Source organism: Stegostoma tigrinum, chromosome 30 (genome assembly GCF_030684315.1).
Source record: "Stegostoma tigrinum isolate sSteTig4 chromosome 30, sSteTig4.hap1, whole genome shotgun sequence".
Classification (NCBI taxonomy): domain Eukaryota; kingdom Metazoa; phylum Chordata; class Chondrichthyes; order Orectolobiformes; family Stegostomatidae; genus Stegostoma; species Stegostoma tigrinum.
Genome location: NC_081383.1, coordinates 40,168,021 through 40,312,199, shown reverse-complemented (window position 1 = coordinate 40,312,199; position 144,179 = coordinate 40,168,021). Strand labels below are relative to the sequence as shown.

Here is a 144,179-nt window from a genome sequence, read left to right as displayed (position 1 = left end):
GATTGGAGGGATCACATTTGCCTTTTAGCACCCTGGTAATTGTGTGATATAATGAGAACAGCAGCGTTCATTAATCGCAGCAATCAGCCAAAAAAGAAATTGCAATTGGATAGTGCCTTTGACATTGCAAAGCACCTATGCAGACAATTAAGTATCTAGAAGTTGTGATATAAGAAACGCAGTAGCCAACTCCTCCCATTATGGAACAGCACAGTAACGGCCAGTTAATCTGTTTCCTGTCAAAAACAGAAACACAGCAAGAAAACGGAATTAGTGTTTTGAGCCCTGGGATTCTTCAACAGAACAGCTTTTGTTTCAGATGTACAGCATCCATAGTTCTTGATTGTAAATGAATCTGTTTGAGGCATCAATATTGACTGGATCACCAGCAGGATCTCACTTTCTCTTCTTCAAAATAATGCAAGGTGATATTTTATAATCACAAAGAAGGAGATGTTAAGATCCTCAGTTTATCGCTCTATGAGTGAACTACCACCTCTGACAGTGCAGCAACGCACTGCACTGCAGCATAAGTCTGGATTGCATGTTCAATTGGGGCTCGAACATGCAGGTTTTTGAATCAGAGGCAAGATTGCCCTGAGCTCTGACTGGTGCGATGTAGCTGTTCGCACGAGGCCACACGAGGCAGGACAAACCCCTTGCGGAATGCTGTGGGAAATGGGAAAATGGAGTGCATCACTTAGATCTGCCAGCATTCCTCAGCGCAGCCTGCAAAGGTGAGATACCCAAGGTGGCACCAACCTCAGGCAACCCCAGCTTGAAACTGTGATAACCTGATGCCAGGTGGCTCACAAACCTGGGACCCTGCCAGACCCAGCAATAACTAAATGTGTTGCAATGGCCAGGCTTGACGCTGACACACACTCATGTTTCCTCAAAGACCAGGCAATCAAATAACAGACAAGGTCATTGTTGAGTCTTTATTTCATTGTAAAGTTTTTCGGAAGTGCTGTGGAATTTTCCTGCAGGTTTTTGTGCTCCCTGATGCAGTGTCCTCATAGGGAATGTTAAACAGTAGGTGAAATGCTGTAGCTGGTGGGGGTTTGGGGAGGGGCAGCAGAGCTCCGCAGCACAACACAGAGATAGAGCAGAGGCTGCAGAAAGGGCAATCTCCTTGCCATCTCTGTGTTGGGTTGGCACTTGACTCCTGCATGCTCCTGGATGACAGCAAGTTGCCTGGCAGGCCAGGCAGTGTGCCCAGTGCCTCAGTGTTGATGCCCAACAGTGTTACACTTTCTGACATCCTCAGCTGAGCCCTCTGTAGCAGAACTCACCTTGGCCTCTGGAAACTGACAAACCAACGACCCTTTACCCCAGAGGTGGCTGTGGGCCACTCACACAAAGTGACTCATCATGGGCTCATTTCAACTTGATACCAGGCTGTCAAATCACCTCAACAGCTCTGCTGGTGGCTCCAAGTGTCAGATCAATTGATGAGTGTTTGAACAGGGTCTGTCCATCGCTTGAGGAGGATTGTGATGTGGGAGAAGAAGGTAGTTAGAAAGCAGGAGGTCCATGCTCACATCATCAGCAGCTCATTCTTTAATGTAGCAAATTCAGCACGAACATCAAACATCATCTTGAGGGGCAGACCGAATGCTTCTATTTATAAAAGCTCTTCCAATGCAGTGGTAAAGTCCCCACCTCTAGGTCAGAAGGTCTGGATTAAAATCCCACCTACCTCAGACCTGCATCATAACATTTCTGAACAGTTTCCTCGGAAATATCCATTTGTATGGCACTTATGGAGTCTAAGGGAATGCTGATGTTTTGTCTGTCAGCACCTAACCTAGTACCAACTGAATTACTGCCCCCTCAGTTCCCAGATTATGAAGACTGAGTCTTCCTGTCATTACGCAGGGGAGGAGATGCCTGTTGGTGTTGTCACTGGACTGTTAATCCCGAAATACAGGCAGCATTCTGGAGACCCATGTTCAAATCCAGGTCCCGTGAATTTAATTGAAATTGAATTCGACAAAAAAATCTGGAATTAAGAGTCTAATGATGACCAAAGTCGATTATTAGGAAAGACCTCATTTGGTTAACAAAGTCCATCAGGGAAGAAAAGTGCCATCCTTACCTGGTCTGGCTTACATGTGACTCCAGGCCTACAGCAATATGGCTGACTCTTAGCTGCTCTCTGGGCAATTAGGGATGGGCAATGAATGCCGGCCTGGCCAGTGATGCCCTCAACCCGTTGATGGTGAAGACCCAGTCACCAAGAGTTGAAAACAGGCACAGAGACCTAGAATATTCAGGGAGGTTGCTTATCTGTATTTGTGAGAGTTACAGGGTGAGGGCAAGGATTCAGTTGAGTTCAGAGAGAATATTCCTGATCTAGCCATCCCCTTTTTCTCTGTATTCACATTTCATGTGTAATTTGGATGAGTGTCAAGGGATTGCAGCCTCAGCCTGTCCCCTTTTTGGGGCATCAGTTTGACAGTCAGAGATATCGTAGGTAAGGTCTCTTTCCTGCTTAATCAGAACAGCGGGCACAGGAATGCTGAGCTACAGGCGTGTTATTATGCACACGCACGCCTCTCAAGTTTGGAATAGCCGCACTGTTGACACCAGATCCTGTCAGAGGGTAAGACTCTCTGTGGGTCTAACCCAGTGAAATATCTCAACTCATCAAATACAGTTGCACGGAGGCCTGAAACACAAGGGGTTTGAAACTATCAGACATGAGAGGGAGATCAAAAAAATATACAAGGCCAATATTTAATTACAAGCAACATAATTATCCCCTATTCATCCATCAGAAAGGATTGGTGACACCAAGCTAAATTTAAAGCTGCTTCCTGGGTGACCTGGATTCCCCACAAGCAATATTGATGCCACCTTCAGAGAACTTCCATCTTCTTTGGGAAATAACTGGTAAATGCACACAATCAAGAGGTTACCATGAACCGGGGAGTATGGCTGTCCTCGCATGACCTCAGAAAAGCTGGTAGAATAATTGTGACAAGTTGCATTGTGCCTGGATGTTACCACTGACAGAGATCTGTGCTGCAACTGTACAAAATGCTAGTGTGGCCTCATTTGGAATATTGCACGCAGTTCTGGTCGCCCCATTACAAGAAGGAAGTGGAAGCATTGGAAAAGGTGCAGAGGATATTGCCTGGTCTGGAGTGCAGGCCCTATGAAGAAAGGCTGAGGGACTTGGATCTGTTCTCATTGGAGAGAAGGAGGGTAAGAGGTGATTTAACAGAGACATACAAGATGATCAGAGGATTAGATAGGGTGGACAGTGGGAGTCTTTTTCCGAGCATGATGACGTCGGCTTGTACAAGGGGGGCATAGCTACAAATTGAGGGGTGATAGATTTAAGACAGATGTCAGAGGCAGGTTCTTTACTCAGACCATGGTAAGGGCGTGGAATGCCCTGCCTGCCAATGTAGTTAACTCAGCCACATTAGGGGCATTTAAACTGTCCTTGGATAAGCATATGGATAATGATGGGATAGTGTAGGGGGGAGGGGATGCTTAGGTTAGTTCACAGGTCAGCGCAACATCGAGGGCCGAAGGGCCTGTTCTGCGCTGTATTGTTCTATGTTCTATGTTCTATGTGTGCATTTTCTGAAAGTGAATTGAAGCAAGAGTAGGTCAGGAGAGGAAATGTTGCCTCTATAGCTCACTGGCCAGTGCCCCAGGTAGAACAAGTACGATGATCACGGATTCATTATTCCTTTTAAATTCATCAGGACAACTCTTCAGTGGCAGGTCCTGCAAATAAAATCTCAGGTGGGCACAACATGAAATTGTGCCCATGGTGGCTCTGTGTTTTCCTCACTGATATGCCCCCCACCCAACTGACTCTGCTAACATCTTAATGTATTTCTGTGAGTTCTGATACACCTTCTGCTGTACTTAGCCCCATCACCTTTTTTTTAATTCATCCATGGGATTTGGGCAGCACTGCCTGGGCCAGCATTTATTTTCCCCTCCCTAGTTGCCCTTGAGAAGATGGTGGTGAGCTGCCTTCTTGAGCCGCTGCAGTCCATGTGCTGTTGGTTGACCCATAAGGCTATTAAGGAGGGAATTCTAGGATTTTGACCCAGTGAGAGTGAAGTAGTGGTGAGCTATTTGCAAGCCAGCGTAGTGAGTGGTTTGTGGGGGAATTTGAAGATGGTGGTGTTCCCGTATGTCTGCTGCCCTTGTTCTTCCCTCTGGTGAAGATCATTGATCCTTTCTCCCAGCCTCTGATGTTTTTAATCTTCTACTTGTGATGTGCTTATTTGTCAGGCTGTTGCTGATCTTAAGCATTTATGCACATGGGATTATAAAGGCTGTTTAGATAGTGGTGTGTTGGTGGGTCACTCAGGAAATCTGAGTTTGCTGTGGTAAAATCTGTATGTTGTAACCAGGAGCTATGAATTATTACACCTCACTGGGCATAATACACTGGAAGTAAGGATTCACTATTCCCCAGACATCATAAAGCTTAAAGATTTTCAAAAGTATAGAGAATGTCACAATTAACCATTTTTCACTCAGGTCAGCAGAAAGTGCAGATTAAGCATCTATAGTGAACAAGAGTGATTATTTGTTACCAATGCAGGTAAACATAATGAACAGTCAGTATATAACTTTACACGTTAAAATTCAGGCTCCTTTGTTAATCCCCCCTACACACACACAGAGACACACACACACACACACACACACACACACACACACACACACACAGACACACAGACACACAGACACACACACACACACACACACTCTCACACACACACAGAGACACAGAGGCACACAGACACACACACACACACACACACACACGTATAGACAGACAGAAAGAAAAGCAGGCATTAATGGCAAACAGAACAACAGGGGTGCAGTGCAGTGGTCCCTGTTCACAGGGTTTATTGAGATGATTCTTGCACTGATCAAAATGTTGCTTCTCAATCTTCCTTCTTTGGATGCTTTCACTTTATTGCAGGGAGCACAAGGTGACTGGTTCACACTTATAGAGATCTCTGACCTTTTGGAGTCAAGGAGAGGTACAGCATGGAAACAGACGCTTCGATCTAACTTAAACATGCTGACCAGATATCCTAAATAAATCGAGTCCCATTTGCCAGCATTTGGCCCAAATCCCTCTAAACCCTTCCTATTCATGTACCCATCCAGATGTCTTTCATAACTGTACCAGTCTCCACCACTTCCTCTGGCAGCTCATTCCATACACACACCACCCTCTGCGTGAAAATGTTGCCCCTTAGGTCCCTTTTAAATCTATGCCCTCTCATCATAAACCTATGCCCTCCAGTTTTGGATTCCCCTACCCTGGGCAAAAACCCTTGCCTGTTCACCCTATCCATGGCCATCATGATTTTATAAACTTCTTTAAGGCCATAGAACATAGAACATAGGACAATACAGCGCAGAACAGGCCCTTTGGCCCTCAATGTTGCGCCGACCTGTGAACTGATGTAAGCCCCTCCCCCTACACTATCCATCATTATCCATATGCTTATCCAAGGACTGTTTAAATGCCCCTAATGTGGCTGAGTTAACTACATTGGCACTCTCTGAGTAAAGAACCTGCCTCTGACATCTGTCTTAAATCTATCACCCCTCAATTTGTAACTCTGCCCCTTTGTACAAGCTGAAGTCATCATTCACGGAAAAAGACTCTCACTGTCCACCCTATCTAATCCTCTGATCATCTTGTATGTCTCTATTAAATCCCCTCCTAGCCTCCTTCTTTCCAATGAGAACAGACCCAAGTCCCCTAACCTTTCTTCACAGGGCCTGCGCTCCAGACCAGGCAACATCCTGGTAAATCTCCTCTGCACCTTTTCCAATGCTTCCACATCCTTCCTGAAATGGTGCGACCAGAACTGTACGCAATATTCCAAGTGAGGCCGCACTAGCGTTTTGTACAGTTGCAGCATGACATCATGACTCCGGAACTCAATCCCTCTTCCCATAAAACCTAACACACTGTCTGCCTTCTTAACAACACTATCAACCTGGGTGGCAACTTTCAGGGATCTATGTACATGGACACAAAGATCTCTCTGCACATCTACACTACCAAGAATCTTTCCATTAACCCGGTATTCTGCCTTCCTATTATTCCTCCCAAAGTGAATCACCTCACATTTATCCGTATTAAACTCCATTTGCCACCTTTCGGCCCAATTCTGCAGTTTATCCAAGTCTCCCTGCAACCTGCAACATTCTTCCACACTGTCCACCACTCCACCGACTTTAGTGTCATCTGCAAACTTACTAACCCATCCACCTATGCCTGTGTCCAAGTCATTTATAAAAATGACAAACAGCAGCAGTCCCAAAACAGATCCTTCAGGCACACCACTAGTGACCTGACTCCAGGCTGAATATTTTCCTTCAGCCACCACTCGTTGTCTTCTTACAGAAAGCCAGTTTGTAATCCAAACTGCTAAATCTCCCTCAATCCCATGCCTCTGTATTTTCTCCAATAGCCTACCATGTGGAACCTTATCAAAGGCTTTACTGAAGTCCATGTACACCACATCGACTGCCCTTCCCTCATCCACATGCTTGGTCACCTTCTCAAAAAACTCGATGAGGTTTGTGAGACAAAACCTGCCCTTGACAAATCCATGCTGACTATCTCCAATCAAATTGTTGCTTGCTAGATGATTATAAATCCTATCTCTTATAATCCTTTCCAAAACGTTTCCTACAACAGACGTAAGGCTCACAGGTCTATAATTACTTGGGTCATCCCTACTGCCCTTCTTGAACAAGAGCACAACATTTGTAATCCTCCAGTCCTCTGGTACTAAACCTGTAGACAATGAGGACTCAAAGATCAAGGCCAAAGGCTCCACCACCTCCTCCCTAGCTTCCCAGACAATCCTTGGAAAAATCCAGCCAGCCTTCAAAGCTCCAGGGGAAATAGCCCCAGCCTTCAGTATCTTCCTATAGCTCCACTCGCTAACTCTGGCAACATCCTTGTAAACCTTTTCTGAAGCCTTTCAAGATTAACAACATCCTTCCTATGGCAGGGGGACCAGAATTGAATTCAGCATTCCCAAAGTGGCCTCACCAATACCCTGTAAAGTTGCAACATGAGCTCCCAACTCTTAGTCTCAATGCACTGATCAATAAAGGCAAGCACACCAAAAGTAATTAAAAGTCACAGCTTAAAACAACTGCTGAGGCAAAAATTAACTAATTTTCTTCAGCCTTAAAGTGTTTGTGTCTCTGCAGAGAGAGCTCCTGAGCCTGCGGAGATCTGATGGCTTCTCACTACTTGTTTTCACCGAGCTAGCCAGGAGCCAATTAAATCAGTGCTGGCAGGCACAATAACTGGTCAGGAGTCCAGAGACCAATCAGCTGATTGTTGCTGGGTGGATGTCCATTTGCACACAGCCCTTAGCTCCAGGTTGTCTGCAAACTACAGTTTGACCACTGTTTAAACAAGCAGCTGTGTAAACAACACTTACAGAGCGTCAGATTACTTGCTTTCAAAACGTGCAGCAATCCTTCAGCAATGCTTGGTTATGGAAACAGTTCTTTTCCTATTTCAGTTCACAGACCCTAAAAGTGCAGAAAAATTAAAAAGTCACAGTGTTTCCTGGACGGTCAAGGCTCCAACCTCCTTTCCACCAATAGGCTGACCAGAAGTGTCTGATTGAAGGACTTTCATTCTCAATGTGTCTGACTGTGTAACGAACACAGCATCCTTACCCTGGGCCTGAGCTTGAATCCAGCATTTCTGACTTAGAAGCAGAGAGGTCACTCAATGCTCCACAAACTTGTTTCGCTTCCCCACTAATGAATTGGGATTGAACAAACTCCACCAGAAAAATTACATCATTTCAAGATGGCAGCACCAGCATCGTAGGCAATGTTTGGGCTGAGAATGTCTGCTCCAGGCTGCATTTTCTCTCTCTCTCTTTCTCTCTCTCTCTCTCTCTCTCTCTCTCCTTTTTGTCTTTTACATTTTCTTTCCTTCACCTTCCTAACATCACAGGGAGGCCAGCGCAGAGCCTGTGGTAAGTCCTGTCTCATAGGCCCAATGTGTTGATTCCTGGAATGGCGGTGGGATGTTTGCTGAAATGATGGTACAGCAAGGACTCCTGGTGACAGTAGACCCAGAGCAGGGACTCCTGGCTGTGGTGGGCCCAGAGCAGGCATTCCTGGCTGTAGTAGGCCTAGAGAGGGGGCTTCTGGCTGCAGAAGGCCTGGAGCAGGGACACCTGGCTGTGCTAGGCCGGGAGCAGGGACTCCTGGCTGAAGAGCATTCAGGCGGGAACTACTGGCTGCAGTAGGCCCAGACTGGGGACTCCTAGCTATGGTATGCCTGGAGTGGGGACTCCTGGCTGTGGTAGGCCCAGAATGGGGGCTCCTGTCTATGGTAGGCCTGGAATGGGGGCTTTCAGCTGTTGCAGGTCCGGAATGGGGGCTTCCGACTGCGGTAGGATTAGAGGAGGGATCTTGCAGAAGCCCTAGAGCTGCATATGTGACCCGAGCCGATAAAGATGAACTCTATTTAAGTACTTTCTTTTTATTCTTTTGTACTTCAAAACGGTGCCAGATTGTAGGAGAACATTTTTCACTGCTTCTCGCTAGTTAAATGTGACAATAAATCATTTAGTCACTCATACGTAAGTAGCTTTTCTCATTTCAACAAAAACGATTTGCATTTATATAACTGCTTTAGTGAAAGGAATTCCAAAGCATATTGTAAGAATGATTAAAAGTAAAATTCAACACCACGCCACTTAGTTAGATGTTGGAGAGTTGGCCAAAGCCTTAGTGAAATAACTTAAAGCAAGTGAGAGATGTCACGAGGTTCAGGAAGTGTTTTCCAGAGTTTACAGGCTGGCCAACCAAAGGGTTAGCCAACACTGACGATGCAACTGAAAATTTGGAAGTTTAAGAGATTTGAATGGAGGAAGGGGTGCTGAGGAGCTGGAGGAAATTTCAGAGATTAGGGAGGGTGAGAATATGAGGGATTTGAAAGCAAGGATGAGAAATTAAAAGTCAGGCTCCAGAGCAATGAAGTTGAGCGAGCACAAGAGGTAGACAGATATGTTTTGCCATTGAGAAAGTGGGTAGCAGAGTTTTGGATAAATTCAGGTTTTCAGAGAAAGTGGGTGGCTAATGAGCAGAGTATTAGAACTGTCAAACATCTAGTAGCAAAAGTCTTAAGTACATTTCTTTATAAAGTTATACCTAATGCTCACTGTCAGTAATGCCGTGTATTAGGTCATATTACTTGAAGAAGACTTCAACAGATCAGATGATGGAGGGTCATTACCCATCCTGACATTGGCATCTGCATGGCATAGATTGGCATGGTGACAACATGAAGGAGCTGAAGCCAGAGTGCAGGTTACAGAATAAATCCTGCTCAATCCCTTTGAATTTGTAACTTGAAAATGATCAAATGGGGGCAGTAGAAGTAAAGTTCGTGTTTGGCCCTGACTCAGAAGGAACTGCCTTGGCTTTCAGCCATTGGTTTACCCACCTCCACAGGGGGCTAATTATACATTGACAAAACTCATCACAACGGACAGTTCATCTAACAGACAGCTGTATGGCTGCAGCAGGACTACGAGTAGATTCACAGACAACTGTGTTGTAAATTGCGTTCCATATTGCAGGGCTTTAGTCAGCTCTGCTTCCTCTCAAAATCGATCAGCCACCTGCTTCTGCCAAGCTGTCACATCATTTTTGTTGCAACATTACATACTTGTGATTCTTTCCATTGCCTTGGTGCTGGGGGTTAGGGTGGACGGCTGTTAATGCTGAGTCTAAGGGCCTATCTAATTAGTGGTGGAGAAACCACCATTGAGTCTCAGTAAGAAGAGGCACTTGTATTACACAACAAGAGTTATCGCATGATCGAAAGGGACATGCCATATTTGCTAATCAGGCATAATTGTATAGAAAATCAGGCACCAGGATGTAACACATCTGTCTCCATCGGGGACCTCAAGTCTACCTGCTTCTTCTCCATCCAAAGGTTCTGTGATATCGTCAAATTGGATGGAGCTTAATGTGGCTTCAATATTAACTCTTTCAGAACCATTACCTTATACAACATCAACCAATGACAAGCAATCTCCTGGTTGTGCCAGGTCTCCTCTCCTTGGAATATTATGGGTGTGCTCCCTATACGAATGTTCAGGGAGGAAGTGAAGTGCAGAGGTTTATACATTCAAATTCACATTTGCTGGCAGAATAAGAGGGCTAACAGAGTGGAGAATAGTTTAGAGGAGCCTTCAACTGATCAACAAGTCTTCAACCTGTTCGTGGAGCACAGAATTCATCAGTATCAGTGATTAATCCTCATTAATCATTTGAAACATTCTTGCTTCTCTAAAACCATCACCATCTTGAAATGAACATGATGGGTATGATTTATATAAAGAAAATGACAACAAAAATGCAAAGTGCCTTCCTTGAACTGGGAGAAACCCAACAAGCCAGGTAGTATTTGTGGAGAGAGAATAAAGTGAATGTTTTTGAGTTTGACATGACTCTTCTCCAGAACGCAGCTTGAAACATCAAGCTTGTTTCTCTCCCCACAGATATTGGCAGGCCTACTGGGTTTCTCCAGCACTTTTTGCTTTCCATTTACGATCTCCAGTATCCGCAGCGTTTTGCTTTTATTATGATCTCATAGCATCATAGAGATGCACTGCACAGAAACAGACCCTTTGCTCCAACTTGTCCATGCCGATCATATATCCTAAATATATCTAGTCCCATTTGCCAGCATTTGGCCCACATCCCTCTAAGCCTTTCCTATTCATATACCTACCCAGATGCCTTTTAAATGTTGTCATTGTACCAGCCTCCACCACCTCCTCTGGCAGCTCATTCCATGCACCACCCTCTGCAGGAAAAAGTTGCCTGAGGTCCCTTTTAAATCTTTCCCCTCGCTCCTTAAACCTACGTCCTCTAGTTTTGAGCTCCTCTGCCCTGGGAAAAAGACCTTGGCCATTCACCCTATCCACACCCCTCATAACCCTTTAAACCTCTATAAGGTCACACCTCAGCCTCTGACATTCCAGAAAATAGTCTATTCAGCCTCTACCTACAGAACAAACTCTCCAATCCTGGCAACATCCTTGTATATCTTTTCTGAACCATTTCAAGTTTCACAACTTCTTTCCAATAGCAGGGAGACCAGGATTGAATGCAGTAACCAACGTCCTGCACAGTTACAACATGACATCCCATGTCCTATACTCAATGCACTGACCAGTAAAGACCTGACTACCTAGGACTCTACTTTCAACTAACTATGAACCTACACCCCAAAGTCTCTTTGTTTGGCAACATTTTTGAGGACCTTACTCAAGATAATTAATTTACATTTTGCGGATCCTGTGAGGTTCAATTGGTCCTATTTTTAAGCCCAGATTAATTGCTGTTGTTTGTGGTCAAACCAGGAAGTCTAAACCCTTCTGAAAACTGTGGTTTGGACCTTACTTGTAATGAATGGAGTATGTTGCCTCCATAGTCAGCCATTTATTTCATCCAGCGAAACTTGGGCCACTTAGTCTCAGTGCCTGAGTTTGGAAGGAGAGTAGGAGGTGGGCCGATTGTAGTCATGAGGAGTAGGCTCGAGCTTGGAAGGGCACATCATCTGCTGCCGGCTTCACATGGATGATTTCAGGGAAATGAGCATTTCTTCAGATCCCTGGATGTGTGCAACTCCAGTAAGACCCAAGAAGGTGTGAGGTGAAGTAGTTGTTTTAATTGATATTAATGCCATTATCTAAGTACCCACTTCTTATCAGTACACTATGTAGCAGCCTCCTGGATGCTAAAACACAGATTACTAAATTGGCCAAACAGCAAGGGATATTGGGTACATTGGCCAAGGAAATATCTGAAGTCTCACCAGAAGCACTGCAAACGCAGCAGCTAGGTGCTAATGACATTGGAATTATGTAAAAGGCAACAGTTATCCTGGACAAGCATATCCCAACAACTTATCCACCAAATACAGGAGGGCCCAGACAGAAAAGCATTGGGCTCTGCTGCACAAAGAAACTAACAGTAGCATGCCACTCAAATGATTGACAATGTTTCAAACTATTAAGTGAGTCTCCTTGATTGGCCAGAGCTATAGAAAGTTCCAGAAAATTATCTAAAAAGGTATGAAAAATGTTCCACCTGCAGACCACTCTCGTGGACCCTTTTGGATCTTCTGAGGAGACCTGCACAGCCAAAGGCAGAGACTCGCTGACTGTTCAGAGAAAAAAAGAAAGCAGCTTCGCAGACTGAAAGACAGAGAAAGGGAGAGAGAGCAGCTGTGCCAATCCACAAGAGATTCAGAAAGTATTATAAACCTGAGGGGCTGAATAAGATTTGCGATACTATTGATTTGTAGTAAAGGCTATTGTAACTTGTTTCCTAATCCAGTTGGGTTTATTTTGCATTGGTACCAGCTTGTGTTCTTGGTGATTTAATTGCTTCAGTATTGTGGGACCCCTGGACAAATTTATTCATTACATTCTGGTTGAAGTTGTCTAACTCATTTTAAGGAGGAAGTAGAGGCCCGACCAGTCCCCCTCCACCGACACCCTCATCCATCTAGCCGAACTCGTCCTCACCCTCAACAAATTCTCTTTCGATTCCTCCCACTTCCTACAGGCAAAGGGGGTGGCCATGGGTACCTGCATGGGCCCAAGCTTTGCCTGCCTCTTTGTAGGTTACGTGCAACAGTCCCTCTTCCGCACCTCACTGGCCCCAAACCTCACCTCTTCCTCCGTTACATTGGTGACTATATCGGCACCGCCTCTTGTTCCCAAGAGGAGCTCGAACAGTACATCCACTTCACCAACACTTACCACCCCAACTTCAAGTTCACCTGGGCCATCCCCAATACATTCCTCACCTTCCTGGACCTCTCTGTCTTCATCTCAGGCAACCAGCTGGAAACTGATGTTCATTTCAAGCCCACCGACTCCCACAGCCACCTACAGTACACATCCTCCCACCCACCCTCCTGCAAAAATTCCATCCTCTATTCCCAATTCCTTCGCCTCCGCCGCATCTGCTCCCAGGATGAGGCAATCCACTCTCGCACATTCCAGATGTCCACGTTCTTCAAGGACCGCAACTTTCCCCCCGCAGTGGTCGAGAACGCCCTTGGCCATGTCTCCCGCATTTCCCGCAACACATCCCTCACACCCTACCCCGACAATAATCGCCCTAAGAGAATCCCCCTCATCCTCACATACCACCCCACCAACCTCCGGATACAACGCATCATCCTCCAACACTTCCGCCATCTACAATCCGACCCCACCACCCAAGACATTTTTCCATCCCCACCCTTGTCTGCCTTCCGGAGAGAACACTCTCTCTGCGACTCCCTTGTCCGCTCCACCGTCCCCTCCAACCCCACCACACCCGGCACCTTCCCCTGCCACCACAGGAAGTGCTACACTTGCCCCCACACCTCCTCCCTCACCCCCATTCCAGGCCCCAAGATGACTTTCCATATTAAGCAGATGTTCACCTGCACATCTGCCAATGTGGTATACTGTATCTACTGTACCCGGTGTGGCTTCCTCTACACTGGGGAAACCAAGTGGAGGCTTGGGGACCACTTTGCAGAACACCTCCTCTTGGTTCACAATAAACAACTGCACCTCCCAGTGGCGAACCATTTTAACTCCCTCTCCCATTCCTTAGACGACATGTCCATCCTGGGCCTCCTGCAGTGCCACAATGATGCCACCCGAAGGTTGCAGGAACAGCAACTCATATTCCGCTTGGGAACCCTGCAGCCCAATGGTATCAATGTGGACTTCATAAGCTTCAAAATCTCTTCTTCGCTCAATGCATCCCAAAACTAGCCCAGCTCGTCCCCGCCACACTAACCTGTTCTTCCTCTCACCTATCCCCTCCTCCCACCTCAAGCCGCACCTCCATTTCTCACCTACTAACCTTATCCTGCCTCCTTGATCCGTCCGTCCTCCCCGGACTGACCTATCCCCTCCCCACCTCCCCACCTATACTCTCCTCTCTACCTATCTTCTCCTCTATCCATCTTCAGTCCACCTCCCCCCCTCTCCCTATTTATTTCAGAACCCTCTCCCCATCCCCCTTTTCTGATGAAGGGTCTAGGCCCGAAACGTCAGCTTTTGTGCTCCTGAGATGCTGCTTGGCGTGCTATGTTCTTCTAGCCCCACACTTTGTTATCTTGGATTCTCCAGCATCTGCAGTTCCCATTATCTCTGATAACAACTATGACTACAGGGTTTAAAACCATGAGTATACATTATGGCATCTAGCAAAGATACTTGAATAGTTTTGTAACATTTTTCTATGTTACAAAGGGACATTGATAGGCTGCAGAGCTGGGTTGAGAAGTGTCAGATGGGGTTTAACCGTGAAAAATGTAAGGAGATTCATTTTGGAAGGACAAACTTGAAAGCAGAATACAGGGAATACCGGTGGTGTGGAGGAGCAGAGTGATCTTGGGGTTCATGTCCACAGTTCCCTGAAATCTGCCACCCAGGTGGATAGAGTTGTTAAGAAGGCGAATGCTGTTTTAGTTTTCATTAATAGAGGGATTCAGTTCAAGAATTGTGAAGTTATGTTCTAGCTATGCAAAAGCCTGCTTCAGCCACATCTGGAATATTGTGTCCAGTTGGTCGCCTCATTTCAGGAAGGATGTGGAAGTGTTGGAAAATATACGGAGGAGATTTACCGGGATGTTCCCTGGAATGGAGGAAAGGTCTTATGAGGGAAGGTTAAGAGGGCTAGGACTTTTCTCTTTCGAACAATGAAGGATGAGAGGTGACTTGATAGAGGTGTACAAAATGATCAGAGGTATAGATAGAGTGGACAGTCAGAGACTTTTTCCTCAGGTGGAGGTAACTATTACAAGGGGGCATAGTTTTTAAATGAGTGGAAGTAGATACAGGGGAGACGTCAGAGGTAGGTTCTTTACTCAGAGAGTGGTAGGGGCATGGGTAGTGCAGTCGGCCTCATTCGGGGCATTTAAGCGGCTATGAGGTAGACAAATGGATGTTAGTATAAGGTAGGGGTGGAGGTTCGATAGACCTTAGGTTTAAGGTAAAGGTTCAGCACAACATCATGGGCTAAAGGGCCTGTACTGTTCTGTGATCTAATAGGAACTCCAATCTCTACAGGCTCAACAACTAGAAGAACCAGAGTATCAATGCTGTGGGAGTATCGTCACCCCCAACCATGTTCGCCTTGAAACCAAAGTTATAAATATATCAGCGTTCATCTGTCATTGCTGGGTTAAAATCTTAGAATTAACAATACTGGGGTCCACCTGCACCATAAGGATCACAGTCAAAAAGAATTGTTACGGAGATAGTAGGAACTGCCGATGAAGGAGAGTCTGAGATAACATGGTGTAGAGCTGGGTGAACACAGCAGGCCAAGCAGCATCAGAGGAACGGGAAGGCCTAGACCTTTCTTCAGAAATGGGGGATTGGACGGGGATTCTGAAATAAATAGGGAGAGAGGGGGAGGCGGATGGAAGATGGATTAAGGAGCAGATAGGTGGAGAGGACATGTACAGGTCAAGGAGGCGGGGATGGAGCCAATAAAGGTGAGTGTAGGTTGGGAATTAGGGGGGTGTTGGTCAGTCCAGGGAAGACGGACAAGGTCAAGGAGGCGGGATGAGGCTGGTAGGTAGGAGGTGGGCGGGGGGTTTTGAGGTGGGAGGAGTGGCTAGGTGGGAGAAAGGATGGATGGGCTAGGGAGGTGGGGATGAGCTGGGCTGGTTTTGGAATGCGGTCAGGGCAGGGAGATTTTGAAGCATGGGAAGTCCACGTTGATACCATTGGGCTGCACGATTCCCACGTTTCCCCGACACTCACCTTTACTGGCTCCATTCCCACCTCTTTGACCTGCCCGTCTCCTCTCCATCTATCTGCTCCTTTATCCATCTAACATCCATGACCCCCTCTCTTGCTATTCATTTCAGAAACCCCTTCCCCTTCCCTATTTCTGAAGAAGGATCCAGTCCTGAAACATTGGCCATCCTGCTCCTCTGATGCTGCTTGGCCTGCTGTGTTCATCCAGCTCTACACCGTGTTATCTCATCTACTAGGCACTTGTCTCACTTCAAATCACTTCAGTGCCTTTACATGTTTAGTTAAGCCATGGGTTAAGTGCAAAGCTGATTTCAGCTTTCAGCTTTGGTTGATTCTTGAGATGCTGATCTGTTTTGAATTTGGAATTATTTACCTGCAATTCGAAAGTTAGAGCAAATGAACACACTAATTACATTCACAAGAAGCATAACATATTGTAGATATGTAATTCAGCCCATTCTTGAGGGTAAAACATTTGAAATGCTTAATAAGAAAAGTTTGTTATTTTTATCCTTCATGATATTTTTGGGAGGGATGGTGTGGAATTGCTATTTTCCTGGTCACTGCCCACAGTTATTCCTGAAAATTGTACAGAATATCTTTTTGTGCTCATCTAATAATTGTCTTGTGACAAAATGGAGATGCATACGGTTCCTCAAGGACTGAGTGTGTGTCATTTAATCATTGCCCTATTATGGGAATGAGAAAAATATTTAACAGGGCTTCGAAAATATGTAACGCTGATCGGTGATACTTCTGATTCTATCAAGTCAACCTTCCTATGTAATTTGCTACCCATCTCATATTGTACAGCAACAATTGTCATATTCCTTCATTCTGCAAATCTTTAAGGAATCTTTAAGAATTATAGGGCAGATTTTGGAATTTGTGTTGAGAACAAAAAGTGCTGGAGATCACAGCAGTTCAGGCACAGAGCTGGAGCACTGATGAAGAGTCATCTAGACTCGAAACGATAGCTCGCTTCCTCTCCAGAATTATGGGCCCGAATCAGTTCATTCAATTTCATATCCACAAGAATATCAATTTCATTCCAAGAAGAATTTGAGGATTTTTTTTCTTTAGTGTTGAGAGTGTGATAGATTAATAAATGCCATGGGAGACAAATTAAACATCAGTTTTTGATGTTATTAAAAGGTGGAGAAGAGATTATTGTGTGGGAAAGGTGGTACAGCTGTTTAATCTTTAGTCTCGCCTTGGTTTCTGTTGTTAATAACTGTTGCAGAGTGTTATGTGGCAATCAGACTCTTGTAATTGTTTTTTTTTAAACTGTTTGAATCCAATTTAAAGTTAGGTTAGCTACGCTCAGTTGGCCACTGTCTAGCCTTTATTGTTGGAAGGCTGTAGGCCCAGCTGACTCTAAATATTAACACTGTAGATCCTATGTTGATACTCTAGTATTGTGCTGAATAAGTGCCTCACTTTTGGAAAGGCTGTGCTTTTCAGATGTAATACCTTCATTTATTTCTTCATTGCCCTGAGTTAACTGCGTCCTCAAGATGTAAGAAGATTCAACACCTGCCCTTAGACCTCCTCTCTTTTCAATAACCAACACCACAAACATTCCTTTTAAGTGACTTAATTGTACTTCTTCCAATTTAATGCAATGTATTCATTGATTACAATGTGGACTCCTCTATAGACCAAACATATTGAGTATCACCTCAGTTTTGTCGACAGGCGCAATTGCAAAGGTTCTGACTATGTATCAGTGTAGTTCTGCATCTTGCTAACATGTTGTCTCTAAGGACATAGTTGCATTGGGGTTGTGGCTCAGAGAAGGCTCACTAAGCTGGTTCCTAGAAACATCACATCTACACAGGTTGAACAAGTTGTACCTATACTCGTTAGAATTTAGAATGACGGGAAGTGATCTTATTTAAATACAGAAAATTCTGAAAGAACTTGTCAAGATTGATCATTATATCACACCTTCATTGCTGCGTACAGTCTGTGAAAGGATGTACTGGAACTGGAGAGGGTGCACAGGAGGTTCAATAGGTCAATTCTGGAGTTGAGAGGGTTGGCTGATGAGGAGAAATTGAATAGATTGGGACTATACTCTTGGAATTTAGAAGAATTGGGGGGATCTTACAGAAACTTATAACATTATGAAAGGAATAGATAAGGTAGAAGCAAGGAGGCTGTTCCAACTGATGGGTAAAACTAGAACCTAGGAGGCATAGCCTTAAAATAAGGGGAAGCAGCTTTAGGACTGAGTTGTACAGGACTTTGGTTCAACCACATGTGGAATACTGCATACAGTTCTGGTAGCCACATTACCAAAAGGATGTGGATGCTTTGGAGAGGGTGCAGAGGAGGTTCATGAGGATGTTGCCTGGGATAGAGGGTGCTAGCTATGAAGAGAGGTTGAGTAGATTAGGATTATTTACATTAGAAAGATGGAGGTTGAGGGGGTCCTGACTGAGGTCTACAAAATCATGAGAGATATAGATAAGGTGGATAACAAGAAGCTTTTTCCCAGAGTGGGGGGCTCAATCACTGGGGGTCATGAATTCAAGGTGAGAGGGGAAATGTTTAAGGGAGATATGTGCTGAAAGTTCTTTATGCAGAGGGTGGTGGGTGCTTGGAACGCATTGATAGCGGAGGTGGTAGAGGCGGGCACGACAGTGCCACTTAAGATGTATCTAGACAGATACATGAATGGGCAGGGAACATAGGGGTACAGATCTTTAGAAAATAGGCAACAGATTTAGATAGAGGATCTGGATAGGCTCAGGCTTGGAGAGCCAAAGGGTCTGTTCCTGTGCTGTAATTTTCTTTGTTCTTTGTTCTATGAGTTGAGGAGGAAGTTCTTCTCCCAAAGGGCTGTGAATCTGTGAAATTCCCTGTCCAGTGATGCAGTTGAGGCTATCTCGTTGAATTTTTTTAAGGGAAAGACAGACTTTCGAGCAGTAAAGGAATTAAGGGTTATGGTGAGTGGGCGGGTAAGTGGACCTGAGTCCATGAACAGATCAGCCATGATCTTATTGTTTGGCAGAGCAGGCTCGAGGTGCCAGATGGCCTATTCCTGCTACTATTTCTTATGTTCTTATGTAGAAAGAAGTGTTGTAGTTTCAAATAAGGGGCTTCCCACATAGGAAGTTGATGACGAGGAACTTCATTGCTCAGAGGCTCGTGAATGTTTGGAATTTGGTCCCCTATTAAGCAGTGGAGGATTGACCATTGAAATCTTCAAAGCTGAGTTAGATGGAGAATTGATTGACAAAGTAGTGAAGGGTAATGGAGTGCAGACAGGAAAGGGATGCTGAGGCCTGAATCAGAGTTGGCTAGGTGCTCGCCTCTGTTTTTATTTCCTATCTTCTTATGTTACATCTTTAGTCATTGCCATCACTCCATTTAAAACCTGAACCTTTATACTCTTGAATGAGATTATCTGAAAATAGTGTGATGGACAATTATCAAGATGCATTAGAAATAAGTGCTATTGACACCCTGTTTCAACACTATCTTAGCATCCTACCTAATCATCTGTAGTACCAATTTAATTACATTTGTTTAACCATCTGCTGAAATCTCATTATAAATATTTGTATGCCTTATGAATATGAGTATTAAAATTTGTCCAATCAAATAGTTATTGAATAACTATATTGCAGGGAACTGTTAAGATGCATCATTCCTTGCCATGTAACTATTATACCTGTCCATTTTCTTTATCCTCTGTTCTGGTTGATTGAGTTGTCCTTTAAAGCTAGATTGATTAATTTCTGTTGCATTTATAGATTTACTTGCATGTAATGGAACTCTGGAAGGTGTATAATGTTTGCATTGCCAAATGAAAACTGTCAATAATGGCCCTGTCAGCAGCTTTCTCACCTGAGGCACTCAAACTTACAAAGTCAAGCTGCCTCCAAGGCCCTTGAGCCAGGCCTACACTCCATTTAATAAGGTTATGAGATACAGCCTGCTCTGTCGTTCAGCATTCTGTCAGTCTCCACTCTGTTTCCCTGCTCTATTCCCTTATCCTCTCAATCTATTCAACAATCTATCAATCTCTGAGCTTAATACATTTAACAGTTCAGCTGCTGGCTTAGAAAACTTCAAAGATTCACAATCCTTTAAATGATTTATTCTCACCTCCGTCTTAAATCTTTGAGAGACTGCAAAAAGAGGTTAGACAATAGAAGTAACATAAGATAAATTAAAGGGGATGCTGTACTGAGAGAGGAGATGGAGTGTTCAGTTTGCTCTCCCAGTTGCAACAACAACTTGCATTTATATGGAAACGTTAACAAACCAGAACGTTTCCAAAGTGCCTGCCTCACAGAGGAATCAAACGTGCAAACACAGTTCGATGCTAAGCCACACTCAGGCGATATTCTGTGGTTTTACTTCTCCTCTTCTGCCTTGGACGCCTGTCCCCAGCGTCCGACTCCCCGCCTCTGAAGCAGGGTGAGTGGCCTGGACCGGGGAAGCCAATGACCAGCAGCTCAGTGTGGAGTGTGGTGTCAGCCAGTGTTCAGAGCATGTGGAGATCACCTGTACTGGCCTGTTGTGGAGAGTCCTTGGACAAAGGTTGCAATCCTGTGATGTAACCTTTTGTTTTCTCTTCCTTTCTCTATTCTGTAACTAAGAATTGTACCCAGGTGCTCTGTGCCTAAGGTGGCACCTAAGTGGCAACTTAGAAGCTTTTCACTGCACTCATGAGAGTACATGTGGCAATAAAGCTAATTCAGTTCAATTCAGTCAGATGATCAAAAGCTTGGTCAAAGAGGAATAAGCTTTAAGGAGAGCCTTGAAGGTAGAAAATGAGGGAGGATATCAGCAAGGTATTGCAGAGATTCGGGACTGATACATTGAAAGCCCATTGGAGTGATGCAGTCGGAAATAGAGGTGGGAATGAGATGCTCTGAAAGTGCTACGGCTGGAGAAAATGACAGGTGGGTGTAGGTGGGGTGGTGGTTGGGAGCAGCAGGAAAGTGGGGTAGGGTGGAGATAGGGGCCATGTTAGGGTTGAACAATAGTATGAGGGTCTGAAAATGAAGACGTTACTTGACTGAGAACTATTCAGCAGCAGAGGGATGACGGGGGAACAGCATTTGCTGTGGGCTAGGAGATGAGCACAAACCTCTGGAATGTCCTCAAATTTATCCCGTAATGTTGGACACCAGCACGAAAGGCATTGGCCAATCCAAGTTTTGAGGCGGCAAAGATGTGTGTGAAGACTTCAGCAGCAGAAAAGCTGAGTCAGAGGCAAAGACAGCAGATGTTTTGGAAGGAGAGATAGGCCATTACAAATAAGTATAATTGATTATTCAAGAACATGGTAGCTTTCACGAATGTTATTGCCAACACCTATTCCTCTACATGAACCAGAGACAGATTCTATTCTTATCACATTGCCGTTTGTGGGAGCCTGCTGTGTACAAATTAGCTGCTGCATCTCTTGCATACTAAAAGAAAATATGTTGCTAAAACACTTCACGGACTGTTGATAAGGGATAACACAGTGTAGAGCTGGGTGAACACTGCAGGCCAAGCAGCATCAGAGGAGCAGGAAGCCTAATGTTTCAGGTCTAGACCCTTCTTCAGAAATGGGGAGGGGTAGGGTGTTCTGAAATAAATAGGGAGTGGACAGTGTCGATGTAAAATGGATAAAGGAGAAGATAGGTGGAGAGGAGACAGACAGGTCAAAGAGATGGGGATGGAGCCAGTAAAGGTGAGTGTAGGTGGGGAGTTAGGGAGGGAATAGGTCAGTCCAGGGAGGACGGACAGGTCAAGGAGGCAGGATGGGCCTAGTAGGTGGGAAATGGGGGTGGGGCTAGAGGTGGGAGAAGTGGATAGGTGGGAGGAAGGACAGGTTAGGGAGGCGGGGACAAGCTGGGCTGGTTTTGGGATATGATACCTATTTTTGGGGGGTAGATTTTGAAGCTTGTGAAGTCCACATTGATACCATTGGGCTGCAGGGTTCCCAAGCGGAACATGAGGTGCTATTCCTGCAACCTTCGAGTGGCATCATTGTGGCACTGGAGGAGGCCCAGGATGGACATGTTGTCCAAGGAGTGGGAGGGGCAGTCGAAATGGTATGCGAGTGGGAAGTGTAGTCATTTGTCATGAACCAAGCGTAGGTGTTCCACAAAGTAGTCTCCAAACCTCCACTTGGTTTCCCTGATGTAGAAGAGGCCACGTTGGGAACAGTGGATACGGTATACCTTATTAGCAGATGTGCAGGTGAACATCTGTTAGATGTGGAAGGTCTTCCTGGGGCCTGGGATGGGGTCAGGGGGAGGTGTAGGGAATCTTGATCACTTAGAGATGGCCTGAGGTCATGAAAACCCTAGTATGGGTAGAAGACTCTCTTCTCAAAGGAGAACTTCTGCTGCGTGATAGGCTTAATTAATGCAAAAGGTTTAGAAGTTCGAAATAGGGTCCAGACCCAAAACGTCAGCTTTCCTGCTCCTCTGATGCTACTCGGCCTGCTGTGTTTATCCAGCTCTACACCTTGTTATCTCAGATTCTCCAGCATCAGCAGCTCCTATTATCTCAGAAGTTCGATTCTTGTTTCAGAGCAATTCCCTTACCTGAAAACAATGAATAATTAAGAACATCTCAGGTGTTATCCTGTTTACGCTGATGCTCTGGGGGAAGAAGTTTCCTGACCCATCGTCCTTGTGTTGCCATAGCAACAGAGATGGCCAGTCTGTAAGACCAATACTGTTGGTGTTTGTGCGAGTCATTGGGTACAGAAGAGAAAGGGCTTGTGTTCTACAATTTTTGTGATGTGAAGGTTCCAGTGTTGGACTTGGAGGGACAAACACAGAAGTCACATGATACCAGGTTACAGTCCAACAGGTTTATTCGAAATCACAAGCTTTCAGAATGTTGCCTCTTCGTCAGGTGAAGTGGAGGGAAGCACGCAAGCACAGGATTTGCATGCAGAGAAATAACGTCAAGACAATTCCAGGTCATTAAGAGTGTCAAAAGATAAGTACAACTAGTGTGAGTGGAGTATTGACAGGCGGAATAACAAGTCTTTGCAGATGATTAGAATTGTCAAATGTGTGAGTAAGGTACCAACAACTGAATAGCTGAAGAGATGGCCTATGACCTTGGTTCTGCCAGGGCCTCTCAGCTCCTGACCCTGTTACAGCCTTGGTTCAGACATGGGCAAAAGAGCTGAATTCCAGAGGTGAAGTGAGAGTGACTGCCCATGATATCAAGGCTGCATTCGACTGAGTATGGCATGAAGGAGCCCCAGCAAAACTGGAATTAATGGGTATTGGGGGCAAATGCTCCGGTGGCGAGAGTCATACCTGGCATGTAGGAAGATGGTCATGGTTATGGGAGGCCAATCATCTCAGCTCCAGGACTTCTCTGCAGGAGCTCCTCAGGGGAGTGTCCTAGGCCCAACCATCTTCAGCTGCTTTGCCAATGACCTTCCCTCCATCATAAGGTCCGAAGTGGGGAAGTTCGCTGATGATTGCACAATGTTCAGCACCATTCATGACTCCTCAGATACTGAAGCAGTCCATGTTCAAACGCAACAAGATCTGGACAATATCCAGGCTTGGGCTGATAAGGGACAAGTAACATTTGCGCCACACAAATGCCAGGCTATAACCATCACCAGTAAGAGACAATCTAACCACCACTCCTTGACATTCAATAGTGTTACCTTCATTGAATCCCCCACTATCATCATCCTGGGGGGTTTACCATTGACCAGAAATTTAACTGGGCTCATCACATTAACACAGTGGCTACAAGAGCAGGTCAGAATCTGGGAAGTCTGCGGCAAGTAATTCACCTCCTGACTCGCCAAAGACTGTCTACCATTTACAAGGCACAAGTCAGGACTGTGATGGAATACTCCCCACTTGCCTGGATGGGCGCAGCCCCAACGACACTCAAGAAGCTTGACACCATCCAGGAAAAAGCAGCCCACTGGATTGGCACAACATCCACAAACATCCACTCCCTCCACCACCGCCGCTCGATCGCAGCAATGTCTACTATCTATAAGATGCACTGCAGAAATTCTAAACCCATGGCTACTTCCATCTAGAAGGATGAGGGCAGCAGATACGTTGGAACACTGCCACCTCCAAGTTCCCCTCCAAGTCACTCACCATCCTGACTTGGAAATATAGTGCCGTTCCCTCACTGTCACTGGATCAAAATCCTGGAATTCCCTCCCAAATAGCATTGTGGGTCAAACCACAGCAGGAGGCCTGCAGCAGTTCAAGAATGTAGTTCACCACCAGCTTCTCAAGGGCAACTAGGGATGGGTAAGAAATGCTGGCCAGCCAGCGACACCCACATCCCACAAAAATGAAGTTAAAAATTGAACTGATTAATTAAAGCAGAGAGCTAATTATAAAAAAATCAAAAGGTTCTATTATAATAAGTTTGTACAGTTTTGAATCAATTGTTACTTTAGTTAGAACCTCCTCATGCGACTCTGATACCTATCATGCTATTCCAGCCAATTGGCTTGTCTCTAACACCATCTTATTTTTGATTTTTTGTAATAACAAGAAATCAGAAAATCTACGTTGATACAACAAGGTACAGCTGATGCCATGAAAGAATCCCATTGGCAGGAAAGTGTCTTAATCAGTTTTGTAGAGGGTCTCAAGTGCAAAGAGAGACCTGAGGACATAGATGCAGCAGCAGAATAGAAAATTAACCATAGCAGCACACAAGGTCAGGATGAAGTCTTACTGTTGAATGTAGCAGATCCACCTGAATTCTCTTGTTTGGGAAGACCTACAGAATAAGTTCTTATGTGCTGGTAAGAGTTAACTGGTACTAATATTGTGGAGGATGAATTTGTGGATGAATTGCAAGATAACCTTGTAGATCTGTACATTGAGGAACCAAGTAGGGAATGGGCTATTTTATGCCTAATGTTATACAAAATGGCTGATAATTAACCATGTTGTAATGGACCCTTTAGGAAAATGTGAGCACAATACCATTTATTTTACATACTAAAAGTTTGAAAATACTTTGAAACTCAATTAAAAACTAGGAAAATATGATGCTATGGGAGAAAAATGGCCATTGTGGCTTCAAAACTACAAATGTGGTGTATGATGGTAAACAGGCAGTGGCTAACATTTAACAAACTAATGCTGTAAAATGAAAATACATTTGTTTAATGCGCAAAAAACCTCAGCAAAGTGTGCTCCAACCATGGCTAACAACCACAGAAGAAAATGGTTGCATTGGATCATAGGAATAGAGATCTATAAAGTTTCCAAAAAAATGTAAGCAGACTTGTGAATGTAAATATTTAGATTTTTCAGAAAACTTAAATAAATCCTCAGACTAGATTGGTATACAAAACCAGAGCATGTGGGATTGGGGGAATATGCTGGGATGGATTGAGAACTGGTAAATGGACTCATGCTCACAGAACCCCTACAGTATTGAAGCAGGCCATTCAGCCCATCAAATACAATAACCCTCCAAAAAGCATCCCTCCCTGACCCACTCCCCTGCTCCTGTAACCCCATATTTCCCATGGCTAACCCACATAACTTGTAGATCCCTGGACACTGTAGGCTATTTAGCATGGCCAATCCACCTAACTTTTTTATTTATTCATTTATGGGATGAGGGCACCGTTGGCTAGGCAGCATTTATTGCCCATTCCCAATTGCCCAGAGGACAGTTAAGAGTCAACCACATTACTGTGTGTCTGGGGTCACATGTCAGCCAGACCAGGCAAGTTTCCTTCCTTAAGGGGTATTAGCGAACCTACACATCTTTGGAGAGTGGGAGGAAACTGGAACACCGGAAGGAAATCCATGCGGACATGGAGAGAATGTGCAAGCTCCACACAGACAGTTGCTCAGTGCTGTGTGGCAGCAGTGCTAAACACTGAGCCTACACGTCCCCCCTTAGTTCTTATGTAAATGACAACAAAAAAACGGTAATCTTCTGGATGCTAGCGAAAATGTATTGATTGTTTCAGTGCATTGTGCTGTGATGAAGAAAATTCTTCGACCTCCCTCCGTTCAACTTTGGGGCACAGCAGGAATCAAAGCCTGAGTGAGGGAGTGGAATATGTGCTATGCATCTTTTTATTGAAAGAGAGATCACAGAGACCCTGTCCATCATTCCTAGTCACTATTCACCTTTTCATTCTTACATGGGATGTAGGTGTTACTGAGAAGGCCAGCTTTTGTACCCCATCCTTAACTGAAATACCCCAGAGAGCCATTCTGTTCAAGAGGGCAGTCAACAGTCAAACACATTGCTAAGAATCTGGAGTCACATGTAGGCCAGACCAGGTAAGGGCAGCAGATTTCCTTCCCTTAAGGACATTATTGAACCAGGTGGGGCTTTGCAAATGGACATTGGTCAGCGTTCAACGAGCTTTCTTAGCTCCAGGTTTTACTGCCTGTCATGGTGTGCTTTAAATCCATAGACCCCAGAGAATTAGCCTGTAGCACTGGATTCCTAGCCTAATGACATTGCTACTGTCCAATCAACTCCCAAGGTGAGCAGAGTTGTTGAATTGAATTGAATTATCATTTTTGTCACATGTACTTACAGGAGTGCAGTGAAAAATTTACAAATTGCCAGCTACAGTGCCATCTTACGAATAAGGTACCTTGGTGCAGAATCTTCAGTACAAGTTCTTAGGGGGGGAAAATTGTGAAAAATAAAGAAACAAGAAACTCGGCATTGCAGATTGTAGGAATAAACTAGAAAAGAGAGAAATATAATGCTCGGAATGACAGTCCTTTCAACACAGCCCTTGTTTGCATCTAACCTCTAGTATGCACTAAGCCTTGACCCCAAGATGTGCCAGGCTTCACTTCAGGCCCTTGAGGCTGGGACACTGCTCTAGAATCAGCTCAGGGGTGGAAATCCACACTGAGGCCGCGCTGGGCTAAAAGACTACATGCCAGGAGTTGTGTGTGTAGCTTTAAATATTAGCAAACAGTGGAGGGATTGAAATCAATCAATGCATCAGGAATCACTCCTCAGCACTGACACTCAGGGGCTGTAAAAAGGAAATGCAGACACTCCATTTCTCTCAAGGAGAAGCCACATATGGTAGGGTTAATAGGTGCCAAAGGAGATGGCCAGCCACTGAGTTCATTCCACCTGTTGGTTTTCTCTCTCAGGAAATAGTCACAGAGACTCAGGCTGAGTCCTAAGATCTTGCAGTAATCTCACATTCACTTGGCTCTGTTTCCAAAGTCCTTGTTACCCAAAGGGAATCCTTAACCTTCTCCCTGGTATTTGTCCCTTGTGTGACAGGCAAAAGACAGGGAGTCAATTCAAAATTAAATTAAACAAACTCTTCTTTATTTAACTCTTTAGGTATCATTGTGAAACGTATTCGTTGCAACATTTGCTTCTTGATTCAACCACCTTAACACAACTTTAATTGACTTCACTTTAACTTAATTCACACTGAACTCTAATTCAACAAGCTCGGCTTGAGACTATTACCACACTGAGTGAGGTGGCCATCTTTCACTCTCTGTATACATCTTGCCTCATGCTTCTGAGTTACTCTGAAATGACTTCAGGGCACATACATCACGAAAGTGAGTCTCGAGTGCTGGCTAAGGAAAACTTCTTTGCCCTGTAAACTTTAAACCAAAGTGCGCTCACTCTTCCAGAAACTTCTGTGGTGCTCAGCCAATGAATTGACAGAAGCCCGATCACAATGTTCGATCCCAGCCAATGAGGTTTACTCCCAAATGTTGATGAACAAAAACAGAAGTTGCTGGGAAAGCTCAGCCATCTGGCTGCATTTGTGAAAAAAAAATCAGAGTTAACGGTTTGGACCCTTCCTCAGAACAAATGTTTGTATCAAGTTGTTATAAGGTGCCTGTATGCCTCGCAGACCACCATGACACCTCCCTTATTTGGTAAAAGCAGGGAACTGCAGATCACAGCTTAAGTACAGGGCACACCAAACTTAACCTATGTCAGCACTTAAATAAACTTGACTAAAGTTTCCAGCATGCTTGGTTGCAGCTCTTAATGAGCCATTTTTGCTGCTAGTCACCTGACCCCCATTTGTCTACTTTGAGGCGAATCGTCCTTTTCTTGAAGCAGCAGTAAAGTTGTTTACTTACTGTACAGAATCTATCAAAGAGAGGTAACACAATAATAACTCCAAATGAAGTTGATGAAGGAGTTTCTTGCAGTGTAGGAAGTGGCAAAGAATTGGGAACAAAACTTCACGCTGGTTCAATGATCAACAAAACTTCAATTAATCCTGCAGCTAACGAAGTGGGCACTATATTTGAGATCTCTTCAATTATGGAGTTCGAGACAGATCTTCAATTACAAGAAAAACACCTCACAGCTAGGAGGTAGATTCATGAACATAGAAGCTTTGAGCAGGGTGGAGAATAACTGACCTGTATTAAAAGAAGCCAACCCCATCTTCACAATAATGGGCAGAAAGCATTAGTATGACTTTACGTTTTGAGAGAACTACTTCAAACTTCAGGAAAGACCCATCTAGAAGAAATCAACAAATAGAAGGAGAGAGCTAAACGAGGTAAACGATATGCTCAAGTCCAAATCTGGGTCATGCAAATATTCAACATTTAGAAAATTAATAAGCAGCATAACCGGCAGCTGGACTGTAAAGAAGCTGTTGCTTTAACAGGTCATTCACTCACTCGAGACTTTTGTTGTAAAACAGTCAAAAACTGGGCGATCGCTCTGTCAAGCTTCAGGAGGTACACAATGTCCTTTTTGAAGATTAGATTTGTGTATCTGTCGGAGCTTGATTTGACCTTTTTCTAAAAATTGAAGCAGGCCGACCACCTGAAACGGCCAGCTGATCACAAATGCCCAGCTGGCTGCACTCTCAGCCTCGGACACTTAACAGAAAGAGTTTACAGCAGAATTTCACAGTTTTCTGACAGAGGTGGTCAATGTTTCCATGGAATTGACGCCACAAAGAGACACATTGATGGATGACATGGAAATGTTCAGATTTGTAAAATTGCTGTAAGCCATTATCTCAGGGAAGCTTTCACTTCCCTTAAAGATGAGTAATAATGACAGCCATGAGAAAAAGGTCAAAAACAAACTCCTTTACATTTGCACAAAATAGTCAGAGTCATACAGCGTGGAAACAGGCTCTTCGGTCCAAACCGTCTGTGCCAACCAGAACATCCTAATCTGACCTAGTCCCATTTGTCTAACATTTACCTCATATCCCTCTAAACCCTTCTTATCCGTGTCCCCATCTAAATGCCGTTTAAATGTTGTAATTGTACCAGCCTCCACCACTTCCTCTGGCAGCTCATTCCATACAAGCACTACTGTCTCCGTGAAAGTGATGATGAGAGATATACAAACCCTTGTTAGAGATGGAAATTGCCCACAGGAGGAGGATAGCCCTTTGAAAAACAGACGGCTTAGAAACAGGAGGGTATAACCCAACCGTGCAGACTAATTGCTATGCAGGAACTTCTAGTAGACCCTGATCCTGCCACATTGATAATACACTTGTACTTTTTGTTGGAGTTCTGGCTCTTCTCTGCAGAGAAGCTGCTGTCTCACACCACCTGTATTCAACCTTTGAGAATGAAAAAGAAACTGGGCTATGTCCTCCAAAAGAGCTGATAATCCTACTGGAGGTAAATAATAAAGTCAAATAGGCTTGTGGCTGGGAGTGGAAGTCAGAGTGAAGAGTAAAATGTAAAATGGATAAACGTTAATAGTTAAGTGGAGTACCATCAAAGAACTGGAGATGCAGTGTGAAGCATTAAATATTCTCTTAATCCTAGTATTACTACTGAGCATGTGCAAAATGAAATCACCAAATAGTGACAACAGATCACATGAAATTCAAAGCAGAGTCTGTAACACTGTCCTTATTAATGCACCTTCTAACTTTTCGTTCATTCGTTGGACATCTCTAGTTGCTTTCTTGAACTGTTGTATCCGTAATGCCTTTAGGCAGGGAATTCCAGGATTTTGACGCAGCATCAGTGAAGGAATGGTGATATATTTCTAAGTCAGGATGGTGAGTGGCTTGGAGGGGAATTTGCAGGTGGGGGTGTTACCATGAATCTGCTGCCCTTGTTGTTCTAGATGATGGAGGTTATGGATGTGGAGGTGCTAATAAGGAGCAGCGGTGAGTTTCTGAAGTATGTCTTGTAGATGGTTAACACTTGTGCTATGGGGCATCGGTTGTGGAGGGGGTGGATGTGGTACCAATCAAGCGGGCTGCTTGGTCGTGGATGGTGTCAAAATTTGAGAGCTGTTGGAATTTTCCATTATATTTCTGACTTGTGCCTTGTAGGTGGATGACAGGCTTTGGGAAGTCAAGGCGTGAGTTACAATGTCTTGTAAAACATTATGTTGGATTAAGTCTGCTATTTTTAACTCAGATAAGTGAAGGCCTCAAATTACTAAGGCAGCTGAACATATGGATATCAAAGGATGGACAATAAAAATTGGGGATGAGTAACAATGCTCAGAAGGAATGCAAACTGTTGGCCCACAGAAACAGAAGAAAGCAGAGTAATGCACACTTTGTTTTTTTAAAAAAAGTTTATTGAATTCACATAATTCTAAAGCTTGCTTTTGTCCAACTGACACATTCAAAGTACAAAATACTTCTGTATATCAGGACCTACTGTTAAAATCACTATTATAGCACAACAGTAAACTTCACTAAATCAGGCATATGAATCTTCACAACTAATAACAACGTTACTCTGAAAACAATCATTCAAACAATCACTAGAAGTGCTGTTTAGAGCCAGTTTACATTTTGTTAGGAAAGTTCTATTTACACACAGCAATGTTTTGTTTTTCAATGTGGGTTTCTACAAGGATACTTGTGTTTTCCAACATGAGGTTCCAGATTCTCAACATAACAGAGTTAAATTTAACTCAATTCTAGCCTTTGTTGCCTCTGCATTGTCTGATAGTGTCCTGTGCTGAGCTGATAGCGGTCATCTATGGACAGTCTCCAGCCAGGTAAGCTCCAATATGCCACCTCATTTAGCTTGTCACTGCATATCTTGGGTGGTCAGACCCAGGGTTGAACCTCAACTGCCCCAGCTTCTCAGGGAACCTTTGAGAATGATTGGTCTCATTGCCATAGTGTAAATTCCTTCCAGATCCCTCTGGGTTAACTCCAGCTTCTAATGAGCTGACTCAACCAGTCCTTAAACCAAAACTGACCAAAGATCCTGTGCAACATGACCATGTGTCATGGAACATTAAACTTATTTTCAGATTCTGTGCTGAGTAAACATTTTTTTGTAGCTTTCAGAGCAAACCAACAACATTCCTTAAAATAACAAAGTGTGAAGCTGGATGAACACAGCAGGCCACAAAATGTGCTCCCGAGATGCTGCTTGGCCTGCTGTGTTCATCCAGCTTCACACTTTGTTATCTTGGATTCTCCAGCACCTGCAGTTCCCATTATCACTGATACAACATTCCTTAAAATGCCTCTTCATTAATTTCTAATCCTGGTCATTAAAAGGCCCATGGGTAATTGTATCAGCATAAACAGTCTAACAACTAAAACAAAACTATTGTAATTCTGGGGTTCTCATTCAGTCCTGGAGACGTCAATATCTAATTGCTTCACTTTTCAGATTCATCACTTATCTCGGGGCTGGATCCTTGTTTTCCATCTTCCCTGATCTCCAACCCTGGGAGTGTAAAATTGGCATCACTTGCAGAACAGGCTAAAAGGGCTGAATGGTCTCCCTCAGTTGCTACATCCCTCTGGGATCGCTCTGACTCCGGTGCGAGTCTTCGCAGGGGAAGTGGGTGTTCAAAGGGTTTGACATCTATTGGACTGTCTTCAACAAATGGCTGAGAATTGGTTCGATTTGATTAGAAGTGTGATTATGATGCACAGTGCAGGCCCAGGGAGCAGCCTTGGCCAATCCAGGACCATTGAATTATGATGTGCAACATCCAATGAGAGTCTAATGAAAATATGCTGCTGAGAACATCAATTATCATCCAGTTGATGCAGCTATGAAGATGGACTTGTATATCTTATTAATATATTGCATTACTGTATATTGCTTGCATTTCAAAATTTGACAACACATGTCCTGCATATTGACTTAATAGTCTGTTTGCATTATCACAGCGGTTTCATATTCTCCCAAACATATGTTGGGATTAACTCAATCTTTCTTCAATTTTAAAAACAGTAAACTGGAAATACTGAGCAGGTCTGGGAGCATCAAAAGCAGAGCTAATATTAATGATCTTTCATCAAAATTTCAGCCTTTAAATGACCTGACAGATTTCCTGTTTCTCTCTCCACAGGTGCTGCGAGGCTGACTGAGTTTCTCCAGCAACTGATTCTTTGTATTTCAGATTTCCAGCATCTGCGGTATTTTACTCTTTGTCATTGCATTCTTAGCGCGATTGTAGCTGCTGCTTTTTCTGGCAAGTGATGAGGGATCACTTTGCTGGCCTGCTTACAATCATTAGTCATGTCAATGAAAAGGCTATAGCGCCCAACTATCTTGTATACAATGAAAGTATCTGCGAGTTCATGCCAACTCAAAGGCTGGTGCCGTTTGGCACTGGTATACAGAAGTTATTACTGTCCATGACTTCAACAAAGTACAATGCCTGGCTCAGAATGCCAACTAGCATGTTAAACAGCCACAAGCAACAGATGACGCCATCAGGTCAACCACAAAAGACACTTCTTTAACCATTGACTAATTTAAAAACCACAACTTAATTACAAGGCTACAATTCCAAAAGTCTGGAATAATAAGAACACAAGAAACATGCGAGTTGAAATGGCCCATTTGTCTCAGTCTCTGAAATAATAACTTTGCCCCGAAAGTGCTGTAGGATCTCTTGAGGGCAGGAAAATTCAATTCTTTCTTTCTTTCCTTTTCTTAATATCTGAAAATGTCATATGAAGGGTCTTGGAAATTTAGACCTGGATCTGTATTCCTAGCTGTTCTGAGTCAAGAAAAGGCCCCAGACTGCAAATGAAATCAGCTTTGAAGACCAGGATTGAGCTGTGGTCTGAAAAGGTTTGAAAACAAGAGATATCCATGGAAAGGTTGTTTTATTGATCCCGGCTTGTTCAACGTGGGGATAAGGGGTAGCCAACTCACAGCAGTCAAGTGCTGTAGGGAGTCGGTATCCTGACTATTTCAGTAAAAGAATGCCCCCCAAAATGGTCCTGATCAGTCTTTGAATCTCCTGTTGGCTTGAAGTTTCTTGTAGTAAGCCTCTTGGTCGCTGTCTGTACTGGTTTCCTGCTCAGCCAGGAAGGCTGGGTTGGGTTTTCTCCTTAGGGTCGAGTCCCGGCTGGAGCCCATGGTCAGGCTCTCCGAATTTGTCTCGCTCCTCTCGGCTGCAGCCACATTGATTGTGGCGACACTGCAGAAGCGAGTGTCGTCGTGTTCCAGGTCACTGGCTGAGGATCCAGGTGACATCCCACCGGCGCTGCCCCCGCTCTTGGTGGGCCTGTAGCCCCGGTAGTCCCTGTTCAGGTCATTCAGCTCGTAGGCCTCACTGGCCTGGGGCGACTTCCACTCCCAGGGCCCAGCACCACCATTTACGGAGGAGACATGCACCACCGGGTGCGAGCCATGGGCATCTACTGTCACAATGCTGGCCGAGTCCCTCTCTGAGGGCGACTTGTACTGCGAGGACTCGGAGCTGCTGGAAGCCTCTGAGTGCCTTGGTGTGACCGTGACCGTGCTCTGCTGCTTGGACATGGCGATGACCTGCATGATGCGGGGCTGGGGCTGGGGCTGGGGCTGGGCCTGGGCCCGTGGAACCCCTCCCTTCTCCGCCAGCAGCATCCACTTGGCCCGGGCTGAGTTACTCTTTGGCGAGGTGCTGACGCTTGCCTGGCTCTCCTCGGGGATGTGAACCAGCTGCGAGGTGCCGGCTCTGGACTGGATCAGGACCCGTGCTCCACCTCCTGTGCCTCTCTCGCAGACCCTGGCCTGCACTGCAGGGTAGAGGGAGGACGGCGCCACTTCGTCCTGATCGAAGCCTGCGGCCCTCAGCTCCATAGCGGCCCTCATCTGAGGCTGTGACTGACTGATATTTGGGTCATGGTCCAAGGCCAAGCCATCCATAGGTCTCTGCCTCCACTGTGAGATAAGCTGCTTGGAGCGAGAGGCATCCATGGAGACATGGATGGTCATGTGTCGACGCGCAGCCTCATCCAGGTTCGGTGTGTTGACGCGTGGCAGCGTGTTGCTGAAGGTCACCATGTTCTCCTTGCCCATCGGGCTGCGTGGTGCCAACAGCTCCACATCGACGCTGGCCCGTTTCAGGCTGTTCAGGGAGTTCTTCTCCCTCTGTGCCAGGTGCTGCTCCAGGCCTTCGAGCCTCGGCTGTGGGTTCAGCTCATCTGTGCTCAGGGACTTACTCTGCTGGTAGACTGAGTCATGGCGGAGATGAGTCAGAGGTCTGAGGCCGCTCTTGGGAGAAGGCTTCACTGGGGTGGTATCATCTGATGCCTTGAAGTTCCCCACAGCATGAAACCCCTGTGAAAATATAAACACCAGAGAAAAATAGGACAGTGTTATTCAATTTGTAGCTGACTGTGTTTGCAACTTTGAAATTAAGGAGCATTTGTGTGAAGGTGAAATGCTATCTGGGGGAGGTGATGACTAGTGGTGTAAACACTGGACTGTTATTCCCGAGACCCAGATAATGTTCTGGGGACCCGGGCTCAAATCCTACCCTGGCACACGATGGCATTTGAATTCAATGAAGAATCTAGAGTTATGAGTCTAATGATGAGCATGAATCCATTGACAGTAGTTGGGAGGAAATCCCATCAGGTTCACTAATGTCCTTTAGAGAAGGAAACTGCTAGTCTGGCCTACATGTGACTCTTAACTGTCCTCTGGGCAATTAGGGATGGGCACTAAATGCTGGCCTAGCCAGGAACACCCACATCCTGTAAATGAATACAAGGAAAAAAGAACATTTGGAATTGGAAAATAAAATGAATTATGGCTGTGGGTCCCAGGGAATTAAACAACAAAAATGGACTGTGGATGCTGGAAATCAGAAACTGCTGGGAAAATGTCTTCTGAGGAAGGGTCACTGGACCTGAAGCGTTAACTTTGATTTCTCTTCACAGATGCTTTTCTAGCAATTTGTACTTTTGTAAGCTCATTCTTTATAAGCTTGGATCTGACTTCACTTCAAAGGAATCTGGCCCGGAATTTTCTCGTATTTTTCCAACTCTGCTCCATCATGATCTCATTAAGAGGAATGTCCTCCCTCACTGAAAAGGGTCTTAACCTTAGACTCTTCAACGCAGCAGACCTACATTCCTCAACAGAAGTGTGGTACATTTTCTAAGTTATAATTATCCCAGAAGTTTCATTGTTTGTCTAATCCCAGTATACAATTAATGCCTCTAGCCAACAGTACGGTAAGATCTCCATAGAAACTAACTGGTAGAGGTTGCAGTGGGCAACAAATGAATTATTTCACTACTCAGTGTATTTCTGGCAGTGTACCTCTGAACATTGACTTTTTTGGTTTTGGCTTGTGATGTGTTTGGCGCTTGCTATCAGGCTTCACTGAATGGTAAAAGAAACTCAGGAGAAGTCATGGCATGGTGGCTTAGTGGTTAGCACTGCTGCCTCACAGTGCCAGGGAGCAGATTCGATTCCACCTTTGGGTGACTGTCTGCGTGGAATTTGCAGGTGCTCCGGTTTTCTCCCACAGTCCAAAAGATGTGCAGGTTAGGTGGATTGCCCATTGTGTGGAGGGATGTAGAGGCTTGGTGAGTTAGCCATGGGAAATGTGGGGTTTCAGGGATAATTTGGGAGGCTGAGTTTGGGTGGGATGGTCTTTGGAAGGTCAGTATGGACTAAATGAGTCAAATATGCTTCCACACTGTAGGGATTCTATAACGACATCAATATTCCAGTTGTAGGCTTACCAGCATCTTATACAGTTTCATCAATACATGCCTATGTTTGTGTTCTGCACCTCTGCCAATAAAAGAGAGCATTCCATATGCCTTCTTTACAACCTTATCTACCTGTACTGCTACCTTAAGGGACCTGTGCACTTGCACACCAAGATCTCTCCCTTTATTTACCTCATTCAATATATTCCTGTTTATTTTGCATTCCCCTTTACTTTTCAACTTCTCTAACTGCATTACCTCACAATTATCAGAGCTGAACTCCATTTGCCACTCTCCTGACCAGTTGACCAACCCACATATATCATTTTGGAGCTCACAGCCACCTTCTACAGTATTCACTACATGGCCAATTTTTGTGTCATCTGCAAAGTTCCCATTGGGACCCCATGCTCAAGTCCAGATTGTTAATGTATAAAACAAACAGCAGGGGTTCTAATACCGAGCCCAATGGAACACCACTTGAAACAGCTTTCCGTTTGCAAGGGCAACCATCACCAATTACTCTTTGTTTCTTATTACTAAGCCAACTTGGGGAAGACTTGACAGGACAGATGTTGAAAGGCTGTTTCCCCTTGTGGTAAAGACGAGGAATAGGCGGTACAGTTTAAAAATAAGGGGTTCACTACTTAAGATGGAGATAAGGTTACATTTTTTCTCTCAATGTCATGAGTCTTTGTAACTCTGTCCCTGAGAGGCAGAGGCAGATGGTTTTTTGACTTACAAGGGATCAGAGGTCATTCAGAGTGTGGCAGGAATGTCGAGCAGAGGCTACATGCAGAGCAGCCATGGTCTTATGGAATGGTAAAACAGACTTGAAGGGCTGAATGGCTTACTCCAGTTCCTACATCATACGTTTGTATTCCAATAGTCTCCTTCTCTTTCTTTGGTCGCCTTTCAATATCTGTAAACTTCAACTCTTTGATAATTCCACTATCGATGTCCTAACAAAATACAGGAAATGTCAGATCCATCATCTTATTAATCTACATAGAGTTCTTGCTGGAACAAGAGTCAATTTTCAAATTCCCATCCACGGTTCCAAATCCTTCCAAAATCAGACACCCTACCATAAATAACTGAGCAATAACTGGAAGGGAATTCCAGAGACAAGGTCTCAGGGTAGAAGTTCTCTGCTGTTTCACTTCTAAGTAGCTGATGTCTTTATCCTGTGTCTACGACCCAAGGTTTTGTTTCTTTCCAGCAGATACAGCATCAAGGCGTTAACAAATTTTTTATTTTTCTATGAAGCCCAGAGAATATAGTCCCATTCTACTCAATATCCCCTTGTAAATCAAACCCTTATCCCAATCTATTGATTGCAAGAAGCCAGTGTATAACATGAATAGTTAAAGACCTTTGAAATCTATTGAAGTCCAATTACCAATGTTTGTAATTATAAACTTGATAGGATGCAGGGGGCTAATTTAAAAGATCCAACATATGACTGTTTCCCATACTTACGAATGGCATTTACATCATCTGCATTTTGTTCCAGCTTGCATGTAAATCACCTTTGGTGATGGCTTGGTGCCTCAGTGGTTAGCACTGCCGCCTCGCAGTGCCAGGGGCACAGGTTTGATTTCACCCTTGGGTGACTGTCTGTGTGGAGTTTTTGCGTCCTTCCCATGACTGTGTGGGTTTCCTCCAGGCGCTTAGGTTTCCTTCCGCAGTCCAAATATATGCAGATTAGATGGATTGCCCACAGTGTCCAGGGATGTGCAGGTTAGGCGGATTAGCCATGGGAAATGCAGGAATACAGGGAAAAGGGTAAGGGGTGGGATGCTCTTTGGAGAGTTGGTGTGGACTTGATGGGCTGAATGGCCTGCTTCCACATTGTAGGCATTCTATGATTCTATTTGCAACTCAGGGACTGCCTGTATCAATGACTCATTAGTCGTGTTTGTAAAAGACACAGGACAACTCAAAATTGGAAAATTAGAAAATAATATCAGACTGTCACAATTGCAAGGCCTCTACTGGCGGTGATGCTGTTGAGGCAGAGAAGAGAAAGCTTTATCTCTACATGGATTTGCTAAATATATCCTGACCCGGGTTATCTGAAAGCAGAACATTTTACATAGAGTAATCCAGCATGGAAACAGACCCTTTCATCCAAATAGTCCATGCTGACCATAATCCCAAACAAAACTTGTCCCCTGTCTGCTTGTGGCCCATAGCCCTCCAAACCTGTCCTATTCATGTACTTATCCAAATATCTTTTAAATGTTTAAATGTAACAACATCCACCACTTACTCAGGAAGTTCACTCCACACATGAACCATCCTCTGAGCACCTACCATTAACCATATCTATACCCCTAATGATTTTATAAACTTCTATAAGGTCACCTCTCAACCTCCTACGCTCCCATGAAAAGAATCCCAGCCTATCCAGCCTTCCTTTATAATCAAACCTTCCATATCTGGCAACATCCTGGTCAATCTCTTCTGAACCCTTTCTAGCTCAATGATATTCTCTAATGTAATGTAATGACTACATTTCCTAACTGTATAAGTGTGGTGATGTGACATAAATATTGCTAAAATGTGTCTTTTTATATTGATGTATAAGGTTACATGAACAGAAAGGATACATCGCTTGGACAGAAAATTTAAAGGTTATTAAGTCTGATTGTGATGATTTGATTCTGAAATTCTGAGGCCTAGACTTGGAATGCACATACTTTGATGATCAGATAAATTTCCGTTAGTGCCTCTTGATGCTCAATTAATCAGAATCTTTGGTTGCAGGGCAAACAGTTTCCACATTTTGATGTTTTGTATTGATTTTATAGAATTGGAAAATGGCTTGATAATGAATACGCAGTCAAACAGCCTGGAGGTGTGTTACAGTGAATCAAAATGCACAACATTAACCCAACTGGGTAAAAACGATCAATTGTAATTGGCCTGCAAATGAAAAACTGGCACAAAGCCCAAGTGTTGATTGGGGTCTCTGGGGTCACTCCAAGGGCTGATATCATTAACTACTCGCAAAGTCTTTAGTGGAGTTCTGGACGGTAATCAATTCGAAACTTATTTTTAAGCTTCGTGGGCAGGTCTTACAAATGGGGCTTCTCCCGATTGGGATTACTGCCTTCTGCTTTGTTTGATATCAGCCCTATCTCAACAGATAGTGCTCTCTCTTCTAAGGTAATGGGTTCAAGTCTCAATCTACAGATTCGAGCATATAATCTAGGCTGACATTTGGATAGCACGCATAGGGAGGTGGTCACACCGCAGGCTCAGACTCCACAGGCAGGAAGGGAATGGGTGACCATCAAGGCAGAGCAGGAATCTCCTGTGGCTATTCCCCTGTAAAACAGATATACTGTTTTGGATACAGTTGAGGGGAATAGCCTCTCGGGAGTAGCAGTAACATCCAAAATCATGACACCGTGGTTGGCTTGGCTGCAAAGGGAGAGAGTCCTAGGCCTAGAAATGCTGCAGTGTTAGCAACGGGAATGGATAGGCGTTTCTGTGGCTCCTAATCATATTTCAGGATGGTGTGATGGCTCCGTGGTTCTAGGATCCTGGATGTCTCGGAGTGGCTGCAGGACGTTCTGGAGGGGGAGGGTGAATAGCCAGTGGTTGTGATACATGTTGGTACTTACAATGTAGGTGAAGAAAGGGATAAGGTTCTAAAAGCAGAATATACAGAATGGGGAAGAACACTGAACTGTAGGGCCTCAAAGGCAGTTATCTCAAGATTACTGCCAGTGCCATGATCTCGTCACAGTAGAAACAGTTGGATATATAGGATAAGCACATGGCTGAAAAGATGGCACGAGGGGGAGGGCTTCTGATTTGTGAGGCATTGGAACCAGTTCTTTTGGGGTGGGGGGGGGGGGGGTGGGGAGGTGGAGGTAGGACCTGTACAAAGCACATGGGCTACACTGGGAAGGACTGGGACTGATGTCCTTAGGATGTTGCTTGGTGGAGTGGTTAGGGAGGATTTAAACTAGTGTGGCAGAGGGGTAGGGCAGTAGATGCAGAAATTGAGGGAGAAGTTGAAACCAGGACAAACATGACTAAGAACAAGAACAGGCAGGGAAGCACTGCTGAGAAGAGCAGGGGAGGTGGTCTCAAAATGCACGTGTTTCAATGCAAGTAGTATAATTGGCAAGGTAGATGAACTTAGAGCATTGGTTAGCACTTAGAACATGACATTATTGAGATTACGGAGACTTGACTGAAAGAGCGACAGGACTGGCAGCTGAATATCCCAGGATTTAGAGGTTTCAGGTGTGATAGAAAGGGAAGTTAAAGGGGTGGGGAATTGCATTACTGGTAATAGAGTATCTCACTGCTGTACTGAGGAAGGATACATCAGAGGATTTGTGCAGCAAGGCAATATGGGTAGAACTCAGGAATAGGAAAGATGAAACCACAATGCTGGGGTATACTACAGGCCTCCCAACAGCCAGCAAGAGATAGAGGAGAGAATATGTGGATGGGTTTTGGAGAGATGTAAAAACAACAGGGTTCTTGTGGTGGGTGATTTTAACTTCCCCAATATTGGCGGGGACTCACTACATATTAGGGGCTTGGATGCGGCAAAATTTGTAAGGACCATTGAGGAGGGTTTCTGTACACAGCATCCAAACAGTCCAACCAGGATAACAAGGTGTAGAGCTGGATGAACACAGCAGGCCAAACAACATCAGAGGAGCAGGAAGGCTGACATTTCGGGTCTGGACCCTTCATCAGGAAATTAAATCAGAGGTTATACTGTGGAGAGATAGTAGGAATTGCAGATGCTGGAGAATCCGAGATAACAAGGTGTGGAGCTGGATGAGCACAGCAGGCCAAGCAGCAGCTTAGGAGCAGGCTATACTGGACCTGGTTTTGAGAATTGAGCCCCGCCAGATGAGTGAAGTTTCAGTGGGGGTGCATTTTGGAAGCAGTGACCCTAATACCGTGAATTTTAGGATACTCAGGGACAGGGATAACAGCAGTCCTTGGGTGAAGGTGTAAAATTGGTGTAAGGTAAGTATTAGGCAGGGACTGGAGAATGTTGGTTAGAGACGGCTGTTTGACAGTAAATCCAAATTGGACATGTGGGAGTATTTCAAACTACTGTTGGTAGGAGTTCAGAAGTGGCACATCCCTGTGAGAATGAAGGAAAGGTATGGCAAATTATATAAACCTTGGAATGGCTAGGGATATTCTGACGTTGGTCAAAAAGAAAAAAAATAAGCTTATGTGAGGTCTAGCAACTGAAGTTCTTAAAGTATACAAGGAAAGTGGGAAAGAACTTAAGCAAGGAATTAGAAGGGCTAAAAGGGGTCATGAAAATTCGTTAGCAAACAGGATTAAGGGGATCCCAAGGCTTTTTAGACATATATAAAATGAAAGTGGATAGCCAAGGAAAGGATTGGCCAATCGAGGACAAAGGAGCGAATCTACATGTGGTGCCAGAAGAGATAATTGAGATGCAAAATGAATACTTTGTGTCATTATTCATCGAAGAGAAACAATCGGTGAAGGGTAATCTCAGGGAAGGGAGTGTCGAGTTTCTGAGTCAAGTTGCTATTAAACAGGAGGTGTTGTGCGTCTTAAAAGGTATTAAGATAGATAAGTCCCCGCGTCCTGATGGGATCTAAACCAGAATATTGAAGCAGGTAAGAGAACAAATTACTGGAACATATGCCAGACATCTTTGCATCCTCTTTGGCCACAAGTGAGGTCCCAGAGGACTGGAGAATAGCCAATGTTGTCCCATTGTTTAAGAAGAGTAACAGGGATAATCCTGGAAATGACAGGCCTGTGAGCCTCATGTCAGTGGTAGGGAAATTATTGGAAAAGATTCTCAGGGATAAGATCTATACGTATTTAGAATCAAATGGACTTATTAGAATTGACAGCATGGTTTGTGTGAGGGAGGTCATGTCTTACTTACTTGATCAAGTTTTTTGAGAAGCCCTCAAACTTGACTGATGAGGAAAAGTTGGTTAATGTTGTCTACATGGACTTCAATAAAGCCGCTGGCAAGATCCTTCATGGCAGACTGATACAAAAGATAAGGTTACATGGTATCAGGTGTGAGCTGGCAAGATAGATACAGAACTGGCTTAGTCATAGGAGACCGATGAGGGCAGTGGAAGGATGCCTTTCGGAATGGAGGGCTGTGACTAGTGGTGTCCCACAGGGATCAGTGCTGGGACCTCTGCTGTTCGTGATCTACACAAATGACTTGGAGGAAAATGTAGCTGGTCCAGTTAGTAAGTTTGTGGATAATATGAAGATTGGTGGACTAGTGGATAGTGGGGACAATTTTCAGAGGGTGCAGTAGAATATAAATCAATGGAGGCATGGGCAGAAAAATGGCAAATCGTGCTTAATCCAGACAATGTGAGGTGATGCATTTTGGAGGGTCAAGTACAGGTGGAAATTATACAGTGAATGGCAAAACCCTGAGGAGTATTAATATGCAGAGGGATCTGGGTGTGCAGGTCCATAGATCACTGAAGGTGGTAACGCAAGTAGATAAGGTAGTAAAAAAAGGCCTGTGGATATTTGCCTTAATTGGAAGGGGCATGGAGTATAAGGACTGGCAAATTATACTGCAGCTTTATAGAAGTGGAGTTGGGCCACATTTGGAATATTGTGTACAGTTCTGGTCACCACACTACCAGAAGGATGTGGATACTTTGGATAAGATACAAAAAAGGTTTACGAGGATGTGGCTGGGTATGGAGGATTCTAGCTAAGAAGAAAGGTTGGATAGGCTGGGTTTGTTTTCATTGGAACGCAGGAGCTTGAAGGGCGACCTGATAGAAGTTTATAAGATTGTGAATGGCATGGATAGAGTGGGAAGTATGAGGACTTTTCTAAGGGTGGAGAGGTCAATTACTTGGGGACACAGGTTCAAGGTGCGAGGGGTAAGTTTAAAAGTGATGTGTGATGTACGTTTTTCAAACAAAGGGTAGTGAGTGCCTGGAACACGCCGCCGGGGGAGGTAGTGGAAGCAGAGACTATAGGAGCATTCAAGAAGAACCTGGACATATACATGAATAGGGAGGGAATAAGTGAAACCAGCTGTAGTATGGAAGGGCAAAATGTGTCAGCACAAGGTTAGAGGGCTGAAGGGTCTATTCCTGTACCTTATTGTTCTTTTTTATTTCCACGTAATGCTGAGGGAGTTGGTCTCCCACTTTTCCAATGAGATATTACACCAAGGACAAATCTGGCCTTTCCAATGAATCTAAGAGTTCTTATGACAGGATTTAAAACAGAGCAAAGAGGCTCTCTTTGGTGCCAACATTTAACCTTCAACCAACATGACCTCATTTATCTCAGTGAGGTTTGTGTTATCTTGTTGGTTACCACTTCTCCCTGTCTTCTATAAAGTGCCTTATGATATAGAATCCCTACAGTGCTGAAAGAGGCCTTTCAGCCTATTGATTGTGCACCAACACTCTGGAGATCATCACATCCAGACCTCCCCCTTCAACCCCATCCACATAACCCCACATTTTCTATGGGTAATCCACCTAGGCTACACATCCCTGACACTATGGGCAATTTCCCACGGCCAATCCACCCAGGCTGCACATCTTTGGACTGTGGGAGGGAACTGGAGCATCCGGAAGAAACCCATGCAGATACAGGGGAACATTTTAATTCCTCACAGGCAGCCACCCAAGTGTGGAATCAAGCCTAGATCCCTGGTGCTGTGAGACAGCAGTGCTAGCCACTGTGCCACAGGTCCAGAGATCTCGAAAGAGGTTGTATAAATGCAAAGATTTTCGTTCACCTTAGGTGTTGTTCAGGTTTTTCCATTGAGAGTCCAGAAGGCCGAGCTGATCACCGACTGTAACTTTGGTAGGGGTTCATCATTGAGAAAGCAGAGTGAAAGACGCCTTGTGGATATTCATCATCCCTGGGTATACTTTTCTCCCCATCATTAGCACAGCACAGTATTTGCAAGTGTATGTAACAGGCCTAGCCCATCACTTGATCACTCACCAGGTATGTGGCTATTCCTGCCCCAAAGATGAAACCCACATACACGTCGATGGGATGGCTCCTGTACTGAGTAATTTGTGTCAGGCCACAAATACCTGCAGCGATTGCAAAGGCAAAAACCAGCATTGGCTTCAGGAGCTTGGTGCAGTCAGATATCGTTGAGTTAAAGTACATCTGGAAAAGAAAATATAGGAAACATTTTGTTCAGTCCTTTGTCAAAATGTTCCATCTTTCAGTCGAGTGACGGCTGATCTGTATCTCAATTCCATTTACACATCTAAGCTCCAGACCGTTTGATATCCCTGTTTGACTGACACCTATTGATTCAGTTTGAAAGCTCCAAATACCCCAGGGCTACTAACTTTTAATGAAGGGAATTTTACACTGAACAAGCTTCTGTGTGAAAAAAAGGTGTTTCCTTAATGTCCTCCTGTTTAGCTGAGCAACAAGGTTAAGATAGAGATAACAAAGTGTGAAGCTGGATGAACACAGCAGGCCAAGCAGCATCTTAGAAGCACAAAAGCTAACGTTTCGGGCTTAGACCCTTCATCAGATTAAGGTTAAGATAGAGTCCTATCCAAGCTTCTGCCCTCAGAAAATTTCTCCATATCTATGCAAAAAGCACTTTTTATTAGATTGCCACTCAACCTTCAAATCCCTCAAGAATACAAGCCAAATGTAGATGCTCCCAATTTACCCACCTAAGCCCAAGGCACAAATGACGTTCTACATGATTGTGATAAAGGTAAACTTAAATCAGTCTCCTTCCAACACCACCTCCAGCAATGTCCAGCTCAGTGAGACTGTACTTAACGGATTCCTTTTTAAACTAATTGCAGTCAGAATTTCACTCACAATTGGTTCTCCTCCTGCTCAATAGGGAAAACAATAAAAACAATTGGAAATTAATATACAGTCCTAGAGTCTTAGAGCTCTACAGCATGGAATCAGGCCCTTCGGCCCAACCTGCCCACGCCTTGAAATCATTCAAAACTCTGCTGCCTGCACTTTTACTTGCACTAAGTCTTGTTCGCTGATTACCCAATACTGACATACATTGGCTCTTGGTCAAGTTGCGTCCTCATTTTAAAATTCTCATTCTTCCTTTCAAACCCGTGTAATTTTGCGCTCCCTATCTTGGTAATCCACCTACAACATTCAAATCATATGCATTGGTCTAATGTTAGCTTCTTGCACATCCTTAGTTTTAAAATCACTCCATCTTTGGTGGCAAGGTCTGGAATTCCCTCCTCCATCCTTTTTCTCTTTCCACTTTAAAGAAGACCCTCAAAACCCAAACCATGGAGCAAACATTTGGCCATCTAGCTCAACATTGCCTCATGGTTTGGGCTCTAATTTAGTTCTTTAATGCTTCTGCAAGATACCTTAGGACATTTTATCACATTATAGACCAGATAAATGTAAAAGTTATTGTTGTGTCGGTATCATTCTGTGGATCCTGGCTGTCCCTTCTCTGACACTAATCTGACCTTCCTAAAGGCGCAGTATTCCAGAGTCTGGCTAAATAGCGCAGGGGAGGACATTTGACTAAAGCCAACTGTGAGGTAATTATAGAAGCCCTACAACATGGAAGCAGGCCTAATGAGTCCACTCCAACCCTCTGAAGAGGGACCAACACCCCTACCTTATCCCTGTAAGCCTGCATTTCCTGTAGCTAACCCACCTAGCCTGTACCTTCCTGGCATTTTACCATGCCAATTCACCTAACCTGCACATCTTTGGACTGTGGGAGGAAACCTTCACAGATATGGGGAGAACGTGCAAACTCCATACAGACAGTTGCCCAAGGCTGGAATCGAACCAGGGTCCCTGGGGCTTTGAGACAGCAGTGTTAACCACTGAGCCATTGTGGCACCTGTTTTATTAATCAGCCTAGCTTGCACATCCCTGGACACTTCACTAATCTGATCACTCTACCCCGGGGCTATGCTATTGTATAATTACATATCGGACAGTGGTGACATGCTTCTGAACAGAAAATATTGGACTGTTTAAGCAGTTGGTCAATACTCCTGTGCCGAAGGAATACCTGAGATGTGAAATTTACAGCACGGATTGCTAACAGTGAGGTGAAATATTGTGGGAATGTCTGGCAACAGAGAAATTCTACAGGAGTGAGAGAGAATGGTGAGACTCCAGAGGTTTGAGGGATCTGAGACATTCAAACTCTTATGAAAAGTGTAAGTAATTAATTCTGTAGAAGATGAAAGTAAACGACAAAATTGTACAGCAAAGCCTCCTCATTCCCACTGGTAGACTGTATTAGTCTTTCGTCCAGTGTCGGTACTATGGAAGAGTGACTCACCGAGATGTAGACCGCAGCGAAGGCAGAGATTGTAGCATGCTGTGAAGGGAAGCTTTTTCTGTGGATCAAACAGAAAGCACTGTTATACATTCTGCTGCCTGTTTTCTTACAGCCTTATAATCTACAATTCTTCCTCTTCATTTATATAAACCATCTGGATGCCAATTTAGGAGGCAATGGTCTGGTGGTATTATCGCAAAACTTATTAATCCAGAGACCCAGGTAATGTTCTGGTGACATGGGTTTGAATCCTGCCATGGCATATGGAATTTGAATTCAGTAATAATCTGGAATTAAGAGTCTAATGATGACCATGAAACCATTGCTGATGGTCAGGAAAAACCTGTCCAGTTCACTGATGTCCTTTAGGGAAGGAAACTGCCAACCTTACCTGGTCCGGCCTACATGTAAATCCAGACCCACTGCAATGTGCTTCACTCTTAATTGCCCTCTGGGCAACTCGTGATGGGCAATAAATGCTGCTCCAGCTAGCGATGGCCACATCTCATGAATGAGTAAAATAAAAAGTTAGTAAGATTTCAGATGACGCCAAAATTGGTGGCTCAAAAATAGAAATTATTGGAAAACCTCAGCAGGTCTGGCAGCATCTGTAGAAAGAAATCAGAGTTAACATTTCAGATCCAATGACCTTTCCTTAGAACTGGATTGGTGGTATGGTGGTCAGCGAAGAAGATTATCTGTGATTACAAAGGGAAATTGGACCAATGGACTGAAGAGTGGCAGATGGAGTTTAATTTAGATAAATGCAAGGGGCTACACTTTGATAAAATGAACAAGTGGGCAGCACTTACATATACAATGGTAGGGTCGCGGGTAGGGTTGTTCAGCAGAGAGACCTGGGGTTCAGGTGCATAATTCATTGAAATTGCATCATCAGCAGACAGGGTGGTGGAGAAGGCATTTAGCATGCTTGCCTTCATTGCTCAGATTATCGAGTATAGGAGTTGGGATGTCATATTGTGGTGGTACAGGATGTTGGTGAGGCCACTTTTAGAGTACACGTACAGTTATGGTCGTGCTGCCCCAGGAAAGATATTATTAAATTGGAGATGTTTCATAAAAATTTACCAGGATGTTGTTGGAACTGGCGGGTTTGAGTTATAAGGAGAGGCTGGGTAGGCTGGGACAATTTTTCCCTGAAGCATTGGAAATTGAGGGGTTTACCTTATTGGGGGTTTGTAAAATTATGTGGGATATGGATATAAAGGTTTTTTCCCTAGGATAGGGGAGTTCACAATTACAGGACATAATTTTAGGATAAGAGGCAAAAGATTTAAATGACACCTGAGGGGCAACTTTTCCACACAGAGGGTGGTTTGAATGTGGAATGAACTTCCTGATGAAGTGGCAGATGCAGATACAGTCACAACATTTTAAAGACATTTGGAAGTACATGAATGGGAGAGGTTTAGAGATATAGGGGCCAAATATAGGCAAATGGGACTAGTTTAGTTTAGGAAACTTGGCGAGTGTGGATGGGTCTGTTTCTGTGGTGTCAGCTTCTATATGTCCTGACATCATAGAATCCTCTACAGTGCAGAAAGAGGCCTTTCGGTCCATCATGTCTACATCACCCTCCAAAGACCATCTACCCAGACACTGCCTTATCCTTAGAATCTCATATTTTACCATGGCTAGACCACACATCCCTCAATACTACAGACAATTTAGCATGGCCAGCCCACTCTAACCTGCACATTCTTTTGGTGTGGGAGGAAACTCACAAAGACACAGGGAGAATGTGGAAACTCCACACTGTCACCCAAGGGTGGAATTGAACCTGCGCTCCTGGTACTGTGAGTCAATGGTGCTAACCACTGAGCCCCCAGATTGTGGCTTGAAGTTGGTAAAGCACAGAATGGACTTGTAGGTATTACGGTGAATGATATAGTGAAGTAATGGAGTGAATATCTGGTTCTTATCCTATCCAGCAAAGGGTGCTGCTAACCTACAGTATAGGATGAATTATTATGTAGAAGCTTGACAAGCGTACATTACCCTGGGGCAGTTAAACATGAAGCATATCCATTGTGCAATGTTACATTGAAGTCTCTGGTCATGACTGTAACTCAGCCTACATGTACAAGGAATGGAGTTTTCATTGTTGCTGCTTTCATTTGGCTGAATGAGAACTCAAAAGAAAATCAATTTTCTTTCTTCATACAGTTCGCTGCCAACTTGCTGACTCAGCCTGATATGAAAATAGCTTGCAGTGTTCATGATAATTAATCTGCTGGTTTATGTATGCAAATGGAGTGATTACTATTCATACTGAAGTAAGGCTGAATCTCACTGCCAAATAGAATGAAGACAACAGATGTGGCCTTCAAATTATATGACACAACTCACCAATTAAATAGCTCACAAAGCAAGGGATTCTCAATTTATCCCAAATGCCTCCTACGAATGGGCCTGGATGTCTGCCCCATTGACAACTGTATTCAATGTGGGTCAGTTCCTTATAAAAGATTGCCTTTACTCTGAAACCATCTGACCAAAACGCTTCTAATGTTGTCCATTGCCCTAGACTTGAACTCACACCCTTCCGTTGCTTCTTTCTTTTGTCATGATCTTGAAAGTTCATCCTGGCCACGAGATCTACCTCCTGTTCCATCAACTCTATTCCCCATAAACTATCTATTTGCACTTCCCTCCTAGATCTCATATTGGTAAATGTTCAATCTTTCACATACTGTTCATCTCCCCTTTAACTGTGCCACCATTACAACCATCAGTCAAAAGGCTACAGCTGACCTGTCAGATCCTTACCGCAAATCTGAACTCAGTTTCCTCTCCAGTGTCCTTGTTGTTATATCCTAAATCTGTATTCATCTTTCCTATGTACCCTTGCAATCAAGTTTCCAGACCCCTATCACTGTACTGAATTGACTTTCATCAGAAATAAGATTTAGCTCTACCTCAATACCACCTGGTGCAATCCCTCCAAAGTCTTTTATTTGCTTCACTGGAGATCAATATCCTGTGCTGGAATTTTTTTTGTTAATTCACAGGATGAGTGTATCACTGGCTGTGCCTGCATTTATTGCTCAGGGGGCATTTTTAAGAAGCGCTGTGGGTACAGAGTCACATACAGGCCAGACCATGTGAGAATGGCAGATTTCCTTCCCTGAAGAACATTAGCGAGCTTGGTGGGTTTTTTCAACAATTGACAATGGTTTCATGGTCGTCAACAGATTCTTAATTCCAATTTTTTAAAAATTGAATTCAAATTCCACTATGTGCCGTGGCAGGATTCGAAACCAGGTCCTCAGAGCAGTAGCTGAGTCTCTGGTTAATAGTCTAGTGATAGAACCACTCAGCCATTGCTTCCCCATGCCAGGTGTCTCCTCCAACCAAATATCGGAAAAATTTAAGCCATTTTCCTTGATTCTTGCTCCAACAGAATCATTCACTCCGTTCCGCTTCCTGGTAATTTTCCAAAGCTGAATTGAACCATTGCAATCTTTGATATTTACCTGCGCTGAGATGAGCTCATTGCCAAGAACACATTGTTTTACCTCCATAACATCAGATACCTCCACCTCTGCCCCTGCTTATTTGCAGTTGAAACCCTTGTTCACCCCTCGGTTTCCTCTACATTTCAATGTATTCCTGGACAGGCCTGCTAACATCCTTCTTCCAAATCTTGTGGTTATCTGAATTTCTGCTTCCCTCACCCTTGCTCAGTCCTGTTGCAGTTGCATTGTCGTAATGCTGCTTGGGTAGAAAGCCAGAAGCCCAGACTCACGTCCTGGAGATGTGGGTTTGAACTAAATGAAATGCAAACCTGGAACATAAACCTGGCTGAAGAAATTCCTCTTCTTCTCACTCTTAGAAGGTCATCCCTTCATTCTGAGGCTGTGCCCTCGGGTCCTAGTCTCTCCTACTGGTGGAAGCATCACAGCCAATATGTAGCTGTTGTGGTTATTGATAAAAACCCATCTGGTTTACCAATGACCTCTAGGGAAGGAAATCTGCCATCCTTACTTGGTTGGGCTTACATAAAACTCTAGACCCTAGAGCAATGTGTTGGCTCTTAACTAGCCTCTGGACTATCAGGAATAGTCATTTAATGTGAGCTTAGCCAGAGATGCTCCACATCCCATAAAAGAAGAATTTTTAAAGACTCCCAATTGACTAACATGGACTTTTGAGGCAGCAACACTTCCATTTTAGCTTGCTGCACCTCTGTAATCTCCTGAGGTATGTTGGCAAAGATTATTCTTTCAGAGCATCTCTATATGAAGAATTGGTAGAAAGTTTTGTCAGAGCAAGCTGACTGCAACTGCTAACAAGGGCAGAAAGACCCCCATATCCAAAAAGAATGAATGCCTCAAATGAAATGGGGTTATGTTCCCAATTTTTTAGCTGCACGGGACAAGTGCTAAAAGTAATAAACTGCACAATACAAGCAATAAAAATAATGATGCTTGCTAAAGAAACTAGGGTTACTTAAGAAATGTTTTGCAGATTTCTGAAATTCATCCAGATGTACTGTAAGACCACAAGACCATACGATATAGGAGCAAAATTAGGCCATTCAGCCCATTGAGTCTTCTCCGCCATTCAATCATGACTGTTGTGTTTCTCAGCCCCAATCTCCTGCCTTCTATCCAAACCTTTACTCTCCCTACTAATCAAGAACCTATCTAGCTCTGCCTTAAATATGCTCAATGAGCTGGTCTCCACAGCCTTCTGCAGAAATGGGTTCCACAGATTTACCGCCCTCTGGCTGAAGAAATTCCTCTTCATCTCATTTCTAAAGGGCCATCTCTTTACTCTGTGCCCTTGGGTCCTAGTCTCTATTTAAATTATGAAGAGGATAGATAAAATAGAAGCAGAGAGGTTGTTTCCACTGGTGGGTGAAACGAGAACTTGGGGGCATACCCCCAAAACAAGGGGGAGCAGATTTAGGACTGAGTTGAGAAGGAACTCCTTCACCCAAAGGGTTGTGAATCTGTGGAATTCCCTGCCCAGCGAAGCAATTGAGGCTAACTCGCTGAATGCTTCTAAGGCAAAGATAAATAGATTTTTGAATAGTAAAGGAATTAGCGGTTATGATGAGTAGGAGGGTAAGTGGAGCTGAGTCCATGAAAAGATTAGCCATGATCTTGTCGAATGGTGGAGCAGGCTTGTGGGGTCAGATGGCCTATTCCTGCTTCTATTTCTTGTGTTCTCTCCTACTGGTGGAAACATCATCTCTACGTCCACTCTATCCATACCTCTTGTTTTCTGTAAGTTTCAATCAGAATCCACTCTCATCCTTCTAAACCCCATTGAGTACAGATCCAGGGTCCTCAATTGCCCTCACGTGTCCAGACCTTCATCCTCATAAACCTCCTCTGGACCCCCACCGAAGTCAGTGTATTCTTTCTCAGATACAGGGCCCAAAACTGCTCACAGTATTCCAAATGCTTTCGAAACAGACTCAATCATGGAAAATAGGAACTGGAGTAGGCAATTCAACCCAGTTCTGGTTATTTTAAAAAAATCTCAAAAACATTGGACAACATTCAAGAAACAATATTCCAATTACTCTTCAATTTATAATTTAAATAGGAAGCTGGAAGGAAGAGTATGCCATTCTGCCCTTCAGCCTGTTCCACCAATCACTTACATCACAAGGAATGTACATGTTGACCTCCCTAACTTCCATATCCCTTACATTATAAAACTCATATCAACGTCAAGTTCTGGAAGCTCCCAACTGACCTCCACAGTCCATAGCTTTCTGAGGGAGAGAATTCCAAATTTCCAGTATCTTTTGATTGATTACACACTTTTCAGCAGGTGAACTCTGCCTTTCAGATTGAGTCCCTTCATTCTTGATTCCCCACATGAGAAGAAATTACATCGCTTTATCTGCCCTACAGAATACTTTAAATACCTCGATCCGATCATCCTGAATCTTCTAAACTCAAGGGTATAAGAGCCAGGTTGCTGGTATCTCTCTTCATAAATTAATGCTGTAAATTCTAGTATTATTAGCTCTTAATGAAAATAAAATATTCTACTTGTTAAATACTTTGCCTCTTCATCTTAGGTCTCTGAGGTAGTATCTCTCAGTTATAGTTTCAACACTGACTGTACCACAATCTTTCCCGCTGGCTTTTTGACAGGTTGTATACTATAATCATTCCGTTAGATATTTCCCCTATGCCAACACAGCTTCCAGCTGCTTGATATTCTATTCACTTCATCTGGCAGCCAGAGTTTGATCTAATTACAGCATTCGTATTCCTCCCTGTGTCTTATGTCAAGACTGTGGACCTATAATCTGTTTGGTGTCACTATTCTTGCTGGCAATTGCTCAGATACATCACAAAATTCTAATAATCCAAGCTTCTGTGTTTCCAAACTGTCAGGGTACACTTCTCATACATCAGTCTTGTCGTTGGTCTGAGTTGGTGACAGCTCAGGTTTTCTTGCTCTCTTGTGCCCCTCAGTTTTGCTCAGGCAAGTTAATAACAGGCTACAATTTCTTGTGAAATTGGCCCTTGCTGACTGTGGACACAAGCAAGAATTGCAATTGAGGACTCAACACCACAAGGCATGCTGGATCGACCCTTGCAAATCAGCAAATTTGGAGACAGGAGCCGGGGTATTTAAAAGGGCAAGAAGGTCTGGTATCTGCCACCTTCCTGTCCCCTGTGTAATTTCACCTAACCTGCACATCCCCAGCCACTAAGGGCATTTTTTTTAGCATGGCCAACCCACCTAACCTGCACATCTTTGGACTGTTGGAGGAAACTGCAGTACCCAGAGGAAACTGACAGAGATACAGGGAGAATGTGCAAACCCCACACAGATAGTCGCCTGAGGGTGGAATCAAACCCAGGTCCCTGGTACTGTGAGGCAGCATAATAACCACTGGTAGGGAGGCCACCAACTGAGACACAAGACCTCCACGAAATCAGCAACAGTGATGGCTAAATCTGGAATTGAGTATAACTCGGTTACCTCGCAGACACGATGGCATGATGGTCTGAGCCGGAGCAGATATCCTTTGTAATGTATGGGTTATTGTCGCATGAGATGCCATGAAGGGTGTAGTTGGGCTTGCATACTGTGAGAAAGAAGGGGGCATGGTAGCCAGTTGCCAGCTGGATGATGTCAGTCACAAGAGCTGTGGCACAGAGTCCGAAAACATGCACACCTGCAAAGCCGAATGGGAAAGACGATCAGAGATGCCAAGTTTGGCCACATTCCCTCAACAAGTAAGCACAATTTAGCCATCCCTTCCTCGATTCAGTCATGGGTTAAAGATCATTAGGAATGTCAAACAAGTGAGATCTCACCAGATATGCTCTTCAGATTTGACAATGGATGACTGGATAACTACTAAAATTATAAGTACAGGAAGGCCATGGAAATATTAACTGTTTACCAACTGAAGGCCTCAGGCAAGACCACGGCCTTCAGAAGACTGGCAGCTAAAAGGCACTTATTGAATGTCCTCTCACACCATATTGAAGGCTATTTCCATCAATAACCTTGGACTGCACCCACACATCACCAAGGTGGAGCAGGGGCTGAAGCAGTAAGGGCCAGTCTAGCCAACGGCCTGTCCACAAATCATTCTTTATCTGCAGTCGGTGGGGAGAGTGTAATCAATAATTGTGAAGAGATGGAGGTGCAAAATTCAGCGCAGGACAATGAGGATGCAGTAGACCTCACTGCCCAACATTACAGACTGCTCCATTGTTAGTGAAGGCATCAATGTTAACCCAAGAAAGTCACAGACTGAATTCTTTGCATTGTGTTGAGTTAGTTTACCTCAAATTTGTAGTTGGTGTTCAAATTGTCAGGATATGGTCACTGGTGTCCCACAAAGATCTGTTAGGGTCTCAATTATTCGCATTATTTATTAGCAACTGGGATAATGGCATAAAAAGCCATCTACCCAAATTAGCTGATGACATGGAGCTAGGTGACATTGTAGACAGTGCAGATAATACGATAAAATTATAAAGGGATATTGAAAGACCATGTGAACAGCCATAATGTTGGCAGATGGAATTCATAAGCAAGTGTGAGGTTATCCATTTTGGACCTAAAACGGATAGATCAGGGTTCTTTTGAGATGGTATGAAGTTAATAACAGTGGGTGTCCAAAGAGACTTGGGGGTTCAGGCGCACAGATCTAAAATGTCATAAACAGAAAACGGAAAACAGAGGCAGAAAATAATCCAGAAAGTTAACAGAATGCTGGCCTTTATAGAGAGCTGCCATACAAGGATGCATGATTTATGCCATAGTTATGTAAAATCCTGGTTAGGCCCCACTTGGAGTACTTAGAGCAGATCTGGGTACCATTCATTAGGAAGGGTACTTCAGCCTTGGAAGGAGCACAAACATAGATTTACAACAATGATACTTGGACTTCAGGGGTTCATTAAGAGGATAGATGATACAAGTTAGGCATGTCTTCTCTAGAACTCAGGAGGTTAAAGGTGATCTGATTGAAATCTTCAAGGTATTAATGGGATAAGATGGGGTAGATAAAGATAAACTATTTCCACTGGAAATTCTAAAACAATGGGGCATTGTCTGAGAATTAGGGCCAGACTGTTCAGAAGAGGGGTTAGGAAGCAATTCCATGCATAGAGGGATGGAGCTCTGTTCACAAATGGCAGTGGAGGTGGGATTAGTTGTTAATTTTAAATCTAGGATGGATATATTTTTGTTAAGCAAAGGTATTGAAGGATATGGACCAAAGGCAGGTATCTGGAGTTTGGCCACAGATCAGCCAATGATCTCAGTGAATGATGGAATAGACTCAACGGGCTGAATGGCCTATTCTTGTTCCTATTTTCATTTGTTATGGGCAGAGGTTGAGGCAACAGGCAGGGTAAAGTGGAGTTCAGGCTGCAGAAAGATCAGCCATGATCTTATTGATGGGTGGGGCAGGCTCGAGAGTTTGAATGGATTACCCCTGCTTGTCACTTCTTGTGTTTGTGGGTCATGATCTATGTAGCTATTACCCACAAAGTGAATAGTTAATTACTGATGAATTGTGAGCTACGCACTCATCACTGTGAGATCTAAATTAAACCTGTCAGAATGTATTTCCCTTTAGGATTTGGCAATCTCCAGGGAATCCTGCTGTTGCTCTAAACTCTGGGCACTGAAGGGAGACGAAACTATAACTACAAACAGGAACCTGCGCAATGCGCACACTACCTGTTCCTACAATATTTTTGCAGGTACGACTCTGTTTATCTATTTCAGACAGCTGGGAGAAGTCTTTGTCAATCCAACTAAGTAGCAGCAGCTCTCCAGAGAAAACACCCAGATGGCAATGAGTTGAGCAAAGTAAAAACTATCTTTGAAGTGTAGGGCAAGGAAGCAGATGTTAGCTTTCAAATTAATTCTCGATGCAGAAGCAATGACCTTTTAATATTAGCGACTGGAACCACATTTAAATTGGACTGACTGCTAAAAGCCATCCCAAATGAAGTCAACTGTTGGAAACTTCAAAGCTCTTTTCAATTTTCAATTTAAATTGAAGCTTCCATTCATTCTCATTCTCAATTTTCACAAGAAAGGGTCTTCAGAGGCCACAAAATGAATATTTTTCAATGAGTTTAACACCACAGCATGTTACATGTCAGCTGTGGTCTAATGATAGTGTTCCCACTTCAAATTAACATGTTGTGGGTTTCAAGCATAAATTCTGGGTAAACACTGTGGTGGATTACTAAGACAGTTCATCATAGTTGTCATTCAGGAGAAATATGAAACCTCTCGGACAGAAACAGAAGATCCCATGGAACTGTTTGAAAAAGAGCAGGCAAGCTCCTTCCAATTTACTGGCCAATATTTAGATCTCGCAATCGACATTTGTAAAACAGATTCTCTGCCCTTATTTTTCTTACTGCTGTTTCTGATTGTTTGCAGGATCATACTGGTCCCAAATTGGCCGCTTCTCCGATGCCTACATTTCAAAAGTATTTTATGAGATAGGAAGTGCTTCAGGACGACCTGCGATTGTGAAATCACAACACAAATTCAAGTTCCATCAGTGACACGCAAAAAGCAAAAAGCAAACAACAAAGAACACAAAAACACACGACCAAGCCCTTCGGCCTACCAAGACTGCGTCGACACGCAATGTCTTTCTAAACTGAAAATCCCTTTCTTCTACATGGTGCATATCCCTCTGCTCTGCCTATTCATATATCTGCCAAGATGCCCCTTAAACGTTGCTATTGTATTTGCCTCGAACACCTGCTCCAGCAGCACATTCCAGGCACTTACCACTGTCTGTCTAAAATATCTGTCTGTTACCTCTACTTTAAACTTTCCCCCTTTTACCTCCAACCTATGTGCCCCAGTAATTGAAATTTCTACCTGGGGAAAAAGAATCCAACTATCCGTTCCAGCCATGCCTTTCATAATTTTCATAAACTTCTATCAGGTCACCCTGATTACCCCAACCCCAACTTTTACAGTCAAGTGAAATCAAACCAAGTTTGTCCAATCTCTCCTCATAGCTAACACCCTCCAAACCAGGCAACACCCTGTTAGACAGTTTCTGTACCCTCTCCAAACCCTCCACTTCCTTTTGATAATGTGGTGACCAGAAACTGTGCACAATTTTCCAAACGTGGCTTCTGGCTCAACTAAAATTCTACAGAGCTGCAACATGACTAGCCAATTTCTATACTCTGTTCCCTGACTGATGAAGGCAAATATGCTATATGCCTTCTTGACCACCTTATCGACTTGTGTTTCCACTTCCAGGGAATTGTGAACTTCTGCGCCTAGATCCTTCTGTATGTTTATGCTACTAAGGGTTCTGCCATTTACTGTATACTTCTCCCCCGCAACAGATTTTCCAAATTGCATCACTTTGCATTTGTTTGAATTAAACTCCCTTTGACATTTCTCTGCCCAAGTCTCCAGCCTATCTGTATCCTCTGGCAATCCTCCTCACCATCTGCAACTTCCCCAATCTTTGTGTCAGGCCACCTACATTCTCCTCATTAGGGCCCCCAGCACTGGTTCCTGTGGAACTTGTATTGGTCACAGATCTCCAGTCAGAAAAGCATTCTTCCACAACTACTCTCTGTCTCCTATGACCAAGCCAGTTCTGTACCTATCTTGCCAGCTCACTGCATTCCCCACGTGACTTTACCTTGTGTATCAGCCTGCCATTAGGAACCTTGTCAAAGGCATTGCCAAAGTCCATACAGACAATGTCTACCATCCTGCCCTCGTCAGTCATCTTTGTCACTTCCTCAAAAATCTCAGCCAGGTTTGTGAGACATGACCTTCCTCACACAAAACAATGCTGTGTCAGTAATAATAGTGGAATTTAGATTAGACTGGTTATGGTCACCCAATGGGAATCATTGTTTAAGAAAATTGCCCTTTATACATTGTCTTTCATGGTGCCATGAGCTGCTTTGTAGCCATTGAAGTATTTCAGTCACTGCTGCTTGTGGGCATTATTGAAAGGGGCATAGAATACAAGAGCAGGGAGGTGATGTACATACACACGTTAGATTTCAGCTGGAGCACTGTGCCCAGTTGTGGACACCACATTATAGGAAAGCCTAGAATGCATTAGAGAGAGTGCAGAAGAGATTTCCAAGAATGGTCACTGGAATGAGAAACTTCAGGTCAGAGCATAGATTGAAGAGGCATAGAGAAAAGAAGGTTGAGCAGAGATTAGATAGAAGTTTTCAAAATCATGAATGATCAGGATAGAGTAAGCTGTTCTTGCTTGTAAAGTAACAAAAATGAGGGATAATAGATTTAAAGCAATGTGCAAAAGAAGCAAAGAGGAGGTGAATGAAAAAGATTTTCACATTGTGCGTATGGATGCACTGCCAGGAAATGTGGTAGAGACAGGTTCATTTGAGGCAGTTATGAGGGCATTGGATGGTTATTTGCACAGAATAGCATGCGAAGCCATGAACAAGAAGCAGATATTGATGCCTGTTTCGAGAGCAGGTGTAGAAATAATGGGCTGAATGTGGAATCTTGCAAAAAGAGGCCAAAGAGCAATGAGATAATGATGAAACAATTTGATAATGTGCGTAGGGTTCATTTTGGCTAGAACACCGAGAGTACTCCCTTTCTCTTACCCAGTAGAGCCATGGGATATTTCTGATCCATCTCTAGGGTGCGATCAGCAAAAGCCACCATAGTCCCCCCCCTCAGTGTCAGCCTCAACATCTGGGGTAAAAAGTCAACTGACAGCCGTCAGCCTCAGGCAATGGCAGGGAGGGTTCGGGTTAATTCTAGTCGCAAACAGTCACTATGATTTGTATAGCACCTTAAGGGAGTGCTGTGGATAACAGGAGTCAAAATGGACACAAGGTCCTTGATCTGCACTAACCAAGGTACTCTCACATGCTTAAATATCCAAACTGAAAAGTATTAGTCGCCAAACCCAAGCAGCCAGATATTAGAACATACAACATACAACATACAACAATACAGCACAGGAATGGGCCCTTAGGCCCTGATGCTGTGTTGAACTTGACCCTGCCCTTGGTCCATATCCCTCTATTTCTTGCATATTCATGAGCTTATCAAAAAAATCTCTTAAATGCTCCTATCGTATCTACCTCCACCACCATCCCTGGCAGGATGTTCCTGACTCCTGTCAATCTCTGTGTAAAAAACTTGTCCCTCACATCTCCTTCGAACTTACCCCGACTCAACTTAAATGCCAGCTAAACTGCACAATGATATAGTTACAATGTTCTATTGCATTACTCCAATACAGAGTAGTGAAGTGTACCAAGTCATTCAAAATGCGAAAATGCATTTTGTCAACTTAGGGTTGAAGTAATTCTTACAAACTCTGAGCTGAAGAGTGTTTCCAGCATTCTCTGCTTTCCTGGCTAATCAAATAGGATTGATAAGGAAGAAAATTCCAGCCGAGAGCTTGTTTGATGAACAACTTTTAACTTTACCCCAGGGGAATAAATGTTAGAAAGCCTGGTGGAGTTCATGAAATGCCTAGTGTAGCAGTGACTAATCTGATTAATGCTAGATGTAAGTGTAACCTTAAACTAAGCACATAGTGATATTGAAAATGTTCTAGAGCAGTGGGATGGATGGGTGGGGTGAGAGGGGAGAGGAGGGGTGTGAGAAATTGATGGACTTAGTCATTCACTATAGGAATCCCTCAACTGAGGAGAAAGGAACATAAATCAGAAACATTAGTGTAATAATCAGAACAAACATAACTGAGACAGAAACTATGAAAATTAAGTGGAGTTCTTCCAGAGATCAGGCTTTCAGGAAGTGGAGGACAGATACCCGTGGGAGTCAGTGTTGATATTGAATTTTCATTGATGTTACATAAAGTAATGGGTTATCTGAAAGAGTTATGTTGAAGTTGCATTTGCCCCATCCATTGTGTGGACATCAGACACAGTCTGTGGGTGGATATGAGGAGTTCTCTGATAGTCTTTGGAGAGTGTTAATGCATTGTGTACAGTGCGCCCAAGGATCCTAGCAATCAGGCCTGATTCATACTGAAGTTGTACTGAATGCTATTATACAATAATGATCTTGTTATCTAAGAACAGGGCCTCTTCTGTGCACTCTATTGTGGTGTCTCTTACCACTCATCATTAAACAAGCTTTAGACAAAACATACGCAAAGGACGATTGATGGCAGTGAGCTTCCCCAAATAACTCCTCCTCTGAACAGCATACTGGAAAAGGTGTCAGATAGCACAAACCACCAGTAAAAGTGGCAATCAGGGCACTACCACAACTTATAGCCTATCTTTGGGAGTAGCTTGATTGAGATAATGAATGGAACAGGTTAGGTCATTGTATACAGTTTGATCCAAGTAAGCAGGTTAGGGTGGTCCAGGGAGTCAATTTCCTGAACCGATCTGGGTTAGATTATCAGGTAGTGATTCTTTTTCCAGGGAAGAGTAACCCAAGCACTATGGGGAGGTGATGGCCTAGTGGTATTATCACTGGACTGTTAATCCAGAGACCCAGGTAATGTTCTAGGGAACCGGGTTCAAATTCCACGAGGGCAAATGGTGGAATTTGAATTCAATAAATATCTGGAATTAAGTGTCTAACAATGACCATGAATCCATTGTTGATTGTCAGGGGAAAAGCCCATCTGGTTCACTAATGTCCTTTAGGGAAGGAAACTGCCATCCTTACGTGGCATGGCCTACATGTGACTCCAGACAATGTGGTTGACTCTTAACTGCCCCCTTGGCAATTAGGAATGGACAATAAATGCTGCCTAGCCAGTGATGCCCACATCCCATGAATAAATAGAGGAAGACAAATCTAGCCAATTGATGAACTCAGATTCACAGGGCTCTTCTCCATAAGAGCTGAGCTTATTTCTGTCTAAAGTGGAGAATAATTTGTTTACAAACAAGGTGCTAGAGAGAATCATCAGGACCCAAGTCATCGCTTGGACAAATTTCAATAAAATTAAGGTTGTAGACGAATTTCCAAGCTTGACCTACTTTTTTGGCTGTCCTAAGCAGAGTTTTTGTCAGAGTGTGAAATTACTGGGTTAGATTGCTTTCTGTCTCTGAGAGGCGCTGGAAAGTAGGATCTGGAGTAAAATGAAAGGGCTGCTTCAGGCTGCCCATCACAGCGGGATCCAGCCCTGGGTATTGTCATCCACAAGGCATGGTAAATGTGATACACTGGGTCAATCTGTCTGTCATTGCTGGTATATTTGATCATTATACTCTGACCACACTGAGCTCTGAGATAACACAACTTGGAGTGGAAACATCCATATCACAATCCTGTGCTTTACAGCATTGATATTGTATCCTGTGCTGGTTGGTGTTAGGGATTGTTCTACTTTCCTGGCTGTGCTTCATATGGTCAAGATTGAGAATATAGGAACACTGAATGGACCCTGTACAGTAAACTTAAGAGATTTTCTAGGTAAACAGGTGAACAGTGATACTGTTGGGTAGAGTTCCTCTTGAAGCACTTTAACTGAATATTTGCAAATCAAAGGCAAAGCCACCCCTCTGAATGCTGACAGACATGCATCTAGCAACTATTATTATTGCCAGCACAGACATCACCCATTATAACCACTGAATGCACTCTCCATTTTTGCCTCATTATTCCTCATAGTCAAAAATAATCCTTGACCCATTCACCTCTAACCATTGACAGCTCGTTACTGGTGTAGTCTGCTTCACCTTGTGTTCTAGGGCAAGGATCTCATGGAATCTAAACAAGGATCCCTTGCTCACACAAATTGTGGACATGAGATTCCCAAAATCTCTTCACCACACCGAGATGCTTTCTTGACTTTCCATCTGAGATTTTCCAAGAAACACAGCAACATAGGATCAGTCCCTTGAGCCTATTATTGACTGTGGGTCTCCAGTCAGGAATCCAGTACCAGTTATGTTCTCTGTTTCACCCTAGGTTTCCTTTACTGGCTAATGGTGGGGACATAATTTGCCCTTCTTCCTTCTCAAAGTGGTAAGCATCGAAGAGCAGAGAGTCCCAGTGTTTAGGTATTTTTGAATCAATGTGTTCAGAAATGTTATTAAACACCTCTGGAATCTAAACGCAGGTCTTGTGTTACTACCTGTTCAGCATATTATAGTGAGGATTTGCTGTTAGTCATCAATTCATTGACAGAGATTAATTATATTGATGAAGTAACAACCCCATAATCATGGATCATGTGATTACCAAGATGGGAGAAGGCATATTAGGGGGACTGCGACCCTCCTTTGTTTGCTAATGTCTGCGTTCGTATTAAATAACTTTCCCAAACACGGCACAGTTTTACTGAACCTACCAACAAACCTTACAGTCCGCCTGAGAAAGGAGTTGAAGTTACAGCCTCCTGCGTTAATGCTGCCTTCGGAACCTTTATTCTTCAGCTTTGACTGGCAACAGTAGACAATGCCTTCTCCAATCATAATCTGGAAAAAAGTAAACCACAGACATGGGGGTGTACACCGAAAGATTAAAGCTGCAAAAGATCCAGATCTTCCAATCAATGTGGGAGATGGTGCACCCACTTCTGATTGCAGTTTAAACACCCCAGCCCTGCCCATGCATCAGCCCCCTCCCCACATCCATCTGTCATTCACACTGGAGTTTTTGCAGCTCCCGGTCTGGATCCAGCGAGGTAAACAAGAATCTAAAGTCTGGGAGCTGATCAGAATTCCAGTCGAGCCACACCCTCTTTTTATAAAGAGATGCCTCTTAGCCTCCATCTTCAGTCACTGACCCACTTGTTGTGAATGGAGATATCAACACCTAAATCTCCACAAACTCTCTTTTGCCCATCTAACTTACCCTCTCGCTCACTCTCTTTGCGTCCCCACCATCTATCACATCCCTCCGTCTTCCCCCCCACCCACCAAACCCACCGCTCCCTCTCTCCTCCTACCACCAATCATTTCACTCCCTCTCTCTCCCAACCAGGCTCATCCTTCCCTTTCTTCTCTCCCCATCTCATCCCTCCCTCCCTCCACCACCAATCCCATCCCTCCCTCTCTCTCTCAACCAGTCTCATCTTTCCTTTTCCCCTTCCCCAATTACTTCCCTCCTTCTCTCCCCACACCATTCACAACCCTCCCTCTGCCCTCACCACTACCAATCACAACCCTCCCTCTCCACCGCTGCTCCCCCACCCACCAATCACATTCCTCCCTCTCTCCCCACACCAATCACAACCCACCACCTCTCCCCCAACAACCAATCATCTTCCCTCCATCTCCACCTCCCTCCCAGCAATCACATTCTTCCCCCTCTCCCGGCCCCAAAATGAAGCACATCCCTCCCTCTGTAAACCGTCGAAGAGTGGTGAAAGTAAACATTGGTCCTTTAGAGGAGGAGAAGGCCAACTTAATTACTGGGAATGTGGAAATAGCCACGGCATTAAACAGTTATTTCCTGTCAGTCTTCACAGTGGAAGGCACAAATAACATGCCCAAAAGTAATGGCGAGAAGGTTATAGTTTCTAAGTTCTCACCTGATATCATTATCACTAAGGAAGCAGTGCTGGGCAAGTTAACGGGGCTAAGGGTAGACCTGGCCCTGATGAAATGCATCCCAGGGTGCTAAAAGAGGTGATGGGGGAAATAGCAAATGCACTAGTAATTATTTACCAAACTTCACTGGACTCTGGGGTGGTTCTTGCAGATTGGAAAACAGCCATTGTGACACCACTGTTTAAAAAAGGAAGCAGGCAAAAAACAGAACTATAGGCCAGTTAGCTTAACTTCGGTAGTGGGGAAAATGCTTGAATTTATCATAAAGGAAGAAATAGCAAGCCATCCGGATATAAATTATCCCATTGGGAACACCCAGCAGGGGTTCATGAAGGGTAGGTCATGTTTAACTACTTTGGTGGAATTCTTTAAGGACATTATTTGCATGGTGGACAATGGGGAACCTGTGGATGTGGTGTATCTAGATTTCCAGAAGGCATTTTGACAAGGTGCCACACTAAAGGCTGCTGCATAAGATAACGTTGCTCGGTATTACAGATAATGTATTAGCATGGATAGATTGACAGGTAATGTATTGGCATAGGGTTGACCAGTAGAAAGCAAAGAGTAGAGGTAAATGGGTGTTTTTCTGGTTGGCGATCAGTGGCTAGTGGTGTGCCTCAGGGTTCAGTGTTGGGACCACAATTGTTTACAATTTACATAGACAATTTGGAGTTGGGGACTAAGTGTGGTGTGTCAAAATTTGCAGATGACACTAAGGTGAGTGGTAGGCCAATGTGTGCAGAAGACACTGGAAGTCTTTAGAGGGATATAGAAAGTCTAAGTGAGTGGGCAAAGGTCTGGCAGATGGAGTGCAATGTTAATAAGTGTAGCGTCATCCATTTTGGTAGGAATAACAGCAAAATGGACTATGTTTTAAATGGTAAAAAACTGCAGCACGCTGCTGTGCAGAGGGACTTGGGTGTCCTTGTGCACGAGTTGCTGAAGGTGGGATTGCAGGTGCAGCAGGTAATTAAAAAGGCAAATGGAATTTTTTCCGCCATTGCTTGATGGATGGAGTTTAAAAACAGGGAGGCCATGTTGCAGCTGTATAGCATCCTGGTGGGGCCACACCTGGAGTACTGTGTGCACTTTTGTTCTCCTTACTTGTGAAGAGATATACGAGCACTGGAGGGGGTGCAGAGGAGATTCACTCTGTTGATTCCAGAGTTGAGAGGGTTGGATTAGGAGGAGAGACTGAGTAGACTGGGATTATACTCATTGGAATTCAGAAGAATGAGGGGAGATCTTATAGAAACATATAAGATTATGAAGGGAATAGGGAAGGTGGAGGCAGGGAGGTTGTTTCTGCTAGCAGGTGAAACTAGGACTAGAGAGCTTCGCCTCAAAATAAAGGGAAGCAGATGTAGGGCTGGAGGTCAGGAGGAACTTCTTCACCCAAAGGGTTGTGAATCTGTGGAATTCTCTGCCTAGTGAAGCGGTTGAAGCTACCTCACTGAATGTTTTTAAGGCAAGGCTAGATAAATTTTGAACAGTAAAGGAACTAAGGGTTAACATGAGTGGGTGGGTAAGTGAAGCTAAGTCTCAAAAAGATCAGCCATGATCTTATTAAATGGCGGGGAAGGCTCAAGGGACCGGATGGCTTATTCCTGCCCCTAGTTCTTATGATCTCACCCCTACCCCTCTGCCCCGCCCACCCATCTCACCCCTCCCCCTCTCCCACAACCCATCTCTAAAATGTTTTACATGAAAAAGAAAACGAAGAACCACAGATGCTGGAAATCAGCAACAAAAAACAGAAATTGCTGGAAAAACTCAGCAAGAGAGAAAGCAGAGTTAATGTTTCAGAGTTCTGAAGAAGTGTCACTAGGCCCGAAATGTTAACTCTGCTTTCTCTGCACAGATTCTACCAGACCTGCTGAGAATTTTCAAATAAATTATGATTTTAATTATGTTATTTGTTAAATGAAGAGAAATTATTTTATCTGGTGATCAATTCTGGAATGAGGACCATAACCCAAAAATCAGAACACGGTCAATCAGAGAGACATCAGGAAGTACTTCTTCACACACGAGACTGTGGGAATATGGAACTGTCCCCCCCAATCCCGCCCCAGGACTGTTAGAACACAGAACTGTACAGGACAGTACAGGCCCTTCGGCCCACGATGTTGTGCCGAATTTATACCCTTATCCTAAGGTCTATCGAACCTCCACCCCACCCAATCTTATACTATCATCCGTATGCCCTGAAAGAGGCCGAGTCCACTACCCCCTCTGGCAATGCATTCCATGCCCCTACCACTCTCCGAGTAAAGAGCCTACCTCTGACGTCTCCCCTATATCTACCTCCACTCACTTTAAAACTATGCCCCCTCATAATAGCTACCTCCACCCTAGGAAAATGTCTCTGGCTGCCCACTCTATACCTCTGATCATCTCTCATCCTTCATCATTCTAAAGAGAAAAGCTCTAGCGATCTCAACCTTTCCTCGTAAGACCTTCCCTCCATTCCAGGCAACATCCTGGTAAATCTCCTCTGCACCTTTTTCAACACTTCCACATCTTTCCTGTAATCAGGTGACCAGAACTGGACACAATACTCCAGATGTGGCCGAACCAGGGTTTTGTATAGCTGGAGCATAACTTCATGGCTCTTGAACTCAATCCCTCTATTAATGAAAGCCAACACACTATACGCCTTCTTAACAACTCTATCCACATGCGTGGCAGCTCTCAGGGAACTGTGAACATGAACCCCAAGATTCCTCCGCTCCTCCACACGGCCAGGAATCTTTCAGTTAACCCTATATGCTGCTTTCAAATTTGTCCTTCCAAAATGAATCACCTCACACTTTTCAGGATTAAACTCGATCTGCCATTTGCAGCCCAGCTCTGCATCCTATCAACGTCTGATGTAACCTAGAACAACCCTCAGCACTATCCACAACTCGACCTACCTTTGTATTGTCCACGAACTTGCTAATCTACCCTTCCACTCCTTCATCCAAATAATTTACAAAAATCACAAATAGAAGAGGACCCAGGACAGATCCTTGTTGTACAACACTTATTAACTGAGCACCATGTTGAATATTTTCCGTCTGCTACCACCCTTTGTCTTCTCAGGTCAGCCAATTCCGAATCCAATCTGCCACATTTCCCCCCATCCCATGCTTCCTTACTTTCTGCATGAGCCTACCATGGGAACCTTATCAAATGTCTAACTTAAATCCATGTATATCACATCCTCTGCTCCACCTTCATCCATATGTTCGGTCAGCTCTTTAAAAAATTCAGTAAGGTTTGTGAGGCATGATCTACCCTTCACAAATCCATGCTGACTATCACGAATCAAACTGTCCACGTGATCATAAATCCTGTCTCTCGGAGCCCTTCCTAATAATTTGCCCACCACTGACATAAGACTAACTGGCCTGCAATTTCCAGGGTTACACCTATTCTCTTTTTTGCATAAGGGAATGATGTTTTCCTCTCTCCAATCTTCCGGCACTATACCGGTGGACAGTGAGGACGAAAAGATCATCGACAACGGCCCTGCAATATCTTCCCTCGCTTCCCATAGAATCCTTGGATAAATCCCATCAGGCCCAGGGGACTTATCTATCTTCAAGTTCCTCAAAATTCCTGATACATCTTCCTTACTAACACTGATCTTCTCTAGCCTACCAGCCTGTTCTACACTATCCTCCTCTATAACTAGGTCCCCCTCAGTTGTGAATACCAAAGAAAAGTATTTATTAAGGACCTCTCCTATCTCTTTAGGCTCTGTACACAAATTCCCTTTACAATCCTTGATCAGCCCTACCCTTTGTCTGGCCATTCTGTTTTTCCTCATGTACGTGTAAAAAGCCTTGAGGTTTTCCTTGATCCCATCTGCCAAGGTATTCTCATGCCCCCTTATAGCTCTCCTAAGCCCTTTCTTCAGTTCCTTCCTGGATAACTTGTATCCCTCTAGAGCCTTTTCCATTCCTTGTTTCCTGCACCTTACATAAGCCTCCTTCTTCCTCTTAACCAGTCGTTCAATCTCTCTTGAGAACCAAGGCTCCCTCACTTGACTGCATCTTCCCTGCCTGCTATGGACAAACATTTCAAGCACACACAGTATGCATTCCTTGAACAATCTCCAAATTTCTATAGTGCTCTTCCCTGACAACATCCGCTCCCATTTTACGTTACCCAGTTCTTGCCTAACAGGATTGTAATTACCCTTCACCCAATTATAAACCTTACCCTGCTGTATGTACCTATCCTTTTCCATGACTTTTGTAAAAGTGAAATTGTTGAAGTGGGGATTAACTGAAACATTGACGTGGTGAGGTAAGGTGTTCAGGAATAGCTTCCTCTTGTCTCTAGGTCTCTGTGTCATTATCAAGTGATACTTGCCGAGTGTACTCCAAGTTACTTACAGAGGCAGCTGGACCTGCAAATGCCAAGCTGAGGAGCATCAATAAAGGGATGAGTTCTTCACTAGGCTGCACATAGGGCATACTCAGTGCACGGTCATAGCACTGAAAGCCCACCTTGGCTGGCCTGAATAAATCCGTCAGCTCCAGAAAGTACAGCGTGACAATTGATGATGCCACGATAGGAAGCTGCAACACGAACGTTGAGAATTAGTAGCTCAGCACAACATTGAGTTAAATCCCACCAACATCCTCCTCCACTATAACTCCCGACATCAGGCCAAAAAACACCTTAAACACACTCTTATCTCCAAGTAAGAAACTTTGGTTTTCAAGCCTCATTATGAACGCCAGTACAGTACTGAGGGAGGGCTGACCTGTTGACGTTTCTCAAGGTTCTTTCAGATAAAATGTTCGCAATGTCCAGGCCAGGTGGAAGCCAAAGATCCTACCCCAACTCTTTCAAGAAATGCTCTAAATTCTCTCAAGGACTGTTGCTGTCCTGGCAAATAATTTGCTTTCAATGTATTGATCAATTCCAGTTCACCAGAGGTCTCTGACAAATTGTGGTAATTCATAATAGAGGGATTCAAGTGAATTTCAAGCCTCTAATCCCGTTGGAATGGGATGTGAGTATGATTTATTGATGGTGGGAGGAAGCTGGTTCTGGGAATTCCAGCCACATTCACGCCATGTAGGATTTTGAAATGTGTGGGTCATGACCTTCGCTTCCACTACTACCTTTTCCTACTCTGCTGCAGGGCTAGGTATTTAAAACCACTTGCGATTTTTAAGGAGTTTGATGGGCATGTCAAAGGCGTCATGAATCAGGGGTGAACCCTTTTTTGGAACTCTCTAATGGATACTATACAGAATTATGGTAACATGATGTCATAATGAAATGTTGTATGATAAGTTATGTCTTTAATGCAGTGATTAATGATAGGACTCACCTTATTAAAAAGTGAGCATTAAATTGATCAGCATTCTGACATTGGAAAAAATCATCAGATTATTTAAGTACTTTCTCCAGAGAACAAAGTGCTCTTCTACATTCACGACTGTGTGGATTTAGTTTTCAACGTGTCTGTTGGACCCTCAGTTTTGATCTTGACATTGATCAATAGACTAGCCACCTTTTGAGTCTTTGAAATAACTGAATAGAAGGGGGACTATTTTGATTGAAACCAAATAATGTGTGTACCCTTTGAAGGAATAGAACTGGTGATGATTTGGTTATTTGAACCAAATGTATTCAGTTCTGGAGGTTTTGCTAACAGTTGTAAAATGGATTATGGGCTTTGTTTTTATTGACAGTTTTGTGAGCTCCTAAAATCTATTTCAAAAAATAACAAAGATTTTTAAACAGTTGTTTATTTATTTTTGGCTGTTTCATGGGCACCTCAAAACTTTCCAACTTTAGTTTAGGGCTCAAGAGTTTTGTCCATAGTGAATACTTGGTGCCTAGGCATAGGGAGTATTGAGGGGGTAAGGAAGGTAAGGGCTACATTGCTTCAACTCATGTAGAGAGCTGTGACATTATCCTAGTATCAACTTGTCCCCAGTCCCTCCATGGACCATCTTCAGGAGGTGGTATCCAACCTATCTACATCACCCCATAGACCTACTCAACTTGTCAGGAAACAGGATTGCAATGTCAGAGAATAGCCCATCCCATTTTAAAAATGAAAACTGGGCTGTAGTCCTTACCAAAGAGCTACATAGCAGTGTAAAAACAGCAAAAGATTAATTCTGAGCTGGAAACGATTTTGGGCAGGTGTCCAAATACTTGGTTGAAATGAAAGGAAGGAGGAATTGAATGAAAGAAAGGCGCAAGAGCTTGTGAGGAAGAGATGTTTCAGATTGGAACTCGAAAGCCAGTGCCTTAGATCATTGAAGGTGCAATGGCTCAACCTGAAGTGATTAAAATCAGGGAGGCTATAGAAACCAGAATAAAAGACCCACAGATATGGCAGAGGATGTCAGGTTGAAGGAAGTATCAGAAATAATGAGGGTCAAGACCAAGTTGGTATCTGAAAACAATGACGAGAAAGTTTAAATTACAGCATTGTCTGACCGGGGTAGAGGAGCAGCATAGGAGTGACGGGTGAATGGTCCTTGGTATGAATTCCAAATAAACTTAAGCAGAGTAGTAGTTGGGAGGCTGATGAAGACAATATTAAGTAATTGAGCTTGGAGGTAACAAAGGCTTGGATGAGATCTTCAGCAAATTTTTTGGTTTAATGTGTCCCTCATTCTCACCTCACATTGTGCATGTGTGCATCCAGAGTTGTGTTAAATCTCACAGCAGATGCGCTATATACCTTTAAGGAACTTGCAATGATGTTATTACTGCATCTCGTAGCATATGACCTAATGGTATAAAGCTCTCGGTCTCCATCTTACTGAGCTCTGCCCTCCTGCAGCATGAATCACTGACGCAAGTGTGACAATACATCTGAATTACTTGGCTCAATCCCAGATACACAAGTACCTGTGATTGCAATGTACAAATGTAGTTACCAGGAGCTGCAATAAAGGTTCATTGAAATCTGGAGCATTATGTGATCCACATGTCATCTTTGTGTGACAGGAGCCAACACAGTGAGAGAGACACATCATCAGCACATTTTGCCATGTCCTTATGTTTGGAGACTTCCTAATCCTTACAGGATGAGTTTCATTTAGGACATTCCCAAAGCTGCTGCTGGATAGTGGGGATGGGAAGGTACATGTTCCTGTTGGTTTCATGTGAAACAGTATTTTAGCTTATCCCAAGCTCAGTTCATTGAAGATAAAAGTGGAAACCATTTCCTAAACTGTACTCCTCAGCAGCTCCGCACTGAACAACAACTGGGAAATCTCAGGTCATTTACAGTGTCTGAGTGTGATACTTTTTTAATGCAATTTTCGCCTGGTGTGTTTCCATTGCTCTGATAGGACACTCACTTAGATGGACGATGCCATTTGTTTAACAACAATTCTGTAGATCCTGTAAGTAAATGTTTTACCTGGCAACATGGAGTCAGGGATGGGGGTGGAGCAGCTGATCATGACAAAAATTTTCTTGCTAGAGAGAGTTAATCCTTTCCAGTGTTGCTCACCAGTTGTTGGATAATGGCCCAGACAAAAACTGGCCTGGCACAGAGGTCTCTTGAGTGCCACCTACTGTACCACTATGAGATTTCCATGAACATTATGAGATTACAAATTTAATGACAATTAATCCTGAACTGCGGCCATCTTTATGCTATACAGTAGGCCCACTGTGTAGTGACTGGAATGAAGTCAACCAGGTGGATCTCATAGAATAGGAGTTCCCTGATTGGGCCAGATTAACAGTCCCAATCAGGGAGCCCTGGCTGTCAGATATAAATGGGAGTGTCACAGGTTCTGCTGACTCTAGGAGTTGGCTCTATGCTGGCTGAGTCAGTGTCATATACTATGCACATGTAAATAAAGGGTCATGAGATACCAGCCTCTGTGGAGTTATTTCACACTGAAACTGTTCAAAGATATTCCACATGTTGGAGACTCTAATGGTACAGTGGTACTGTCCCTGTTTCCAGTTCTGAAGCTTCTGGCTCAGTCCCACCTGTTGTTGAGTCGTAACATATCTGAGCTGGCTGTTTTTAAAACTAAGTGATTTTTCACAGGACCTGACTACCTACCTGGGAGGGAGAATGATACCCTGTTTCGGTTCAGATTGAGCTCAACATCCTGGAATCTAAGCATTTCTTAAATTGATATTTTTAATATTTTAAGTGTGTTAAGACATGACTTTTATCTCAATTAAAATTGTAACTTTGATACAAGTGGAAGTAAAATTCCAGAGCACTTGAAATGGAATAAATCAGTGTGTTGTTGCTCCAACAAGCTGCAAATTGAGTTTACAATATGACCTTCAATTTACTACTCAGGCAAGCTCAGCTGGTCATTCAATATGGAGTAGATACAGAGGGCCAGAAGGGTGGAAGGAGTTCGGAGAAAGGTGAGAGGAGGATGAAAGGTATTCGGACAAAAAGGGGAAGGAAGGTGGAAGGAGGTTAGAGAAAGGAAAACAAACAACTGGCAGACAAGTCAAGGTAGGCGAATTGTCCAATCTTGCCAGCTAATGAGGCCTATTTGGATTGTAGTCATTTTAGCAAATGTAAAAACAACTACTTTATGCCAAGCAAGCTCACCCAAGTAGCAAACAAGTGAATATTTATGTCCCTTTTTGACTCAGTGTTGGTTGAGGCTATGCTAGGAGGGGCAACACTCTTGCTTTTGTTTAATGCTGCAATTTAAAATTATGCTTGTTACTGTTCATATTAGTGATGCAATAATTAACAGTAAGAGCTATTCAAGATCTGGAAGAAAAAGTCAACCCTTTATGCCCCCCCCCCCCCCCCGAGGGATTGGTTTGTTCAGTGGGCTAAACAGGTCTACATTACAGAATGATGCCAACAGCATGGATTCAATTCCTGTACCAGGTGAAGTCACCATGAATGTCCCACCTTGCCACTTGCCTGAGGCATGGTGACCCTCAGGTTAAACCACCACCAGTTGGCCCCTCTCTCTCTAATGAGAGAAATCAGTTATCTGTATTAGTAGCAATAACTATTCCCACTGAAGATCCTGTCGTTCAAAATCTCTCCCAATAGCAAACTGAATTTATGTAGCACCTGTAATGTAGCAACAGGTCCAAAGGCGCTTGACAGGAGATACTTACAGCATTTTCTTTTTGGTTACAGACTAAAGAATGCAAATGTTCTTACCCTTTCAGGACAGATCTATTATTGGATGGAACTCTTGAATAAATAATGGTACTTCATTTGCCTATGAAAGGGGCTTACTGCTGGTGCAATGTGTCTATGTAAGATGCCTGGACAATGCCCAAGTGAGAATGAGGTTTGGTATACTTCAGGAATTATTGGAGTGTGACACAGCAGACATTTTGACTGTATTCAGTACACAAAGAACAGACACAGGAAGATCCCATTCTGCTGCCCAACCCAGTCCTTGCTCATTCTGTGCTGAAGAACAGTTCCTGGAATGGGTTAGTAGATCTGCAGACTGTCCTCTCTCCTCTAACATGATACTTCCTCAACATGAGAACTATGATAGGCTTTTCCAATGTGGCACATTAACAGAATCCCACCAGGAACAGTATCTTTAAGCTCCCTGCGGTTAATCCCTATTTTTATTCAACTGAAAACTCTTTCGGAAACTGTTTGGATTCTTTCATTTAAAGGCAGCATTTGAAAACAATTGAGCGGAAAACAGGTTTACTTGTCAACTCCAATGTATTCCTATCAACAACAGCTTTAGGCCTGGTCTTGGCCTTTTTAAGCATTGCAGGAGTGGTCTCCTTTTCACACGAGCTATACCTAGTATTAATTATTTCAGGGTAAGATCCTCCCTTAGGCAGACTCTCATAACCACAAGCAAAAAAAAGCCTTTGAGAGCTTGGTCAGTCGAATATTGTGAATTGAAATACATTTACATATCTCACAGAATTACATTGCTGGAGACAACTTGTGCATGTTTATACACATATAAAATATATTGCACAATGTGTGTGCTCGACCACTAATGTTAAGATTCTTCCAGCTCAATTACCAAGTAGATCTGTCACAATGCCCAGTTTCATGCTACCAATGCACCGAGAAGCCATTTGCAGCACAAGCAGATGCTAACTGCAGCTCCAGTGCTCCATTTGTTTGATAGCATCCTACTTCAATCTATTTTGTGGCAAAATTGACAAGCCAATGTCTGTCAGCAGTTTTATGCTTTAAGTACAGCTGCACTGAGAAATGGGACTGAATACATCATACTTCATTACCCACCTTCAAACAAAATCACTGGGGAGATGTTTTTTGCTCTTCGCTATGTATTGCCTGCTGACTGACCCTATCTGTGTCCCTTTCATCTGTTACTGAAAACACAATTGCCAATACAAATCTCCTTCAGCACTTATTACTGTCAGGCAGACTGCTGAGATTTTCTGACTTTCAGCTCTGAACACAAGAACAAACTTGTACGTTGATAGTGCCATTCATGACCACAGGACATCAAAAAGCACATCCCAGCCAATGAGGCATGTTTAGATTGTTGTCACTGTTGTAATAGAGGAAGTGTTTATGCCAAGCAAACTCCCACCAGCAGAATTGAGATATTCAGGTCACTGTTCCACTCTTGTTAGCCATGTTATAAAGTCCCCTACTTTTCTACAAAAGGTCCTATGAGTCTTTGTTGTCCAAAGTTGGTGAGACCCTTTCTGGAATACTGTGTCCAGTTCTGGTTGACATATGATTGGAAGGATATTATTCAGCTGGAAAAGATTCAGAAAAGATTTACCAGGATGTTACTGGGACTGGAGGGTTTGACAGGCTGATTAGGATGGGACTTTTTTCACTGAGGCATAGGAGGTTGAGGGGCGACTTCATAGAGGTTTATAAAATCATGAAGCATGAACGGTATAGATAAGATGAAATGGCAAGTGTACTTTCCCCAGGGTCAAGGATTCCAAGACTAGAGGGCATATTTTTAATGTGAGAGGAGAACGATTTTAAAGATGATGAGGGCAATTTTTTTCCCCCACACAGAGTGGTTGGTGTGTGGATAGAACTGCCAGAGTAAGTGGGTACAGCTACAACATTTAAAAGACATTTAGATAAGTACAAGACCACTTATCCCTCACTCCAGTGGGAATTTCTGTTTTTCCCTGTCTAGCAGTTAGACACACCATTGTTCTGCCATTTTCACATTCTGATCACTTAATCTGAACTAGCAACATTCTTTCTCCCCCAAACACTGCACCACCCAGCACCTACACCCACTCCCACAAACCAACCGTGCAAATGCTGCTCCCTCCACACTTCACATCAGCTCTGATGAAGTGTCATCTAGACTCAAAAAAATAGCATGCTCTCTCCTCATGGATGCTGCCTGACCCGCTGTGATTTCCAGCATGAATAATAGATGTTTGGAGGGATATGGGCCAAGTATTGGCAGCTGGGACTCATTTAGTTTGGGATTATAGTTGATATAGATTGATTGGACTGCAGGATCTGTTTCCATTCTTTATGACTCTGTGACTATTATGAAAGGAGAGAAAGAACAATTGGTTTGAAAATGAATATTTCTGCCTGTACTTAAAGCTGAGAAGCCTGCAGGAGGAAAATGGTGGTGTTGAGGTAATATCACTGGAAAATGCAGAGAGCCCAGGACAGTATCCTGGGGACTTGGGATCAAATCTCACCATGGCATTGCTGTTCAATTGATAAAAAGGTGGAACTGAAAGTTCAGAGATAGTAGGAACTGCCGATGCTGGAGAATCTGAGATAACACGGTATCAAGCAGGATGAACACAGCAGGCCAAGCAGCATCAGAGGAGCAGGAAAGTTTGAAGTTTCGGGTCAAGACCCTTCTTCAAAAATGGGGGGAGGGGAAGGGGATTCTGAAATAAGTAGGGAGACGGGGGGAGGCGGATAGAAGATGGATAAAAGAGAAGACAGGGTGAGAGGAGAGTGAAAGCTTATCCTTGTATTAGTGAATGGATTGTTGTTTAAAACACATCCGGTTCACTCATGGCCTTTCATAAAACAAACCTGGTGGCTGGACCCACGGCAATGATTGACCCTTACAGCCTGCTACATTTAAAAAAAAGACCAGATGTGAGCAGGAGAACATGGAGTTTGCCGAGGCATGCTCTGTAATTTTCCAGCCCTCAGATTCAGGGACAGTGCCAGAAGGCTGCACAATTGTAAGTGATACACACTTGTTCAAAGACTGTGTATAAAGTTAGGCCGAGCAACTACAGGCCACAGGCAGATAGTACATTAACAATAAAACTAAATTAATAGTCATCTGGGTAACGGAAAGATGATTTAAGCAACCAGCACAGCTTTGTTAAGGGCATATTGTACATAACTAATTTGCCTTGGCTTTTTTAACTAATCAGCATATTGTGGAGGGTTGATATAGTCTGCCTTAACACCCAAGAAAGTATTTGTGAAAGAGTTATGCAATAGACTCGTGGAAACAGTGAGATTCCATGTAAGTTAAAATATAAGGACTGCAACGACATGAAAGTGGAATTGACTGTGTGAGAAAACAGAGTCTGAAGGGAATCCTTGTTTTGGAATGCAGGAAGGTTTATAATGGAGGGCGAGTACATGCACACACACACAGACACACACACAGACACACACACCTTTCTGTAGCTGTAATTTTTTTAGACAGGCTGGAGTTTCTTGTATGTCAATATTATTAATTGTGGAATAGAGTCTACATTGTTAGCTGTCCTGAATGTACAAGTTTGTTGATAAAGAGTGGTCAGTTGTGTTAACAACCCTGGTGCAGTGCTACTCAATTATTGCTCAAACCTCTGTGTATAAGAGTTGGGATGTCATGTTGAGGTTGTGCAGGACATTGGTTAAGTCTCTTCTGGAGTACTGTGTCCAGTTCAAGTTGCTCTGTAATAGGAAGGGTATTATTAAATTGTAGATGGTTCAGAAAAGATTCACAGAATGTAGCCAGGAATGGAGAGTTTGAGTTATAAAAATAGACTAAGACTCTATTCACTAGAGGACAGGAGGTTGAGGGGTGACCTTATTGAGATTTATGAAATCATGAGAGGCATAGATAAGGTGAATGTCAAGGGTCTTTTCCCTAGGGTGGAGCAGTTCAAAACTAGGAAGCATATTTTAAGGTGAGAGGAGATAGATTTAAAAAAGACATGACAGGTGCTTTTCTTTAAACACAAATGAGTGGTTTGTGCGGAAAAATCAACTGCCAGGGAATGTGGTGGATGCAGATACAGTGACATTATTTAAAAGATATTTGGATAGGTTCATGAATAGGAAAAGGTTTGGGGGTGATTTGGGCCAAACACAAGCAGGTGGGATAACAAAGTGTGGAGCTGGGTGAACACGGCAAGCAAACATCTTAGGAGCATAAAAGCTGATGTTTCGGGCCTAGACCCTTCATCAGCAGCAGGTGGGATTAGTGTAGTTTGGGAAATATGGTGGGCATGGTTAGTTTGGGAACTGGTTGGACCAAAGTGTCTGTTTTCAAGCTGCATGACCCTATTGGTCAGAGTGTCTGGCCTGTGTGAATCTCAGTGTCCCAGACGAGAACCCCTCTCATTAAAAAAAAAGGGATGCAGCACTATGTGCTGTACACAATAGCTACTCATTAAGAAGGGAGCAAGCCAAACTGGGCTGGATGTAATCACTACATTAATAGAATAGCAATACATTTTGAGCAGAAGGCATGATGATCTTATAGTCAGTACCTGGTGAATAATGACATATACAAACAGTATGTCAACCACCAGCTCAATACAAAACTTATATTTATATAGCACCTATGGATAAACAGCTGCAAGAAGGTGAATTGTAGGAGCAATTTCAGACAAAACCTGGCTGCATTTTAGGACAGACCAGAGACAGCTTGGTCAAAAATAAGTTTTGATGAGTGACAAAGGAAGACATGAGAAATCATAGAATCCCCCACAGTGTGGAAACAGGCCGTTTGGCCCAACAAGTCCACTTTGACCCTCTCAAGAGCATACCATAAGCTAATGCACTTGACCTACACACCCCTGAACACTATGGGCAATTTAACACAGCCAATCCACCTTATCTGCACATCTTTGGACCGTGGGAAGAAGCCAGAGCATCCAGTAGAAATGCACACAGACAGAGGGAGAACATGTAAACTGCACAGAGACTTGAAATTGAACCCAGGTCCTCAGCGCCGTGAGGCAGCACTGAGCCACTGTACTGCCTAGTGATGCAGGAGCAGTCCTGACCTTACATTCATATTGCACTTGTAGTAAAACAGATGCAACAAGATGAATTATAGAGGCAATTTCAGTCCAGAGAGCTGAAGGTGAAGGCATGGTTAGCAATAGAGCAGCAAAGTAATATCAATGAGGCACAAGAGGCTTGAATTGGAGGAATGCCAAATTCTTAAAGCATTGTAAGGATGGATGCTAAGGACATAGGTAAGGGCGAGACTACAGATGGATTTCAACATAACAAGAATTTTAAAATCAAAGTCATTGTCTGATTTTCAGCCATCGTGGGTGAGTAAGGATTGAAAGGTTTTCCTCTAAACTGCAGTTACACACGGCCATGCAGCAACACAGAAGTTAGTGAGTTGGTAAAATCCTTTACCGTTTTAAAAGGTACCTCGCACATTTCTCTGGAATGTGCACTTAAATGAGAAAGGGCATAACTAATCTAAAAATAGGTGAATAAGCAGTGTTAAGATCAAAAGAAGTACTGCAAGGTCATATCAGCCCTTGAATTGATGATCATAGCTGATCGTCCTTGACCCATCCCCAACATTTCACAAATATTTATCCATTTTAGCCTGGGATACCCTCAATAACTGAGCATCCATAACCAAAGACTCACAACTCCGAGAGTGAAGACAATTTGTCCCATCATCCAGCCACCTTATCCTACAAAAATGATCTCAAGGTCTAGAGTTAGCAGCAGGGAATCAGTTTCTCAGCATCTATTCTGACATGCTCCTGAAGATGGTCTCTCACTGTTCTACATTCCTGAGAATACCGGCTAATTGTAATCAGGATCACCTCAGAAAGCAGTTCAGTTGACACTTGTTGCAGCCATCTTCAAGGCAATATTCTATCTTGCATACAGGAGACAAAAAATCCACGCAATACCTAAAGCCCTACATAACTGCTGGAAGTTTTTCTTACATCTAGACTTTAACATTCATGTAAACAGGTCAATGTATTTTGGTACTGCAATGAGAAGACTCCCAATATTTTTTATGATTTATGAATTAGAATCATAGAATTACTACAATGTGAATGCAAGCCATTCGGCCCATCGAGTCCACAGTAACCCTCTGAAGACCATCCCACTAAGACCCAAATCCCCACTCTATCCCTGTAACCCTGCATTTCCCATGGCCAATGCACTTAGCCGGCCCATCATGGGTAATTTAGCATGGCCAATCCATCTAACCTGTACATCTGTGCATCTTTGGGAGGAAACTCAATCAGACATTGAGAGGATGTGGAAACGCCACACAAACAGTTGTTTGAGGCTAGAATCAAACCTGGGTCCCTGGCTCCGTGAGGCAGTAGTGCTAACCACTGGACCACTGTACCACACCTATTTCTCTGAATAGCAACATTTGCTAGTTTTTCCCCTTTTTATTCTGTTTACTAAAATGGATAATGACAAATTTCTCACATAATGCCCTAACTTTCACATTTGCAGCCTCCTTAGGTCCTCTTCCCAGCTTACATTTCCACCTGACATTGAAACTTTCTAGGTAAATGAAGATTTAATGAATAAAGTTTCCCTTCGATCTGGTGAATGGAGGAAAACACTGACAATTCAGGAATAAATTACTCATGTTGGAACATGCCTGGAAAGACAATGTGTGTCACATCTCTAACTCTCTGGGGAAGATGATGGTGGGTTGACTTCTTGAAGGGCCACAGTGCAATGCTGACGCTGCTCCTGCAATGGTGCACAATTGGGAATGCCAGGGCTAACATGTAGATAGATCTATAGCATGTTTCCAATTGAGAACTGTGTGTGACAAAGGAAAATAGTCCCATTAGAATAGTTCTCTACCCTTCTGACTGGCAGTTGTTGCAGTGGAGGGAGGTATGGAAGCCACAATGGTAAGTTGTTATGGTTCATTCTGTTTATAATATATATTTGCTATGCTTGCCTTCATTGGTCAGTGCATTGAGTATAGGAGTTGGGAGGTCATGTTGCTGCAGGACAGGACATCAATTAGGCTGCTTTTGGATGCAATTCTGGTCTCCTTGCAAGAGGAAAGATTTGTTAAAACTTGAAAGGTTACAGAAAAGATGTTGCCAGGCTTGGAAGATTTGAGATACAAGGAAAGGCTGAAGAGCTGGGGTTATTTTCTCTGAAGCTTCAGAGGGTTGGGGGTGGCCTTACAGAGGTTTATAAAATGAGGGGTGTTGACAGGATGAATAGCCAAGGTCTTGTTCTCAGGGTAGGGGAATTCAAAACTAGGAGGGGCATAGGTTTAACGTGAGAGGGGAAAGATATAAAAGGAGCCCAAGGGGCAACCTTTTCACACAGAGGGTAGTGTGTGTCTGGAATGAGCTGCCAGAGGAAGTGGTGGAGGCTGGTACAATTACAACATTTAAAAGTCATCTGGAGGGGTATATGGACAGGAAAGTTTTAGGGGGATATGGGCCCATTGTGGGCAAATGGGTCTATATTAACATAGGATGTCTGGTCCGCATTGATGAGTTGGACCGAAGGGTCTGTTTCTGTGCTGTCCAAATCTATTACTCTGTAAGTGGGTCTTAACTTTAATTCATGGACCTCTTTTCAAATGGATTATTAATTATGGTCCCTTCTATTCCAAATTAATATTACTGTTTAATACTTATATGTAAAGGAGTACACAAAGAGAATTTCAGCAAGGTGTTTAGGAAAACAGATAATTGCTTACAAGGAGCTTTTTGAGAACTATTTCACTGTTGTGGGTGGGGATAGTGATCAGACATTTAAAAAGGATAACGAAAACCAAAAAAAAACTGCGGATGCTGTAAATCAGGAACAAAAACAAAGTTGCTAGAAAAGCTCAGCAAGTCTGGTAGCATTTGTGAAGGAGAAAATAGAGTTAATGTTTCGGGTCCGGTGATCCTTCCTCAGAACTGTTCTTGTCAAAAAAGGACAATAGTTGCTCTACCAGATTTAGATTTGGATTTATTTAATATTGTCATTTGTACCCAGGTACGGTATAAAATATGTAATGTCACCATGCCCTGGTGCCATCTTGGATTACAGAACAAATTACTGAATAATTTGTATAAATTGTAAAATAGTGAATAAACTGTTTTTAAATTGATATAACTGAAAAATTGTGTAATTTGGTATTAAAAATTTTCTGTTGATGACCCACATACACAATCCATTCGTAAATCATTTTCAATAAAAATAAGGACTCATTTTGCTGAAGTCACACTGTATTTTGATATTTAATGGGCTCACGCCAGGTTATCATTTCTTAATAATTTTCAAAAATTGTTGGAATTTCTTCTCAGCAATTTGATTACTGGATGCTCAGCCAAAAGTGACATTCTGAGTAATAGTTCACAAATTTGTGCAAACCTAGCTCAGTTTCTCCGTGTTATTTAATCATTAAGGAATTTACAGTATTGCAGCATGGAGATAGAGCTAAATAAATCACACTGACAGATTTTCTATGAGCATGAGCAGTAAAGTAACAAGAGCTAGACAGAAAGAATGCCCAGCAGGCTGGGTATCATTTGCAAGATTAATTCACTGTATGAGTTCAAATAGAAACCATCACTACACACCCCCCAAGCCACACCAGCCCCCAACATCCCGAGTACAATGTCACCCTCAACTCCCACTCACTCCCAGAGGTAAACTGAATGGGACAGTCATCACTGGAATCCATGACAACCAAAGTGCCCATTCCCATGAAGAACAGCAAGTATTTTTTTAAATTCAGTCTTGGAATGTGGTATCACTGTCTGGGCCAGCACTTATTGCCGATCCCAACTTGCCCCTTGAGAAGATGGGGGTGAGCTGCCTTCTTGAACCGCTCAGTCCATGTGCGGTGGGTTGACCCACAATGCCCTTATAGGGAGGGAATTCCAGGATTTTGACCCAGCAGAACGTAAGGGACTGCAACATACTTCCAAGTCAGGATGCTGAGCGACTTGCAGAGGAACACAAAGGTGATGGTGTTCCCATGCACCTGCTGTCCTTGTTCTCCTAGATGGAAGTGGTTGTGGGTTTGGAAGGTGCTGTCTGAGGATCTTTGGAGAATTTCTGCAGTGCATAGATAGTACACACTGCTACTACTGTGGTGGTGGAGGGAATGGATGTGTCAATCAAATCCTGGATAAAGTCAAGCTTCTTGCGTGGTGCTAGAGCTGCACCCATCCAGGCAAGTGGGGTATTCACTCTCCTAACTTGCGATTTGTACACAGTGGACAGCTCTGGGGAGCCAGGAGGTGAGTTTCTCATCACAGTATTCCTAGCCCCTGACCTCCTCTTGTATCTACTGTGTTTATATGGTGAATCCAGTTGAGTTTCTAATCAACGGTAACACCAGTGAATGTCAAGGGCAGTGGTTAGATTATCTCTCATTGGTGACAGTCATAGCCTGGCATTTGTGTGGCATGAATGTCACTTGCCACTTTTTAGCCCAAGTCTGGATATTGTCCAGATCTTCTTGTTTTTGAAGACTGACTGCTTCAATATCTGAGGAGTCACGAATACTGGTGAATATTGTGCAATCATCAGTGAACATCCCCACTTCTGACGGAGGGAAGGTCATTGATGTAGCAGCTGAAGATGGTTGGGTCTAGGACATTGCCCTGAGGAACTCATGCAGAGAGGTCCTGGAACTGAGATGACTTAACTCCAAAAACCACCACCATCTTCCTATGTGCCAGGTATGACTTCAATTGGCAGAGAGTTTGACACCTGATACTCATGAAAGCTGTTTTGCTCGGACTCATTTGTGCCGCACTCAGTCGAATGCAGCCTGTCAAGGGCCGTCACTCTCAGCTCACCTCTGGAATTCAGTTCTTTTGTCCATGTTTTAACCAAGGCTGTAATGAGGTCAGGAGCTGAGTGGCCCTGGCAGAACCCAAACTGGGTGTCACTGAGCAGGTTATTGCTGTGCGGGTGCTGCTTGATAACAGTGTTGATAACACTTGCAAAACACTCTACTGATGATCGACAGTAGGCTGATGGTGCTGTAATTGGCTGGGTTGGACCTGCTTTTGAGTACAGGACATATCTGGGCAGTTTTCCATATTACTGGCTAGATGCCAGTATTACAACTACAGTGGAACAGCCTGGTGAGGGGAGCAGCAAGCTCTGGAGCAAAGATTTTCAGTACTGTTGTCAGAATGATGTCAAGGCCCATAACCTTTGCAGTATCCAGTGCCTCTAATCATTTCTTTACATCACGTGGAGTGAGACAAATTGGCCAAAGACTACTTTCTGTGATGCTGGGAACCATTGGAGGATGCGGAGATGGATCACCCACTCATCACTTCTGGCTGAAGATTGCTGTGAATGCTTCAGCCTTAACTTTCGCATTGATGTGCTAGGCTCTTCCATCATTGATGGTCGAGATATTTGTGGAGCCTTCTCCTCCAGTGAGTTATTGTCTACCACCATTCACAATTGTATGTGGCAGGACTGCAAAACTAATCTACTCTGTTCGTTGTAGGACCATTTTGTTTCGTCTATCACTTGCTGCTTTTGTTGTTTGGCAAGTAGTCCTGTTTGGTAGCTTCAACCAGGTAGCTAGCCTGGTGCTGTTCTTGGCATGTCCTGCTGCACACTCCATTGAAGCAGGGTTGATCCCCTGGCTTGATGCTAATGATAGAGTGGGGAATATGCAGGTCCATGAGGTTGTAGATTGTGCTGGAGTACTGAGGAGCTTCAGGTGTGAACGTGTGGCTAGCTACACTTGTGTGACTAAAACTTAATTCATTTACACTGAGTCACTGGTTAGCCTTTCTTTCTTTTTGCCTCCTCTAAATCCCCACCTTGCATTTTATCTTGCTCTCTCTCTTCCACTCACGTGCTGCAGGTTATTTGAAGGACCCTCCAGAAAGACCCCTATGGTATACCCAGAGGCCACTGCACGCCATACAGCGGTCACAGTATGGGCTGCTATTGTATGGTGGCAACGTCCCTACCTCTGGGCCAGAAGACTTGGTTCAAATCTGCACTAGATGAGTATAAGAACAGCTCTAAATAACCTGGTTGGAAAATATCTACCGCTGTCACAGTGTCCAGGCATAGCGGCGAGGAACAGAAGTGTCGAATAAGCTAAGGGCCCACTCCTGGACGATGCTGATCTTGGTTTTCTGCAGCTGCACCTAGCCAGAGGAGATGGTTTCATTAAATTCTTGCAGGTGTGTGGCTGCAGAGGGCAGGAGATTAAGCATTCATTGCTGACCTGCTCCCATTAACACACTGTGTTGATGAGGTCATCATTAGCTGTCTGAATAAGGATGTCTTTGAAAGTCAAAGGGTGGTGCTTAGCCATCCAGTTGTTCAAGAGATTTATTATCAGAGCTTTAGGAGGCACACATATCATTTCAACGTCAGCCAATGACTAGTCAGTAAAAAAAAAGTCATTTTTTTGGAAATGTAACTCACCCTGAAACGTCAACTTGGATTTCTCTCCACAGATACTGCCAGACCTACTGAGCTTTTCCAGCAATTTCTACTTTTGTCATTGATTGGTCAGTACATGGCGCATTGTGGTCTCGGGTGTTAGTGAGCCTTCCAAGTTGGCAGGGTGTCATGAAGGCTCAGGAACACCAGTGAAACATAGATGGGAGGGATGGGGAAACATTTGGCTGCATTTGTGAAATTTAATGGCCAGCATAAAGTTTATATCCTGGGATATGTATTGATTGTAACATTGAATGGGAGAGGTCAAGCATTTTGGTGGGTAGACAAGTTCCTGATATGTGCTTTCAGCTTAAATAAGACATTGTGCAATGTGTATTTGTTCATAAAAATCTTTCCCCTGCTCAAGTTCCATGCATTTTATTGTGGCTAGAACTATATTCTGTTACAAAGCAAAAGATGGTGTTTTTGCAAACTTTCAGGTTACAAATGCTTCCACCTTATCTTCTGCAAAGATGTGTGGGTTTCCACCATCATTGAGGATGGGGATATTTGACATTTCCCACAACTTCAACTCATCGCAATTAAATCTCTTTTGCTGGTCTCTCTGTTTGCATTGTCCTGTGCTGGCCAGGTAAGTCTGAGATTTACATGAGAAACCATCAGGTATGCAAGGTGATGTTAGGCATCAAAGGCTCATACATAAGTACATATGACAAGATTGGAAGCGAAACATTGGGAATTTCCAAACCATTCCAATAGTCTGAGCAAGATGCACAATTAAATATCAATTTTAGGTAAGGAATATTCTCTGAAAAATTCCAAGCAGAATGACAAAGCCCAGGCGACCAATATGGGTTGCACAAAACTGGCCACTTAGGAATGAAGAGGCACTGAAAATCAGTGAGGCATTAAGAAACATGCATCTCTTGTTTTACACACACTTGGATCTTTAACTTGTGGAGTTACCTGCAGGTTGTTCACTATGAAATAGCCAACGGAGCATCTATCAGAAGCTAGGGAAGGAGAAAGTAACATAGACTAACAACAGCAAGGCAACTGGAAACTCTTCTCCCTCAAACCTCCTACATCCCTGCAAGCTCAGAAACTAACCAATTTAAAACAACTTGCAACATCAAACAATTCACTGAGTTCCTCAGGTAACCTGCAGCCTCACCATTAATGGCGGAAACAAGATTACAGCTCAGCAGTAGGGACTCAAAGTTTCACTTCTGCAACTAAAGATGACTCAAAAGACACTATAAACTAAAATTACCTTTCACCTTTCTGTAAAAGACAATCCTCTCTCCCCTCTTGTTGGTAAGCTCATTTCCAGTTAGTGGGTTGTGTTTAATATTTTGTGGGGATATAATAGGTAATAAAATGCCACTCTGTTATCAAGACCATTTCCAACCAGAGAATTCAATCATTGCCCCTTGACAGTCAATAGCATTAGCACTGCTGAATCTCCCAACATCCCAGAAGCTACCATTGACCACAACCTCAACGGGACTAGCCATTTACTTACAGCAGCAATAAGAGCAGGTCAGAGGCTGGGAATCCTGGAGCAAATTACTTGCCTTGTAACTCCCTAAAACCTGTCCGACATTTACAAGGCATAAGTCTGGAGCATATTCCCCACTAACCTGGATGTCTGCAGCTCTAACAACACTCCAGAATCTTTACCTCATTCAGTACAAAGCAGCCTGTTTGTTTGGCACCACATTCACTCCCACCACTGACCCTCAGTAACAGCAGTGTATACCATCACATGATAAGCGTGTCTACAAGATGCACTGCAAAAATTCATCAAGGTTCCTTATATAGCACCTTCCAAATACACAACCACTACCAAGAGAAGCATGGGAAAACCACCACCGACAAGTTCCCCTCCAATCCTCTCACCATGCGGACTTAAATCGCTGCTCCTTCAGCGACACTGGCTCAAAGCCCTGGAACTCTTTCCATGGTAGTATTGTACCTAAACCAGACGGACTGCTGTCATTTAGATGGACAGCTCAGCGCCAGCTTCGTGAGGACCACCAAGAGTGGGTAGTAAATGTTATCCCATGCAGCTTTATGCACATTTACTGAAAGAATAAAATTATAAAAAACATCATTGTGAACTGGCTCTCTCTTTCTTTTTAACCTGACTTTAAAAAAGGTTAACTGAAGTGTGATAGTATGCGCTAAAATAAAAATATTTGTTGCAACTCTTGGAGAAATGGTTTATGGTGAACCCCTCCTCAGCTGGCTGTAATAGGAACAGAAGGTTGAAGTTTACGACAAAGCCAGGCCGACAATCTATGGCGAGGATCAGAGCAAAGAGTTTAAACAGAGACGAACCTCAGTTCGTCCTGGGAATAAGCCCGCAATGGAGCAGACTCTCTTTACTAGGTTAGAGATTTGGTGCTGGTGTGCATCTGCCCCCATCATTAGTAACATGCCAGCAGAGGTGCAAAGTGGCCCAAAAAGAGGCAAATTAATTGGCCCCTCTGTGGGCCTCAATTGGCCCATATGCAAGTACATGCCTGAGGCCTGCCCAAAGCTGGTAAAATTGGAGCGGGGTGGGTGAATGCATTACTACTTTCATAATGCCCAATATTACAGCTCCATCCCATGCTGAACCTGTCATCCCGAAACTGCAGAAGATTACAGTCACAATGCGTTTCAAAAGATTAAATCAACTATCTCACCACTACAAGGCTCAAGGTGACCTCCATAGAAACAGACGCAGGCAGGGAGGAGCCTGCTTTTAGTATGTTATGGTACTTAAATACTTACAGGTATCTACAGATTGGCTGCAGATCTATCATTCACCATTGGCTTCCACGATATAACACAGGAGCGGATAATGGTTGCCGAATTGCAAAGGTTGAAGGCTTAAAGATTTTTCACACACAAAGATATTCCTGGCAGCCATTGCAAACGTGGCAGAAAATACGTCTTATATTGGTATCCGGTACATGTATCAGTGTGAGAGTTGTGAGATAATTGGAAAGTATATGTTAAAATATGAACATGCTCATCTCCTACAGGAAAGAGACAGGAGGGACAAAATCTTAATGAGGATTCTAGGGTGTTGTCAACTCAGAGAGCCTGTGAGGCCCACACTCCCTCCTCTTGGAAAGACACATCACACTACACAGAAATCAGGCAGTGGCGAGGCTACCAGTAGGTCCATTCTGGAGTCGAGAGGCCACGCCTAGCATTTCTGCCCGGTGAGTGAGAGGTGTTGGCCAGAGCCCAGCAGTTCTTGGACTTGAATATGGCTGTTCAGCATAAGTCCATGATTGAGAAAGATCCAGAAAAAAGGCACGTGGTTTTTCAGGGTCAGTGATGGGGCTTTGGGGTGGGGAGGGGAGAAGTGGGGGTGGGTGGATAGATAGTGGTGAGGTTTGCTGGTTCCCTTGGCCTTCTGTCTAGTTTCTGAATCAGTAACTGAGATCCATTGCTTGAGTGGTCAGTCCCCAAGAGGTGACAAGCTGCCTGCAGGGGCAGCAGTGTCACAGATGCTGCATGCAGCAGGCTCCATTACAGCTTGGGTATCCCTCCAGCAGCGGGTTGGCATTACCGTGGTCCTGAATTGGACACTTAAGGGCCTCCAATGGCAGTAGGTTGGGAAGGTCAACAGTGGGTCAGAGTTCCAATTAGGGCAGAGGTGAAATTATTTGGGTGATCACCCTTCAAATCCCTCTCCCAGCTCCAAGCTTCAGGAGGATTTCACCCTGGGCACTGTCTTGATGTTGTTACCTGATTTCTACATGATCTACAATCAGAAGTGAAGCACCCTACATGATGGAAGCTGGATAGTGACCATGAATAAAACCTAAAAGGTGAGCTGTTAAGGGTCTGAGGCATAGGTAGAATTTGATTCCAGAAATAGATTTTGGTAAATAGGTAGTGATTCCAATGAAGAATGTCATGCATTTTAATGAAATGTATCAAAAGCTGAATGTTCCTTGATCCATACAGGTGCTGGGATGTGTTAAGGAATCTCACAGGTTATTGGTTCTATCTGTTCGCAGAAAGAAGAACAATGTTGGATCAGATGCTGCCTTGGAAGAATCTCTGGGGTAATAGCCATTATCATGGAACAGACATCATGGAGGAAATACAACATTTGGTGGGAACAAAGAATAAAGGAGAAAGAGTGAGTGCCAAATGTCAAATTGGTCTAGATACTGGATAGGTGTGAATCCAATGGAGGGCTAAAAGATAGGTAGCATGGGGATGAAAGCAGGCCTGGCAATTACAGCAGAAGGCAGAGATAGAACAGCAATAATAGGAACTGAACCCCAGCAATCCATAAGGAGCGGTAAACAGGAAGATATTTTTTGAGCAAAATACATGCACAAGGAGGCAGCAGATATGAAAAGAAACCATGGAAGTGGAATAATTGTGTCTTCTGGCCTGGATTCTATAAACACTGATACTGAGAGGTTCTCCCGCATCCTAGAAGCCCCATCAGGCATAAAGGTGCAGGCAAAGGCTATCATTCTAACAGATTATACAAAGAAATAAGGCTACAGAACAGATTTGAAATAGGACTGGATGCAGAGGTGTTTTTACTGGTTGCCAATAAACTTGGACACAAATTAATTAAAGATACAACAGGGAATTAGATAGCTAGAGAGAATATGGGGTTTATTCTGATGGACCACACTAAGAGGTAACCAGCTCGGTACCATCAGTATTGGAAAAGTATTTGCAGATGGGACTCATTCAAGCAATTAGCTTTGCTTTCGTCATTTTCAAAAACAGCTGGTGTTGCAGATATTACAGCGGAATCTCTAAAAATCTTTTGTCCACACATTCGGGGGATTAATCAAAACAAATCAAAAGTCACTTTTCCAGAGTGAGAATTTTCTAACAGAAACCATTTCTGAAAAGAAATAGCAAATAAACTGATGAAAACAAAATAAAACTAAATGAAAAAATCAGAGGCAGAAGGAAAATTGTGCAAACTGACAAAATACCACTATGGATTGCTTCCAGGGTGCTGTGATTTTTTTCGTTTTGTTGAAAATGGGTAAAGGAAATCCTGCAATGTTTTAGTGGTATCATAAAAGGATCTTGATCAAATGGGTGACTGGGCTGGCCTGAGAGGTGGCAAATGGAGTTTAATCTGGAAAGGTGTGAGGTGATTCACTTTGGAAGGAATACACAGTACTGCGCTAATGGTAAAATTCTTGGTAGTGTGGATGAGCAGCGAGATCTCCGTGTCCATGTACATAGATCCCTGAAGGTTACCACCCAGGTTGATGGGGTTGTTAAGGTGGTGTACGGTGTGTTCGGTTTTATTGGTAGAGGGTTTGAGTTTCGGAGCCATGAGGTCATGTTGCAGCTGTACAAAACTCTGGTGCGGCCGCACTTGGGAGTATTGCGTACAGTTCTGATCACCGCATTATAGGAATGATGTGGAAGCATTGGAAAGGGTGCAAAGGAGATTTACCAGGATGTTGCCTGGTATGGAGGGAAGGTCTTATGAGGAAAGGCTGAGCGACTTGAGGCTGTTTTCGTTAGAGAGAAGACAGTTAAGAGGCGACTTAATAGAAACATACAAGATGATCAGAAGATTAGATAGGGTGGACAGTGAGAGCCTTTTTCCTCGGATGGCTAGCATGATGGGACATAGCTTTAAATTGAGGGGTGATAGATATAGAATAGATGTCAGAGGTAGGTTCTTTACTCAGAGTAGTAAGGGCGTGGAATGCCCTGCCTGCAACAGTAGTAGCCTCGCCAACTTTAAGGGCATTTAAATGGTCACTGGATAAGTGTATGGATGATAATGGAATAGTGTAGGTTAGATGGGCTTCAGTTTGGTTTGACAGGTCAGCGCAACATCGAGGGCCAAAGGGCCTGTACTGTGCTGAAATGTTCTATGTTCTATAACAGATAGGATAAATGCGAGGTATTGCAATTTGGTACAATGAACAAGGGTAGGGCTAATGCAATTAATGGTAGGGCCTTGGGTAGTGTAGTAGGACAGAGGGACCTAGGGGTGCAGGTACATAATCCTTTGAAGTCTCCATCACTGAGACAGGGTGGTCAAAATGGAATTCGGCACGCTTGCATTTATTGCTCAGTCCTTTGAACATAGGAGTTTGGATGTCATGTTGAAGTTGTACAGGATACTGGTGAAGCCTCTTCTGAAATACTGTGTCCAGTTCTGGATGCCCAGTTACAGATGTTGCCAGGTATGGAGAGTTTGAGTGATAAACAGAGGCCGGAATGCAGGAGGTTGAGAGGTGACCTGATAGAAGTTTATAAAATAATGGGAGGTATAGATGGAGCTATTGGTAGCTGTCTTTTTCCTAGGATGGAGGATTTCAACACTAGAAGGCACATTTAAGGTGAAAGGAGCGAGATTTTTGAAAAAGACTTGAGAAGCTAATTTTTGTTTTAAACACAAGAGACTGTGGTTCGCATGTGGAATAGACTTCCTCAGGAGGTGGTGAATGCTGGTAAAATTACAACGTTTAAAAGACATTTGGATAAGTACACGGATAAGACAGGTTTGGATGATATGGGACCAGTACAGGTAGGTGGGACTATTTTGTTTGGGATTCTGTCTGGGATGGACGGGTTGGACAGAAGGGTCTGTTTCTGTGCTGTATGACTCGATGACTCTATAAAGAAAGATATTTGTGCATCTTTATGGTGTATGATTTTTAAAAAAATATTGGATGGGGCTGCAGAATGAGAAATGTTTTCTTCATTGGACGAGAGTTGAATGTAAAATTACAGCCAGGCTTGTGGGGCTTTTGTACATACTGGTTCAGATATCACACAGAGTGGCTAGGAATAGCTTTATATCAGAAATTCTATTTGGAGAGCATTTCTCTCATTCTTAATTGTATTAGCAATTACAGACAGATTATGCAACATCTGAAGAGAAGGAAAAGTCAACTTTAACTGTGTCTTTTTAAAAGAAAGTTTCTTTTGTGGCAATGATGCAATAATATTGAATCTTCAGACAGCCACTGCTCGCTCCGTGTCTTTAAAACTGCACTGCCGACCATTACGTCCCCTGCAAATGGACACAGACTGACACTATAGTTAATGGGAGGCATGGTGACTCCGTGGTTGGCATCAAGCCAGAGACCTGGGTTGGATTCCACCCTTGGGCGACTGTCTATGTAGAGCTTGCACGTTCTCCCCATCTCAGTGTTGGTTTCTTGTGGGTGCTCCAGTTTCCGCAGTCTAAAAATGTGCAGGTGTGGACGATCAGCGATGCTAAATTGCCCATAGTGTCCAGGGACATACAGGCTAGGTCAGTAAGCCATGGGAAATGCAGAGTTACAGGGATAGGGTAGGGGGACTGGCCTGGATCAAATGCTGTTTGGAGCAGTGGCGTGGACTCAATGGGCTGAAGGGCCTGCTTCCACACTGTAGGGATTCTATGATCCTACTGGGTCAGGAGGCATATGTTTGCAATATGAAACTATGCAAATAAAAGGTCATAACAATGTGCAAATATTTGCTTCAGTTCCACTTTTCATCAACTGACTTTCTTGATTATAACATGGAGGTTTAGTTTAGAGGGTTAGAATTGAAAAACACTGAACTTATGACAAATTTATACTGAACCTTTGTTTGAAAACAGAACTGGAATAGTTTTAGTCTCCATATTGTGAAAGAGGTATGGAATTATTGGGAGAAGGGGCAGAATAGATGACAGCAGGACTAAAAAGTTCTACTCATGAGGAAAGATTGAACAAGCCACGATTATTTCATCTCATCAGGAAAAAGTGAGAAATATGAATTTATTTCAGGATTATGAAAAGGTTTTTACACATGGGGTTGGTGAGAATGTGACATGGATGACACAAAGGCAAACAGAATTGTCTTAGCCCATGCTGTAGGAACAAACACGAGGAAATGCTGATTACAGGGGCCTGATGAAAGATCTCAAATACTAACTCCTTCAGTTCCAAGATTGGAAGGGCATTTGATCAGTCCAGAGGGTGAGGGAGTGGGTTCTGTCTTGCCACCTGCTGATTATGTCTGGAGGCTAGGGTAGGAGATGGCTTGCAGCAGTCTAAGTCACAGATGCCAACTGAAGTCCTTAAGTTGGCATTAAACAGCTCATTGTGCCAATGATGATCTTCCGCCAATGGAGACATGGGTTGGGGGGGGGGGGGGAGGGGGCAAGACGAGGGGAAACCCTGGCAAGGTTTGCTGGGGTTGTTTGCAGCATGTGGGAGGATGTACACTTTCAAATCCTCCCAGCCCCTGACTCTCTCATTAAATTCTATAGTTCTCTCCCTACTGGTGCTGCTAGTCCTCCTCAGTAGTGTGCAATACTTGCTGTTTTCATTTCAGAGAGTGGATTTCACGTCAGAAAAGAATGATTGATTTTGACGTGGTAAGACCAGACCAGATGGGCTGAATGGCCTGATGCTGTGCAGGGTATCTATGGTAACTGCGTAACTTTAACATCAGGTAATCTAGCCCATGTGTTCACATGCCACATCCCAGCATTTTGTCATTTGCTGACCCTGTTTGTTGTTGTCATGCCAACTTTTCAATGCAATAACTATTGTGGAACATCGTGTGGAATATTTCATAGAACCATAAAATTTTAACAGTACAGGAGACCATTCGATCCATCATGTCTGTACTGGCCCCTGAAATTCCTACCCAAGTAGTCCTATTCTCCAGCACTATCTTTGTAGCCCTCTAACCACAACCCTTTCAAATATATATATCCAGCTTTCTTTATGAAACCTCCTAAGGAATCCACCTCCACCATTCTTCAAAACCTAACAACTCTGAGGAAAGAAGTTTCTCCTCACCTCACTCCTAGTTGACAATCCTTGCTGACAATGTTGAAATTCTGACCTCTGGTTACTGTAACGGAAACAGAGTAGTCTTTTTTACCATGTTTGATGCTGTCTTCATGTTCCCCTGTCTTCATCTTCCTCACTGAGTATTCACAAGTTTGATCATTATCTGCAGGGCAATATGAACTTTCATTTACATCTAACCTCTTATCCCTCCTCCATGGGCCCCTTCTTGGGAGCTTGCCTGTGAAGGCAGGTGTGGGACAACAGACACCCAGCAGATTCTACAATCTCTTAGTGCAATTTCCACGATACATCGCAACCTCTAGAAACATATCCAGGCCAACATTCATCCCTTAGCCAAGTTTGCTCAAACAGGTTTCTGGTTATTACAATGGCTGTTTTGCAGGAGGTTGTCTGGGAGCAAATTGACTGTATTTCCCTCTATACGACAATGACTATACTTCTCAAATGATATAGATTTAGATTTTATTGTCATGTGTACTCAAGTACGGGGTACAAGAGTACAGTGAACCGTGTACAGTGTTGCAAAACATGGTGCCATCTTAGATACTAAGTATCTCAGTACAAAATCTTAGTTACAGAAGTAGAAAAATGAAGAAATAAGTTAAAAAGTTTGGCACTAGTCTTCAGTATAAAAAAAGGAAAAATAAAGAAATAAAGATTTAAAAAATCAAAAGCTTCACTCGCTTTAAAGGGATTGCGAAGGGTGCTATCTAAATGCAAGATTATTTTTTAATCCACTTGACTACTTTAGTGTCCAGTACTAGAACAATGCTCTTCCTCATTGCATATATTTATAATCTACATCTGTTACTTCACAAATTAAAGCAGAAAAAATGAGCAGGATTTCCTCTTTATCTCCATTGCTTTCCCGTAACATGATGATCAAATATTAGGGCATTGCCTGTTTCAAAATAATAAGAAAAAGTAACATGAGAATTGCTCCATGGAAGAACGAGTCTGGGGAATTAATCAGGGAAAACTAGGAAACAATTTGAATGGATATTTTACACGTCTTCATGACAAAACAAACATATAGACATTCCCGAAGGATCACAGTTTTGAAATAAGAGGTCGTCCAGTGAAAGCAGAAATGAGGAGAAATCTTCCTTTCAAAACATCATGAGTCTTTGGAATTCTTTACCCAGAGGTCAGTAGAAGCTGTGTCAATGAGTATTTTTAAAACAGAGGTAAATAGATTTTTGACTAGATTTCATTAGAGGTAGGCTAGAATGTGGAGATAGGCCAAAATCAGATCAGTCATAATCTTAACAAATGGTGTTGCAGGCTCAAGGAGCTGAACGTCTGCTCCCACTCCTGATTCACGTAAGAATGACCTCAGTGAGAACGCTCAATGTAATTGTCTTTGACAATTGCCTGGTTTTCCACAGTCTCAGAATGGGCTCTGTAAGGGAGTGCATATTCTTGCTTTGGACTCTAACCTGAAATGGAAGATGGATTGCGGTACAGCTGAAATACCAGCAGAGCTCTGCAAATTGGAACAATCAAGTGGTGCACATTTTTAGCTGTGCAAGATAATGTTGCTTTTCCAAGTCAGGAGGTGGCACCAAGACTCTGAGTTAAGGAAAGATTACCTGCCAACAGCCCATGGATTGGTCAAATTGCAATTTATTCCAGGTCTGTAATTACCGAGCAGCGAAAGACATGCAGAGACAGAAAACTGAAAACATCTCCCTCTCTGACTTTCACCCAGGGTGACGGAAAACGTAGGAACACCAAAAAATTTAAGAGAAGGAAAGCTGATACAAGTCCTGGGCCCTTTGGATCAACAACAGAAATGGAGAACAAGAATCACATCACAGACACCTAACCTTAGTGTGACATAAGTGCTTAAAAAATCAGAAGGAGCTGACAGAGGCAATTTAACCCACCTTTTACACTCTTGACTAGATCTACACTCTTGATCCTCAATTTTGTTTGTTCCTGTCTATATGTTTCCAATGTTAACATTTGTGACAAATAGTCTTTTTTAAGAAAAAATGATTGAGAGCATTTTGGGGGTTTTAAAAGGGTTACAGTTTAACTCACCTAGTAACACATTAGTCATCCTTTCTTTCCTCAGTCATTTGCTAAAGAATTACATCATGACAGCTCATTTTGCACAGATCTGTAGCTCATCTCCTTCTCTGAAAAGACCCAGTCAAGACACCCACCCAACACCAACCATCCTTTCAGGCTCAATCATTGCCAGCTCGAGAGGATCAAGGACAGGCAGCCGAGACTCTGCTCAATTTGCTGAATAGTCTGTAGGGTTCAGTCACAGGTAGCCAAGGTGCTTAAGATGGCACTTAGCATGCTCTCCTTCATCGCTCAGACCTCCGAGTAAAGGAGCTGGGATGTCACGTTAAGATTGTATGCCACATTGGTGAGGCCTCTTGTGTAGTATGGTGCCCAGTTCTTGTTGCCTTCCTCCAGGCAGAATATTATCAAATTGGACAGTGTTCCGAAAAGTTTAGCAAAATGTTGTAGGGAATGGAGAGTTGTTGAGGGGTGACCTTATAGGGGTTTATAAAAATCACAAGGGGCACAGATAAGGTGAATGGCCATGGTCTTTTTCCTGGTTGGGGGGCGGGGGGAGGGAGAAGGGTTTCAAAAACTAGCGGCATATTTTTAAGGGGAAAGGAAAAAGTTTTAAAAAGGGCGTGAGGGGTAACTTTTTTTTCAAAAACAGAGGTGGTTCACGTGTGAAGTGAACTACCAGAAGCTGTGGTGGATGCAGATACAATTACAACACTGAAAAGACATTTGGATAAGTACGTGAATGGGAAAGGTTCGGACAGATATGGGCCAAATGCAGGCAGGTGGGACTAGTTTAGTTTAGCAACATGGTTGGTGTGGCAGAAGTCAGGCTGCAGGGTCTGTTCCCATGCTGTGTGACTCTATGACTTTATAACAGCTGGCTGGGCTATTATTTTATCTATTGACTGTAACAGCTCCTGAGAGATGGGGGAAGCTACACAATCCTGGGCTGTTACATCCATCTCTTTCACTGAATGATGGAGTGGGTTCTTATTGTAATTATTCACTGTCAGGAAACCGTCCTTTACTTAATGCTACAGTTGTAGTTTACGAATGTCATTGCTTAGAGCCAACTGACCCCTCATTCATCACCAAATTGGGTTAATGACCTAATTCATCCTTTTATGTCTTAAGTACCAGATATTTGCCTAACTAAAGCACCATTAAACTGGGAAGTGTGCATATTGGTTTGGCAAGGTCAAGAAAGCTAATAGGGAAATCATGGGAAACCTTGTTACCTAAGGTGGGTTCAAAAGTGAAGCTTCACTACTACATAGTGGAAGGAAACGCAAGTGAAATTAAGGGAAAGCCAGAAAAGCAGGAGCAATAAGATACGCTGATAGGGTTTGATAAAGAGAAGGCTTGAGGAGAAGATAAACACCATCCTTGATCAGTTGAACTAAATGGCCTGCTTCTCCATAAATGGACTCAGATGTAATTCTGTTGGAACATGTGAGCTGCTTTTAGATTACAATATGGTCCAGCTGAGAAGTGTTTACTATCCATTGTGCTGGCTGTACTTCAGCTGGTGGTTTGTAATTCTGCAAGTCAGAAAGTTTCACTGCAAACATTCAAGCCAGGCTAATACTGTAATGCTGCACTGTCAGAAGTTAAACATTAAGATGCTTGGTTTCTCTGGAGAACACAAAAGACTTCATAACCAATTCTGACTAAAAAAGAAAAGGTAATTATCCCTGATGCACCAACCAAAATTTGGCCCTTGAGCAACGTGACTGTAAAAATTGGTTTTCTTATTATTGTCACATTGTTGTTTGTGGGATCCTGCTGTGCACCTGCTTTTCTGACATTACAACAGCAGTCGTGGTTTGAAAGTAATTGATTTGCTAGGCACCTAAAAGGCTATGTTGGATACTGCATCAAATCTTTCTTTCTTTTGAATGTCTGCTGGAGGATGAACAGCCCAGGATGGAATGCAGTGTGAACATTACCAGGCTGACGAGATATATTTATAGAAATGGCCTTCTGATGTATGAAGCACCAACTGGAGTGAAATGACTGTGTCTCTCTGTGTTTTACAAAGGGAAACTGGTGCACTGGGAGTGAACAGGAGTCAGTCAGAATCTCTGTCCACTCTTTCCTGTTCCATTTCTGTACAGTTAGCAGCGCTTGCCTCCAACACACTGCACAGTCACAAGACTCACCTCGACAAAGTAGAAACAGGGAAGTAAGGTCATGCTGTCCTTTGAGAGCTTCTTCTTCTGTATGTCTTTTGCAGAGATCATTTCGATGCTTTCTGCCACAAGACAAAGGCCAAATCACATCTTCTGTTGGACAGAAAGATAGAATAGTTACTTCAATTTCATTTTGACAGTCAACATGGCTAAGTCTGTTGTGTAATGCAATGTTTGTCATGAGTGAATACATCAAATAATGCATATTCTAATCATTACAGCATGTCTGCTAATCAATGTAAATCACAAACAACAGAACTTTGTTGTAAATTGTATGTCAATTCACAGTTCTAGTGCAGAAATCAACCATTCACAGCAGCACAGTTTTGCAGATTGTTAGAGCACAGAAGTAGTGAGTGTGTTCTGGCCTAATGCTCCATCAAAACAGGTTCAAATCTCACATACAACATGGTGGAACCTCAGTTTGATTAATAAATGAGTCTGGAATAAAGTGCTAGTCTAATAGTGACCACAAAGCTACTGGGTTCTTGTAAGAACCGATCTGGGTCATGAATGTCCTTGAGCAGAAGAAATCTGTGATCTTTGTCCAATTCATGAGGTGCCTATGAAGAAATGTAACGTGTGGCTGACTCTTGACTGCCCCCAGAGAGGTTTATCAAGCAATCCACACATGGCAAATCATTACATGATAATAGAAGATTGAAACTGGACAGACCACTGACCACCAGAGACAGCACACTACTAAATAAAAACCAAAAGAACTGAGTGCTGTAAATCAGGAATAAAAGCAAAAGTTACTGGAAAAGCTCAGCAGGTCTGGCAGCATCTGTGGAGGAGAAAACAGAGTTAATGTTTTGCATCCGGTTCTGAGGAAGGTGCACCAGACCCAAAGAGTTAACTGTTTTTTCCTCCACAGATGCTGCCAGACCTTCTGAGCTTTTCCAGCAACTTTGCTTTTGCTCCTACAGCACACTGTACTGTTTACCTCATTATGTTCTGGGGATGGATTATATAACTGGAAGAGTAAGATGGTGGCATTAAAGGTTATAAGATCAGCATGATCTCACCGAATTGCAGTGCAGACATGATGGGCTGAATGGCCTACTTAAGCTGCAATGTCTTATGGTCTTTCAGTGATGGCTCAGTCACGTAACAACCTGATCTAAATTATACCCAACATCCTACATCCTAGATTAGTCTGCCACCATCCCTGTGTCTGTTCTGTCCCATCAGCAGGGCAGACTCACCAAAGATGGTGCCACCCAGGAAGTCTCATGGTGCCAGGTTGAACTTGGGCAAGGCTACCACCCACTGCCCTTCATCAAGACAGCAACTCAACACTTCTCTACGTTGGATATCACTTGGAAGACACACTTGGGGTAGCAAGGGGTTGAGGGGGAGTGGGTCTTCAGTAAGTAGTGGGAGAGCCAATAACAGGGAGAAACCCATTTGACCAAAGCAGCATTGTAGACAGTGTAGATTAAAGCATAAAACTACAAAGGGATATTGATAGGCGATGTGAATGGGCAAAACCCAAGGCAGATGGAATTCAATGTCAGCAAGTGTGAGGGGTTTCTAGATGGTATAAAGTTAAAAACAGTGGATGTCCAAAGAAACTTGGGGTTTCAAGTGCAGAAGTCTTTAAAATTTCACAAGCAAAATCAGAGAATAATCTAGAAAGCTAACAGAATGCTGGCTTTTACACCTAGTGACCTAGGGTGCAAGTAATGCAAAACCCTGGTCAGACCCGACTGGGAGTACTCTGAGCAGATGTTGGGAACGATAGATTGGCCTTGGACAGAATAGACTTGGGTTTACAAGAATGATACTTGGGCTTTGGGGGTTTGAGTTATGAGAAGAAATAATAAACTAGAGACAGCACAGTGTGGAGCTGAAGGAACACAGCAGGCCAGGCAGCATCTTTCTAATCCTTGGATCAACCCAGGTGTAATGCAGAATTCAGGAGCAGTTCCAGGCAAATCTACAAGTGGGTAACACCAACCTGGTGACTCTACAACACAGGTTGCAAAGAATGTCAAAACAGCAGGCGCAATGCTCGATAAACAGATGGAAGCGACCCCTGACAATGGATCAGGTCCAAACTCTGCAGGCCTGACATGTCCCATCATGAATGGCAGTGGCCAATTAAAGAACTTACTGGAAGAGAATGTTTCACAAATATCCTCATCTTCAAAAACTGGGGGGAGTAGCAAACCAGTGCAATAGGCAAGGCTGTGAAGCATTTGCATCACCTTCAGCCAGAAGTGTCAAGTGGATGATCCAACTCTGCCTCCACCTGAGGTCCCTGGCATCACAGATAACAGGCATTCACCAATTTGATTTTCTCAACAGACTACTAATAAGTGGTTGAAGGACTGAATACAGTAAAGCCTATGGCTATTGATAACATTCTGGCAATAATATGAAGAGGTAGTTTTGAACCATCTGCATCCTAGCTAAGATACTGGTATCTGCACACCCACCATTCACTCTCTTCACTACCATGCACAGTGGCGGCCATGTCTACCATCCACATGGTGCACTTAAGGAACTCAAAAGCTAACAGGCAGCAGCTTCCAACACCATCACCTCCACCACTTAGAAAGACAAGGGCAGCAGATAAATGTGAACACATCCACCCTCCAATCAACGCACCACTGACTTGGGACTACATCAGCATTTCTTCAGTGTCACTGGGTCCCAATCGTGGAACTACCTCTACTTGGAGGATGTGGAGGCTTTGGCAAGGGCATGGAAAAGTTTTCCCAGGATGCTGCCTGGATTAGAGAGTACGAGCTATAAGGAGGGTCTAGGAAAACTCAGGTTGCTTTCTTTGGAGCGGCAGAGGCTGAGGGGAAACTTGGTAGAAGTCTACAAAATTATGAGATGCATAGATAGGGTTGATGGTCAAAATTTTTTCCCCTGGAGTTGAACTGTCTCATATAAAGGGGGCATGCATTTAAAGCAAGAGTAGGAGGAAGTTCAAAGGAGATGGGAGGGATAATTTTTATTTTACTTGGAGAGTGGTCAAATGTGTTGCCAGGGTTGGTGGTGGAAACATACAATAGGGACATTTAAGGGACTTTTAAATAAGCACAAAACTATGTAAGAAATAGAGGGATGTGGACCAAGGGCAGGCAGAAGGGATTAGTTTAATTTGGTGGCATGTTTGGCACATGGGGGGCCAGGGTGCTTGTTCTTGTGCTGCACAGTTCTATGTTCTCTGCTCTACCTCATTGACCACACATTTGGTGTCCTACACCCAAAGAACTGCAGTAGTTCAAGAAGGAACTCATTGTCAGCTTCTCAATCATTATTTCATAATTAGGGGAGGACAATAAATGCTGAATTTGCTACAGACGCAAATTTGCTGTGAATGAATTAAATTTTTGAAAAAAAGGGCATTCGCTACAGCATTGAACATGTGATCCATTGTACATTAAAGTGCTCAGGTAATGGGAAACGGGTGATGGCAATCAGGCCAGTGTCAGTAAATTCTCACTGCCACACCAATGGAGGGAAACATGTGGGCCGTGGAAAATGAGGCTTCAGATCAGGGACAGGGTACATCTGGTGTGAGACACCTTTGGGCTGAATTTTCACTCCTAAGTCTTGAGTTGCTAATCCCACTCAGCAGAAAGTGCACCAGATGTTCTAATTTTTTTGTCCCTGGGTCAGGTGAGAGGAAGCACCTTAACTAATGTTAGGTGAGAAAAGTCAGCTTTCGACTTCATCCCAGCTGAACCAGACCCAACAAAATAGCATTCCAACCCTTAAAGCCCCTCATCTCCCAACCCCATTGTGCTGTTTCCGGCTCTCTCCCACCTCTCCGACATCCTCCATGATAAACTGTACCCTTTCACTTATTCCCAATGTCACTTTATAGACCCTCTGCCATCTCAATATCAACACATGGGCTCCCAGAGAGCTCCCTTTGCCCCTACAAACTTCTTGCCAACTCACCTAATGTGAACCATGGGCAGATTTCAGGGGCCATGGTGAAATAAGATAGACTAAAATGCTGTGCGCCAAGTGAGTCAACGGTAAAGTAGTACAGACAGGAAGGTGGAGGGACACCATTACCAGGTTGAACAGTCTTACTGAGGTTTCAGTATCTAAATGTTCTATTTCTGTTCCTAAATTTCTAAACAAACTTACTGATAAAAAAATCATTATTTATATGTAAAGTGCTGCCAGTAGTTAATCAATTGTGAAAATACATTCATATTTCCAGTCTCACAAAACCTGTCAATTAAATTCTGAGTTTACAGACCACCCCTTTCTTATTAATGATTGGTTGTAGAACCAGGCAAGTGACGTCTATAATGATAACACTCAAGTACATGTCAACAGGCAGTTTAGTGAAAATGAAAGACAGGATTGAAATGGATAACAGCTTGACAGACCACTGAGCTTATTTTTTTGCACAGCCATGTATTCTATGATCCTTTTATGATTTTATAGAGTCATAAAGTCATAGAATCATAGAGTCATACAGCACAGAAACAGGCCCTTTGGTCTAACTCATCCATGCCGACCGGATATCCTAAATTAACCTAGTCCCACTTGCCAGCATTTGGCTGATATCCTTCTAAACCCTTCCTATTCACATACCCATCCACATGCCTTGTAAATGCCATAATTCACTCCCAGTTATCCAAGCATCTTAACGTACAATTCGTCAGATGTTCTATGCTGAGTGAGTGGTCTGTTTTTTTTTTAAATTCATTCATGGGATCTGTAGCAAATTGTATCACTTCCTCTGGCAGCTCACTCCATACATGCACCGCCCCTTGTGTGAAAAAGTTGCCCCTCAGGTCTCTTTTTAAAATCTTTTCCCCCTCACCTTAAACATATGCTCTCTAGCTTTGGATTCCCCTATCCTGGGGAAAATACTTTGGCTATACATCCAATCCATGCCCCTCATGATTTTAGAAACCTCTATAAAAGGTCATCGCTAAATCTCAGGTGTTCCAGGGAAAATAGTCCCAGTCTATTCAGCCTCTCACAATAGCTCAAACTCTCCAAACCCCAGCAACACCCTTTTAAATCTTTTCTATACCCATTCAAGTTTAACAACATCCTTCCTATAGCAGGGAGAACAGAATTGACCACAATATTCCAAACTGGCCTAACCAATGTCCCATACAGCCGCAATATGACATCATAGCTCTGACGCGTAGTGCACTGATCAATAAAGGCAAGTGTACCAAACGCCTTCCTCACTACCCTGTCTACCTATATCTCCACCTTCAAGGAATATGAACCTGCACCCCAAGGTCTCTTTACTTGGCAACACTCCCCAGGACCTCCCATTAACTGGACAAGTCCTGCCCTGGTTTGCCTTACTACATCTCGCATTTATCTAAATGTAACAATCCCAGAAAGCAGCTAGCCTCTCCCAGCGTGGTACCTGGAATTCTCCACATGGATAATGATTACCTCTTCAAATGGCTCAGACAGTTTTAGACTTTTGCTCAAGTATCAATGAGCCGTGTTCTGGACATCTCAATGGAAATTAGATTCTGTTTGAGGGAGGGTATCTGCCTGTGACCCATTGACATGCTAACAAGCCAAGCCCTGCCCTGACCCGCTCCTTACCCTCCCTAACTCCCTGCTGCCCACAGGAAAATAGCAGGTGCTGGGATTGGGGATGAATTGGTGATTGAGATCTATTTTAGCCAAGTCAGGATCCTTTCTGGATCTGTGGGCATTCAGGCCTTTGAGGAGTGTAATGTTTTATTTGGGAGCGCTGAGCTGCTTGGAATTGAGTCAGGTGATTTGCTGTTGAGTCACAATCTGTTGGTTTTTGTGAAACAAGGGCCTCCTTGATCACTGAGCATAAGTGAGATCTCAATATTGAACAGCAGTAGCTCTCCAGTGGTTAACTTTGGATAAGGAGTCTGAAGTAGCTATCAGCTAAAACAGCAGCAGTTATTCTCACAGATACGTGAACACTTGGAAGAAGCGAACGCAGTGAGAATTTGAGATGCCTGTGAATTTATTGAAGTTAGAGCCTGAGAAGAAGTTGATGCCTTCTCAAAATAATTTCCAGTGTTGCAAAGCAGCAAAGTTGTGACCATATTGGTATTTCTCCAAGTGATCACTATTGGCGCCTCTACTGGCATGTGGCATCAGGTAAAGGTTCTTTGAATTAGTTGAGTCTCTCTAGTAATGAGTCGCAGAACATACAGCATTTAAAAGCATCTATAGCTAGGGCTATTCTCAGATAAACAGGGAGGTTTACTGCAGAGTAGCAATCAGCACAACTATAGTTGGAAAGGCCAGAATTAGAGTAGCAGATGAAGTGAGAGATATCGATATTCAACTGCACAGATCCCTGAAGGTAGCGGTACAGGTCGAGAAGGTTGTAAAGCAGGCATATGGAATGCTCTGCTTTATTGGCAGAGGTACAGAATACAAAAGTAGGGGTATAATGATGAAACTGTACAAGACACTGGTGAGGCTGCAAATGGAATATTATGTGCAGTTCTGGTCACCACATGACAGGAAGGACATAATTTCTTCTATAGAAGAAATTATTTACTGGAATGTTGCCAGGGCTGTAGAATTGTAGCTATGAGGAGAAATTGGAAAGGTTGGGGCTGTTTTCCTTGGAATAGAGAAGACTGAGGGGTGATATGATTGGGGTATATAAAACTGAGGGGTAAAAATAGGGTAGACAGGTGGAACCTGTTTCCCTTCGCAGACAGTTCAAAAATTTGGGGTCAGAAACTCAAGCTGACTGGCAGAAGAATTAGAGAGGACCGGAGGAAAATCTTTACTTTTATTAAACGCAGTGGGCGGTAGGTGTCCGGAATTCACTGCCTAGAGACAGAGACACTAAATTGTTTTAAAAAGAACCTGGGTCTGCCCCTTAAGTGCTGGAAGCTACAGGGAAATGGGCCGTGTGCAGGAAGATGGGACTAAAAAAGGGTATCTGCGTGTCTTTGGGTCAGCACAGACAGGATTGGCTGAATGGCCTCCATCTGTGCTATCATTTCTACGGTTCAAATTACGAGCACCCTCAGGAGCCAGTACAAATACATCTGCTCCCTCTGAGTATTACAGCAGGAAACCTTGTCTCCATCCACCGACAGGGCACGTGATGTTAAAAGAGTGCACGGAGCCAAATGTAACATGAAAAATAACCCCTTCAGAACCACTATCTAATATAAAGTTTTGATAAGTGATTTTACTGGAATGGTTCCAGACATGACAAACTTCAATTATGAGGATATTTGAGAGAAATTGAGACTGTTTCCTCGAAAACAAGGCTAAGTGGAGATTTGATAGAAGCTTTCAAAATCACTGGACAGGATGGAAAAGGAGAAACTATTCCCACTCGTGGAAAGACTGAGAATCAAAGCGGACAGTTGTGAAGTGTTTTGCAACAGAAGAAAATGCGAGGTGAGAAATAGCCTTTACCATGCAGCGAGTGGTTCGTGTCTGGAACAGCACAGTCTCAGAGCGTGACAGAGACAGCACCAAAACAGACCATCATGGGAGCATTGGATGATTATTTAAATTAAAACAGGGTTACAGAGAAAAGGCAGGAGTTTGGCACCAAGTCAAAATGGTCAGAGAGGAAATGTAGACATGATGGGTCAAATAGTCTTCCTTCTCCACCATGACAATTCTGTGATTCTGTAACAACACAAGAGATCTATTTTCTAAGCCAATCCCCACTCAGATGTCATTATACACCTCAAGGTGGGACTTAAACTTAGGTCTTCTAGCCCAGAGGTAAGGTCATTACCACTGTGCCACAGGGCTTGCACGGTATATTTGGCTCCATTGCCTTGGAAGTACAGTCACTGTTCAGTCATCAATTCTGCACAACATGATCCCACATTGGAAGGCAGCATGCGGCAGTGAGTAGCATCCCTGCTTCTGAAAGCTAAGGGCTCAAAATACATTCCAAAACTTGATGACCATTTATAGGCCAAACTGTTGAGTTTCAACTTGCAAAACCTTCCAACATACATCCAATGGCAAGGATGAAAGAGACATTTCCTGGTCTGCCATGTGAGGCAGAATATTAGAGACAAACTACACTGATCTGTTTTTGTGTTTTGCAATCCTTGTGGAGGCTTTAATATTAGCCCTGGTAGAACACCAGCCTCGTCTTAAGCAAAGTAGCTCAGTGGAATCTTTCACACCAGTCACAGAGGAACAGATAGGGCCTTAGTTTTAGTCAAAGTTGACTGGGGAAGTGGGTGATCCTGGTTCAGAGGTGAGAGTGCTACCACTGAGCATGGCTAAGTCAGATCAATCTGATTGGTCTCCCATTGCACTGTAGCCAGACAGCGCCATACAGCATGGAAACAGACTCTTTGGTCCAACTCACCCATGTTGACTAGGTTTCCTAAACTGAACTAGTCTCCTTTGCCTGGGCTTGGTCCATTCCCCTCTAAACCCTTCCTATAAATACACCTATCCAGGTGCCTTTAAAATGTTGCTCTCATACCAGCCTTCACCACAACAGCTGGTCGTTCATACCATATGTGCACTACCCTCTGTGTGAAAATCCTGCCCCTTAGGTTCCTTTTTAAATCTTTCCCCTCTCACCTTAAACCTACGCCCTCTAGTTTTGGACTCCCCCGACCTAAGAAAAAGACCTTTGCTATTAACTCTATCTATGCCCCTTAGGATTTTATAAACATCTATAAGGTCACCCCTCAGCCTCCGACGGTCCAGGGAGAGAAGTCCCAATCTCTCCCTATAGCAATAACCCTCGAGTCCAGGAAACATCCTTGTAAATTATTTTCTGTCTCTGTGAATAAATTGTAATCTTTCTGATGCTGGGTATCAGCCCTGTATATTCCTCCTGGCATGGTTAACATGCCTTTGCCTCCAAGAAAAGCCAGTGAGACCTCGGTCTTGACATTGTCTGTGTTGCAGCCAACTTCTGAATCTGTCTTGGATTAAGCCACTCTGTATCTGATAGCAGGATGGGGCAGTAGGAAAAGAGAGATCACTCCCTCATTGCCAAATGGGTTTAGACAGAAATCCATTTGTCAAAAGCACTTCAACCTGTAGGAAAAATGATCAGGCTGCTGGAAGCCTGGGGCATTGTATTTGTTGGAATCCAAGGCTGGTTAATTCTTTAATGAATGGAGCTGAGTGTTTCTGTGTAACAGAACACTATGTCAGAACCATTTATTACTCCATTTTCTCAGTAATATAAAACATCATGTTAAAACTCTCATACAACACAGTATGAAGCTGGAGGAACACAGCAGGTCAGGCAGCAGAGGTCATCTAGCATCTGCTGCTCTTGCTATCTCCACATTAAAACTCGGTGATTGTATCCGCAGATGATTGAAAGTGAGGACCTTTTGCTCAGAGTTTATGAGCACCCCCACCCGTCTGTTGTGGGGAATAGATTCAAGCCACTGTGCTGCTACAATTGTTCTGATGGAATGTAAAGCCAATAGCCTGCCCTCCCTGTTCATTTAGGCAGATTTTAAAGCAAACATAGGATTCGAGCTGTAGGGAGAGGCTGAATGGGCTGGGGCTGTTTCCCAGAGCATTGAAAGCTGAGGGAGTGACCTTAAAGAAGTTTATAAAATCATGAGAGGCATGGAGAGGATGAATAGCCAAGGGCATTTTCCAAGGTGGCAGGGCAGTCCGAAACTAGAGGGCATAGATTTAAGGTGGAAGGAGAAAGATTTAAAAGGAACTTGAAGGGAAACTTTTTACATGCAGTGGGTGGTGTGTGTTTGGAATGAGCTACCAGAGGCGGCGGTGGAGGTGGGTACAATTACAGCATTTAGGAAGCATTGTGTGGATATACGAACAGCAAGGGTTTAGAAGGATATGAGCCAAATGTTGGCAAATGGGACTCGGTTAGATTGGGATGTCTAGTTGGCACTAAATGAGTTGGACCAAAGGGTCTGTTTCAGTGCTGTTTGACCCTACGACGCGGTAAATCAGCATCAAAAGGGGCTGTGTTTTCATGGGCATTTTGCGGGCCATGAGGAATACTAAAGAGGTCATGGGGAGTGCAAGGGGCCAGGATATGAATGAGGGATAATGTCAGGGCTGATGGTCTGATGCTATCACTTCATACATTCCCCCAACCTTCCTGGAACAAATACTGTGCTTATCAGGAAAAAGCCTGGTCACGCAAAGCCAACAGTTTACTTGAATTCCCAACTCCAGCTGCCTGCTTGGATTCCCAAAATGTGGGTTAAGCATCCAAGTTGCATGCCAGCCATTTCAGAACTCTAAAATAAAACAAAAGCTACAAAAGGAAAAGCTGATACAATTTAAAAAGATGGTGTTGAAGCTGTCAGGTTGCCACAAAAGCTAAGATTAGCAAACAGTAAAAGGTAAAACAAATCCACCTTAGAGAGGCATGACGTGGAGGTGTTAGTGTTGGATTGAGGTGGGCAAAGTCAGAAGTCGCACAACATCAGCTTATAGCCAAACAGGTTTAGTATGGAATCACAAGATTTCCGGAGCGCTGTGCCTATGACAGCTGAGGAAGGAGCAGTACTTCAAAAGCTTGTGATTTCAAATAAACCTGTTGGACGATATCCTCATGTTATGTGACTTCTGCCAAGATAGAGTCAAAGATCTACAGCATAGAAAAAGCCTTTTGGCCCATCACATCCACAATGGTCAAAAACAACCACCTAGCTGTTCCAATCCTATTGATCACCAGTCTGGCCTATATAGTCATACACAGTCCTGTTCATCCAGCACATCGGTTCATTGCCCTATGTGGGCATCTAGCTCCAGAACCTTTCTAGCCTTCCACCTGCACCCTTCCCACCCACCCACTCACCCCCAAAATCATTCCATAGATTTTCTCCTCTCTCCTCCTAATCTTCCGAATCCTACCAGCTCTTAAAAGGTCTCTTCTTCAAATTCTGGCCTTTTGACTATTCCTTACTTCTTTCAACTGAAAACTGGCTAGCTCAGTTGGCTGGACAGCTGTCTTGCAAGGTAGAGTAATGCAACAACATAGGCTAATTTCATGCACCAACTGAGGTCACCATGAAAGACTGTTCTTCTCAACATCTCCCTCACCTGATGCATGGTGACCCTCAGGTTAAACCACCACTGGTCACCTCTCTTTCTCTCTCTCTCTCTCTCTCTAATGAGAGCAGCCCTATAAGCTTGGTAGAACTATGGTGACCTCATCTTTAAATTCATTCAACCAACCATTGATTACCAGCTTCTGAGGCCCAAACCTCTGATATTCCCATTAAGTCAGCTCACCTAATAAGATACTCCTCGAAACCTTTGATTTTGATTTGATTTATTGTTACATATACCCAGGTACAGTGAAAAGTTTTGTTTGGCGTAGAGTACAGGCAAATCATACTGTATAAAAGTGCATTAGGGTAATACAATGGCTAAGAATACAATGTCATGGGTGCAGAGAAGGTGCACAAGAGACCAAGATCAACATTTGATTTAAAATTTCAGAGATCCATTCAGAAGTCTACTAATATCTGGGAAGAAGCTGTTTATGAACCTATCCATCTCTGTATATAAGCTCCTGTATCTTGCGCCCGATGGAAGAGGGTGGAAGAGAGTATATCCACAGTGGGAGGAATCTTTGAGAATACTGGTCGCTTTCCAGAGACAGTGGAAGTACAGATGGAGTCAATTGATTGAAGGTCAGTTTGTGAGATGGACTGGGCTGTGTTTGTGCCTCTCTGCAGTTTTTTGTGGTCTTGGAAAGACCAGTTGCCAAACCATGCTGGGATGCATCCAGGCAGGACGCTTTCTTTCAATGGCACATCTATAACAATTGATAAAGAGTCTTTGTGGACATACCTACGTCATTGTCTAAACTTTTGATCACCTGATATCTTCTTTTTGGTTCAATATTATTTAATATAATATTAATTAATGCTATCGCGCAGACAATCTGACAACATACAGTATCGACAACATCTAATACTCCAAATGCGGACATTCAAGTTGGATGTCTAAAAATATTGACAAGTTTTGCAGCAGAGAATTTATGGTTTGAGCCACTCTACCGGTTGTTGTTTGCTTAAAAAAATGCTGCAACATGTTCTAAGGTGGCTTTTTTGGGACTTCATTCAAGACTGCTCAGTTATTGCAAAGCAAAGCCTAGGATGGCACTATACATGATGGTTAGACAACAGAGCAACACACTGAAGCTACACAGGGTACCACCCCGATAAGGAACACTTAGGAATGACTAAGGTCACAACGACACTATAAAACTTATTCCCATCTTATTTACAAGTTAATTAAATCCTATCACAAAAAAAAGACTTGCTCAAGTGCATGTCTAAGAATGAAAACAATGGCCTGGATTTTCCCCAATGGTTGGGTAGCATTTCAGCAGCACACAAAGACGCTGTAGAATCTTGAATAAAGCAGACTCCAAAAACAAATTCCCAGGGAGATTGAAGATCCTGCTGAGAAAGTCCCCTACACTTGAAATGTTCTGAAAGTATTCATTTAAAGTGGAGAGCTGGGAGGGTGCTGCTAAAGTTAAAATAAGTTAGACTATGAGATACCCAGCCTAACTCTGAATTAACTGTTAAACCGACTCCCAAATACACCTCCCAGACTTCTCTGGAGCCAAACTGACAAGCCACTTCTACCGTGGCACCCAGTAGCACACCCCCAGCCTGATGATCTAACTTGTAGCTATGGGAAATGCAGTGTTACAGGGACGGGATGGGTTGGGTAGAATGTTCTTCAGATGGTCTGTATGGACTCGATGCACCAAATAGCCTGCTTGCATACTGTAGGGATCCTACGATTGTATGAATACCTGACCATCCCCCTCACCCCAGGGTCCAACAAAATCCCCTCCAACCTTCCCATCTGCCTTCAGAAACCGACTTTCTCTCCCCACCCACAAACCATCCAACCGTGGGACCTGACTAATCTTCCCCAAACTGCGTGGCTGAAATCCATCCTCCTACCACTCCAATCAGATCCAATATCATCCCAATTTACTCTAAACACACCATTACTTGCCTGTCCTGCTTGCCACCTTGCAGCTAACACTCATACCTATACCCACCTAGTACCCTAACCCTAACCACCTGGTACCCTATGCTAGCTACTTTGTACCCTACTCCTTACCCACCTGGCATGCTACCCTCCATTCACTTCTTTCTCCCACCCGGCATCCGAACCTCACAGTGATCTAACGCAGTTATCTATTCACAGCAGCTGTGATGCTAGATCTTAATTATCAGAATACAGCAACTGACTATCACGGAGAGCAGTGCATGGGTTGTGTTCCCCTGACTAGTGTGCACTGTTAGAATGGAAGTACTCTTCTGCACTTCTGAAAACTCTAACTGGAATCTTTTGTCAGAAACGTGGAACTCTTTCATTTCTTAAAGAATTGGCGTGGAGTTACAATTCGTGCAACATTGCCATGTCTCAAAGTCCAGCTTCATAAATCTGAGTAAAGTGGGCTCAATAACTGGACATTGTTGAGCTGGTCAGGCTCTGCACAGGTTCAGCTTCATTCTGGACTGGTTCTAGCTTAGGTCACAAGGAGATTAATCATCACTCATTTCCTCCATAGGATTCTCAATTGACAACATGCTCAAATGTAAAAACAAATCACACACGCACACTGCTGACTGATGAATGTCACACAAGATCTGGATATACATAGCCAGTAGCAAAATGGGATATTTTGAAAGGCATACCAGATCCTAATCTGAGGATCTTCTGAAATTTGACAGTTTCCTGAAGGTGTGGCTTATTGTACATCATATTTGTAGTTAGCTCTTCATTTTCCTGGCAAGGGAAGAGGTTACATCCAAGTAGTGCCAAGGTGGCTTGTTGTCATTACCACCGCTATCACCTTCTCAGGGTCAACATGAGTGAACAATTAATGCCCAAAGAATGACTCTTAAAATTATTTTGTCCCAATGAATATTCTTCCCTCAATGAATGTTCAAATAAACAGCTAGTTACATCCTATACTGTCTATTAAACAAAAAAAACTTAGATCAATAAACCGAGAATTATCTTCATAATTTTCTGACGATAATGCATTGTTCCTAGTTTGGGAAAGACAGCTGGTTTGAACCTTCAATCCCTTTTCCATTGAATGGATAATTTAGTCACACAATATTAATTTTACTCACTGCTTGTCCTTTGGAGCCCAAGAGCTGAGAAGCTTTCTCTCAACAGCTGAATGGATTTGTTCCAAGCTCGTCCTGGTTGTCCCTGATGAGTTGAGCCTTGACATCTGCTCTCTCACAGGAGATTGCTGTTTACTATTTCTGTCAACAGCCTCAGACACAAAATCAGAAATCGCTGGAAAAACAAACTCAGCAGGACTAGCAACATGTGTGGAGGGAAAGCAGAGTTAGCATTTTGGGTCCAGTGACCCTTCTTCAGAATATTAACGCTGCTTTCTCTCCACATGTTGCCAGACCTGTTGAGCTTTACCAGCAATTTCTGATTCCATTTCTGATACATCCAAAGGACTTTGTTTTTTCTTCCCCTTTGAACAGTCGCAGAAATTGAAGAACTGCAGCAATCTCACTCTCGTATCCATTGGTAACCAAAAACAACACACACTGAGAACATCTGCTTCAAATGCTGTTTAACTTCAAGCAACTTCACCCAACTCTGCAATGGATTAGGCTGAAGATCCTAGGAGGAAGCAGTCAGAGGCAAACTGGATCTGAAGTTACCCTCCCAACATGTTGTTGAGTGTTGAGCAAACCCATACAACTCAAATACAGAGGCCATAGACCATCTAAGTTAAGGACAGAATCAACTGGGCCACCTCGAGTTCACGAACAGTGGGTGGGGAAGTTAATTCGGATGGGAAGCAAAAATTCAGTCTGCCGACGATGGTTTCACGTTTTGCTTTAGGTTCTCAGCACTCAGTCTGTTTTCCTGATGGTCAGGAACCTCTTTTGCATTTATTAGCTTATCATGAATGCTCATCACTCCATCTCCTGGGAATGGTGTTTCATGGGTGTCATTGGTGTGCACAGGCTTGGCTAGGCCCAACCACGTTCAGCTGCTCCCATACCCTCCCCTCCATCAGAAAGGTGATCAGATGACTGCTCAATATTCACCACCATTCACGGTTTTTTAGTTACTGAAGCAGTCCATGTTCAAAATGCAAAAACAGAAATTTCTAGCAACTCAGCAGAGTTTTTGAATCCACTAACCCTTCTTCAGGGCTTCTCTGTTGAGTCTGTTTGTTCTCCAGAGATGCTGCGAAACCTGCCGAGTTTCCTTGGCAATTTGTTTTTGTTTTTGCTTCATATCTTCAGCATCCACAGTTCCCTGTTTTGTTTTCATGTTCAAATGCAGCAAGACCTGGGCAATATTTAGGCTTGAGCAGAAGTGGCAAGTAACATTTTCAAAGCACAATGCCAGACCATCTGGAGACAATCTAACTGTCGAGATGACTTAACGAATACAAAAGAAAAATACTGCAGATGCTAGAATTCTGAAATTGAAAGAAAAGTCAGAAATGAAAAGAAAGACAGACCGCTAGCCAGACAGAAACAGTAGAGAAAATTCCAGTCTGTGTTGATTCTACAGAATCTGAGATTTCCCAGCATCTTCTGTAATATATTAAAGGAATGGGCGGCATGGTGGCTCAGTGGTTAGCACTGCTGCCTCACAGCTCCAGGGGCCTGGGTTTGATTTTACCCTCAGGCCACTATCTATGTGGAGTTTGCACATTCACCCAGTGTCTGCGTGGGTTTCCTCCGGGTGCTCCGGTTTCCTCCCACAATCCAAAGGTGTGCAGGTTAGGTGGATTGGCCGTGGGAAATGAAGATTTACAGGGATAGGATAGGGGTTTGGGTCTTGGTGGGATGAGTTTTTGAGGGTCAGTGTTCATTCAATGGGCCCAATGGCCTTCTTCCACACTGAAGGGATTCTGAATGGTAGTGTCTAGGCACATGCAAACTGCAGAAATCAAAGAAGCACGGATTCTAGGCTGAGTTGTGAGTTGGAGGAGGAGGAGGAGGAGGAGGAGGAGGAGGAGGAGGAGGAGGAGGAGGAGGAGGAGGAGGATACAGAGACAAGGCTAGGGGAGGCTACTGAAGGATTTGAATACATGGATTGAAATATAGCTACAGAGTTCAGCTTTAAAATCAGCTTAAATTCATGAAGATTGAAAGTGATACAGGAGTGGATGTAGTTCCAATCTTGAGCGTTATTGGAGCTGTACCCATCCAGGCAAGTAGGGAGTATTCCATCACACCCCTGACTTGTGCCTGGTGGTCATTCTTATCTATTCAGCACTGGCCAAAGAGTCACAAACTCCATTCCCCAGCCACTCCATTGCAACTGCCCAAAGCTAAATCAGAAGACCATAAGATATAGGAGCAGAATTAGGCCACTCGGCCCTTGATTTGCTTAATCTGTGCACAGGCAGTGTCCACAGAGCAGCAGTATGGTAGTGACCAGGATGTTAATGCAAAGATAATTATTGACAATGACAATATGTCCCCTGCTTTTATTTGTAATGTTGCTGTCAGATTGTTTGTTTCAGCGTAACACAGCAGACGTGGTATGATCAAAAACAAAGCTGCTGGAAAAGCCCAGCAGGTCTGGCAGCATCTGTGAAGGAGAAAACAGAGTTAACTTTTCGGGTCCTGTGACACTTCCTCAAACAGCTGAGGAAGGGTCACCGGACCCGAAACGTTGACTCCGTTTCCTCCTCCACAGATGCTGCCAGACCTGCTAAGCTTTTCTAGCAGCTTTGTTTTGTTTCTGTTTCTGATTTACAGCCTCCACAGTTCTTTTGGTTTTTATTTAGACTTGGTATGATGTCTGATTTGAAAGACGGTGTCCCCAGTTGTGCAGTTCTGCACTGGAGCATCTGCCTGGATTTTCACAGAGCCTACCTACATTAAAAACACACATAATGCACATCACTTTTGAGACAGAAAAAAAACCAATATTCTATCTTCAGTCGCTGCTGTTGTGGGCAAGTGCCAAACAATTACCTGTGCGTTTAGATGCCTAGCAACGGCTGACTCTCAGGAACAGTGTCAAATATGTAGGAGTAAGCTGGCTTCTATTCTCGGGGTATGTATGTTACCGAGTGATTAAGGAGTAAGAATTTGAAAAATGTCTGTGGGCCTCTGAAAAGAAACGAAACGGCAGGTGAACTTTTCAGGTGCAACCACATTTTGCTAAGACAAACCAAGGCAGGGCTTGTACAATTAGTGACAATGGGAACTGCAGATGCTGGAGAATCCAAGACAACGAAATGTGAGGCTGGACGGACACAGCAGGCCCAGCAGCATCTCAGGAGCACAAAAGCTGACGTTTCAGGCCTAGACCCTAGTGTCAGGCACTGGGGAGTGTTGGTAAAACGAAGAGATCGAGAGGTGCAGGTACATAGTTCCTTGAAAAGTAGCATCGCAGTAAGAAAGGGTGGTGAAGAACACATTCGGCATGCTTGTCTTCATTGGTCAGGGCATCGAGTACAGGTGTTGTGACATCATGTTGCAGCTGTAGAAGATACTGGTGAGGTCACATTTGGTGTACTGTGTACAACTCTGGTCGCCCTGCCACAGTAAGGATGGTATTAAAGTGGAAAAGCTGCAAAAAAGATTAACAAGAATGTTACTGAGACTGGAGGGTTCAAGTTATAAGGAGAGGCTGGGTAAGCTGGGGCTTTATTCCTGGAGCATTGGAGGCTGAGGGGTGACCTTTTGCAGGTTTATAAAATTATGAGGGGCGTGGATAGGGTGATAAGGATTTTTTCCTCCTCAGGTACAGGTGTGGGCATAGGCTTAAGGTGAAAGGGGAAAGATTTAAGAGAGACCCAAGGGTCAACTTCTCTTGCACAGGAGGGTAATGTGCGTGTGGAATGAAAGTGGTAGAGGAGAGTACAATGACAATATTTAAAAGACGTTTGTACAGGTACACGGATATGAAAGGCCAAATGCAGGCTAATAGGACTAGTTCAGTTTAGGAAACCTGGTCAGCACGGAAGTGTTGGGCTGAAGGCCTGTTTCTATGCTGTATGACTCTCCACAGATGCTGTCAGACCTGCCGAGTATCACCAATACTTTGTGCTTGCTTGTGCACAATCGTCGATAGTTATCATGGTCACTTAATGACACTAGCTCTACAATTTCAGATTAATCAGTAATCTTAAACCCAGAAAACTAAGAAGGAATAGAGTCTGCCCTTGTCGGACACCCTTCACCTCATGAAAGGGTCCCTGCCACAGCAAGGTGCCATTAGCCCTCACCAACTTTTATCTCTTTCCTTTTTTCCAGTGGGATTTTGATAAATGAAATGTTTCCATGGTGTTCCGTACTCCCAGGCAGTACCAGTAGTGGCCACTGCTTCCTATGGCATTGCAGAGCCTAGTGACACCCTTCATAACCTACCCACCCCACCCTGTGCAGCTTTTCTGTCAACCAATGGGACAAAGCATTGGTTCAGAATAGATGTTAATAGCAGAACAGGTCAACTTGGATTGGAAGCAAAAGTGAGGGATGGGAGAAGTGGGACAGGTATTGAGAGGAATAACAGTATTCGTGTCCTGATACAAAGATTGAGGTGACAGAGATAGTAAGAACTGCCAATGCTGGAGTCAGAGATAACGCAGTGTGGAACTGGATGAACACAGCAGGCCAGGCAGCAGAGGAGCAAGAAAGTTGATGTTTCTGGTTGGGACCCTTCTTTAGGCATGGCTGCTCCTTTTCACAGAACTTTGACTACGTCATTTTTCACACATTGTTTTTGCTTCTTTAGGCAATTGATCTAAACTCCTACCCTCTTCTTTCCAATCGCTTCACAAGTGGGAACAGTTTCTCCCTGATTGCTCAATCCAAACCCTTCTTGATTTGGATTAGCTCAATTAAATCTCCTCAGGCTTCTCTTCTCCAAGGACAGCAGTGTTAACCACTCCAACCAATCTTCAGAACTGAAGTTCCTTATCACTGGAACCAGTCTCATAAATCTCTTCTGCACATTTTCAATTGTTTTGACATCATTCCTAAAGTGTGGCATCCAAAACTGTCCACAGTGTTCCAGTTTACATCTAAATAGTGTTTAATATTCAATATAACTTCTTTGCTCTTGTGTTTATTCACTGTTAGGATACCATATACTTTATTAGCCATATTGTCAACCTGTCCTGCCACCTTGAATGGCTGATGAAGTTAGAGAAGGAAGCCAATGAGCTTTTTGAAATGGAGGGATGGAGGCTGTCTGCAAGACACAGATGAAATTCATGAGTGAGATCCAGCGCACAAGAAAGCACCCCAAACAGAACTACTTCTGTTTCCAGCAGCCAATCTTAGCAAGTCTTGTAATTGGCTGAGTGGAGCTTCAGATGTGGGCCCTACACGGTGGGAAGATCGTCGAGATAGCCATCCTAGGAATGCAATGACAATGCACTTCAACCTATTCTGACTTCATTCGATAATTTCAACATTTGCAAGTTCTGTTTTCCTTTCCCATCTTGAGAGGTTCCCGTGGATGGTAATGACTCACAAAAACTCATGATGTTGATGATGATAACAGTGTCTGGATGAATAGGAAAGCACTGCACGGAGTGTAACAGTTGGGACGTCATGCTACAGTTGCACAGGACATTAGTTATGACACTTTTGAGATGCTACATACAATTCTGGTCTGCCGTTATAGAAAGGATATTAAACTTAAAAGGGTTCAGAAAATACTTACACGGACTTCTTTAGGGCTGGATGGTTTGAGCAATAGGGAGATGCTGAATAGGCTGGGGCATTTTTTCCCCAGAGCATTGGAGACTGAGGGGTGACCTTATAGAGGTTTATAAAATACTGGGGGCATGGATAGGTTGAACAGCTAACATCTTTTCCCCAGGGTAGGGGAATCTGAAAACTAAAGAGCATAGTTTTAAGGTGAGAGGGAAAAGACTTAAAAAAGGTACCTAAGGGGTAACATTTTCACAAGAGGATGGTGCGCATATGGAATGAACTGCTCCAGGCTGGGTACAATTACAACATTTAAAAGGCATCTGGATGGATACATGAATAGGGAGGGTTTGAGGGGGGAAATGGGCCAAATGTTGGCAAATGGGACTAGATTAATTTAGGATACCTGGTTGGCATGGACGGGTTGGACTGAAGGGTCTGTTTCTGTGCTGCATAGCCTATGATTCTATAACTGTATGGCATAGTTCCACACTGACCACAGGACCTTCGATAAAAAGATTAAGAAGTTCACATTATGGGCTCTTTTACAAATCAGCGTTCTTCACCATTGAATTCTGAGTTGACATCTCGTACACACAAACACAACAGCTCTCACCCAGAGAGTCAACAATTCATTTCAACTGTAAGCTCCTTCCTGAGTCCGTCAGTCTCGGATTGCTTTGGATATGCTTCAGATACAGCCTCCTAGTTTCCACTTTGGGTTCGCTCGAGGAAGCTCAAAACAACAGGGATCATTTTCCCATTATTCAAATCAACAAGAGACGGACAATGCGACATGCATCAGCCTTGGAGGGAAACAGAAAACTTAAAATGCAGTCTTCACACTTAATCGGTCATATTTAAATCAGGTAATCGTGTAACTGTTTTCCATTTCTTATAGTCTCTTGTAAGATTGCTGCTTCCCGTATTTGAAGGGCTCCAGCTAGAACAGATATTGATTTGAGTGGTTCACACTTTAAGGTGCAATTCTCTTGTATATTCAATCTGCTGCAAGACGTATGGCTTACAGAGTGTATCAACTCTGACTGCAACAACCAAGATGTTCAATAAACAAATATCACCTTGTTCAGGTCCAATTACCTTGTGTACTTAAATTGCTCCAAACGGTGTGGGATTACAGTTTTTGTAGTGATAACCTGCAATTTTGTTCAGTTGTAACCGTGCTGCCACATTCAACCCAATCATGCTCCAAACTGACAAACCACATCAAAGCCAACCTGCCCATTCTACACAGTGAAGACAATACATCCAATATTAACTTGGTGTCAGTTACTGCCGGTGATCTCACAGTAACATCAACATCGTTCTTATCACACACTCGAGTGTGTAAACTAGCCTGGCACTCCCATGGAGGACTGAGGGGCAGTTCCTCAGGAGACAATGTGACCTTCTGGGTGAACATTAAATCAAAGGGCCCTCTACCTACTGAAGTACATTTCAATGCAGTTTTCAAGAGAGCGTGGGGGTTGCTAATCAGATACTTGGGCTCTACCCGGTCCTTAGTCCCCTACCGTCCCTAGTCACACCAAATTCCACTCCCTACTCTTTGCGCTCATCATTAGCCTATCACCCCGATTCCTGATGGAAACTTGGGTGGCACAGTGGTTAGCACTGCGACCTCAAAGCCAGCAACCTGGGTTCAAATCCACCCTCGGGCCTCTGACTGTGTGGAGTTTGTACATTCTTCCTGTATCTACCTGGGTTTCTTCCCACAGTCCAAAGGTGTTGGGGTTAGGTGGATCGGCCACACTAAATTGCCAATAGTGTCCAATGGTGTGCAGGCTAGAGGATTGGTTAGCCATGAGAAATATGGGATTACAGCGATATCGTAGCGGGGGGGGGTGGGTCTTAGTGGGGGTTTGTCAGAGGATCAATGTGGACTTGATGGGCAGAATAGACCACTTCCACACCATAAGGATTCTATGAAACCTAGGCACCCCTTCTCCTTCTGGACTCCCATCCAATCTGTACACAGAGATCCTGCACTTGGGCTTGCTGAATGCCCCCAGTGGGCCATCCTCTGACTCAGGCTCTCAGTGAGTCACCACCTAAAAGAGTTCAAAACAAACAATATCCTGAACAACCAACACTCAAAACACCATGATGTGAGTTCAGGGACAATCCAAAATATAAGTTAGTTCGTCACCCTGGAGGGAGGTTCAGCAAAGATTCTGCATACAATCTGATAACATAGAACACTCACTGCCAAAATTCAACAGCCAAACACAAAGGAAGGGTATGCAAGAGAATGAAGAATAGCTGATGTGACGTACAGGATGGAGATTTTCCGATAATGAAATATGCAACCATTAGCCAGTTGCTACTCACACGTCACCTGTTCCCAAAAAAAACTCACAACTGGCCAATGCCAAAGTCAGCCAACTGACCTCCAGTTGGAATTCCCAATGTTTCTGCTTGCTCCCTGTGGATGCTGGCTATTTATGCTAAAGGCCAGACATAGTTACAGCCTTCCATCAGTTTCAACTTGTTGTTGTGACTGGGAAAGATCCCAGAACACTGTCGAGGAGTAGGGGCATTTTCCATTGATGAACTGAAATAGAGTGAAAAGAGCTTGACTTTAATCGAGGGCTGATAATTTCAGAACGTGGAGTCATCAACCTGTGAATTGAATCACTGATATAATGTAGGAAATGCCTTTGGGTTGGGTGTGATCTGCTTGTCGTTCTGAGCACTTGCCTTTATTGGTCAGCAATTTGAGTATAGGAGTTGCAAAGTCATGCTGCGACTGTACAGGACGTTCGTGGGGCCACTTTTGGAATACTGCATTCAGCTCTGATCACCCCACTATAGGAAACATGTTGTTAAACTTGAAAAGTTGCAGAAAAAAAAATTAAGGGGGTGACCTTTAGAGGATTTATGACATAGGGAGAAGCTGAACAGATCACAGAATCCCTAGTGTGGAAACAAGCTCTTCGACCCAACAAATCCACACCAACCCTCACAGCATCCCACTCAGACCCATCCCCGTATAACCCACCTAATCTACACATCCCTAGGCACTATGGGCAATTTAGCATGGCCAATCCACCTAGCTTTTGAACTGTGGAATGAAACCCACGCAGACACAGGGAGAATATGAAAACTCCACACAGATAGACAGTCAGCCAAAGGGTGGGATCAAACCCAGGTTCCTGGCACTCTGAGGCAGCAATGCCAACCAGTGAGCCACTGTGCGGCATGGCTAGGGTGAATTGCCAAGTTCTTTTTCTGAAGATACAGGAATCCAAATTAAGGAGAGAGGGGAAAGATTTAAAAGGGACCTATGGTGCAACTTTTTCCACACAGATGGTGGTGTATGCATGGAACGAGCTGCCAGAGGAGATGGTGGAGGTGGTACAATTATAATATTTAAAAGGCACCTGGATAAGTGCACACATAGGAAGGGTTGAGGGGGATAGGGACCAAATTCTGGCAAATGGGACTCGATTAATCTGGGATATCTGGTCAGCATAGGCCAAGGGGTGTGTTTTCATGCTATACAGCTCTATGACACTATTGGATTCAGCTTTTTAGTAAATGGGAACACAGGACAAGCATCTTTAAAGACAAACACACCTTTGATATAGAAAATAAGTAACATTGGTAAAGGTGACTGAAGCCTGGTTGATTAATGTGTTTTGGAGAGGACTGTAAAATCATTGCATCATACCAGTACAGAAAAAGCCCATCTGCCTGTAGTCACTGCTGTGACAATAGCTGTGGAGAAAGAGGTCGTGAGACTGAGAATTAAAGAAAGGGAATTCCAGAGCGTGCAGCCTGGGAAACTGAAGCCATGGTTGGCTGAAGGCATTTGGAGGTATATGCCAGAATCATTGAAACGTTTGTGCTTGTAGCAGTTTGCACTTCACCCTTTGCCCTGTCAGGGACAGCACAGAAGTCAGAGAGAGGCCTCGAGGGTGCGCACAGACTCTCGGTAACCAACTTGTCCTCAACATGCGCCCAGTAAAGAAATCATTGCCAGGAGGCAAATCGGATGAAAATTGGCTTGACCCCAGTGATTTACAAATGGTCACCCTCTCACAGACTGATTGAGTTTGAGTAATGAATAGTTAAACCACCAGATTTCATTGTGGAGGCACAGTCGGCAAATGAGACTGCTTGCTTTCACACCATTCACATTATTTGGGCACAGCCCCTTGATAGCCGTAGCCTGAAGGCTTTTCCATCTAATCCTCTGAGCATCACAGCAGCAATTCAATGCAAAAATGACAGCAGTAAGCAGCTCCGAGCTCACTTGCTTCTCCCTGGCACCAAGTTAATGAAGGAATGTCCTATGCGGTGACGTTCTGCCTCATTATTCTACCTGCTTCAAAATGTAAAAGTGAAATTCTTTTCTACCCAGCACAGAAATACAGGTGTCTGAGAAGTGGAACTAGCTCCAATAGCTCGCATAGAATTAAATAGCATTCAGAGTGCAACATATTCCAATAGTGCATTAAATATGGTAATTCAGCCCATCAGCAGCTGATGCTTGAGCACGACTGAGTGACCATGTCTCAAGTGAGGGGAGGGGCTGAGAAGGAAAACATTCTTCATGGCTACCTCAGCTGGCACAGGAACTGAATCCACACTGTTGACATCACTATCCATCGTGTCTCCTATTAATTCAAATAGTAAAGTTTCACTAAATTCTGTGACCTACCATCTACCTGCACAGCCCCACCAACTCAACCCAACGCCAATCATACCACCTGGTCCTCTCTTCTCTCCAAACCTACATTAGCAGTGGTTTATCTCCATTTCAAGATAACCCTACCACCAATGATAACAGATAATGGGAACTGCCGATGCTAGAGAATCCAAGATAACAAAGTGTGAAGCTGGATGAACACAGCAGGCCAAGCAGCATCTCAGGAGCACAAAAGCTGACGTTTCGGGCCGACACCTGATGAAGGGTCTAGGCCCGAAACATCAGCTTTGGTGCTCCTGAGATTCTGCTTGGCTGCTGCGTTCGTCCAGCTTCACACTTTGTGATCTTGAACCCTACCACCAATTCCCAGCACGATAATCTCTTCCCTCCCACACTCCATTCTCCAATAGTCTTTGCCCGTTCCTTGGGACCATCACTGCACTAAAGCACAATCAAGCCTGGATCAAGGCTTTGATTCAGAGACAAAAATAGAGAAATTGCTGAAAAAGGTTAGCAGGTCAGGCAGCATCTGTGGAGAGAAATCAGAGTTAATGTTTCAGGTTGAGTGACCCTTCCTCAGAGCCTGTCCCTGCAAATCATTCAAAGGGACCTGAGGGGCAACTTTATCACACAGAGGGTGGAGCGAACTGCCAGAAGTGGTAGATGCAGGCACAGTTACAACATTGAAAAAACATTGGAAAGATATATAAAAGGAAAGGTTTACTGGGATATGAGCCACAAGCAGGCGGGTGGGACTAGTTTAGTTTGGGAAGCTTGGTCAGCACGGATGAGTTGGACCGAAGGGTCTGTTACTGTGCTGTATGACTAGGAGATAACAAGTCACAACGCAATGTAATACCGAAGCACTGTTTGGAACATGTAGAGAGAGTCATACAGTGCAGAAGAGATCCCCACTCTCAAGATCCTTCATCAGGAGTAATGGCCAACTCATAACTGAATTAAGAGCCTGCTTTCATTGATGACTTTTAATGCCTAAAATTGAATTGAAATAATCAAAAATTTACTAATATGCAAGCTGTCCAAGATAGTGAAAAATATTGAAAGCCACAGAGAATGCACCGTCACTGGCCGTTACCTTCCCTTGCTCTTTGTTTCACACTCACTCCCTCCCTCACCCACCAAGTAGCCCCAATCCCTGACATCTGTTTTGCAGATGGTCCATTACAAACCCAGTAAAACTACACTCTCCAGGTTCCTGCACCGCATATTGACATGTAACCACACCGACAGATAAATGTGTCACTCGCATAAGCCGGAAGCAGTGTCATAAATCAGGGTTCTGTCAAACCTAACCACCAGTTAAACCTCACTGAACTCTGCACGGTTTTGAACTTGATGTTATGCACTGAAGCTGGGACAGAGAGGCTCCCGAGCATCTGAAAGGATAACAATCTTAATGAAAAGCCACTCCGCCAATTGCGCTTGTGAAAGGTTTGATAATTCAAAACAAGATTCAGTATCAACCCATCAGCAGTCAAGCACAGGCCAGATAAACAGACTCTGACCCACAAGTGAGGAAAAACAATTAATTCAGCCTCTTCCTATTTATTCAGACTTCTTCATTCAAATGCTAATACTCAATTGGACCAGGCACTTTTAAAATTATTCAGAACAAGACTCATGATCTTCTGATGTGGTTTCAATTGTTGCAAAGTTGTAATTATTCATTTTCTTTTGCGAGTGCTAATTACAGCACAAGCTCAATGCAAAATGCCATCTTAACTGGCCAAGCACAAAAGGTACACACAGCTTACAAGTGCAAGCTATGCATCAAAAACAGCAAGATCATGTGATAGTTATGGATGAGGAAAGTCTGGTAAATAGCAATGTGTTTAGCTCCGGACAATGTTTTCGTGTTGCCAGTTGAGCGCTAAGTATTGTCTAGCATGCCGGGAAGAACTTTTCACATAAGACAGATAGGACATCAATTTATCATACTGTCCAACTGACCATATCTCTGATAATGCAGCCCTCGCTCAGTACTCCCTACAGGCTCAGCATGCATGATGTGCTCACATCTCTAGAGCATAAAGTGGAACACAAACTTCTGAGTCAGAAACTTGAGCGTTACTCAAGTTCTGATAAGTCTTGAGTGCTGTACAGTAAGGAACTGTAGCGAAGAAAATGGTATTGCTTTCATTGAAAGAAGCCTTGATTCACTTCTTCTGCTTAAATGTCAGCTTAACCCTGCAATTGTGTGTCTATAAAGGATCCATTAATATTCTATATAAAAGACCCTGACCTCCAAATTACACTGCAGCATTGTATTCTCTGTTCATTGACAACTTTTTCAATGATGGCCATTCATTGCCATTCCCTAGTCGTAGAATCCCTAGAGTGTGGAAACAGACCCTTCGGCCCAACAAGTCCACACTGATCCTCAAAGCATCCCACCCAAATCCATTCCCCTAAAACACACCTAACCTACACATCCGTGAATGCAACGGGCAATTTAGCATGGCCAATCCACCCCATCTGCACACCTTTGGACTGTGGAAGGAAACCGGAGCACCCGGAGGGAACCCACGCAGGCACAGGGAGAACGTGCAAATTCCGCACAGACAGTCATCGGTGGGTGGAATTGAACCCGTGTCCCTGGCGCTGTGAGGCAGCAGTGCTAAACACTGAACCACCATGCCGGCCTTAATGTACAGCACTGAAATAGACCCTTTGGTCCAACTTGTCCATGCCAGATATCCTAAATAAATCTAGACCTCTGCCAGCATTTGGCTCATATCCCTCTTGAACCCATCATATTCATATACCTATCCAGATGTGTTCTAAATGCTGTAACTGTACCAGCCTCCACCAATGCTTCTGGCAGCTCATACATGTACCACCCTCTGCATGAAAACGTTGCCCCCTTAGATCCCTTTTAAAGTTTTCCCATCTCACCCGAAACCTATGCCTTCTAGTTATGGTCTCCCTCACCATAGACTTTGCCTATGTACACTATCCATGTCCCTCATGATTTTAGAAGCCTTTGTAAGGCCATCCCCTCAACCTCCAACACTCCAGGGGAAATAGCCCCAACCTATTCAGCCTCTCCCTAAAGCTCAAAGCCTCCTACCCTGGCAACGTCCTTGTAAATCTTTTGAGAGCCCTTTCAAGTTGCACAACACCCTTCCTATAGCAGGGACAATTCCAAAAGTGACCTCACCAATGTCCTTTACAGTTGCAACGTGACTGCCTAACTCTCATACTCAATACACCGATCAATAAAGGCAAGCATAATAAATGCCTCTCACTATCCCATCTCCATACAACTCCACTTTCAAAGAACTATGAACTTCCACTCTAAGGTCTCTTTGATTAGCAACATTCCCCAGGACCTTACTATTAATTGTAAAAGTCCTGCCCTGATTTGCCTTTTCAAAATGCTGCACCTCACACTGATTTAAATTATACTCCATCTGCCACTTCTTAGCCCTCATTGGCCCATCTGATCAAAATCCTATTGTCGTCTATTCTTCACTGTCCACTACATCTCCCATCTTGGTGTTATCTGCAAACTTACTAACCATACCCTCCTTTGTCACATCTAAATCATCTATTTCAATGACAAAAAGCAGTGGACCCAGCACCCATCTTTGTGGCACACCACTAGTTACAGACCTTCAGTCTGAAAAGCAACTCTCCATTACCACCCTCTTTCTTCTACCTTTCTGCCAGTTCTGTTTCCAAATGGCTAGTTCTCCCTGTATTCCACGTGATCTAACCTAGTCATAGAATCATACAGCATAGAAACAGACCCTTCGTCCCCAATTTTCTATGTTGACCTGGTGCTCTAAACTGAACTAGTGCTAAATGGTTGCGTTTGTCACATATTCCTCTAAACCCTTCCTATCCACGTACTCCAGCAAATGTCTTTTTTAAAGTTATAATTGTACTCGGCTCCAACACTTCCTCTGGCAGCTCATTCCATACATGCACCACCCTCTAAGCAAAACAGGTGTCTCTCAGGTCCCTTTTAAATCTTTTCCCTTACACCTTAAACCCAAGCCCTCTAGTTTTGGATTTTCCTAGCCTAAGGGAAAGATCTTAGTTGTTCAGCTTAACTATGCCTCAATGGCTTTATAAATCTCAATAAAAGGTTATCCCACAGTTTTCAAGGCTCCAGGGTAAAAGGTCTCAGCCTATCCATTCTCCCCTTATTATTGAAACCCTCCAGTCTCAGTAGCATCCTTGCAAACAAAAACTTTTGTTCTGCCTTTCCAGTTGAATACCTGTCGCAGGGCGATCAGAATCATAGGCAGTATGCCAGATGCAGCCTTACCGATGTCCTGTACAGCCATTACAATGTCCCACCTCCTATACTCAGTGTTCTGACCAATGAAGGCAACAATGCCAAATACCTTGTTCAATGCCCTATTTACCTGTGATGCCATTTTTAAGGAACAATGTGCCTGCACCCAGGCTAGCTCTCCCTGGATCCCATGTGATCTCATCTTACTACCACTCTGCCTTTTTCTATCTTCTTGGTCACCTCTTCAAAAACCTCAACCAAGTTTGTGAGAAATGAATTCTCATGCATGAAGCCAAACTGACTATCCATAAGCAATCCTGGCCTCTCTCAATGCGTGTAAATCCTATCTCTCAGAATCCCCTCTTACAACTTACCCATCACTGATGTCAGGCTCACCAGTCCGTAGTTCCCTGGCTTTTCTTTGCAGCCTTTCTTAGATAATGGCACAACATTAGCCACCTCCAGACTTCAGACACCTCACCCATGGCTGTCAATGATACAAATATCTCTGCTCGGGGCCCCGAAATTTCTTTCCTAGCTTCCCACAACACTCAAAGACACTTGATCAAAGGGACGCATCTACCTTCACATATTTTAAGCTCAAGACATCATTACTAATTGCCTTGAATTTCTCAGTTTCCATGTCTTTCTCCACAGTAAAAACTGATGCAAAATATTCATTTAGGATCTCACCCATCTGCTGCAGTTCTACATATAATGGCCTTATTGATCTTTAAGGGATCCTATTCTCTCCCTAGTTATTCTTTTGCCTTTAAATATACTTGAAAATCTCTTTGTATTCTCATTAACCTTATCTGCCAAAGCTGTGACATGTCCCTTTTTGCCCTTCTGATTTCCCTCCTAAGTGCACTCTTACTCCCCAAGGGATTCCCTTGATCTGAGCTATCTATATTTACCTTGACTCCTTTTTTGACCACAGCCTCAATATCTCTAGCCATCCAGGGTTCCCCCACACCTGCCAGCCTTGCTGTTCACATTAACAGGAACGTGCTGTCCCTGAACACTTTTGGAAGCCTGGCACTTACCAGATTCCCCATTTATGAACAGCCTCCCCCAATCAAATTTTAACATTCCTATCTAATACCATCCAAATTGAATTTGCCCCAATTTAGAATTTAAACTTGTGGACCAGACTTATATCCTTTCCCATAATTATTTTAAAACAAATACAATTATGGTCACTGGTCCCAAAGTGCTCTCCCACTAACACCTCAGTTACTTCTCCTGCCTTCATCCTCAAGAGGTGGTTGAGTTTTGCCCCTTCTCCAGTAGGGCCATCTGCTTATTGATTGAAAAGGTTTCTTCTCCATCCAAGCCTGTAACACTGTGGCAGTCCCAGGCTATGTCTGAAAAATCCCCAGCTGTTGCAACCCCATTATTCCTACAACTATCTGCAATCTCCCTACATGTGTGTTACCCAATTTCCCACTGATTTCTGGAGGAGCCTATAATACAATGCCATCTAGGTGATCACCCCCTTATTTCTCACTTCCATCCATATGGCTTCACTGGGCGATCTCCCAGGAAAATCCTCTTTAAAGTACTACCATGATGTTTTCCAAAATGAAAAACACCATTCTCCCACCTCTCCTTCCATCTTTCAAACAGTATCTGTACACGAACTGCCAGTCCTGTCCCTCCCTCAGCTTTGTTTCTTTAACAGCTATGACAGCCCAGTCCCCCATATTCCCATCCATGTCCCAAGTTTATCTGCCTTGTCAGGCTTCCCGCATTGAAGTAAACGCAGTTTGATTCATTTTTCCTCCTTCGATCTCTGCCGTGCTCTTACCTACCTTGTCTATTTCAATTTCTCAGTTTAACTTCTGTACCAGCTTCAACCTTCTCTCTTAGCTCACTACTGATTAGGGCCCCACCTTAGAGTCACTATGGAGAACCTGGGGACCACATTATTGATAACAAAGTGTGAAGCTGGATGAACACAGCAGGCCAAGCAGCATCTTAGGAGCACAAAAGCTGACGTTTTGGGCCTAGACCCTTCATCAGAGGAACATTATTGAACTGCTTCGGTCCATATCGTGACTGTACTCCCACAATGCTGTTAGACAAGATACGCCAGGATTTTAACTCAGTGACAATGATCAAATGGAAGATACTGTGTAGCTTTGAGGGGAACCCATGAGGTAATTGTGTTCCCCTGGTCCTTTGAGGTCAAGGAGATTTATTTTCACATAACTGCTTCTTCCTCTTTTCTAATGTCAGTTTGGCCATGTTGTAGGGACTACATCGTGTTGTATACTACAGTGTGTTACTTTACCTCTGTACTCAAGTCAGATTTCTTTCACAGAGGTAAAGCAGGAAGAATGTGATGCCTTTAGCAGTCAGTTTGATTGCATTTGATTGAGATCATTGGTTTCAAATCCTACTCCTAGCCAATATCCATGCACCAGCCCAACATCCCTAAAGTAGATTATCCAGTCATATAATCTGTGGGATCTTACTGGGTGCACTTTGCCTTCTGCATTTTCCTGTGTACACTTCAAAAATGAAAGTTTGTCTGTAAAGTATTTTAGGACATTTCTAAAGTTGTGCATTGTAACACATTCTTTCGCTGTTTGGTTTTGCCCCAGGGCTTTTGAATTGTCCCCAGTCTGCTAGGATTTCCTCAAAAGGTCAGAGCAAACATTTGAAAGCAGTGCAAGTAAGGTGAAGCTGTATTTCCAGATGTCCAGCCTCATAATGGGTCTCTGATGGTTAGGTCCCAGCCAAAGCAGTAGCTGCAACTTGTAGTTTCCAATTTCTTAGCCAGCTGTATCCCTCCAGTACAGGTCAGGGAAACAAAAGCAGAACACCACAGTTGGAATGCAAGCCCTCACCGGTTTAGTGTGACAGGATTTTCCTGGGGAATTATCCAGTGAAGCTAATTTGGGTGTCAGTAGGAAATGAGAAGGGGGTGATCACTTTGATGGGATTGTACTACAGGCCTCCCAATAGTCAGCAGGAAATTGATGCACAAACATGCGGGGGGATTGCAGATAGCTGTAGGAATAATCGGGTTGTAATAGTAGCAGGCTTCAACTTTCCAAACATGAGTTGGGATTACAATAGTGTCAAGGGCTTGGAAGGGGAGAAATGCCTTCAACAAAACTTTTTCAATAATTATATTTTTCTCTAAGGCTACCTGAATGGCTAAAGAGCTCTCCAGTCATTGAGAGAGAGCTAGGAGAAGGCTGCAATACTGATGGGCAAGAAGCAAAGTCCATAGCCAGGTCAGATCAACCTCCAGAATACAATTCTTATTGAACCTGAAATTGTGGCAAAAAACAAACCCTCCCTCCTGTAGAAAGGGACGCCAGGTAAGACACAAGTTCACCAGAAAATATTTTGCAAGCGATATTTTGGTGTCAATAAATACAATGGGGAAACATTCTTTGTGGATTTTGTTCTAATTGGAGTGAGGGATGGTGCTGATGTAAAAAAACACTTTAAAATCATATAGCCGAGCACCAGGTGAATGAATCTCCCTCCACTCCACACAGCTTCTCCTCCAGGTCGCAAATTAATCCTCTCTGCAAATGTTGGCCAATTCACTGGCAGCTTTGTTCTATGAATCGGTGTCCACAGGGACCAAAACTGTCCGAACTCGCTGCATTCAAGCAGAACACAACACACATCAACTGCCTTGACAATATTTGATCCCGGATTTTCATACGAGCAGCCCATCAATAGTCCACTGAACCAGCCTGAAATGGAGCCGTAATTAGGAAATAAGCTAATTCTCATTTTGCTCCAATCTAACTGATTATCTGGAGAATCCAATTGCACTAGTAGGTATAGGTTGTAAAGACAGCAACATCAGCCAAACATGAACAAGGACGTCACTTTTTACAATTCATTTGTTTTAACCCTTACAATGGAACCTAGCATTGTAAATTGATTAGCTTGCATAACCAGAAGACTGAACATGGATAACGATCTTGCAAATACCATTACAGAGGGGAAAGAAACACATTTATACAGCCCCTTTCTCAATCTCAAAGGGCTTTAAATCCAATGAAGTACTTTTGAATTTAAATTGCTGTTGTAATGAAGGAATCTGCTCCTTGCTCACCTTCAGACACTGTCCAGAGTACTGGCCATTCTTTGCAAGCATTTGGATGAACATTACCTGCTCACATTGAAATGGCTCCCTTAAACAATGTGCTACTGACCTGGCTGCATTCTATATTGAATCAATTGATAATGAAATCGGATAGAAGGGAGATAGACTTTTAGAGTCATACAGATGTACAGCACAGAAACAGACTCTGGTCTAACTCATCCATGCCAAACAGATATCCTAAATAAATCTAGTCCTATTTACCGGCATTTGGCCCATATCCCTCTAAACCCTTCCTATTCATGTACGCACCCAGGTGCCTTTTAAATATTGTAATTGTACCAGCCTCCACCACTTCCTCTGGAAGCTCATTCCATATGCACACCAACCTCAATAAAAAATGCCTTTTACATCCCTTTTCAACGTTTCCCCTCTCACCTTGAACTAATGCCCTCTAGTTTTGGACATCCCCAGCCCAGGGAAAGGGCCTTGTGCATTTACCCTATCTGTGCCCCCCATGATTTTATAAATCTCTAAGGATCCCCCCCCGGCTCACCCTCTGCCACTCCAGGGGGAAAAAAGGCTCAGCCTTTTCAGCCTCTCTCTATAGCTCAAACCCTCCAACATCCTCGCTAGTCTTTCCTGAACCCTTTCAAGCTGCATAACATCTTTCCTATAGCAGGGAGGCCAGAATTGCATGCATTCCAAAAGTGGCCTCTCCAATTATCTGTACAGCCTCCCAACTCCTATATTTAATGCACTGACCAATAAAGGCAAGCATACCAAACACCTTCTTTGCTATCCTGTCTTCCTGTGATTTCATTTTCAAGGAACTATGAACCTGCACTCCAAGGTCTCTTTGTTCAGCAACACTCCCCTGGACCTTACTCTAAGTGCATAATTGTGGCTCTGATTTGCTTTTCCAAAATATAGCACCTTATACTTATCTAAATTAAACTCCATTTGCCCCTCCTCAGCCCATTGGCCCATATGATCAAGATCCCGTTGCACTCTGGGTTAACCTTCTTGACCGTCCACTACACCTCCAATTTTGGTGTCATCTGCAAACTTACCAACCGTACCTCCTATGTTCACACCCAAATCATTTATACAATGAAAAGCAGGCGACCCAGTACTGATCCCTGTGGCACACCACTGGTCACAGGCCTCCAGTCTGAAAGACAACCCTCCACCACCACCACCCTTTGCCTTCGACCCTTTGAGCCAGTTCTGTATCCAAAAAGCTAGTTCTTCCTGTATTCCACGTGATGTAACCTCACTAACCAGTCCACCATGAGGAACCTTGTTGAATGCCTTACCGAAGTGTGTACAAATGCTGCAAGTTCAAGTCTGAATCCTGAGATCTGAAACGCCTTGACTTTGGCTGATGCCTTTACGATGTGTTGAGCATGTAAAAGATTATGTTTATATGTAGTGACTACAGCATTTTACAAAGCACTTTATTGCCAATGAAATGCAGTCACTGTTTTACTCTTGTAAAATTCCACAAACAGAAAGGATATATGAATTAATATTGAGGGATAAATATTGGCTAAGGCAGAGGGCACTCCTCCATTTTTGGGCCCAATAACCAAGAAAGAATTTCTTCAAATGACATAGTACAGATTAGTCTTGTTTAACATCTCACCTAAAAGCACCATTGACAATAGAGTAGTCACTCTGTAGTCCACTTGAAGGGGGTCATCCTACATAATCATTGAATCCCTAAAATGCAGAAGCAGGCCATTCAGCCCAATGAGTCCACACCAACCCTGCAGAGTGCATTCCATCTACATCCAGCCATCACCCATATCCTATCCCCATAATCCCACATTTCCCATCACTAATCCACTTAGCCTGCACATTTTTGGACTGTGGGAGGAAACCCGAGTACCCAAAAGGAAACTCACACAGACGTGGGGAGAATGTGCAAACTCTACGCACACGGTCGCCCAAGGGTGGAATCAAACCTGGGTCCCTGGTGCCATGAGGCAACAGTGCTAACAACTGAGGCGCCATGCTTCCCAAAGCCCTAAACTTCACGGAACGGGTTATAATCACAGAAGTCTTACAGCACAGGAAGCCATTTGGCCCATCGAGTCTGCATTAATTCTTCAAACGTGCATCAATATCTACTGCCTTTCTCCTGCTTTTTATCCCCCTGCATAACTTTGCGCATTGATTCTATTCAAACAGTAAAATACCCTCTTGAATGCCATCATTAAAACTGTGGCCACCACATTTCCAGACAGTACATTCAAAGACCTGAACCACTCGCGAAGTGGGAAAAAAAAGTTCTTTTTGCGGCATCACATGTGCAAACCCTCGGCCTCCAGGTTGTGGGGGAATAGGGTATCGTGTTGCCACTGAACTGCTGTCGCTTTAGTGAAAGTCTCACTTTCCAGGTTAGAGTCTACAGCCAAGGACTATCTAGTGAAGGTCACATATCGTTATTCAAAGTGTGGGCACGGGATGCCCTGCAGAGCATACGGTCCCTTGTCAACTGACACCACGAAAAAAAAGCACTTTTAAAAAAGCGGTCATTTATCTCAATACTGCATTTGGCAGAAAATAATCACGTTTCAGACACAGCTCCACATTGCATAAAACTACTACAAATAAAACATCATTTGTCACACGTTAAGTAAATATCTCATACCTCAGGATTCCGGCTCACCCTCCATCACTTTCCGGCAACAGCTTGTTAAGTGTGTCCCTGTAATCCTGAGGAGTCGGTGCCCGTCAAAAACCGCAATCCGCGCACACACCCCTCCACATATACACACACACACACACACACACACACAGATGGTCCACAGTCTTCAAAAAGGTGTGTGTGTGTGTGTGTTGTGTGTCTTAACTATGCAGTCAACACATGGCAGAAATCAGGGTGATTTAAGAAAAAACCAGACAGGCATGTAAATCCGGAGTGAGAGAATGCAGCTAGCTCTCAGCTCTCCCAACTCTCCGTCTATTTAGGAACGAGTGCCCCCCCCCCCCCTCACTTTTCCACCAGATTAATGCTTCTGCTAACAAAGACTCGAAGGGGAGAGGGGGCTCTCTTTGACAGCATGAACCGCCAGCGGCGATACAAAATCAACTCCATTCAAACGCCTCTCCTTTGAGCCGAGGCTTGCTGTTTGCCGAGACCATTCAAAAAAGGCTTTTATTTTGTTGAGAGAGAATAAAAAAAAATCAAAGCTGCTCACCTTTTGTTGCCGCAGAGCTGGGGAGGAGAGGGAGAGCTTGCTGCAGTCTGTCTGGATGGGAGTCTCTCGGAAGGAAGGGGGGAGGGTGGTGGGTAGTGAAGCAGGCAGATGTTGAAGGGAAAAGACAGCAGGACTGGGGAAGGAGGGAGTTCTGCTCATGGTCGCCTGTGTCCGGGACCAGAGGCGGGGCTGCAGAGGGGTGTGCTCTCCATCTCGAATGCAGAAAGTCGGGGGGTGGGGTGGGGCGGGGTGGCGGTCAGTCAGAGCAGAGACCCTCTCCCAGGCAAGCAATGCCTCTGGCTCAAGGTAAATATACAGCGACAGTCAGCTGGTTACCATAGAGAGAGCGCTCAGAGCTGGAGTCGAAACAAAGGGAGAGCTTCCACAGTACTGTACATCCAACAGGAGGCAGAGGGACAGAGGCAGAAGGGCAGATGTTCCGTTAACACACAGAAACATCAGGCAGACCCCGCATTCAGGATGCGCCAAGTCACAGAAAACTCACACTCCACCGCACAGCAAGAGCCGCTCTCCCTCTCTGCGGCAGTCAGAGCCCTGAACCCCCAGGGCGAACCCCTCGGTCATGAACGTCCTTGAAAATTAAACAACCCCTTAAAGACACAGCCACTTCCAGCGAGCATCCTGCAGGGGGAAAAGACACAGAAGAAAATAAAAGCCCCCGTTTATACTGATAGTGTCAGGGTAATAAATGGATCACTGGTGAAATGTGGAACGATATCAGGGGGGGGGGGGGGGAGAAAGAAGAAAGGGAGAGGAGTGGGAGAAGGAGTTGTGGGGGGTGGAATTGATCAGAAGCGTAACTGGTCAGAGATCAATTTTAAGAAATACCTCTAAACAAAAACGATAGGGCATAGAGAAGTGGAGAGGGTTTCGGAGGGAAACACCAGGTTGAAGGTCTCGTTGGGTGAGATCACAGCCTCGAAAGGCAGGGAATGGGGGACCTGTTAAAACTGGGGCTGCTTAAACACCACAGAACATCCCACATGGCTTCATATCCATGGTGTCGTCCTCACTCGGGTAGGAAGTATGGCCACTCTACATTGTGGGTAACATACATATGTAACAAAGCAGTTTAATTAGTTCACAAATGAAGAAGAAAGTGTAAAATACTCCCTGAGAGAAAGCCGTGTCTACCAGGGCCAGAGTTGGTGAAAATAGCCAGAATGATGCTGACATTCCTTTGGTTTTGCTGAGGTTAAAACTGAACTTCAAATCTCAAATGGGTCAGCACGATAAAGATATGGGGTTGATAACAATCAGTTAGTGATTGGTATCGAGTATCTCATTGAGGACTGTCATCGGGGGAATAAGCCATTCTTCAATTGACTGATGCAATGCCATTGCTCTTCGTTTTTAATTGGCTTCATTGAGCTGCCTCAATCTGCCCTGAGCACAGACGATCAGTGACCCGCAGTCAATTGAAGTTGGAGTGTGTCCGGCTTTGTTGTACTCCACAAAATTTACAACCATTTTCGGATGAGTTTAAACACAATTGAAAGAAATGACAACAGCAGAAGAAACACAGTAGGGTTGGCTTTTCAATGAACGGCTGGTAACCACGGTTACAGGTGATTTACATTGAACACAGGTAAACCTGAGTACCAAGGATGATGTTTTGAATGCCCCCTGAACAGGCAGAGCTGATGGAAAATATCTCATCTAACCTGCAGTCATGGATGGGGATTGTTTGGCAGTGAATGTGAAAGATAGGTGCAGCTGACTATCATTGCAAATTTTGCAGAACTTTCCATTGGTCTATTTTATTTCAGTCTGCCTGGATTCCTTTGTAATTTGGGCTGAGTTAAGCAGAAAGATAACCCCCAGGTTTAACGCTTCAACCTGCGGCAGCTTTCCTATTCTGGAATGTCAGTGGGTTTATTTTAAACTCATTATTTGTAACACTAAGCAGTCCCACGAGGCCCTCAGCGTGATTAACACATCTATTTGTTACTTGGGTCTCTCAACTGAAACGAAGCAGATGCTACTGAGTCATGGAATGATCCAGTGAGGAAGGAGGCCATTCTGTCCATCGGACCAGTGCTATTTCCAATTTACTCCACTTTCCAACTCTTTTGCTCTGTAATTAGTTCCCTTCAATTATCTATCCCATTCCATTTCTGAAGCCATCAGGCAGTGTGTTCCAAACCAGTGAAGAAAAAAGAAACCTCACCACTTTGATGAAACAACATTGCTGTTATTGCAAATTGCCAGTATTGCTGCAAAAAATGTAAATTCATTTAAATTATTTGGATTTGGTTTTGAACTACCAGGAGTAAATTCTGGTATTGCAGTCTGTACCATCTACAAGAGGTACTGTACTAACTCACCAAGGCTCCTCCCATAGCACTTTTCAAACGTTTGGCTTCTAGCACCAAGAAAGACAAAGACAGTAGATCTATGGGGACACCACCACCTACAAGTCCCCGTTGAAGCTTTGGCTTCTTATTAGGAGATAAAAGAAAACTATGGTGGGAAATATGATTTGAACAAAGAAGGGTTGAGGCCTGCACTGTTGATGGGGAAGAGGAGGGAAATAAGTGCAGGGTGTCACAGTCAGGATGTGGACATATACTGAGAGAGCTAGGCTTTTTGAATACACTTTTAAACAAGGAGATATCTTTTATGTTCAAATTGTTATAGAACATAGAACATAGAACATAGAACAGTACAGCACAGAACAGGCCCTTCAGCCCACAATGTTGTGCCGACCATTGATCCTCATGTATGCACCCTCAAATTTCTGTGACCATATACATGTCCAGCAGTCTCTTAAATGACCCCAATGACCTTGCTTCCACAACTGCTGCTGGCAACTTATTCCATGCTCTCACAACTCTCTGCGTAAAGAACCTGCCTCTGACATCCCCTCTATACTTTCCACCAACCAGCTTAAAACTATGACCCCTCGTGCTAGCCATTTCTGCCCTGGGAAATAGTCTCTGGCTATCGACTCTATCTATGCCTCTCATTATCTTGTATACCTCAATTAGGTCCCCTCTCCTCCTCCTTTTCTCCAATGAAGAGAGACCGAGCTCAGTCAACCTCTCTTCATAAGATAAGCCCTCCAGTCCAGGCAGCATCCTGGTAAACCTCCTCTGAACCCTCTCCAAAGCATCCACATCTTTCCTATAATAGGGCGCCCAGAACTGGACGCAGTATTCCAAGTGCGGTCTAACCAAAGTTTTATAGAGCTGCAACAAGATCTCACGACTCTTAAACTCAATCCCCCTGTTAATGAAAGCCAAAACACCATATGCTTTCTTAACAACCCTGTCCACTTGGGTGGCCATTTTAAGGGATCTATGTATCTGCACACCAAGATCCCTCTGTTCCTCCACACTGCCAAGAATCCTATCCTTAATCCTGTACTCAGCTTTCAAATTCGACCTTCCAAAATGCATCACCTCACATTTATCCAGGTTGAACTCCATCTGCCACCTCTCAGCCCATCTCTGCTGTTAGAGGATCAGAATTGGAGTGGATCGATGAGGATGAGTAATGGAAAGTTCCGTGGACGCAGGTTAAGTTTTCCAGCAGTGTCACAGATGGTTTGAAATCCACAAAGGATAGGAGGAGAATGATGATGAAATTGGAACCAATTCTCATTTGCTGATTACTCCAAGTGATTTCTAAATGTTAGGGAGAGGAATCTCGACCAGAGTTTGACAATGCCAGTCCTTGTCCAATATAGTACTTGATATTCATTTCTGTAGTAATTTCTGGGAAAGCCAGTGAACTCACTCCGAAACAGAAGTGAGTTTTTCTTTTAAACTTATGGGAGCAGATTCACAACATCTCCCCCTTCCCATTCCAGTGTTTCTGCCTGTCAGAAATCTGACCCAAAGAACAGTGGGTGAAAAATTCATTTTTGATGTTGAGGGGCTGCCTCTTCAGAAGAAAATCAGTGTGGGGGTTTCTATCTCGTTTCCCAGAGTATATTTATCACATCCAACATTACTGAAAAACAGTCATCTGGTTAATTTCATTGCTGTTTGATGACCTTTGCAGTATGGAAATTTGATATTTCATTTCCCACATTACTATAGAGATTACACTTCATAAGTATTGACGTAAATACATATGAACATTTATAACAAAGTAGCAAAAGAAGTAGGCTATTTGGTTCTTTGAGCCTGTTCTGCAATTCAACAAGAGCTTTCCATTTACTCCTCACAACCTTTCGCTCCCTTGTTTAACAAAAATCTTAAAATATTTATTGATCCTGTCTCCAGATCCTCTAAGGCTAAGAGTTTCAAAGTCACACAATCCTCTTTGAGAGAAAAAAAGCTTCTTAACAGTTAAGCACAGTGGGACATCTTGAGGTGTTATGCGTTTATTTTAATTCCTTATCCAAGGCCCAAAGCAGATCTTTCAGGTGAAGCACTTCAGTCAATCTAGATCACTGTATTTACTCTCACAATGTGGTTTCCGCTGCAATGGAGAAATGGAATGCAGTCTGGGCAACAGCTTTGTAGAACACCTACATTCTGAACTTCCTGTTGCATGCCACTTTAACACATCGCCCTGTTCCATGGCCAAAATCTCTGCCTCAGGCTTGCTGCAATGATCCAACAAAGTTCGGTGCGAGCTGGAAGAGCAGCACCCCATTTTTTGCTTGGGAACACTACAGACTTCAAGAATCAGTATCAAGTTCAATAATTTTAAGGCTTGAACACCTTCAGCTAACTCCTTACCCCAACCCTCACACACAAGGCCCTGTCATCAAATAGGCTCCTACCACCAACAACTCATTGTCAGCCATTGATGGTCCCCATTAGCAGCTATTCATTCTCCCAGGCTGACATTTACCCATTCCTTTCTGTGGCCAGCAATTTTTCCACTCTATCTGTGCTCCATCTCTGTTTACTCTTTCCCCATCCGCCCACTCCTTCTCTAGCATATATACATACATTGTACTTGCTACAATCCATTCTGAAGAAGGGTCACTGGACCTGAAATATTAACTCTACTTTCTCTTCACAGATGCTGCCAGACCTGTTGAGTTTTCTCAGTAATTTCTGATTTTGTTTCCTTTTCTAACCAATTCTAACCAGGATGTCGGCATCACTGGCTGGCCCAGTATTTACTACTCGTCCCTTGCAAATAAAAATCTTTCTTTTATTTCTTTGACCAAGCAGCAGGGTTCCACTATACTGCTGCTGTTTCTGCTTGTAACAAACAGGCCATAGACTTGCACTGCTAAAGATCTCTAAGACCTGGCTACACCACCTAATGTGGTTCTTAGACATTCGTTCTGCCTGATGTTTACTTGTGTAATGCCATAAAATCATGAAACATAGAAGCAGAAACTGGGCCATGTGGCCCCTCAAATCTCATCCACCATTCAATCATGGTTGATAAGTTTCTCAACACTATTCTCCCGTTTTCTCCTTGTAACCTTTGATCCCCTTGACAATCAAGAACGTACCTATCCTGGTATTAAATGTAGTCAATGACTTGGCCTCCACAACCTTCTGTGGCAGCGAATTCCATAGATTCACGACTCTCTGGCCGAAGAAGTTTCTCCTCACCTCCGTTCTAAGGATTCTTCCCTTTACTCTAAGGCTGTGCCCTTGGGTCCTAGTCTTTCCTGCTAATGGAAGCATTTTGCCAATGACCACTCTGTCCAGGCTGTTGAGTATTCTATAAGTTCCAGTTAGATTCACCCTCATCGTTCTTTATTCCATTGAACATAGACCCAGAGTTCTCAAATGTTCATCATATTTCTTTTCACATTTGGGATCATTTTTGTAAACCTCCTCTGGACCAGCTGCAGTGTCAGTACGTCCTTGCTGAGGTACGGGGCCAAACATTCCTGTCAATATGATCTGACTAGAGCCTTTTAAATCCTCAGAAGTACATCCCTGCTTTTATATTCCAGTCCTCTCAAAATAAATGCCAGCATTGTATTTGCCTTCCTAATTACCAACTCAACCTGCAAGTTTACCTTAAGGGAATCCTGGAGTAGGATGCTCAAGTCCCTTTCCACTTCAGATTTCTGAATTTTTGACACATTTAGAAAATAGTCTATGCCTCTATTCATCATACCAGTGCATGATCTCACACTTTTTCATGTTGTATTCCATCTGCCACTTCTTTGTCCGCTCTTCAAACCTGTCTAAATCCTTCTGCAGCCTCCCTGCCTCCTCAGTATGACCTGTCCCTCCACCTGTCTTTGTATCATCTACAACTTGGTCAGAATACCCTCAGTTCCTTCATCTAGATGCTCAATGTATAAAGTAAAAAGTTGCGGTTCCAACGATAATCCTTGTGGAACACTGCTCATCACCAGCTGCCATGCTGAAAAGGTCCCTTATCCCCACTCTGCTTTCTACCAGATAGCCAATCTTCTTTCCATGCTAGTATCTTGCCTCTAACACCATGGGCCCTTATCTTACTAAGCAGCCTCCTGTGTGGCACCTTGTCAGAGGCCTTTGGGAAGTCCAAGTAGATAACACCCATTGTCTCTCCTTGGTCTAACTTGCTTGTTACTTCCTCAAAGAATTCTAACAGATTTGCCAAAGAGCACTGAAACCAAGTTGATTGCATGATAAACATGCACTGTCCAATTTACGTGAGGCTGTTTTAGAGGGGAAAGTGTAGGCCCTCAAGACTAGAAATGATGAGGACTTTTGGAGAAAGTACATGATGATATTGGCGGGCAATAGATAATGTTGGAATCATGTTGAGACATCTAGTAGCTTGAGGTATATGGGACTGAACACAAGGCTAGTGCAGACAGTTATTATTTATTAACTGTACAGAAGTAAGCTAGAACAGCACCCCACTAGTTCCTACTTCCTTCAGGACACAACCACATATGCTGTAACATTGACATGGCATGGTAACACAGTGGTTAGCTCTGCTGCCTCATAGTACCAGTGACCTGGGTTCAATTCCAGCCTTGGGTGATTGTCTGTGTAGAGTTTGCGTGTGTTCCCTGTGCCTGTGTGGGTTTCTGCTAGTGCTCAGGTTCCCTCCTACAGATCAAAGGTGTGTAGGTTAGTTGGATTGGCCATGAGAAATGTGGGGTTTTGAGGATGGTGTGAGGTGCTTGTTAGACTCAATGAGCAAAATGGTCTCCATCTGCACTGTAGGAATCTATGACATAGTTCTATTTGCATATGCTCAGAAGTTATTGTTAGATTATTGACACTTTATGAACAGAAAACATAGGATATATGAAGTTTCGTATGTTTCTTAATAGAGCTGTGGAGCTGTGCAGTATGGAAACAGACAGTTGGTCCAACTTGTCCATGCCAATCAGATACCCTAAATTAATCTAGTCCCATTTGCCAGCATTTGGCCCACATCCCTGTAAACACTTCCTATTCATGTACCAAACCAGACGCTTTTTAAATGTCATAATTGTACCAGATTAAAACACTTCCTCTGACAACTCACTCCATATACGCAACACCTTCTTTGTGAAAACGTTGCCACTTAGGTTCCTTTTAAAATTTTCCCCTGTCTCCTTAAACATATGCCTTCTAGTTTTGGAATCCTCTACCCTTGGCTATAGACCCTATCTTACACCCCTTATGATTCTATAAACCTCTATAAGGTCACCTCTCGACCTTTGACACCCCAGGGAAAATAGCCCCAGCCTATTCAGCCTCTCCCTATAGCTCAAACCCTCCAACCCTGGCAATGTCCTTGTAAATCTTTTCTGAACTCTTTCAAGTTTCATAACCTTTTTCCTGTAGTAGGGAGACCAGAACTGAACACAATGTTCCAAAAGTGGCCTCCACCAATATCCTGTACAGTAGCAACATGACCCTCCTAACTCCTATACTCAATGCATTGACCAATTAAGGCAAGCATACCAAACGCTGCCTTGTCTGCCCTTCTACCCGTGACTCCAGCACCCAAGGTCCCTTTCTTTGGCAACACCCCCCAGGACCCTACCATTAAGTCCTGCCCTGATTTGCCTTTTCAAAATGCAGCACCGCACATTCATCTAAATTAAACTCCATCTGCCACTGCTCAGCCTATTGGCCGATCTGATCAAGATCCTGTTGTACTCTGAGATGACCTTTATCACTACCTACTACACTGCCAATTTTGGTGTCATCAGCAAATGTACTAACCATACCACTCATATTCACATCCAAATTATTTATTTAAATGACAAAAAGCAGTGGACCCAGCACCGAACCTTGCAGTACATCACTGGTCACAGGCCTCCAGTCTGAAAAAACAACCCTCCACCACCACCCTCTGCTCCGTATCTTCAAGGCAATTTTTTTTATCCAAGTATATGTAATCTAACCTTGCAAACCAGTATACCATACAAAAACTTGTCAAATGCCTTTCTGAAGCCCATGAGGACAAAGTCCACTACTCTGCCTTCATAGATCTTCTTTGTCACTTCTTTCAAAAACTCAATCAAGTTAGTGAGACACGATATCCCCTCTCACATTTAACTTAGCTTTGACATTGTATCAGCCAACCATCAGAATTTGACGGTGGGGTGGAACACTAATCTGATTAAGTATTCTCCTCATGTATTTTGCAAATTGCAGATTTCAACATCACATTCCCAGGTTTCTCATTCCAAAATCTAAATCCACTGTCAAAGGCTATACTGTTACTTAGAGGGAGGCTAACCGTTAGATAAACACTGAAGGCCCTCTCCAAGATATGGTACAAAGTCTAACCGAGGATATGTTTAAACACTGAAGGCCGTCTCCAAGATATGGTACAAAGCTTAACCAAGGATGGGTTCTGACTGGGATGCTCAAACCCTGGAACTTTTCAACATCAGTGTGTACACAACTGAAGCAAAATTGGGAGATGGCAAGAATGCAATGTTGGGGTCAGAGTCAGTGCAGTGTGGAGCTGGAGGAACACAGCACATCAGGCAGCATCAAGATGAAGGGTATAAACCTAGAACATCGACTTTCCTGCTCCTTTGAAGGTGACTGACCTGCTGTGTTCCTCCCGCTCCACACTGTACTGAAGCAAAATTGCTTTGGCCCTGGACTCAAATCCTCTTGTGATGAAGGTTAATGTACTGATAACTTCTCCGTTGCTTTCTGCATCTGCAATAAATCAAGTTTTTTTTTCTTACTGGTTTGAGAAGTTACAAATAGGACAAATATTGAGAACACTGGGGCTTACGGGATTAGGTAGACCTAAAATGTATGACCAAAAATTATCCATTCGATCCACCAAACTTGCTCTCCCAATTAATGAGATCATGGCTGATCTGATAATCCTTAGCTCCGCTTTCATGCCTTTTCCCTATAACTCTTGATTGCCTTACCGATTAAAAATTTTAAAAATATACTTAATGGCCCAAAATTGACTGCCCACTGCAGTAAAGATTCCCATTGATTCACTTGCCTCTGAGAGACGAAATTCCTCTTCATCTCTACCTTAAAAATGTGAACCAATCTTCTGATATTATGCCCTCTGGTTAGAAACATATATGATAAAGGAAGAATAGGACAGCATTGATGGAAGGAGATTGATCCCAATATTTGAGGGGTCTGGAAAGAGCACTCAGAGATTTAAAAAGACCAGGTGTGTATCCATTAGAATGGAGACTAGGATAAATGTCAAAACAGTGTCTTGAGTTGACTGAAATATGTCCAGGGTCAGTGACTGAAGCAGGAACTAGTCTACATTCAACATGTGATGGAAAGCTAAATACAGATAAAGTGGAGAATATGGTAAAAATATGATGAGGCATTTTACCCATGTGGAGGGTCAGTGCTGACTGGTTGGTGGACTAAATGGCCTGTTTGCTTTGCCTGTGTAGTTCCATGACTTCAGAATGACATCCCCACTGTGACTTCTTTTTTCTCCTGATATCAACATGGCTGTGTCAATCAGAAACAATACCCAGTGGAAAAGCAAATGTATTACTCTCAGGTTATTATTCTGAAGCCTGTGAAAACACTTTTGACAGGCAAAGGCATTGAACCAATTCAGAGGTAAAGGGAGCTGGATAGTCTTTGATGTTATGATGGGTGGAGCTGGTTCCTTATTGGAAGGAAAAGGGTAGCTGTAATACATCCAGTGATACATTATGAGTGAGCCCGGAGACCCCTGAGTTTGTGAGATTACCTTGGAGGGTAGGGGAAGGAATGTACAAAATTACTTTTTCCTTGGAATTAGCCACAGATTTTCCAAGTCTCCGCAGGGAATTATCTTGGCCGGCTGGGGATGCAATATAAGGGTCAGAGTCAGTGCAGTGTGGAGCTGGAGAAACACAGCACGTCAGGCAGCATCAAGATGAAGGGTGTAAACCCAGAACGTGAACCTGGAAGAGGTGTTGGGTGCAGATTACATAAGAACATAAGACATAGGAGCAGGAGTAGGCCATCTGGCCCATCAAATCTGCTCTGCCATTCAGTAAGATCATGGCTGATCTTTTCGTAGACTCAGATCCACTTATCCACCTGCTCACCATAACCCTTAATTCCCTTACTGTTAAAAATCTATCTATATTTGCCAGAATAACATTCAATGAGGAAACCTCAACGGCTTCACAGGGCAGGGAGCTCCAGATTCACAACCCTTTGGTGAAGACGTTCCTTCAACAAGAATAATCTGGAATCTGGTCCAGAGCTTCTACATCAAACAATTACCTTCCACACACACACACACACCAACCAGCACCTCAGACCTCCCAGGCACTCCACCTTACTGCCCCACCCTCAGCCTCCCTCTCCCCTCACACACACCTTACAGCCCCACCCTCACCCTCCCTCTCCCCTCACACACACCTTACTGCCACACTCTCACCTCCCCCTCACACACTCCACCATCCTGCCCCATCCTCACCCTCCCCTCACACACTCCACCTTCCTGCCCCATCCTCACTCCCCCTCACACACTCCACCTTACTGCTCCACCCTCACCCTCCCTCTCCCCTCACACACACCTTACTGCCCCACCCACACCCTCCCCCTCCCCTCACACACTCCACCTTACTACCCATCCTCACCCTCCCCTCACACACTCCACCTTACTACCCATCCTCACCCTCCCCTCACACACTCCACATTCCTGCCCCAACACCACCCTCATACTCACCATCCTCCCACACACTCCACCTTCTTGCCCCACCCTCACCATCCTTTCACACACTCCACCTTACTTCCCCACGCCCATTCCCACTGTCCTCCCACAAACACCACCTTCCTGCCTCACCCTCACCATCATCCCACACACTCCACCTTCCTGCCTCACCCTCACCATCCTCCTACACACTCCACCTTCCTGCCCCATTCGCACCATCCTCCCACACACTCCACCTTCCTGCCCCACCCGCACCATCCTCCCACACGCTCCACCTTCCTGCCCCACCCCCCCACCCACCCACACCATCCTCCCACATGCTCCACATTCCTGCCCCACCCCCACACCCACCTGCACCATCCTCCCACATGCTCCACCTTCCTGCCCCACCCCCACCATCACCCTCCTCACACACTCTGCCCCACTGCTGTCCTCCTCACATCCACATCTACCTCGACCATCCTTCCTTTATCAGCTTGGTGTCAGGCTCACAAACCACATGAAGTTCACCCAGGAGTATGGCTGCCCTCAGAATTTTGTTGCCATTCTCTGCCAAGTCCATGATAACAATTGAATAAAAGCAAAATACTGCCAGTGCTGGGAATGTGAAACAAATACACAGAATG

At 43.7% G+C, this 144,179-nt stretch overlaps 1 protein-coding gene across 6 annotated transcripts; it reads right to left on the bottom strand.

Moving 5' to 3' along the window:
* Positions 1–30,423: 30,423 nt before the first annotated feature.
* plppr3a (phospholipid phosphatase related 3a) lies at positions 30,424–133,171 on the bottom strand. Of its 6 annotated transcripts, XM_059638522.1 has the most exons (9): positions 131,952–132,484; positions 118,684–118,847; positions 96,633–96,755; positions 67,461–67,646; positions 61,866–61,992; positions 53,039–53,234; positions 46,058–46,115; positions 43,732–43,905; positions 30,424–34,351 (listed from the first exon to the last, which is right to left on the bottom strand). In XM_059638522.1, the coding sequence occupies exons 3-9, from the start codon at positions 96,711–96,713 to the stop codon at positions 33,032–33,034; spliced, it is 2,142 nt and encodes a 713-aa protein (XP_059494505.1). In that variant the 5' UTR covers positions 96,714–96,755; positions 118,684–118,847; positions 131,952–132,484; the 3' UTR covers positions 30,424–33,031. The 6 variants fall into 6 exon arrangements, with proteins under 6 accessions (XP_059494505.1, XP_048416077.1, XP_048416080.1 ...); XM_048560120.2 differs by lacking the exons at positions 118,684–118,847; positions 131,952–132,484 and adding an exon at positions 132,502–133,169; XM_048560123.2 differs by lacking the exons at positions 118,684–118,847; positions 131,952–132,484 and adding an exon at positions 132,502–133,169 and having other exon boundaries at positions 96,633–96,752.
* Between the last annotated feature and the right edge of the window lie 11,008 nt (positions 133,172–144,179).

What these genes read in the sequence shown, in the direction of transcription:
- plppr3a (XM_048560120.2), bottom strand. Translation starts at nt 96,713, where the DNA reads ATGATCTCTGCAAAAGACATACAGAAGAAGAAGCTCTCAAAGGACAGC. An exon ending in TTGCAGGTCCAGCTGCCTCT is followed by an intron (nt 61,993 to 67,460) that starts GTAAGTAACTTG and finishes ACTTTTTTCCAG; the next exon opens with ATTATGATTGGAGAAGGCAT. An exon ending in CATGCCATCGTGTCTGCGAG is followed by an intron (nt 46,116 to 53,038) that starts GTAACCGAGTTA and finishes TTTGATCCACAG; the next exon opens with AAAAAGCTTCCCTTCACAGC.